Source organism: Oryctolagus cuniculus, chromosome 14 (assembly GCF_051225735.1).
Source record: "Oryctolagus cuniculus isolate XC-2025 breed Fujian yellow rabbit chromosome 14, ASM5122573v1, whole genome shotgun sequence".
Classification (NCBI taxonomy): domain Eukaryota; kingdom Metazoa; phylum Chordata; class Mammalia; order Lagomorpha; family Leporidae; genus Oryctolagus; species Oryctolagus cuniculus.
In genome coordinates, this window is record NC_142880.1 from 68,643,731 (window position 1) to 68,785,411 (window position 141,681).

At 44.1% G+C, this 141,681-nt stretch overlaps 3 protein-coding genes, 1 long non-coding RNA gene and 1 pseudogene across 12 annotated transcripts; 2 read left to right on the top strand and 3 right to left on the bottom strand.

Annotated features, from left to right (window-relative positions):
* Window positions 1-1,044: 1,044 nt before the first annotated feature.
* On the bottom strand, window positions 1,045-62,473 carry LOC103349663 (C-C motif chemokine 28). Of its 4 annotated transcripts, none has more exons than XM_089312760.1 (3): window positions 62,354-62,436; window positions 9,585-9,711; window positions 1,045-3,824 (listed from the first exon to the last, which is right to left on the bottom strand). In XM_089312760.1, exons 1-3 carry the CDS (start codon window positions 62,415-62,417, stop codon window positions 3,623-3,625), a joined length of 393 nt encoding a protein of 130 aa, XP_089168886.1. In that variant the 5' UTR covers window positions 62,418-62,436; the 3' UTR covers window positions 1,045-3,622. The 4 variants fall into 4 exon arrangements, with proteins under 4 accessions (XP_089168886.1, XP_017200196.1, XP_008260555.1 ...); XM_017344707.4 differs by lacking the exon at window positions 62,354-62,436 and adding an exon at window positions 30,336-30,468; XM_008262333.5 differs by lacking the exon at window positions 62,354-62,436 and adding an exon at window positions 17,522-17,670.
* On the top strand, window positions 17,659-85,857 carry LOC138845191 (uncharacterized). Its single transcript, XR_011382029.2, has 5 exons — window positions 17,659-18,150; window positions 30,213-30,434; window positions 48,622-48,745; window positions 62,229-62,452; window positions 85,469-85,857. It is a non-coding gene; the product is annotated as an uncharacterized LOC138845191 (long non-coding RNA).
* Window positions 72,588-74,198, top strand: LOC100341948 (small ribosomal subunit protein eS4-like; annotated as a pseudogene).
* LOC100303767 (C-C motif chemokine 28) lies at window positions 84,968-96,701 on the bottom strand. Its single transcript, XM_002714016.5, has 3 exons — window positions 96,022-96,701; window positions 87,071-87,197; window positions 84,968-85,787 (listed from the first exon to the last, which is right to left on the bottom strand). Exons 1-3 carry the CDS (start codon window positions 96,083-96,085, stop codon window positions 85,598-85,600), a joined length of 381 nt encoding a protein of 126 aa, XP_002714062.3. The 5' UTR covers window positions 96,086-96,701; the 3' UTR covers window positions 84,968-85,597.
* Window positions 96,702-122,861: 26,160 nt separating this feature from the next.
* TMEM267 (transmembrane protein 267) lies at window positions 122,862-141,049 on the bottom strand. 6 transcript variants are annotated; one of them, XM_008262169.5, is made up of 4 exons: window positions 140,676-141,049; window positions 132,439-132,541; window positions 127,392-127,777; window positions 122,862-125,171 (listed from the first exon to the last, which is right to left on the bottom strand). In XM_008262169.5, exons 3-4 carry the CDS (start codon window positions 127,752-127,754, stop codon window positions 124,836-124,838), a joined length of 699 nt encoding a protein of 232 aa, XP_008260391.3. In that variant the 5' UTR covers window positions 127,755-127,777; window positions 132,439-132,541; window positions 140,676-141,049; the 3' UTR covers window positions 122,862-124,835. The 6 variants fall into 6 exon arrangements, 4 of the variants coding, with proteins under 4 accessions (XP_008260391.3, XP_017200198.3, XP_008260390.3 ...); XM_017344709.4 differs by lacking the exon at window positions 140,676-141,049 and adding an exon at window positions 140,494-140,562; XM_008262168.5 differs by lacking the exon at window positions 132,439-132,541.
* Window positions 141,050-141,681: the final 632 nt, after the last annotated feature.

The following is a 141,681-nucleotide window of genomic DNA, read 5'->3' on the forward strand; positions in this document are numbered from 1 at the left end:
AGTACTATCTACCTCTTCCATAAAAAGGAGGCCACAATTCTAGAGCTAGTGTACAAATGAATGGAAGATGGGCACAATATTCAAAGTTATAAAGATAAAGAAAAATCCTTGTTAGAAAACCAAAACACATTAGGGTGAAGAAAGAGAAGGGAAATGAAGGAGGAAGTATTAAGGAGGCAATAGGTATTAAGTTAATAAACACAAGATTCTTTAGTGGCCAGCATTGTGGTACAGCAAGTTAAGCCATTGTGTATAATACCAGCATCCCATATCAGAGCACTGGTTCAAGTCCCAGCTGCTCTGCTTCCAGTCCAGCTCCCTGCTAATGCACTTGGGAAAGCAGTGGAAGATGGCCAAAGTATTTGAGGCCCTGCACCCTAGTGAGAGATTCAGCTGGAGCTCTGTGCTCCTGGCTTCAGCCTGATCCAACTCAGGAGTGAACCAGTATATGGAAGATTCTCTCTGTCTCTGTCTTTCTCTCTCTCTTTCAAATAAATAAGATAATTTTTTTTAAGTCTTTGGGGCAGGCATTGTGGCATAGCAAGTAAAGCCAACACCTGTGACAGTGGTATCCCATATGGGCACTCATTCAAGTTCTGGCTGCTCCACTTCTGATCCAGCTCCCTACTAATGACCTGGGAAAAGCAGTGGAAGATCGTCTATGTGACTGGGCCCCTACCACCCACGTGGGAGACCTGAATGAAGCTCCTGGCTTCAACACGGCCCAGTGCTGGTCAATGCAGCCATCTGGAGAATAAACCAGCAGATGGAAGATCTGTCTGTCTCTCTCTGTAATGCTTTCAAAATGAATAAATAAATCTTTAAAAATTCTTAAACATTTCATTTGAAATTATGGAAATAACTATTAGAAGAACTAGAGGTTTTTAACAATTTTAAAGAAGTTGCCTCAAGGAAACAAGCCAGGGAATGGGGAGGGGAGGGTAGAAGGATTTTACTCTTTGTTACACATTCTTCTCTATCACTGATTTTTAAATCACATATTAGTATTACTTTACTAAGAACATAATCTTCAAAAAGGAAAACTTAGGAAGTTAACCAGGGTGATTTATTCATAGTATATTAGCTTAGAGAACAGTAACAGTTTTTATTCTTATATAGTAACAGTACATAGTACAGTAACAATGATATAATATTGTATAATAAGCACATGTGACAGCCTGTTAAATGGGATTTCTCAAAAATCTTGTCTTCTGGGCACATAGTCATCATAGTTTTCATTATTTGCATTATGGTAAAATCCATTTTAAAATCTCACATGAAACTGGTGTCATTTATAGCTACCTCCAAATTGTACAGAATTATGGATCTGGACTGGAAGGAGAGAAAATCAAAAATAATTCAAGTTGTTGGTTGAAAGGATTGGAAACCAATGCTCTTGTTTTTATCCTAACCTTTCCTTAATGTGGGTTACTCTGAAGAATTGTAAAACTCCTGACTTATTCTAAGTTACTTCCATATATCATTAATGCTGTTTACTTAATGTTGCTTTCTTAGCTTTAGAATCTGCAATATGATGACAACGGATGATCATAATACAAGATTTAAGGGAAATACTCTGTTTCCTTCAGGATCATCTGTATTATCATATTATCACATCAGAAATGAAAGAATGCCATATTTTTGACAAAATCTGTCCATAAGTTCAAACGAAGATCTGGTGAGGGAGATTTTGCTAATCAACAATTATAAATTGTGTGCAGTTTTCTCCAGTGCCTAGGCATGTGAAACTCCACAGAGTCAGGTCAGGGCCTGTTTTAATCTATGGTTATTGTCACTGTCAGCAGCAACAATGCCAGGGGCAGCATGTTTCAATTCCAGGCTTCCACAAAAATAAGCTGTCAGTAGGCATCGCCTGCCCCCTTGTGAAGTCCCTGTCACAAATCTTTATCTGAGGTCCTCTCCTCCCTTCCATCCCATCCCCGTGTCTACACCTTCCCGGTATCTATTACAGGGGCTGAGATGAGAACTGGGTTCCAGGCTTCTCTCTGTCAGTTACTGAGTGACCTTGGGAAAGCCATTTGACCTCTTTGAGCCTCAGGCTTCCATTCCATAGAGTGGGAATATCAGTACAAAGCTTTGTTGGTGGGAATAAACACATCACCTGCTACACTGGTGTCACTGAGGGATGTTATACAAAAGACTGGGGATATTTTAAGCTACACCAGGCTCAGCACCTCTGTGAGTGCCATGCCACTGCCTGGAACTGGCCAGCAAGGAAGCCCAGGACACCTGGCACCTGGTAACATGCTCCTGCTGCTTTCCAACAGCTGTTTATGAAAACTGGGCTCCTAGTATACATCCTGAAGCCTCTGTGACTCCTTATTTAGGAAAAATGTAAAATCACCCCACATGGGACCAACTCGAGACCCCTGGCTAGAGCTGCTGTTCAGGAATTTACTGCAGGAGCCAGAAGTGGGGGTAAATACGTCATTTTTTTTTTCAGCATCAGAATTTATCAATCCAAACAACAAGAGCTACTCAAATTGGACTCTTTCAAGTATTGTTCAACTTAAATTTTTCTCTTTAGAAAATAAGCTCAAATGTCCATGAACCCTACATGACACAATAACTAGTACACAAATTTACATAGGAAATTCTTACCAAATATGTTAAACTTGAACCTGCTCATGAGGAAACAACCAGGCAAACCCAGATGTGGAACAAATGCTGGCCTAGATTATTCTAAAAGAGTCCATCCATGGGAGGAAAGAACAATAACCAGAAACAGAGGACCTTTCTTAGATTGAAAGAACCTCAGAGCAGGTATTTGGTTTCATGGTTAAGCCAGCAGTTAGAATGCCTATACCCTATATGAGTTCAATGCCTGCCTCTGGCTCCTAATTCTTGCTTTCTGCTAATGTGGACCCTAGAAAGCAGCAGATGAGGGCTCAAATATTTGAGATGTTACCACCTACTCCAGAGACCTGGATTGAGTTCCTGGCTCCTGCCTTTAGCCTCAGCACAGTATCAGTCTTTGTGGGCATTTGAGGAATGAAACTGAGGATAGTAGCTCGCTCTCTATCTTGCTCCCTTTTTCTATCAAGTGAATCGTTTTTAGAAGACTTAAGAAATATGATAATTAATTGAATGCATGAACTTGATTGATTCCCACATTTTATAAAAGTTATATAAAATACTCTGGAAAAAGTTACGAAAACTTGAATATGGTCTATATATATTAAATGAAACTGTTAAGTTCTTAGGTGTTAAATTGCTAATGTAATTCTATAGGGAAATGTCTTTACTCTTGAGGGATGCAAGTTGTAACATTAAAAATAATTAGAGTGAAGTGTCATAATATTTGCAACTTATTTTCCAACAGTTTAGCAAGGTTTTATACATATATGTGTGTATAAACATAGATAATGTTAAATTTGTATATACACACATAGATAAGAAAAAGAAAGTAGTTGTGGCATGATATTCGCAATGATGAATCTAGGTGAATGGTATACAGACAAGTGTTCATTGTACCATTCTTTCAACTTCTCTGTAGGTTTGGAAAACCTGATAATAAAAAAGTTAGAGCAATTACGTGCTCCTCTTAAAAGATCATCTGAAGATAAGCGCTACCTTCACCAGAGGAATCATCTTTGTGGTGTTAGGCATCAACTGTCTGGTAAGTTTTATGGCCACCTGTCACATGCTTTCCCCGACGTGCCCCTTCATGGTTCCTCTTGATGTATTTCTTCTTATGGCAGATTTTGCGTCTGTCATTTTCCTTGACTGCTTGTGCTTTCATCCACTCCTTAAGAGTATGATTCTCTGGAGCGATACAGTATCTTCTGTGCCGGACATGAAGGCTGTCAAAAAGGGAAGAAATCTGAATCAATGAAATCTTAATGACTTACAGGCAGCTCCCACTTTTTGACACTGTATTCTTTTTTTTTTTTTTTTTTTTTTTTTTGGCAGGCAGAGTGGACGGTGAGAGAGAGAGACAGAGAGAAAGGTCTTCCTTTGCCATGGTTCACCCTCCAATGGCCGCCACGGCTGGCGCGCTGCCGCCGGCGCAACATGCTGGTCCGAAGGCAGGAGCCAGGTGCTTCTCCTGGTCTCCCATGGGGTGCAGGGCCCAAGCACTTGGGCCATCCTCCACTGCACTCCCTGGCCACAGCAGAGAGCTGGCCTGGAAGAGGGGCAACTGGGACAGAATCCAGCGCCCCGACCGGGACTAGAACCCGGTATGCCGGCGCCGCAAGGCGGAGGATTAGCCTAGTGAGCCGCGGCACCGGCCTTTGACACTGTATTCTTAGGGACTGATTTTTCTTTTCTTTTTTAAGGCAGAGAGAGAGAGAGAGAGAGAGAGAGAAAGAGAGATATCCTCCAACAGCTGGCTCACTCTGCAAATGCCCACAACAGCTGGGTCTGGCCAGGCTGAAGCCAGAAACTCCACCAAGATTTTCCACATAGGTGGCAGGAACTCAGGTTCTTAAGCCATCATCACCTGCTGTTTCCCAGGCACATGTGGGAGGAGCTGGATTGGAAGTGGAGTAGCTGGGATTCAAAACGGCTCCCACATGGGATGCCTGCAGCAGCTTAACCCTCTGAGTCACAATGCCTGGAGGGGAACTTCTTTTTTTTTTTTTTTTAAGGTTTATTTATTTACTTGAAAGAGTTACACAGAGAGAAAAGGAGAGGCAGGTCTTCAATCTGCTGGTTCACCCCCCAGATGGCCACAACGGCCAGAGCTGTGCCAATGTGAAGTCAGAAGCCAGGAGCCTCCACCAGGTCTCCCACGTGAGTGCAGGGGCCCAAGGATTTGGGCCATCTTCCACTGCTTTCCCAGGGCACAGCAGAGAGCTGGATCAGAAGTGGAGCAGCTGGGACTCGAACTGGCACCCATATGGGATGCTGGCACTATGGGTGGCGGCTTTACCTGCTATGCCACAGCGCCGGCCCCAAGGGGAACATCTTAATAACAAGACATTTCCTAAACGAATGACATTGATAGGTCTTCAAAGAAAAATGAATTCTCACTGTGGCCGGTAGTTTTCTTACTACAGGAGAAAACTTGACTGCAGAAGTGATGAAAAGGAAAAAACAAAACTATAGTTGATGCTCCTACCTTTTGCAAAGGTCTAAAACCTACTCTTCCTCTCTCCTTGTGCTGTCAGCAGGAACCTGAGTAGGTAAAGACTGCACCAACAGCAGATCAGCCCAGAGGTTACACAGGAGACAACTACGACTCAACCCACTGAGGAAAATGACAAGTGGTGATTCCTAGGGAGGGACATTGGCAGAGCTGAAGGAGGGAACCGGGTTGGGGGACATGAGGGATTCAGAGCACTAAGGGCCAGAGAAAAACAGGGAACCACCACCATCTGGTACCCCTTTCAAAGGCTAACTGGGAGGGGCCTCAAATTCTCAATAAAATTCAAGGGAAAAATTAGCTATCAGCACACAGCTCCTAAATCTGAGGTGTTGAGATGTTTTAGATCCTGCAATTTAAGATTACTTACACCGGTGCTTATATCCCAAGTGTGTCCCATCAGGATAAAAAGAGACAAGGCAATGTTAGGGAGAGGGTGGCCCATTCCATACTCCCTCCCCACCACCACATTTAGAGTATTTCAGTGGTCACTGCCCCAGTCTATTTCTAGGTGGAAAGTTTTAATTCTAAGAGACTGTAAGGGGCCAGTGCTGTGACGTAGCAGGTAAAGCCACTGCCTGCAGTGCCGGCATCCCATATGGGCACTGGTTCCAGTCCTGGCTGCTCCACTTCTGATCCAGCTTTTGCTGTGGCCTGGGGAAACCTAGAAGATTGCCCAAGTCCTTGAGCCACTGCACCCACGTGGAAGACCCGGAAGAAGCTCCTGGCTCCTGGCTTTGGATCAGCGCAGCTCCGGCCATTGCGGCCAACTGGGGAGTGAACCAGTGGATGGAAGACTTCTCTCTCTCTTTGCCTCTCCTTCTCTCTCTGTGTAACTGACTTTCAAATAAATAAAAATAAATATTAAAAAGAGAGAGAGTCTGTAAGGTTGATCCCCCAATGCTCTTACCCACAAGAGAGTAGCTGAGGACAGTCCAAGGGTCTCAGAGGGGTGCCCTGTCATACAGATTACAGCTATGATTGTGTACTAAACTTCATTTTGCTACTGATTACTCTAAACACAACAGCCCGTCACAACAACTTTCGAAAAAGTACTCAAGCTTCCCGAATGATTTTATTTAATAACCCTAAATTTTATTCTTAGCAGTTAATATCTCTGTGATTTCAAAAATCTCAGACTGTTGCTAGAGATAAACAACTTCTCACTGTGCTTATGTTCAGAAATAGGCAGAAGTTCTTATTTAAGTCATTATAGATTGCTTTGAACAAGAAAACTGACATCTTGGACATCAAAAATTACAACTCTCTTTCATTGGGCCTGAAACAACGTATTTTCAGGCAGAAAAGGAAAAGAAACTTAGTGTACTTACTGTAAGTTAATTTGTATTAATTGTGATATATAATACTTGTAATTTAGGAATTCCATTTCCAACCTGAGCAGTGTTTTCTGCATCTGAAACACTTGTCTTAAACCATGAAGTTCTTATACACGGTTGAGGTTAAAGGACTATATTTTGGATAAGGAAAAACATGCTCTGTAGTAAATTGGAAAGCACAGAATTTTTGTTTATGGTGAATTCCGGGAAACACAAGGAAGGATCTGTAATTGATGGTTAAAAAATACTCCATTGTCAAATGTGATTTATTTGAGACTAGGTCATAATGATTGTGTATTTTTTAGCTTATCAGACCATAGAAGACAATTCTTTTTTTTTTTTTTTTTTTTTTTTTTTGACAGGCAGAGTGGACAGTGAGAGAGAGAGAAAGGTCTTCCTTTTGCCGTTGGTTCACCCTGCAACGGCCGCCGCGGCCAGCGCACTGCGCTGATCCGAAGGCAGGAGCCAGGTGCTTCTCCTGGTCTCCCATGGGGTGCAGGGCCCAAGCACTTGGGCCATCCTCCACTGCACTCCCTGGCCACAGCAGAGAGCTGGCCTGGAAGAGGGGCTGGCCTGGAAGAGGGGCAACGGGGACAGAATCTGGCGCCCCGACCGGGACTAGAACCCGGTGTGCCGGCACCGCAAGGCAGAGGATTAGCCTAGTGAGCCGCGGCGCCAGCCCATAGAAGACAATTCTAAAACTTGTCCTGCCAGTGCCGCGGCTCACTTGGCTAATCCTCTGCCTGCGGCACTGGCACCCCAGGTTCTAGTCCTGGTTGGGGCGCTGGATTCTGTCCCGGTTGTTCCTCTTCCAGTCCAGCTCCTGCTGTGGCCTGGGAAGGCAGTGGAGGATAGCCCAAGTGCTTGGGCCCTGCACCCGCATGGGAGACCAGGAGGAAGCACCTGGCTCCTGGCTTCGGATCGGCGCAGTGTGCTGGCCACAGCGCGCCGGCCATAGCGGCCACTGGAGGGGTGAACCAACGGAAAGAAGACCTTTCTCTCTGTCTCTCTCTCTCTCACTAACTCTGCCTGTCAAAAAAAAAAAAAAAAAAAAAAAAAACCTTGTCCTTAAAAAAACTGTCTATATTTTTTTACTCTCAGCTATTTCCAACAGTATTTATTAAGATGAAATAAAAGACTGGCATATACTAGCTAGATGTATATTAAGGGAGCTTTTCTAAGAAGTTGAGAACTCGAAATACCCTTTAGGAGGCACCTTGTTAAGTTTTCTCCACCACAGCCGATGGACCTAGCAAAGTGGTTCCACCCGAGGAGATGCTGAGACTGTTCTCAATCTCTTCCTTCTCCCACACTCATGCTTAATTAAATGTTTGCACCAAGAATGGTCTCTTCCCTAACATCTGACCCGAATTGTGGTTTGCAAATTTATTAGATCTCAGGTGTTTCTGGGATTCGTAGAAAATGGATGGACCATCTTCCCAGACAAATGCTCACATGTTCAAATACAAAAATATCAAGGAGTTCACAGCCCTGTAGCCTGAAAAAAAAAATCTGTCAATAGCCATCTAACAAGTTCTTCCTTTAAATTTGTTTGAACTCTAATCATGGTGCAGTGTTTCTCAAAGTTGAGTACTGAAAGGAAAAAAAAACTGTAGCTCAAATACCAGAGATCAAGCCAGACACAGAGACATCTGCAGAACACAGGTGAATGAGAAGTCTCTGGAAGACCCCAGGAGGGCAGAGTCCATTAGTCTCTGCTGCATCACAGCACGCAGAGTCGGTTGTTTTTTTTTTTTTTTTTTGACAGGCAGAGTGGACAGTGAGAGAGACAGAGAGAAAGGTCTTCCTTTGCCGTTGGTTCACCCTCCAATGGCCACCACGGCCGGCACGCTGCGGCCGGCGCACCGCGCTGATCTGATGGCAGGAGCCAGGAGCCAGGTGCTTTTCCTGGTCTCCCATGGGGTGCAGGGCCCAAGCACCTGGGCCATCCTCCACTGCACTCCCTGGCCACAGCAGAGGGCTGGCCTGGAAGAGGGGCAACCGGGACAGAATCCGACGCCCTGACCGGGACTAGAACCCGGTGTGCCGGCGCCGCTAGGCGGAGGATTAGCCTAGTGAGCCGCGGCGCCGGCCGCAGAGTCGGGTTTTGTGCATAGTTGTTGGTCAGTAAATATGTGTTGGATTCATTAAAAAAAAATCAGGAGATTCCTGAGACATAGCAGCTCAGGTGTAAGCAGGAGCTTATTTATAGCCCAAAGAAAGGGGTACTAAAGGGCTTAATTGCATCATCTAGAGTCCTAAGTGGGTTCAACGCTGTGGTCAGGGAGATAACCAAACACAGTGGGTTTTCAGGAGGGCATTTGGCAGTTAGTCTCTTGAATGAGTAAATGGAGTAGAGGTTGAATCAAGAGACTGGGTTCACATCCCTTTCCTGCCATTCACTAGTTATGTGACAGCTGGTGAAGTATGTACTCTCAAGCACAACTCTCTCCTATACGTGATGCCTTCCTCCCAGCATTGCTGTCAGATTCCAGATATGATGAATACCCACGCAGTTCGGGTTTAAAGCCTCTGCAGAGATATTAAGCCCCTGTATGTCTAAAGCTTTTGATAGCTTTGCTAGAGCTGAGGTGGGAAGCAAAGAGGTTGACCACGAACCAACACTCCAGAATCAAAAGCAGAGCAGGACATTTGTGATGGGATTGCCTCTAATTTTGTGACAGGTACAGATACTACTATACTTCAGCTTGAACCTTATGAGTCACTTGTAAAGAATTCAGAGAATAACAGTGACAGCAACCCCTACACTTGTCTGGAAAAGTTACCGTAAAAGCTGTGAAATATAACAGTCACCCTCTGGTTGGGGTTTTGTTTGTTCACTCACACTCCTTGTTTTGCTAAGGAAAGTCATGAACGCTTTCTAGTGGCTGAGGGGATTTAGCCCTAACTATAGCTCTGTGGGGAGTGTTGTGGTGGGAGGGGCTAGCCGGCTAGTTGAGGGCTCAGGACATCCCAGAAGAGAGATTGATTGTGCGCTTATTCCAGGGAGCCTGGGGCCTAAAGGACAGACTCTTCCCTCCCTTGATGGGATAATTATCTGCTTGTACTTCAGGCAAAGCCTCTGCAAACTGTTGTTCACTGTGTAGGTTTAGATTTCCCTGCTGAAGAGCACTCACATGACAGCATCCAAGTTACAGTCGCCATCAGCTCTCTGCAGATGACATGCACGCACCACTTTCAGAAGCTTTCTGGAAACGTGTGGTGAAACCTTAGTGCAACAGCTGGAGGCAAAGGGCAGTATGGCTAAAAGAAGAAAAGAAAGGAAATGTCAAATCTTACAGTTTACAAAAAACTGGCATGGCTTTCATCTTTAGGATTCCAGAAAATGGAATGTTAACTCACTTTAGCAAGAGGCTCTTACTGAGGGCTTCATGAAGCAAACCTGGGGCAGGACACGCCTCTACCTACTGAAACTCAAACTGTATTTGTAGGAGATAAAATTAATTTGGGCAAAGCCACAAAACCAGAGAAAGAGATTAAAAAAAAAAAAGCTGTGCACAATGCTGTTCATGAGGTTTCAGACTGACTTAACAAAGATGAAAGCAGTGAGGGCATGAGCAGGTCTGAAAACAGTGACTCCATGGTCCTGGGAGTCCACTTCGAAATTTCCCAGCAGGAGGGGCCGATGCTGTCCTGCAGTGGGTTAAAGTCCTGGCCTACAGGGCCGGCAGGGGACCTGGAGGAAGCTCCTGGCTGCTGGCTTCCGATCAGCTCTACTCTGGCCATTACATTCATTTAGGGAGTGAATCAGTGGGTGGAAGACCTTTCTCTCTGGCTCTACCTCTCTCTATAACTCTTTCAAATAAATAAAATAAATCTTAAGGAAAAAATTTCCCAGCAGGGAAGGACTTGGCTGAGCCTGGCAGGATGTGTAGGGTGGAGGGAAGTGAAGAAAGACTTGTGCAGACTAAGGGAAGTGCATGGTCGAGGGTTCAGAGACAGGAAAGCCCGAGGTGCATTTAGAATCTGAAGAAAGATGGAGCACGTTGTCTAAAGTGAGCAACGAGGAAGGGGAGTGATAGGAGACACAGTTTTACAAATCCTGAGGTCAGACCACTGAGGCCTTGAATGTCAGCTTTCATGCAAAAGGGACCACTAAATGTTGGAGAAAGAAGGGTTTTAGGAAAATCCACCTCACAGTGATAAGCAAGATGGATTAAAGGGGGGACAACCAGGATAGGAGGTCAGGGTGGGGTGGGGTGGGGCTCTTGTTATCCAGAAGCAAGGAGAGAGAGCAGCACACAGTGGAAGGAAACACAGTGCCCACATTAAAATGCGGGTCTGCGAATCCCTGCAGGCCCTGTGCAGGACATTCTCCTGTGCTGCTTATTTCACCAGAGGAATAGTGAGTAGAAAGAGTTCAGAAGAACACCAGCCGTGGGTTCAGGGGGCAGCCTCCCAATAACAGAGGGCAGTCCCTGAATTAGGGGCTAACAGAAACAGAGCCCCCCATAGCAGCTGCTGTAAGCAACAGAGGTTCCTGTCCTGTGTGTGGGGAGGGGGAGATCCCTGTATCCACACCTGGCCCACAAAGAAAGACCAGGCCTACTCACAGCCTCATCACCTTGAAGAAAAGGAGCTTTCTATGAAATTTAAAATGACTATGCGACTCATTCTCTAGGAACCCAAACTTTCTGTTAACATTCCTTAATTCAGTTACTCAAAAACCATTTACTGAGCAATTAAAATATTTTGGACACAATGCTTATCACTAGGGAAACAAAAAAAATAAATAAATCAACAGGCCTCTATCCTCAGGGGCTACAATAGAGGAGACACATCTGGAGCCACATATTTAGGCCCAGTATAATTGTCTTCTGGAGTTCTGTCCTTCTAGCACACTCACGCAGCCGTAAGGACAGGTGCACGACCATTCCCTTAGCAAACCTTACAGACTAAATGTCTACAAAACTAAGACCCAGTCACCACAGACAGAAAAGGTCATCACATACTGATAAAAGGGCCAATTCAGCAGGAAGGTGTAACAACTATAATCATACATGCAGCCAACACAGAGTAGCTAGATATATAAAGATCCACTACCAACAGATCTGCAGGGAGAAGCAGGCAGCAGTACAATTGCTATGGTCTGAGTATGGTTCAGGTGTGTGCCCCAAGGGCTCATGTGTTAGGGACTTAGTGCTTAGTGTAGTGATGTTGGGTGTGGTGCCTTGGGGCAGGCATTGTGATACAGAAGGTTAAGTTGTTCCCTGAGATGCCCATATCATAGTGCCTGGTTTGAGCCCCAGCTCCTCTGTGCTTCCAATTAGCTTCCTGCTAGTGTACCTGGGAGGCAGGGGATTATGTCCCAAGGTCTTGGTTTCCTGCCACCCACATGGGACACACTGATGGAGTTCTTGCCTCATGGCTTTGGTCTGTCCTAACCCTGGCCTTTGTGGGCATTTGAGTAGTGAATCAGTGGATGGAAAATCAATCTCTCTCTCTCTCTCTCTCCCTCCCTCCCTTCCTTTCTCTCAGTTTCTGTAACGCTGCCTTTCAAATAAATAAACTAAATCTTAGAAAAGAGGGAAAGAGGGGCCAGTGCCGTGGTGCAGCAGGTTAAAGCCCTGACATGAAGTGTTGTCATCCCATATGGGTGCCGGTTCGAATCCCGGCTGCTCCGCTTCCAATCCAGCTCTCTGCTAGGGCCTGGGATAGCAGTAGAAGATGGCCCAGTTCCTTGGGACCCTGCACCTACGTGACAGACCCAGAGGATGCTCCTGGCTCCTGATTTCGGATCAGCGCAGCTCCTGCCATTGTGGCCATCTGGGGAGTGAACCAGCAGGTGGAAGACCTCTCTCTCTGTCTCTACCTCTTTTGTAACTCTGTCTTTCAAATAAATAAAATAAATCTTTAAAAGAGAGAGAGAAAGAGAGAGAGAAGTGATTGCCAGCGGTTGCAGGGTTTGAGGGAGAACTTTAGAGAGAATAGGGAGTGACTGTTCTCAAGTATGGGATGTCTTTGGTGTGATCAAAATGTGTTGTGGTTAAACAGTTGTGACAGTTGCATAATTCTGTGAATTTATTGAAGATCTCTGAATTTTCTACTTTCAAATGGTGGATTTAGGATCAGGCATTTGACCTAGCAGTTAAGATGCCACTGGGCTCCCACATCCCATGTCCAAGCACCTGGGTTCCCAGCTCCGTTCCTGCTTCCAGCTTCCTGTTAACACACTCCCTGTGAAACAGCAAATAATGGATCAAGTATTGAAGTCCCTGTCACCCACTTGGAAGACTTTGCCTGAGGTCCTGACTCCTAGTTTTGGCCTGCTACAACCCCAACCATTGCAGGTATTTAGGGAGTGAAGCAGCAGATAAGAGCTAGCTCTCTTTTTCTTTGCCTCTCAAATATACAAAAATAAATACCTGAAAAATTTCCAAAATAAAATGGTGAATTTTAAGCAGTGAGAACCCTGGTGATCTTTTCAATGATTAGTGAATCGATTTTATAAAACTAATTATTTATTTAGCAATACTGTGCTGCCTATTATCTAAGTCAAACTCCTTTAATATCCCAAACAAGACACAATATTCTGTTTCCCATGTATGTATCCATTCAATTGCCATCTCACTATATGTGTACCACCATATTCAATCTTGGGGGTATAAAGATGAAGAGGTACTATCTTCAGAGAGCTACTACATAGGCCACTGCCTTTAGTTATGACCCAAACAACTCTAAATATGTATGAATGTATCTTCTGAAGCATGACAGGAATTAAGAATCATAAGCAAACCTAAGGAATTTGAGTTATCTAAGTGCAGATAACAACCCAAGTAATAGTTTTAAACAAGGAAAGCAATGGGACACCATAGACTTATTAAACTGGATTGTGCTTCACAGAGGTAGGATGAACTTAGCTGGAGATCAATTTGACAGAAGTCACATTAACTATGAAAGTCAAGAAGCAGCCGGCACCGCGGCTCAATAGGCTAATCTTCCACCTAGCGGCGCCAGCACACCAGGTTCTAGTCCCGGGCAGGGCGCCTTATTCTTTCCCAGTTGCCCCTCTTCCAGGCCAGCTCTCTGCTGTGGCCAGGGAAGGCAGTGGAGGATGGCCCAAGTGCTTGGGCCCCGCAACCCATGGGAGACCAGGCGCACCGCGCTGATCCGAAGGCAGGAGCCAGGTGCTTATCCTGGTCTCCCATGGGGTGCCAGCAAATGATACTGGTGATTACTAGGGGAGGTAGGCAATGAGGGATGTAAACAGGGCAGCTTGAATTAGAGCAATGGTTAGGTAACATTGCCCCCTAGAGGTTTCCTCATGCAAACTTCTATTTCTATTTTTTTCTTCAATTTCAATTATGGCTCAAGAACTTCCATTTAGGAGAGATTTCCAAGTTCCAAGTAGATGGAAAAGAAGACTATATCAACTTACATAGTTTATTCGGATGTCGTTTTTGTTTGTTTAGGAAGGCAAGCTGATTAGAGATTAGGGAGGCTAAAATATTCCCAGAAAGCCCACCCTATTGCCAACATTGCATGAGGCCAGGGATATTATGTACAATAACTTGCTTCTGTTCTGAAATTGGAGTTCACACAAATGCACACATGTCTTCTGGACTAGAAATACCTCAAAGGGAGACACATGAAACTTACCGGATATAAGAGAAAATTCTTGCATTGTGAGGTTGACACTGCAGCGGAGCCCAGAGGGCTAGAAGAGCAAGCAACTGAGGTCTCTGCAGGACCTCACCTAATGTGTATCCCCACTCCTCCCTTGATCCTTCCTAGAATTGCTTTGGGAAAGACACAGCCCAGCTGGTCCACCTGGGGACTTCCTGTTCTACAAAGTGGTTTGGGACATCAGCAGATGCATTTCTCTGCTGGCCTGAGAAGCAGGCACCAAGGGCAGGCCTCAGGACGAAGGCACAACCACAGTCAGCACCGAGTGGACCCACAGGCACTGCCCAGCACAGGGACCATAAACGTGTAGGAAGGGGCTCTGGTTATGTGAGAGACCATCCTCCCTGCCATGCCAGGCCACCTTCCCCAAGGCTCTTAGGGGGAAATGACTATTCTCTAGGACCCACAAGTTGAGAATTATCAAGAATATTTGGATTGGGAATTTTGGAAAACCCTTGTCATTACTGCCAAGGAGAAATGTGAGGGCTCAGAAAATCATGATTTCTATTTCTTGCTGGTGAAGCCCAGACCATAGGAGTTCCAAGGGAAGCATCTCACATATGTATTCAGTGAGCTGAAATCTGCATTTGAATCATATTTGAATCAGTTTACTCTTTTTTGAGACTGTGTGAACTTTTGCTCCTTTGTTCAGGAAGATTTGCTTCTGCAACGAAGTATGAATAAAGTAAGGGAAAATATTTCTAACACAGGCAGAGTATGGCAAAAATTTTCTGATAAATAGAATGAGGATCACTGAGAGGCAGAAGAAATAAACTGTAACACTCAGACTCGGGTACATCTTTATCAAAGAGATGGCATTTGAGTTGGGGGTTTGAAAAAATGGACAGAATTTGAATTGGACAGTAAGGGTAGAGGAGACACTGAGGGTGAAGATACAAAAATGGAAAAAGCAGAACTTGTATAAATTTGGTTGGAATACAGGATTCACAAATGTAAGGTATTGGAGAATGACATTAAACGTATGTTGGAACCACATAGCCTTGTACTTTATTTATTTATTTATTTTTATTTTTATTTTTATTTATTTTTTTTTTTTGACAGGCAGAGTGGACAGTGAGAGAGAGAGGCAGAGAGAAAGGTCTTCCTTTTGCCGTTGGTTCACCCTCCAATGGCCGCCGCGGCCGGCGCGCTGCGGCCGGCGCACCGCGCTGATCCGATGGCAGGAGCCAGGAGCCAGGTGCTTTTCCTGGTCTCCCATGGGGTGCAGGGCCCAAGCACCTGGGCCATCCTCCACTGCACTCCCTGGCCACAGCAGAGGGCTGGCCTGGAAGAGGGGCAACCGGGACAGAATCCGGCGCCCCACCCGGGACTAGAACCCCGTGTGCCAGCGCCGCTAGGTGGAGGATTAGCTGCGGCGCCGGCCTAAAAGCTTTGTTTTTGACACTTGGAATTCATTTTATATATATATATTGTGAGTCAGATGCATAAGGATATTTACTGTCTCAGAACTGTAAGAGTAAATGAAATGTTTTCTCCCTTTACCAAAAATAATGAGGCCATTTTTCTCCTTCCCCCTTTCTTGAAAGTTTCATTAGAGACACAGTGAATTTTAGTGCGTATATTTGTGAAGTAGGCAGGTCATGTCCGATTTCATTTGAAATGGAGATAAACTTGTCTAGAGATTAAATACAGTCTCCCGTTTTTATGGTAATTGCTATATAGCCACATTCAAGGGACAATCAACCTCTAGATAAATTTTTAAAATATCTCTAGAGTTAGCTCAGAATCTCTCTCAAGATGTTCAGGGATTGTCATGAGATGTAACTCTTTTATCTCTTGAGAGGAAAAGTTATCCTCTCTTCTATCTGAAGTTATGACTCCTTTCTGATTTTTACAAAGTAGGAGGATGGGGCCGGCGCTGTGGTGTAGCAGGTAAAACTGCAGTGCCGGCATCGCATACGGACGCCAGTTCAAGTCCAGGCTGCTCCACTGCCGAGCCAGTTCTCTGAATGGCCTGGGAAAGCAGCTGAGGATGGCCCAAGTCTTTGGGCCCCTGCACCCACGTCAGAGACCTAGAGGAGGCTCCTGGCTCTTGGCTTCTGATCACCGCAGCTCCAGCTGTTGTGGCCTTTTGGGGAGTGAATCAGCAGATGGAGGACCTCTCTTTGCCTCTCCTTCTCTCTGTGTAACTCTGACTTTCAAATAAATAAATAAATCTTTTTTTAAGAAAAAAGTAGGAGGAGAAGGTTATTGTGCAAAGTAACAGTTTGAAAGTTAGAATCTAAAAAGTAAATGGTCCCTAACGAAAAGTTAGGGTCCATTCTTCTGGGGACAGGGTGTGAGGAGTCCGAGGAGCTAATAGGCAGGCAGGTAGTCCCAGTGGACATTTAGGGTGCAAAATGCTTGTTTTCCCCAAAGTTAGCTTTTTCAAGGTCAAAAGGGCCTGCCTCATTTCTTAAGAATTTCCTATTTTACCATGAGAATAGCTCACAGTTTACTGTAAAAACAAACTAGGTATCCCACCCTACTGCTTTTGTTTTATCTTACACAAGCCAGGCAGGGTAAAAAGATTACAAATCAAGTCTTTTGATGGGTTTTGTCCTTGCCTTGTAACCGAATGTCAAGCTGGTAAGTTTTTTCTTCTCCAAAATTCTGCTTAAAAACCCCACTACCACCAGCCCCTCCAGGTTTTGCCTCTTAGAGCCCCCCTCCAGGCTACTATGGCTAGAGGTTTCTTTTCTTTCTTTCTTTTTAATATTTATTTATTTGAAAGAGTTACAGAGAGAAGGAGAGGCAGAGAGAGAGTCTTCCATCTGCTGGTTCACTCTCCAATTAGCTGCAATGGCCGGAACTGCACCTATCCGAAGCCAGGAGCCAGGAGCTTCTTCCTGGTCTCTTGCGAGGGTGCAGGGGCCCAAAGACTTGGACCATCTTCCACTGCTATCCCGGGCCATAGCAGAGAGCTGGATCCGAAGTCTAGCAGCCGGGTCTCTAGAACAGGTGCCCATATGGGATACCAGCACTGCAGGCAGAGGCTTTACCTGCTCCACAGCGCCGACTCCATGGAGGTTTCTGACTTAAATAAATCTTGCTTATGGGCCAGGCGTAGTTCAAGACCCGGCTGCTCCACTTCTGATCCAGCTCTCTGCTATGGCCTGGGAAAGCAGAACATGGCCCAAATCCTCGGGCCCCTGCACCAGCGCGGGCGACTTGGAAGAAGCTCCTGGCTTCAGATTGACACAGCTCCGGCCATGGCACCCATCTGGGGAGTGAACCAGCTGATGGAAGACCTCTCTCTCTCTGCCTCTCCTCTAACTCTGACTTTCAAATAAAAATAAAGCTTTTAAAAAATCTTGCTTATAATACAAAAAAGTAAATGAATATTTATAAACTTAAAAACAGGATATGCTTAGAGACTAAAAATGCAGTTAATTCATAGATTAAAAACACTAGACGTGGTACTTACTACGTTGGGTGGGACTCAGTAAACTCAGCCTTACGTGCATTTCTTTAAAATACACACGAACTACAGCGTGTTACAAATTTAAAACCTGGAAAGAGGAACTCAAAAGAAACACACACACGGACAAAACGCACCCTAAACAGCCAGCAGCACGACGTTGTGGCGCTTTACGGCAGCCGCGCCGCATCTGCGCTCTTGGCGGCCGCGGAGCGGAAGAGGCCATAGCGGGGACCCAGGTGCGGGAGCAGTGGGGCAAGTTCGAGCCTCAGGAACTGAAGAAGCAGGCGTGCAGAGCGGAAACAACTAGAAAAGGGTGGCCCTTATACCTGGGCGTCAGCCGTCTCTCTTCTGCAACCGGCTTTGCCTTCCGATTTGGGGAGGCTTTACTGGGCCCAAGGCTTTACCTGGGGGTGGAGTTCCTGCACCAGCCCGTTAGACCTGGGCCGCTCGCACTTCCATTAAGGCGCACAGTGGCCCCTTCGGAGCCACCTGGAGAAGCCACACTCCCGTCACCCACCAGGGGGCGCCCAGCACCAGGCCTAGCCTAGCACGGCTGCCCTGCCTAGAGCTGCGGGAAGAATCGTTTGCTTCCTAACTCAGGTTTTTTTTATATCAATCAATTGTTGATGCAGGTATGTTAAAACCTCGAAGTGCTGTTGGCATTATGTCAGATTTTGTCTCCTGATTCTGTCCATTTTTCTAATACATCCTTTGGGGTTATACAGCTGCTTCTTGAATTATGATGGAGTTATGTCCCAATAACCCATTATAAGTTGAACATAAGTTGAAAATGCATTTAATAGACGTAACCTCCCTAACATCCAAGCTTAGCAGCACAGCACCCAGAAGAAGGGTGGGGAACGTCCACACCACAAAATAATTTGGTCTGCCCATCCAAGGCAACCTTGGGTGGGACTTGAAATTCAATCAACATATAGTATAGACCGCAGTTGATATTACAAATATCCAGGTGGCCCTTGTTGCTTCACCTCATGGTGCAGTGACTGTGTGGGACCTGCAACTCCATGCCAGTGCCCAGCATTGCAAGGGAATGTCCTATGACATATCACTAGCTTGGGAAAAGCCCAACATCTAAAACTTGAAGTTTTTTCAAATGCATATTGCTTTTGCACTATTGTTAAGACGAAAAGAAGGTAAGTCAAACGTCAAACCGTGGCGAGTCAAAGAGTGTGTTTTCAGATGCACAAGTGTCTTCTGTCCTCAGTTTGGATTTGAATGAGGCACCCAGCCTTGCGTACAGAATTTAGGGGCGGCAACAGAAAAAGGCCATAATTAAGGTAAGTATTTGAATACGATATTTTTAAAATAAAAATTAATGCAAAAAAGACTATGACTAATGAAATATTATGTGTTTTTATTTTTGGAAAAATATTTATTTGAGTAGCAGAGAAACACACACAAAGAGATAGAGATCTGCCGTCTTCTAGTTCATTTTCCAAATGCTCACAGTGGTTGTGACTAGGCCAGGGCTGAAGCTCGGAGCTGTGTACTCAATCCACCTCTCCCCTGGGAGTGGCAGGGCCCTAATGAGTTCAGCCATCACCACTGCTTCCCAAGATCTGTATTAGCAGAAAGCTGGATTCTGAGCTGGAGCTGGGAGTCAAACCCAGGCACTCAGATATAAGACCCATGTGTCTTAACCACTAGGCTAAATGCCCACCTTGATTTACTGCAATTTTAAATTAAAAAAAAATCTGACCAGGCATACACACAACTCACTCACCTCAGCCCTGACAATAGATTTTTGGTGATTTTTTTTAACCTTGTGATAAGATTTCTCCAGCATTGTTCTAGCTCTTTGCTTAGATCACGTTTTGCTGGTGTTAACATTGCTATAATAATCTTTTAGTTTGTAGTTGTTATTATTTCTCCATTCACCTTAATTTGCATTTTTAAAAAATCATCATTTTTCCTTGTTTTTTATCCTTTCCTTCTTCTGAATTGATGTTTTCTGCATACCTTTTAAAATATTTATCTATTAAAAATTTAGGCTAGAATGGGTTCAGAAAGTTTCCTTGGAAAAAATGTCTACAATGTCTAACACAAAGAGACACGTTTCCTCTAGGGACAGTTCCTATGACAAAATCTCACATAAGCGCTGGCTGCTCTGCTTCCAATCCACCTTCCTGCTAATGTGCCTGGGAAGGCTGCAGAGGATGGCCCAAGTACTTAGGCCCCTGGCACCCATGTGGGAGATCAGAATGACTGTTGCAGGCATTTGGGGAATGAACCAGCAAGTGAAGATCTCTGTCTTTCTTTCTGTGTCTCTACTTCTCTCTTGCTGTGCCTTTCAAGTAAGTAAGTAAATAAATAAATAAATCTTTTTTTAAAAATACAAAAGTCAACATTAAGATAAAGCAAATGGGCTGACGCCGCTTGGCTAATCCTCTGCCTGCGGTGCCGGCACACTGGATTCTGTCCCTGTTGCTCCTCTTCCAGTCCAGCTCTCTGCTGTGGCCCAGGAAGGCAGTGGAGGACAGCCCAAGTGCTTGGGCCCTGCACCGGCATGGGAGACCAGGAGGAAGCACCTGGCTCCTGGCTTTGGATAGGTGGAGTGCGCCGGCTGTAGTGGCCATTTTGGGGGTGAACCAACAGAAAAAGGAAGACCTTTCTTTCTGTTTCTCTCTCTCATTGTCTAACTCTGCCTGCCAAAAAAAAAAAAAAAAAGCAAATGTTTCCTTTTAAAGGGGCTGTTATATTACTCAAATTTGATAAGATTGCTGTTGTATCATGCTGCATCTCTAGAAATAGAACATTTAAAAAAATACTACATTATAGATGTTTAGCCAAAAGTCTAGCAACTCAGGGACATTTGAAATAAAAGGCTTTATTGAAGTGTTAGAGATGCTAGTCAGAAAAAGGGCTGGGTCCCAGGACAGGTTTCCACAACGTAGCTGCAAGCTTAGAGAGCAGTTGGAAATCTGTTCACTGGACCCAGACCAAAGAGCATATTTGTCGCTCCCCCTCTTCGTGGAGGAACGACACAGGACCCTGCGCTGTTCTTCTGTCTGCTCGGCCCTCCCCGGGTTTGCTGCTGGTTCTTCCCAGGTTGGCTACTATCCCTTCCACCTCCGTGGAAGGGCAGTTCCCCCTGGCCACATTCCCCACTTCCGCAGGGGAGCGGCACTCCGCCGGCCGGCTTTCTCGGGGGCTGCACGGGTTCCCTTAGATGTTCCCCATAGATGTTCCCGGTGCATGCCGTCTCTCTCCTCCTTTATAGTCCTCCTCCGCCAATCCCAACTCGGCTGCCCACACGCCGAGTACGCTGCTCTCCAATCAGTAGCAAGTCCTACAGTTTATTGGTTGAACTGGAGGCAGCTGTGCGGAAGCTGTTTACTTCTCTCCCAACGCCACATTGTGGGAGAGCAGATGCATAGAATAAGTCTTAATTCCAGTAACTCAGTCTAGTCCGGTTTGCTCCCCACAGATCCCCCTTTCTTTTTATTTTTGGCGTTGATACGCGCCTGTCTTCGGTGTCCCGCGGCACACACTCTGCTCTACTTGCTAGAGTTGCCACAGGCTCTTACAAGTCCTATCAATCAGGAAAACCGAATCCGGGTCCTCTCTTCGCCATTATGAGGAGGTTTTTAGGCGCTGATGCGTGCCTGTGTTCGGTGCCCTGCAGCGCATGCTCTGCTCTGCCCGCAGGGGCTTACAAAACCTATCAGGCAAACCGAATCCAAGCCTTCTCATTGCCGTATTGTGGGGGAGACTTATTAGTGTTGGTTTGTGCCTATCTTCGGTGACCTGCAGCTCATGCTTTGGTCGAGCTGTTTGCTGGTGCTTACCGCCTTAAATCAGGCAGACCGAATCCAAGCCTCCTAATTGTTGCATTGTGGGGAAGCCTTACTGATGTTAATTCGTGCCTGTCTTCGGTGACCTGCGGCGCATAAGCTGCTAGCCGCCGCAGGTGCTCATCGTGCTCATCGCCTCACTTAATCAGGCAGACCGAATCCAAGCTTTCTCATTGCCATGTTGAGGGGAGGCCTTTCTATTTCTCTATTTCTCTATCTCCGGGCATTCCTATTTCTCCCATTTTACTTCTATCTTCCAGCATTCCTATTTCTCTCACTTTACTTCTAAACTTCTGTTTCTCTTATCCCTGCAGCTTCCCGGCGCCTCGCCCCGCCCCGAGGCTGCTTCTCGGCGCCTCCCCGGCTCTGAGCCGCTTCAGCCTCTCTCATCTGCGCGGCTTCCCGGCTTTGCGCGGCTTGGCTTCGCGCGCTCCGCGGTCTCCACGCCCTTCGCGTCTGCACCACGGCCTCACGCCAGCCCCGTTCCCTATCTATTCACGCCCCGTGCTCTCTCTGCACGCGGCGGCTTCCGCGAGTAACACAGCATAGCTTACGTGTCCGCCACTAGCATTCAATCTAAGTTCCCCGGGCTAGCCTGGCGAATTCAACCCAGCATACGTCTCCGCCCCACGGTTTGGCTTCCCGTCCTTTGCTCCCCGGGCTAATCAGACGGATCCCAACCAGGCTCACGTTTCAGCTTCTGGTTTCAACTTTTCGCCCCCTATTCCCGGGCTAACTTGAGAATCCCAAAGTGGCTTTCGTGTCCGCCTTGGCCTGCCCCCCACGGCTTCAATTTCCCTAACATTTTTCTCTACCCGGTATGTTTCCCTAAGTTTTCTTCCAACAATATTCCTCCCTCATTTCTAATGGCCTCTCCCCACAGTCCGCGTCCGAGTCTGTTTGTTCTAGCTTTCACTTTCGCTTTCGACCTTAGAGATTTCTCCCAGCTTCCCCCCGTAGTCCGTATCCGAATCTATGCCTAGGCTTTCAATAGCTTCTTCCGGCACCTTTATCGTCCGGCTTTTCCCTAGGCTGTTTGCTAGTCTCTCTCCGGTAATTTCCCATTTCTTCCCGTTTCTTCCCTCCTAGGTTTCATATCCGTCCTAAGTTTCCTATCCGAGCTAGGTTTCCTAATCCGAGTCACGGCACCATTATGTCGCTCCCCCTCTTCGTGGAGGAACGACACAGGACCCTGCGCTGTTCTTCTGTCTGCTCGGCCCTCCCCGGGTTTGCTGCTGGTTCTTCCCGGGTTGGTTACTATCCCTTCCACCTCCGTGGAAGGGCAGTTCCCCCTGGCCACATTCCCCACTTCCGCAGGGGAGCGGCACTCCGCCGGCCGGCTTTCTCGGGGGTTGCACGGGTTCCCTTAGATGTTCCCCATAGATGTTCCCGGTGCATGCCGTCTCTCTCCTCCTTTATAGTCCTCCTCCGCCAATCCTAACTCGGCTGCCCACACGCCGAGTACGCTGCTCTCCAATCAGGAGCAAGTCCTACAGTTTATCAGTTGAACTGGAGGCAGCTGTGCGGAAGCTGTTTACTTCTCTCCCAACGCCACATTGTGGGAGAGCAGATGCATAGAATAAGTCTTAATTCCAGTAACTCAGTCTAGTCCGGTTTGCTCCCCACACATATTTATAATGACAATTTCATGAGGGAAACATGAGACATAAATTGTTTGTGTTGCTATAGATAAAAAGGGCAGAATAATGCAAATAGGAAGGAAGCTTGGAGAGATGCCTGCAACAGTCATCCTGACCTCCCACCTGATCCCTAAGTACTTGGGCCATCCTCTGCTGCCTTCCCAGGCACATTAGTAAGAAGGCGGATTGGAAGCAGAGCAGCCAAGGAAGGAATAAAACAAAGAGGAGGGCAATCCTTATGTGGAGTACTTGTTGCTTCTGGATTGGTGTGGGTGTGAAGAGGGCATTTTGATGCCCAGCAGGTCAGAGACTTGGAGTTTGGCATCTGGAATTGTATTTGTTGTTCTTGGGTGGTTTAGCCAAAACTGTTAGCTGATTAGCTTCCTTATCTCTCCAATCTTCCATTTTCTGGCCCTTGTAATTAAATTTAGGACAGCTCAAAGATTTTCTGCTAGCTAGCATAGGTGTCATTGGCTTTTGGAATCAGAACCTAAGAAGCTTAACCTAAGAATTCTGTAGAATTCAGGGAATATACAAGTAGTTATTTCATTTTAGGGAACAGCAAGAGAGAAACTGAAGGAAGGCTGATTGTTGCTTAGCTCAGATCTTTCAGGGGTCATTCTTTTTTTTTTTTTTTTTTTGACAGGCAGAGTGGACAGTGAGAGAGAGAGACAGAGAGAAAGGTCTTCCTTTTGCCGTTGGTTCACCCTCCAATGGCCGCCGCGGCCAGCGCACTGCGCTGATCCGATGGCAGGAGCCAGGAGCCAGGTGCTTTTCCTGGTCTCCCATGGGGTGCAGGGCCCAAGGACCTGGGCCATCCTCCACTGCACTCCCTGGCCACAGCGGAGAGCTGGCCTGGAAGAGGGGCAACCGGGACAGAATCCGGCGCCCCGACCGGGACTAGAACCCGGTGTGCCGGCGCCGCTAGGCGGAGGATTAGCCTAGTGAGCCGCGGCGCCGGCATGTCATTCTTGTGAAATAGAGATTTCCAAGTGTGCAAAAGATTTTCTAGCACAAGTATATTCATGGTAACCCACCCTGATTAGTGTCCTCTGACCAAAACAAATGAGAAAATCTTCTTTTAGGCAACGAGCATCAAGCCCCTAGCTTGATGCTCCAGTCTGTGTGAAACAGGGACCATCTTATTCTGAGAGACCGGTTTTGAGGCTCAGAGAGTGTTTTCCTGAAAAACGGCATTAATTTGGCAAGCTAAGCAATTTTTTAAACTTGTTTTCAGCAATTGGAGCTTCTAGTGTTTCTCTTTTTTTATATTTTATTTAAGGTATACAAATTTCATGTATTTCATATACACAGATTTAGGGACATAGTGATAGTTTCCACCCTATCCTCCTTCCCATCCACAGTCCCAACCTTCTTCTTCCTCCTTCTCCTATTCTCTTAAATTTTACAAAGATCCATTTTCAGTTTACTTTATACTTACAAGGCTAACTATTTTTTTTTTATTTTTTATTTTTTTGACAGGCAGAGTGGACAGTGAGAGAGAGAGACAGAGAGAAAGGTCTTCCTTTGCCGTTGGTTCACCCTCCAATGGCCGCCGCGGCCGGCGCGCTGCGGCCGGCGCACCGCGCTGATCCGATGGCAGGAGCCAGGAGCCAGGTGCTTTTCCTGGTCTCCCATGGGGTGCAGGGCCCAAGCACTTGGGCCATCCTCCACTGCACTCCCTGGCCACAGCAGAGAGCTGGCCTGGAAGAGGGGCAACCGGGACAGAATCCGGCGCCCCGACCGGGACTAGAACCCGGTGTGCCGGTGCCGCTAGGCGGAGGATTAAGGCTAACTATTGTTTAGATCAGATCTCTTAGGAGTCACTCCTGTGAAATGGAGATTCCCAAGTGTTCAGAAGAATTTTCAAACACAAACGTGTTAGTAACCCACCTTGATTAGTGTCCTGAATAAAACAAATGATGAAGTCTTCTTTTAGGCAGCAAGCATCAACTCTGTAGCAACTATCCATGTAATTCAGGAACCATCTTAGTCTGAGAAAGTAGTTTTGGGGCTCAGAGAGTGGTATCCCAAAACTACTGCATTATCTGGCAAGCTGAGCAGTTTGATCTAAAGGAAGTCAAGAGGCCTTAAAAGCAAGCTCAGAATCAAGATCCTTCTAACCTTCTAGTGCCCTCTCCCCCTTCTCTCTGGAATTCCTTTGTCTATTAATACCAGACTGGACAAGGGAACACAGTTGCCTTCCATCTCCACCCTGAAATCTCATCTTCTCTGTTGGAAAAGAAGAGTAAGGAAAGTAACTGCAACTGAATAGATGCCCACTGCAAGACAAGTCTGTCCCTCAGACCCATTCAAATTCCAGGGAATCATGTGGAAAGCTAACTGTGTCTATAGTATCTGTTCTTTTTACTCATTCCCCTAATAGACACTTACAACCCCTCAGAAATGTCTGCACTGTCCATTCTCCCTCTCTGCTGTGGAGAAAGGGCACGTGAGCTTCTGAGCTGCACTGGGTTGCTGGGTAATCACAGTCGTGTGGTTTTCCTGGGTGCTGTGATTCTGCCTCTTTGCACATTGATAAATTTGTGTTTCATTCTTCTATTTAAAGTGTCATGTCAGCTCATTCCAGAATCTTCAGAGGGTAGAGGGGAAATATCCCATTACCTCTCTAGTAGATATCTGGACAATTTGGGAGCCAGTGAAGCAAAATCTCCCAACATGCTGGGCACAAGTACAACCGCAGTCTGAATGTACAATTGAAAACAGCCAGAGAAGCCCATTAGAGCATTTCAGGCATGGGAAACCAAGACACTGTGGCAAAAAATGTCCTACCTGAAGGACCTTGGTCGGTGAGACCCCAGTGGAAAAAAGTGGTCATCAAAGAAGGAGGCAATTTTTTCTGAAGGGAGGAGAGAACTTCTATTTTGCTTATGGCCTAGTCTAAATACTGACAGAGTGTCGTTCCCCCGCTCGCGGAGGAACGACACCGGACTCTACGACACTGGACTCTGTTTTCTTTCCCCGGTCCTTCCCAGATTTGCTGCCACTCCCCTGCCTTCGCGGAGGAGCAGCACCAACGAGGTCCCCGACCAACTCTCCCAGGGGGCCCCGCATGTTGTCTCTCTCCCCCTTTTATAGTCCTCTCCCACCAATCCGTGCTCCACTGCCCGCGTGCTGAGCACGTGGCTTTCCTCCAATCAGAGGTTGAATCAGGAATCAGCTAATTGACAAAGCAGCTGTGTAAGATTTGTTTACTCCCTCTCAGCGCCATATGGTGGGAGATCAGACGCATAGAGTTAGTTTCAGTCCACAGTTTCAGTACTTATTTATCTCCCAGGCGCCCCGCCATGTTGCAGGAGACGGACCCTGCTCCCCACAACAGAGCTTGTGGATTCAAGAAGCTTCCATAGCCAAGGCAGCTCATGTTAAGAGCCTTGAGTGATCACTGACATCATGCATAACTGTGTTGGTTGTTAAATTTTTTTTATTTTTATTTATTTATTTTTTATTTTTTGACAGGCAGAGTAGACAGTGAGAGAGAGAGAGACAAAGGTCTTCCTTTTGCCGTTGGTTCACCCTCCAATGGCTGCCACGGCCGGCGCACCACGCCTATCTGAAGGCAGGAACCAGGTGCTTCTCCTGGTCTTCCATGGGGTGCAGGGCCCAAGCACTTGGGCCATCCTCCACTGCACTCCCGGGCCACAGCAGAGAGCTGGCCTGGAAGAGGGGCAACTGGGACAGAATCCAGCGCCCCGACCGGGACTAGGACCCTGTGTGCTGGCGCCGCAAGGCGGAGGATTAGCCTAGTGAGCCGCGGCGCTGGCCCTGGTTGTTAAATTACAACAGGAGTCACTGTGCACTGACTTCCCATGCGCACCTCTGTCCTCAAAAAGTTATGTTATAATTATGTCTAAGTGCTTCTTAAGTTGCTTCTTGGGTGTTTCTTTAAAGTTAATTAAGTTTCTGGGGGAAAAAAAGGGGTGAAATTGACTTGGAGATGCAATGACTTTGAACAGCCCTTGTCTTGACTGTTGAGGAACAGTTTTTTATTGTTATTATTTTTATTTTTGTGTGTGTGTTCAAACTGTTGAATTCTTTACTTAGTATAGCTTTGGTCTTCTGTGTATAAAGTTAATGGAAAATGCATCTTAGTGGAGAATGGGACTGGAGATGGGAGAGGGAGGAGGATGAGGTGTGGGAAAGTGGGTGAGAGGGCAGGTATGGTGGGAAGAATCACTGTATTCCTATAATTTTTTATTTGTTTATTTTTATTTTGTATTCCTAGAATGTACTTGAATTGCATGAAGTTTGTGTTCCTTAAATAAAAGGTTTCTTTGTGGAGATGGGGGAGGGGAGGGGAACAGGAGAAAACAGCCAGGCACTTCTCTAAGAGGACACCAAATGACAGATGATGCTGGTATACCAGGAGGGCCTGGAGCCCCCAAGGGCCCTGGAATAGGAGCTACAGTGGCATCCATGGCTGTAGTTGTGGTCAGGATTAAGGCTGCCAAGTTCACAGAATCAAGGCAGAGGACAAGGAGTGGCTCCCTCTTAACAAGATGGGCCACCTGGTCAAGGGCAAGAAGAGCAATTCTTGGAGGAGATCTGCCTCTTCTCCCTGTCCATCGATTTTCTGGGGATATTCCTCAAGCATAAAATTTTGAAGATTATTATGGTGTAAAAGCAGATGCATGCTGTTCAGTGGACCAGGTGCAAAGAATTTGTTGCCATTGAGGACTACAATGGCCAGGTAAACCTAGGCGTGAAGTGCTCAAAGGAAGTAGTCACCACCATCCAAGGGGCAATGGTCCTGGCCAAGCTCTCCATTATGTCTTTTTGGAAGTCTGCTGGGAGAACAATATTGTCCAGCCCCACATTGTGCCTTGCAAGGGGACCCAGCACTGGTTCTGTGCTATGGCCCCAATGCTGCCCCAGGAAGCACTGGCATCATCTTGCCCCCTGTCCACAAGAAGCTACTGCTGATGGCTGGTAGTGATGATGGCTACACTTCAGCCAGGGGCTGCACTGCAACTGCAGGCAACTTTTCCAAGGCTACCTTTGATGCCATCTCCAAGACCTACAGCTATTTGTTCCCAGCCTCTGGAAAGAGACAGTGTTTCCCAAGTCACCCTCTCAGGAATTCACTGACTATCATGTAAAGACCCCCACCAGGGTGTCTGTGCAGGGAACTCAGGCTCCAGCACTGGCTACAAAATGCATTTTACACAAGAAAAATAAAGTGAAATAAAATATGTTTTTTAAAAAAGCAATAATAAAAATAAAAATTTTAAAAATAAGCAGGCTCACAAAATCCAAGACTGTGGATTCAAAGAATCCAGCCAAGCCCAGGGACACTGGAACAGCATGGTAGACATGTTTGTGTACTCAGTGCTGAGTTCTCTGAGGTAGCCTCCACGTCAGCAGATGTGGAGTATGCCCTACCTTTGGGAGGACTCCAAGTCTTTTAATTGTGAATAGAGTCCGCTGCTTCCTCATTTATGCAGAGCAGTTTGGGGATGCCATTTATTGAGCCAAGACAGGAAGATAGCTATTTAAGACACCCTTAAGATAATGGAACAACTTTCTGCCTGAAACCACAAAATGTGTTTCCCAATGTCTTAAACTGCCATAGGCTACTTCCCTGTCCCCTCTCTCCAGCAATAATTGCCAAGGCCACTTACCTCCTTACCTGCGTCTTTGAGTCCTCCCCACCCCCTCCTTACCTGGTCTTCGGCCGATACCTGGAGCCTGAATCACCAGCTCACAGGGCACCTGGCACACAGACACTTTGGGAGGTTGCTGTGGGAAGCAGTGGTGTTGCCCCCTCAGTTCCATGACTGAGAACTGCCCTCTTGTGTTCCAACCCAAATCACTATGTTTAAATGCAAAGGGTTGGGGCTTTTCTGAAAATGTGATTTTCCTGTGGCCCAGACTAAAGCCCTAGACTGCACCAAAGGCTTCTACTGGGTCTCAGCTCCCTTTATCACCAGAGTGCTTTTTCAAGCACCTCTGCATTTGCTGTCCTTCCAGGGCTCTGTCCTATGTGAAGTTTGGTCCTGGGTGTAGCACAGCCTCCTCTGTCCCATCTGTGCCCTATGCCTGCTCCTCCCTTTTCTGCAGGAGGGCAGCAGTTGCTGCTGCTGCTGTGTGAACAGTTGCACATGGGTCAGGAGGCTGGCAGGAAGCACACCTTTATTTCAAAGCTTTATGTTGGTAGAGCTGCCAAAACTAGGTGTAAAGCCTTAGTAGACAGACCTTTAAGAAACAAAGAAAGTGAATCCTGAAATTTCAATGGTGAATTCTTCATAAAAAATATTTTGCAGAAATAGTAAAAAGTCAGAGTTTGAACCATATCTTGAAAAGATAGAATGATAGTAAGAGGGAGTTTTCCATATTTCCCCCCTCTACTTTATTTATATAAGCCCAGTACCTCAGTGCACCATACTGGGATCCCTAAAGCTACAGGGGCCAAGCAATTAATACGAGATAGCAAACTTCAGAGGAAAAGGACTAGTGCTAGTCCACTCTGACCAGTCCCTGCTAGTGTACATGGAACCATGGTTTTCAGATTAGCTTTTTTGAAAGAAATTTTAATGTCCAATTTGTATGTGTGCATGTGAAATCTCTGTTTTTAAATGATAGCTCAATTTCTTAAAAAGTAGACCAAATGAAGTTTATATTCTGCCTCTGCACTTACAGATCTATTCAGGGTAGAACACAAGCAAAGATGGCATCAGCCCAGTATTGTTGAGCACCTCCAGTTAGGGTTTCCCTAATGCAGTAGTGAGTGCTGCTGTAGAGCAGAGTCTGTGCAGTGCAGATTCAGTTACAGTCTCCCAGTTGCATGCTAGAAACTCACGATTTAAATTCTCTCAGATCTAATTTGCATGTTTAATCTCTTTCATCCTGCTCCCATTTCTAAAGATCAAACTGAAGCTTCAGATTTCTGTATCCACAGGGCTGACTCTGCTGGGAAAATTTTCAGCTTACCCAATCAGTACCCCTTGGTCCAGTCTCTATTCCCCCAAGAAAGTACTCACTTGTGTTCAGACATTTAGCAGGTTGGGCACAGGGAACACATATGAATAACAGGCTTTATGCCAACCTCTGGCACCAGCTTTCTAAGATTCTGTCATCTAAAAGGAAATGCCACTCTAAGTTGCACTTATGTGGAGGAGTTATTCCTCACTTGGCAAATAATAATACGTTGTTACAGTGAAGTGCCTTCCTGAAATTCCTCAGAGATTTAGAATTTAAATGTATGCCATTGTCTTGTAGGTAATCAGAAATCATTGAAAATTAGCCTGAAGACATAAAGAGCTCTGCCTCAACCCACTCTTTCAAGACTGATTTGGGAGTCCTCCCAGCCACTGGAGGCCTGATGGCCAGTGCCCCACTCACCTTCTGAGGGTTGAAGAGCCACACAGGCAGCCAAGGCCACCAGCAAGAGTCCTGCGCACTGCATTCCTGCCTGCTCTGCTGGCTCTGGCAGTACCACAGGTGAGGCTGCAAGAGCAGGAAATGAAGCTAAAGGTGTCCTTGGGAGCAGATATAGAGCTCAGAGGAAAAGGAAGCCAGGTAGCCCCGCCCTGGGAGGTGCTTAGGGCATCCTTTCCTGTGGGGCTTAAGACAGCCTCCTGCTGGCGCCGCGGCTCAGTAGGCTGATCCTCTGCCTTGCGGCGCCGGCACACCAGGTTCTAGTCCCAGTCGGGGCACCGGATTCTGTCCCGGTTGCTCCTCTTCCAGGCCAGCTCTCTGCTGTGGCCAGGGAGTGCAGTGGAGGATGGCCCAAGTGCTTGGGCCCTGCACCCCATGGGAGACCAGGAGAAGCACCTGGCTCCTGCCTAGGCGCGGTACGCCGGCCGCGGCGGCCATTGGAGGGTGAACCAACGGAAAAGGAAGACCTTTCTCTCTGTCTCTCTCTCACTGTCCACTCTGCCTGTCAAAAAAAAAAAAAAAAAAAAAAAAAAAAAGCCTCCTGCTGACTTATCAAGCTCCTGACTTGGGTTTGCACTGCCTGCCACCAGGCTACTCAGTGGCTCTGACAGCGTGAGGTCTTGTGAGTTGGGTTACACATTAGAATGTTGGGAACCATTTTCAAAACTAGCAATTAATGTGAATGCACGTATAAACCACGTATAAACGTATAAATTCTGGGGTAGGGAACCGTTGTTTGAATTTTGCAAATGCTTCCTATGCAATTGTGATGTACACTGACTGAAAACCATTGCCTAAAGGAATCAGAGTTTTCAAAGTGGTTTCTTGAAACCACAGGTTTCTGGGGACAAGGGTGACAAGTCATAAAATATTATCTCTGTGGGAAGATATGGAGGAACTCAGCAGGACTCTGTTCTTGGTTTGCAGCCAGATTTTTTTCCCGTGACTTTATATTAAGTATGAGAAAGGTAATACAGGTAGAGAGGCACTGCCTATAGAAAAGAGCCTCAGAGCAGAGGGAGTCCCAAGTTCTAGTTCAGCTTTGCAGTGAATCAGCTTTGTGATAAAACCAGGGGGTACAGAAAAGACCCTTGTATTCTAATCCCATTGTTACAGGTGAATATTCCCCAAGTTCTTTGTCTCACATGGAAGAAGAATTTCCAAGCAGACAAAGCAGAGAGATTTAAAAGCAAGATTTATTAGAGTCATTGACCTCTAGTCAGGGTGGCATGGAGCGGGGCTCCAAGAGAGGCAAAACTCCCTTGCTATTCTCATGAGAAAAATGGAGATTCCTGAGCAAGTAGGTCAGGCACTTTTGATTTTGCTAAATATAACTTCTGGGGGAAGAAAGCATTTTGAGCCGTCAATTTCCACTAGGACGAACCTGACTGCCTGTTAACCCATCTGACTCCTCACACTAATCTGACCCCTTATCCACTAATTAGTATACAACTTAAAGAAATGTACTCAACCTTTTTTTTATTTCCATCAATTCTGTAATTAACGAGTCAGGCTGGATGACCTCCAAAGTCATGTCATGCTTCTAGAATTAACTGTCCCGTGTGGTAGCCACGTGAGCACATGAGATTCTTGAGCACCTGAGATATGACTTATCCAAAAACAGACGTACCACAGCTATAGAACACACTGGGTTTCAAAAACTGAGTATGACAGAAAAGTATAAAATATCTCAATAATTTTAAATCGATTTTATTTATTTATTTGAAAGGTAGAGTTTTAGACAGAGAGGGAGAGACAGAGACAGAGGTATTCCATCCCTTGGTTTACCTCCCTAAATGGCTGCAATGGCTGGAGCTGCGCCAATCCGAAGCCAGGAGCCAGGAGCTTCTTCTGGGTCTCCTACATGGGTGCAGGGGCCCAAGAACTTGGGCCATCTTTCACTGCTTTCCCAGGCCATTAGCAGAGAGCTGGATCGGAAAAGGAGCAGCCAGGACACAAACTGACTTGGGTTCATCCCATTTGGGGTGCTGGTGGCACAGGTGGAGGCTTAGCCAACTATGCCACAGCACTGGCTCCAACCAATTATATGTTGAAATGATAATATTTTGGACATATTTGGCTTAATAAAATGTATAATTAAAATAATTTTAACCTTTTTTTGAAAAATTATTTTATTTGAAAAGCAGAATCACAGAGAGAGAAAGGAGAAACACAGAGAGAAAGATCTGTTCACAGGTTCACTCCCCAAAATCCTATAATATCCAGGAGCCGAACTCAGTCTGGAACTCCCTTGTGGATGGCAGGGACCCATGTACTTGAGTCATCACCTGCTGCCTCCCAGGGTGTGCATTAGCAAGAAGCTGGAGTGGAGAGAGGAGCTGGAACTTGAGCCCAGGCACTGTCTTGTGGTAAGCACGTATGATAATTGCTGGACCAAGCACCTGCCCCTACATCTGTAGCTTAAACCCAGAATCTTTTTTTTTTTTAATCACATATGTAGATCATGTTTTTGCACTGAGCATGGAGTGATCTTAATTGTTCCTATCTGTTAAATTGTGACTTTTAACCAGGCTCCCATTTCACTATCAAGAGCTGGAGTTACAATAAAATAGGGAATGTGAGGTTTGGAGATGACGACCTCGTGAGTAAGAAGACCAAGTCATCTAGAGCAGCGGTTCTAGCCCTACCACTAAGCAAAGGGACCATGCCACAGAGAACCTGCACAGGTGAATGTCAAAGTCCTGGAATATTTTGTGTGCCTTTAATAAGCACAGAAGGCAGACCGGCGCCACAGCTCACTAGGCTAATCCTCCGCCTGCGGCGCCGGCACTCCAGGTTCCAGTCCCAGTTGGGGCGCCGGTTCTGTCCCGGTTGTTCCTCTTCCAGTCCAGCTCTCTGCTGTGGCCTGGGAAGGCAGTGGAGGATGGCCCAAGTGCTTGGACCCTGCACCAGCATGGGAGACCAGGAGGAAGCACCTGGATCCTGCCTTTGGATCGGCACAGTGCACTGGCCGTAGTGGCCATTTGGGGGTTGAACCAACAGAAAAAGGAAGACCTTTCTCTCTGTCTCTCTCTCTCTAACTCTGCCTGCCAAAAAAATAAATAAAATAAAATAAAAAGATAAGCACAGAAGGCTCTCTGGACCAAAGCTGTGTACTCTGAAAGTAAGACTGAGGGAAGGTGCATAAAAATTATAGTCTCGGGGTCAGGCATTTGGTGCAATGGTTAAGATGTTTCTTGGGATGCCTGCATCCCATATCAGAGTGCCTGCATTCAGATCCTGGGTCCTCTTCCAATTCCAACTTCTGAATAATGTTGGGAAAAAGTGGTGCCGGTTCAAGTGCTTGGGTCCCTGCCACCCATGTGGGAGAACAGGATTGCATTCTGGACATCCAGCTTCTGCCTGGCCAGGCTCTGGCTGTTGCAGACATTTGGGGACTAAATCAGGGAATGGAAGATCTCTCTGCTTCTCTGTGTCTCATTCTCTCTCTCTCTCTCTCTCTCTGCCTTTCAAATACGTAAAAATAAATTAGAAGTTTTAAAAAATACCCTCTGAAATAGCTACAAAGATTTGCAAAAATATTACACACACCTAAACATTCAATGGCCTGCCAGGCACCCAATATCAACACCCTAATAGACCCTTCTAAAAACAAAAAGCCTGTGTTCACAGGCAATGAAAGGTGACTGTTGGGTAATAGGGATTTTTTTTTTAATCCAAAAGGGGCAAGGTTTCCGCGGAATTGTCAGGGAACTGGCAAGGAGGGCTGGACTTGATTTTGGTGAGCCAGAGATTCAATGCACCTGTGCACTCCTGCACCTCTCATTTGCTCCATGTCTGACAGAATGGTTTCTGTTGCACTGTGTGATTCTTTCTTCTGCTAGGAAATGCCACCATGGCCCTGCCAGGGAGAAGGCACAGGGACAGAAAGCAGAGGGACTGCTGGAAAGCAGAGGCACTGCTCCTTGAGTTCTTAGCACTTTCTGTCCCTCCACACTGCTTCCTTGGGGCACAGATGGAGCTGGTGGGTAGTGGTTAGTGGAAGACAGTTGGGATAACAGGTAGAATGAACAACATGACAGCACTTAGGAAGTTACACTGACTGGAATCAAGACCTTTGTGCAGATTTACCTCACCCTGGTGTTAAAAAAAACAAACAAACAAACAAACTGCCGCCTACCAGCAGGAACCTAAACCACCAAAACACCCTACATTACTTCAGTTTTTACCAAGACCAGAACAAGAGGAATAGTAGACAGATTAATTTTTATTGGGATAAGGGATAAGCTGACTTGTGGGATTTTTGCTTGACAAGAATATGGTGCAGGCTGCAACTGTGGGGTGTATGAGTGTGAGAGAGGGCTGTTCACTAGGGAGCCACAGACCAGCACTAAGTAGGAGGGAGCCCCGAAAGGGTGGATTCAGGAGAATGATTTTGGTTATTTAGAATATGTGTGTCTAGGCTTGGGCTTCTACAAAACCAAGTGAAGAGGAGGCTGAGAAATGTGTGCCTTAGGGCATGGGATAGTTTGAGGGTAGAGTCATAGAGTAAGAGAACTTGAGGACAGCCTGAAGGCTGCCTGGCTTTGTATTTTCCACTGTGAATTGTCCTAATGGCTAAGAACATCTAGAGGAATTTTAGGGATTTTTTTTCCTTTTATAGGGAAAAATAAGTAGTTTTCACTTTAAAGGTAAGTGAAGTGTGAACCTCAGGCTGTCATAAAAATACCTGCTTCCATCCATGTTCTGGGTACATGTTCTGGGTAAAGTGGCTGGTTTGTGTTGGGAGAATGAGATTTCTTTTTTAAAGATTTATTTGTTTATCTGAAAGGCAGAGTTACAGAGAGGCAGAGAGAGAGAAAGAGAGAGCGTGGTATTCCATTCACTGGTTCACTCTCAAAATGGCTGCAACTGCTGAAGCTGGGCAGGTCCAAAGCCAGGTGCTAGGAGCTTCTTCCAGGTCTCCCACATGGGTTCAGGGGCCCAAGGACTTGGGCCATCTTCTACAACTTTCCCAGGCCATAGCAGAGAGCTGGATCGGAACTGGAGCAGCAGGATTCGAACTGGCATCCACATGGGATGCCAGCACTGTAGGCGGAGGCTTTATCCGCTATGCCACAGCGCTGGCCTCATGTTTTTGACAGTTTTAAGAACATCCTTTTGGCTCAGACCATTTCTTGTTCTGTTTTCAATGAAATCAGTAAAAAAAAAAAATACTTAAAAAGACAATATGACAGAAGAATATAAAATATCTCAATAATTTTATATTGATCACATGTTAAAATGGTAATATATGGGACCAGTATTATGGCATGGTCTTAAGCTGCTGACTGCAATGCCAGCTTCTACTTCTGATCCAGCTTCCTATTAATGCATCTGGGAATGCAGAAGATGTCCCAAGTGCTTGGGCCCCTGTCACCAAGATAGGAGATCCAAGTGAAGCTCCTGGATCCTGGATTAGGTCAGGCCTAGCCACTGCCAAAATATCACACACACATAAACATTCCACAGCCTGCCAGGCACCTGAAATCACCACCCTAATTGTCCCTGCTGAATAGAAAAAAGCCTCTGTTCAGATGAAATGAAGGGTGACTGTTGAGTAACAGGAGTGATTTTTAATCCAACAGGAAAATATTTGCACAGAATTGTCAGGGTACTGGCAAGGATGGCGGGGCTTCATCTGATGAGCCTGGGATTGGATGCACCAGTGTACTCTTGCACCTCTCATTCGCTTCTCTTGCACGGTGACTTCTGTTGCACTGTGTGCTTCTTTCTTCTGCTGGGAAATGCCACCATGGCCCTGCCAGGGAGAAGGCACAGGGACAGAAAGCAGAGGGACTGCTGGAAAGCAGAGGGTCTGCTCCTTGAGTTCTTAGCACTTTCTGTCTCCTCCACACTGCTGCCTTGGGGCACGGATGGAGCTGGTGGGTAGTGGTTAGTGGAAGACAGTTGGGATAACAGGTAGCATGACAAATATGACAGCACTTAGGAAGTTACCGCCACTGACCTAAATCATGGTATTGTGGCAGAAATGTATTATCCTGATGTTAAAAAAATAAATTTGCCATCTACCAGCAGGAACCTAAAGACCGGCTCTTGAACAGGTATCCATATGGGATGCCAGCACTGCAAGATGGCAGCTTTACCTACTATGCCACAGCACTGGCCTCCAAAATAAAGATTTTTAAGCAGTAGCTTTCACAAAAATAAAATTAAGCCAATGATCTTCCTTGATAATTTGTCTTAAAAATCAATACATATGGGGCTGGCACTGTGGCATAGCTGGTAAAGCTGCGGCCTGCAGTGCCGGCATCCCATATGGGCTCCAGTTTGAGTCCTGGGCTGCTCCACTTCCGATCCAGCTCTCTGCTATGGCCTGGGGAAGCAGTAGAAGATGGCCCAAATGCTTGGACCCCTGCACCCGCATAGGAGACCCAGAAGAAGCTCCTGGCTCTTAGTTTCAGATCAGCGTAGCTCTGGCCGTTGCAGCTAGTTGGAGAGTGAGCCAGCGGATGGAGGACCTCTCTCTCTCTCTCTCTGCCTCTCCTTCTCTTTCTGTGCAACTCTGACTTTCAAATAAATAAATAAAATTTTTTAAGATAGTGTGTTGTCCTCCTTTGATTACAAAATTGGAGTTGGTCTGTTGTAGGTAACTGGAACACGTAAAAAAGTAAAAAGAAGTTAAATGTTTAAATACCCAGAAATAAGTGTTAATCTCTTCCTCCAGTCTGTCTGTCTGCCTGCCTTCCTTCCTTCCTTCTTTCCTTCCTTTCTCTCTCTCTCTCTCTCTTTCAGATTTATATATTTATTTGAAAGGCAGAGCTACAGAGTGAAAGAGAAGGAGAGACTTTCCATACTCAGGTTACTCCTCAATTGGCTGCAATGGCCATAGGTAGGCCCATCTGAAGCCAGCAGCCAGGAGCTTCTTCTGGGTCTCCCTTGTGGATGCAGAGGCCCAAGAAGGAACTAGAGGATATATGTTAAGTGAAATAAGTCAAGTGTAGAAAGATAAACGCTACATCCCATTTACATGTGAAAGGTAGAATGTTGATGTCATGTAAGCATGGTGTAAAGTAGTGGTTACCACTTGAGAAGGGGATGGGGAAAGGATGTTAATAGATGCAGGGGTGCAGCTGGATACGAAGAATAAACTTTGATGTCTATAGCACAGTTTCATTATGGTTAATAATAATTAATTACTTATTTCAAAAATACTTAATAAAGAGAATTTTGAATATTTCCAATCCAAAACAATGATAAATGTTTGAGATGATAAAGTGCTAATTTCCCTTACTTGATCATCACACATAGTATCCATGTATTGAAAGGTCGTATCAACCCCCAAAATATATCAATTGAAAAGAGAAATGGGGATGATATGGTACTTCATCCCTCTGGGAAGATGCACCTGGGACTTATGACTTGACAGACAAAGCCTGGTCTGCATTTCTTCCATGACTCCTTCATTAGGTAGCCTTATGGAGCACAACTGCACAACCTTCTACTCCAGTGGTGATTGCTGTTTCTTCTATGTTTCTGATCTTGATGCCCTGTTCCTGGCTTCTTCTATCCCTTCTCAAAAACTGCTCTTTGTTCTTTAAATAGCACAGCTCAGGACTCAAACCAGCATGCATATGGGAGGCTGGTGCTGCAGGCCGGGACTTTAACCTGCTGTGCCACAGCACCAGCCCCAGCAACCTTATATTTTTAGAAAGATTTATTCCGACTAAATAAAAACATGTTAATTGTAAAATATTTATATGAAAATATAATTAAATTTAAATAATGCATTATATATTATATGAAAATATAAATTCATTTAAACCAGCGATCTATATTATAAAGCATTATATAATCATTTATATACTATCATTTTAATCATTTATAACCAAAAACCAATCAAATGTTAATTCTCTGGGTTTGTATCCTTGCAAGTTTTTATTCATGTGCAAGTATATTTTATCTTTACAAAAATAGAAACCTATAAATACTTCCTGGTTTGTGTCTTTTTTTTTTCTGTTGTAGAACAGGATGAGTCTGCCAGAGCTATACCCATAAATCTGCATTGTTTTTTATTTTGTTTTGTTTTTTTTCTCAGTGGTTTTATAGTATTTAAGCACATGGTTTTGTCCTGGTTTATTTGCTTGATTGTTCTAAATGCTGGCTTTGGAGCAGTTGGGTTATGCTCCTTTTCTGGTATTTATTGGTATTATGGAAATTCTGTGATAATCATCCCATACCCATTGTTCATTCTTCTCAGTATCTGCCCCACCCCTGTTAAAAAAAATCTCTTATTTATTTATTTGAATGGCAGGGGGTGGGTGCAGAGAGAGAGAGTTCTTCTATCTGCTAGTTCACTTCCCAATGGCCTGTAACAGCTGGGGCTGGGCCGGGCTGACACCCAGAGCCAGAAGCTTTATCTGGATCTAACACTTGGATAGCACTTTGCAGTCATCTGCTTGCCTTGCAGGCACATTCGCAGGGAACTGGATCAGAAATAGAGATGGGACTTGATCCCAGGCCGTCTGATAAGGGGATGTGGACATCCCAAGCAGCAGCTTAACTTCCACTGTGCCACTTTCTTGAATAAATCCTTAGAAAATAGAATTTCTCAAAGGATATGTCCACTTAAATCACTCTTTAATATTTATTGCCAAATTTTCTAGCAGTGTTGTAAAACTTCAGTACATCTCTCTCTCCTGTAATACAGTAGGCTCAGAGAGGGCAGATGTGTATGTATCTCATTCATTGTTACATCCTAAGTCCCTAGCACAGTGTTCGGCTTAGTGTTTGTTGAGTGAACAATAAATTGGATATCTCAAATAAGCAGGATTTCATTACATGAACAAAATTTTGCCAATGTGGTCACAGAAGTCTGCAGTTGGTAACATTGACCTGTTCTGCATATCTATAACTTAATTGGTAATAATATTGAAATTTTTCATGTTGTAGAAGGGATAATTGTCTGTACCATACTAAAAATTAAAAATGATACATTACAGGGGCCTGGCACTGTGGTGCAGTAGTTTAGGCCTGCCTGTAATGCCGTCATCCTATATGGGTGCTGATTCAAGACCCAGCTGCTCCTCTTCCAATCTATATCCCAGCTGGTGGCCTGGGAAAGCAGCTGAGGATAGCCCAAGTGCTTGGGCCCCTGCATCCACATGGGAGACTCAGAAGAAGCTCCTGGCTCCTGGCTTCGGATTGGCCCAGCTGCAGCTGTTGTGCCATTTGGGGAATGAACCAGTGGATGGAGGACCTTTCTCTGTGGCTCTCCCTTTCTCTGTAACTCTGCCTCTCAAATAAATAAATAAATACATTTTAAAAAAATGATACATTACAGAATGATTAATTATAAAAATATGTATCACCAGGGGGATTGATAGATTTGAAACAAGGGATAACGACAGTGTGTGTCTGTGTATGTGTTTTGTGTGTGTGTGTGTAATATATTTCAGAAATCTGTGTTCTTTAGAAACAAGATAGAACATTGGCCAGAGATCCAGGTTAGGTCCCTTGCAGTGCTTTGTTTTCATGACCTATAGTCTGTAATAAAATGTGCAATGGGGTTGAGGATCAGGGATGCCAAAGTAAACGGAGAAGGAAGAATGTGGGACGAATCAGTCGGAACAGTTTAAACCTGGAGCCAAAGGAGGGACTTTCCCTCGAACAGGATTTCTGATTCCTGGTTAACACTGTAGTCTCCTTTCTTGATTTACATTTATAACTTTGCATTCCTGCTTCTAGATGTATGTATCCTCTGAATTCATTCCAATATCACCCTTATCAGTTTTATTATGATGCTGAGCATTGAAATTATGTGACTTGCCTAAGGTTAATCAATAACTTGGCTATTGTAGAGTAGAATGGTATCTCAAGCTAACAAAGGGGCCAGCCGAGGCACAGGTTAATCCTCCGCCTGCAGTGCTGGCATCTCATGTGGGGCTGGTTCTAGTTCCGGCTGCTCCTTTTCCAATCCAGCTCTCTGCTGTGGCCTGGGAAAGCAGCAGAAGATGGCCCACGTCCTTGGGCCCCTGCACCCACATGGGAGACCAGGAGGAAGCACCTGGCTTCTGGCTGCAGATTGGCACAGCTCCGACAGTTGCAGCCGTTAGGGGGGCCGTTAGGGGGCCGTTAGGAAGATTTTTCTCTCTGTCTCTCCCTCTCACGGTCTGTAAGTCTACTTCTCAAATAAATAAATAAAATCTTAAAAAAAAAGAATGTCTCTAGGAAAATCTGAAAAAACAGAGCAGTGAGGGGTGACTAGTTGTTGTTGTTGTTATTGTTGTTTTTACATGTAAAATATATTACAGAGAGCAGGTATTTAGCCTAGTAGTTAAGATGCTTGCATTCCATGTCAGATACCTGGGTTCAGTTCTCAGCTCTGGCTCTTAACTCCAGCTTCCTGCTCTAAGATTGCCAATTTATTGATTGACCTTAATCTGTGTTTCAGCATCATAATAAAACTGATAAGTATTGATGGCTCAACTGATTGGGTTCCACCTGGGAGATTGCATTCCCATTCCTGGTTTCAAGCCTGCCAAGACCTGACCATTGCGGGCATCAGAGGAGAGAACCAGTAGATGAGTGTGCACATGCACTTTCTCTCTCCCTCTCTCTCTCCCGCTGTTTCTTTGCCTCTCAAATGAATAAATCAATGAAATTCGATTGTTTAGGCCCAGAAAAGAATTCCCCAAGCTGAAGGCTCAGAAGCAGCCACAGAAGCAAAGTTTCTCTCTGACCTTCTGCCCTCCCATCTCTTACCTCTCACTCTTTCCGAAAGCAAGCAAATAAATGCTAGTGAGGATATGGGGGTAAAGGTGCCCTAATGCACTGTTGGCGGCAGTGTAAACTAGTACAACCATTATGGAAGACAGTATGAAGATTCCTCAGAAAACCGAAAATAGATCTACCATATGACCCGACCATCTCACTTCTGGGAATTTACTCAAATGAAATGAAATCAGCATATGAAATAGTTCTTCGTATCCCCATGTTTTTTCCAGCTCAATTTACAACAGCTAAGATGTGAAATCAACCCAGATGTGCATCAGCTAATGACTAGATAAAGCAAATGTGCTATATATGCACTGTGGGATACTACTCAGCCTTAAAAAAGAATGGAATCCTGTCTTGCAACAAAATGGATGCATTTTGTTGTGTTGGACACATTTGTTGGATGTGTCTTGCAACAAAACTGGAAGCCATTGTGCTTAGTGAAATAAGCCAGTCCCAAAAAGACAAACATTGTGTTTCTTGGATATGTGGTGTTAATACAAAGTAAAAAAAAAAAAATGTATAGGTATGAAATGGACATCTTGTGATTTGATTGTTGTTTTTAGCCCTTGTTTATACTATTGTGGAACTGTGATCTTCCTACTTTTTAGCTGTTGAATATTATGGTTAGTGGTAAATTAAATCTGTGATTATAGAGTGAATTGAAAGTATATTTTTGGAGCCAGCGCTGTGATGCGGTGGGTTAACACCCTGGCCTGAAGCACCTGCATCCCATGTGGGCGCCGGTTCGAGGCCCGGCTGCTCCACTTCCGATCCAGCTCTCTGCTATGGCCTGGGAAAGCAGTAGAAGATGGCCCAAGTCCTTGGACCCCTGCACCTACAGGGGAGACCTGGAAGAAGCTCCTGGCTCCTGACTTCGGATCGGCACAGCTCCGGCCATTGCGGCTAATTGGGGAGTGAACCAGTGGATGGAAGATCTGTCTCTCTCTCTCTTTGCCTCTCCTTCTCTCTCTGTGTAACTCTGACTTTCAAATAAATAAATAAATATTAAAAAAAAGAAAGTTTTTAGTTTTTTTGCAAAAACTAAAGAAGTCACTTATGTGATTGGAAATGATTAAAATGTTTCATGTTATATAGTATTAGCAACTATTTACTCATACATGGTTAGTAGTGTAAATTGGTGCCAATTCTTAAGCGTTTAATATGGCAATATCTATCCATTCAAAATGAGGATAGGAAGTGGGTGATGACCTGGTATAGCAAGTTAAGCCACCCTTGGGATGCCGCATGTTGGAGTGCCTGGTTCAAGTCCCAGCTACTCTGCTTCTGATCCAGTTTCCTATTAATGTGCATCCTGGGAGGTAGCAGATGATGGCTCAGGTGTTGGGTCCTTGTCAGCGATGTGGGACACCTGGTTTGGGTGCCAGGTTCCTGGCTTCAGCCTGGCCCTTCCCCAGCTACTTTGGGTATTTGGGGAGTGAACCTGCAAATGGAAGATCTCTCTTTCCTTCTGTCATTCTGCCTTTCCAATAAATAAATAAACTCTAAAGTATAAATAAATAGTTCATGAAAAATGCATATTAAAGAAAAATGCATATAAAATGAAGATAGACTTTGACCTGGGTCAAAATCATTACCTGATTTTATGCTGTAGTTGGAGATGTTTGTATGCAAATATGTTAAAATAAGAATCTAATTATAGTGTTATTTTAAATAAAATATTAAGAACCACTTTCATATCTATTTATATTATGCCAGGCCAAAAAAAAAAAAAAAAGCTGTAGCACACCACACAATAGGTTACAATGCAAAAATAAAAAATAATGTAAGGATCTTTAGACTTACATTAAAAAAAAAAAAAAACAAGGCATAAAACAGCGGAAAGGGGGCCAGCGTTGTGTGCATTGTGTTAAGCCACCGTGTGTGATGCCAGCATCTCATATGGCCGATGGTTTGGGTCCCAGATGCTATTGCACTTGAGAGAGCAGCAGAAAGTGTCTCAAATGCTTGGGTCCCTGCAACCCACATGGGCAAACTGGAAGAAGCTCCTGGCTCCTGGCTTCTGCCTGGCCCAGCCCTGGTTGTTGCAGCTATTTGGGGAGTAAACCAGGGGATGGACGATCAATCCTCTGTCACTCCTTGTCTCTCTCTAACTCTGCCTTTCAAATAAAATACATAAATAAATAATAAATAAATAAAACAGAAAAAATAAAATGGGCTGGTGTGAGACTGTAGGGAAAAAGTGACAATGGCATAAAACTTCTGAGGTCAAGAAAAGCTAAAAAACACAGGAGTGTTTTTTACACACAGTACTTGGGCTATCATCTGCTGCTTTCTCAGGAACACTAGTAGGGAACTGAATCAGAGGTGGAGCGGCTGGGACTCCCAACTAGCACATAAATGAGATGCCAGTATCCCAGGTGGCTGCTTAAACAGCTGTGCCACAATGCTGGCCCCTATGCTATCTTGTTTTTGTTGTAAATGGCTAGACCACAAATCACTTAGCAATATGTATTTGTGTCATCAGTGAACCCTGGGTGGAGGAAGGAGATTGTGATGTTTCAGTAGTTCATGTAGAGGTAGAATAGTGACAACACATAGAGGCTGCACTGTGCCAGTTAAGTTAGGTCTGTGAATTACCGGGGGAAGCATAATTGTAGTATTGGTGTGGGTGAAATGAGCTTGATGTTCTCACAAATTTACCAAGGAAAAATGATTTTATAATAAAAAAACTGCTAAACTTGCCACAAAACATCAGATTTGCTGAATGGATTGTGAAATACATGCTATCATTCAGTGATTGTCTAAAAGTTCAGATTCACAGGGAGGACTACTAATACCCTCTTAGGTAATCTTTGCCCACCTTCCTGTTTTCTAGGTAAGCTTGGCAGTATCAGGGAGCAGAAGCATCTTGGATCATCTGCTAGCCAACTCAATTAGGACTGGAATAGTTAGTAGATGTTTAACGGCACTGTCTGGAGAGTCTGTGTTTTTACCAGTGGAAAATCCTTTCCAACTCAGAATACATTGAAAGCTGAAGTCATCATCTCATGAAACAGGGTACATGTAAACCTCACCCACCACCCGAGAGTGGCCAGAATACAAACATCCATCAGAAAGAGACAGATGGCTGAGGGCTTTGCTGATAAAAGGCCATTGCCAAATTGAGGGACAAAACCCTCACATCTGTAGAATGAATAGGAACTCTATTTCTTTTTTTAAACTTTTATTTAATAAATATAAATTTCCAAAGTACAACTTTTGGATTATAGCGGCTTCCCCCCCCCATAACCTCCCTCCCACCCGAAACCCTCCCATCTCCCACTCCCTCTCCCATCCCATTCACATCAAGATTCATTTTCAGTTATCTTTAATGAACTCTATTTCTTCAGGACCTTAGAATTATGAACAACTACAAATGCACAAATGGAGAATTCTCTGCAATTTTTAGGAGGAGCCCTGAGACTTCAAGTGAGTGAGCAGTAAAGAAAATCAGGGTATGTAAAGACCTTGTTTACTGGACCATACCTGGGAAGGCTTACATTGCCTGAACAGTGAGTGAATTATACAGCTCTTGTTTCTCCTCCTCCTCTCCTTCCTCCTCCTCCTCCACCACCTCCTCCTCCTCTTCTTCTTCTATTTATTTATTTATTTATTTGAAATAGTTGCAGAGAGAGAGAGAGAGAAATTCCATTGCTAGTTCACTCCCTAGATAGCCTCAAAAGCTGAGGCTGAAGCCCCGAGCCAAGAGCTTCTTCCAGGTCTCTCACATGGCAAGGCCCAAAACACTTGGCCCATCTTCTGCTGCTTTTTCCAGGCCATTAGCAGGGAGCTGGATCAGAAGTAGAGCAGCAGGAAAAGGAACCAGTGCCCATATTGAAGGCTGGACTCACTGGTGGTGGCTTTACACACTACACCACAACACTGGACTCCTACAGTTTATTCTTAAAGAGATATATTATTTTTTTTTTTTTTTTGACAGGCAGAGTGGACAGTGAGAGAGAGAGACAGAGAGAAAGGTCTTCCTTTGCCGTTGGTTCACCCTCCAATGGCCGCCGCGGCCTGCGCGCTGCGGCCGGCGCACCGCGCTGATCCGATGGCAGGAGCCAGGAGCCAGGTGCTTTTCCTGGTCTCCCATGGGGTGCAGGGCCCAAGCACCTGGGCCATCCTCCACTGCACTCCCTGGCCACAGCAGAGGGCTGGCCTGGAAGAGGGGCAACCGGGACAGAATCCGGCGCCCCGACCGGGACTAGAACCCGGTGTGCCGGCGCCGCAAGGCGGAGGATTAGCCTAGTGAGCCGCGGCGCCGGCCATTAAAGAGATATATTAAATTCTAACATACTACTTGCCCTGCAGACAACAAACTTACACAGTCAGGATGGTAAAATTCTTGTTTATTGATTGTATTGATTTTCTTTCTTTTTCAATATTTATTTATTTATTTATTTGAAAGGCAGAGTTAAAGAGAGGCAAAGGCAGAGAGAGAGAGGTCTTCCATCCACTGGTTCATTCCCCAATGGCCGCAATGACCAAAGCTGCGCCGATCTGAAGCCAGGAGCTTCTTCTGGGTCTCCCATGTAGGTGCAGGGGCCCAAGGACTTGGGCCATCTTCTACCGCTTTTCCAGGTCATAGCAGAGAGCTGGATCAGAAGTGGAGCAACTGGGACTTGAACTGGCACATATGTGGGATGCTGGCACTGCAGGTGGTGGCTTTACCCCCATGCCACAGCACCAGGCCCCTGTATTGATTTTCTGTTGCTGCATAACAAATTTCCATAAACTTCATCATTAAAACAACATCATTTTATCTGTTCACACTTTCTAAGTCAGAAGTGCAGACATGAAGCAGGCTTTGTGGCATACCGGGTAAAGCTGCTTCCTGTGAAGCTAGCATCCTATATGGGCACCGGTTTGTGTCTTGACTGCCACTTCTAATCCAGCTCCTGGCTCCTGGCCTGTGGAAAAGCAGTGTAAGATGGTCCAAGTGCTTGGATCTGTGCCTCCACTTGGGAGACCCAGAGGAGGCTCTGGCTCTTGGCTTCTGCCTGGCCCAGAACTGGCCTTCTGGGGGAGTGAACCAGAAGATGGGAGAACTCTCTGTCTCTCCTGTCTCTCTGTAACTATGACTTTCAAATAAACAAATAAATTTTTTTTTAAAAAGTGCGGGCACAGTGTGATTGACTTCTCTGCTTACGTCTTCAAGGCTGAATTCAAACGTAGGCTGTGCTGCTTTCCCTCCCGGGGGCTCCTGAGAAGAATCTGCTCCAATCGCATTCTTACTGTGTTGAATTCACATCCTTGTGGTTGTAGGACTGAGGTTTCAGCTTCCTTTTTGTCCATCAGGCAAGGGCCACCTCGAGCTGCCTGCATTCCTTACAATGTAGCCCCCTCCATCTACAAAGCCAGCCACGGGCACAGTGAGGCCTCTGCTTTAAACCCCTCCTAACTGCCCTGTCTCCGACCTTGGGACTCAGATTTAAAGAGCTTCTGTGATTAAGTCACTCACAGACTTAAGATAATCTCCTTACCTAAGGTCAAGTGATTTGTGACCTTAACTACAGCTGCAAAATACCTTCACTGCAGCATCTAGATTAACATTTTGGAGGTGTTTGTATACCCACACAGTGAATTTGAGGGGATCATCTTAGAATTCCCCCATTACATTGACTTTCTTATTTTTTTTAAAAAAGATTTATTTATTTATTTGAGAATCAGAGTTAGACAGAAGGAGAGACAGAGAAAAAGGTCTTCCATCTGTGGGTTCACTCCTGAAATGGTCGCAACAACCGGAGCTGGGCTGATCCAAAGCCAGGAGCCAAGAGCCAGGAGCCTCTTCTGGGTCTCCTATGTGGTTGCAGGGGCCCAGGCATTTGGGTCATCTTCCACTGCTTTCCCAGACCATAGCAGAGAGCTGGATCAGAAGAGGAGCTTCTGGGACATGAACAGGCGCCCATGTGGGAAGATGGTGCCACAGGCTGAGGCTTAGCCTGCTACTCAACAGCACTAGCCCCTGATTTTCAATTTTAGAATCTACTTTAGGGGTTGTAGTTGTGGCTCAGTCTGTTAAGCTGCTACCTGCAATGCCAGGATCCCACTTTAGAGCTCCAGTTAAAGTGCTAGCTGCTTCATTTCTGATCCAGCTTCCTGCTGATGCACCTGGGAAAGCAGTGGAAGTTGGCCCAGGTACTTGGGGTCCCTGACACCCACATGGAGACAGTTTAAAATTTTTTATTTAGAAAATAAACTCTAATGTTCATGAACCCTAAATGATACAATAAGAAGTATACAAATTTACATAGGAAATTCTTACCAAAATGTTAAACCTGAACCTGATCATGAGGAAACAATCAAGCAAACCCAGATGTGGAACAGATGCTACCTTAGACTCTTTTTTTTTTTTTTAAGATTTATTTTATTTATTTAAAAGAGTTACAGAGAGAGGTAGAGACAGAGAAAGAGGTCTTCCTTCTGCTGGTTCACTCCCCAGATGCTCACAATGGCTGGAGCTGAGCCGATCCGAAGTCAGGAGCCAGGAGCTTCCTCCTGGCCTCCCACGTGGGCCCAGGGGCTCAAGGACTTTGGCAACCTCCACCACCCTCCCAGGCCATAGCAGAGAGCTGGACTGGAAGAGCAGCAGCTGGGACTAGAACCAGCACCCATATGGGATGCCGGCGCTTCAGGCCAGGGCTTTAACCCACTACGCCACAGCACCAGCCCCTTGCCTTAGATTCTTATAAGAGAATCCATCTGTGGGAGAAAACAACAATAACAACAAGAAGAGGCAGAGGACTTTTCTTAGATTGAGGAGCAGGCATTTGGTCAATGGTTAAGCTACCAGTTAGGACGCTCATACCCCAAATGAGTTCAGTGCCTGACTCTAGCTCCTAATTTCTGCTTCCTGCTAATGTGGAACCTGGAAGGTAGCAGATGAGGGCTCAAATATCTGTGTTGTTGCCACCCACTAAGGAGACCTGAACTGAGCTCCTGGTTCCTGCCTTCAGCCTCAGGTGTCTCAGCTGTTGTAGGCATTTGGAGAATGAGACCGACGATGGGAGCTCCATGCCTCTCTCACTCTTTTTGTCTATCACATGAATATTTTTTAAAAGATATTAAAGAATTATACTTCAATTTAATTATACAATTAGGTGCAATGTGTAAACCTTGATTGATCCCCAGCTGAAAAAATAACTAAATGAAGTACTCTGGAAAAAGGAAAATTTGAATATGGCTCATATGTATTATGTATACACTAATGACATAGGTAGTTTTTAGGTACAAAAGTGATAATGTTATAAAAGAAAATGTCTTTTTTCTTAAAGGATGTTAAATCATAATGCTTAAGAATTAGGGTGAAATGTCATAATGCTTGCAACTTCTTTTCAAATGCTTAGCAAAAAAGTTCTATGTATGTATGTGTTGTAAAATTTTCTGTATACACACATAGAAACAAAGAAGAGAGAAAGTAAGTGTGGCATAATATTTGCAATGATGACTCTAGGTGAATGGAACACAGAAAACTGTTCATGGTACCTTTTTTTCAACTTCTCTGTAGGTTTGGAAAATCTGATAATAAAAAAATGGGAGCAATTATGGCTCCTCTTAAAAGATCATCTGAAGATAAGATTCCCCCTTTCACCAGAGGAATCATCTTTGTGGTCTCCGGTGTCAGCTATCTGGTAAGAAGTTTTATGGCCAACTTTTATGGCCAAGTGTAATAGAATCCTCCACTGAAGTGCCCCTTGAGGCTCTCCTTACTGTTCTTTTCATGACAAATTATGCGTTGACCAAATTTGTTGGCTGCTTGCTCTTTCATCCACCTATTAAGGGTACGATTCTTTGGATTGACACAGAATCTTATGCCACCTGAATAAAGGCTGTTAAGAAGGAAAGAAAAAAATGTCACCATTAGAAAATAGAAAAAATAAAATCTTAATGACTTACGTGCAGCTCCTCACTTTTGGATACTGTATTCTTAGGGGCTGATTTTTTTTTTTAAGGCAGAGAAACAGAGAGAGAGAGAGAGAGTATCTCCCACTGCTGATTCACTCCCCAAATGCCCACAACCACTAGTTGCCCTAAGTGGTGTTCAATCCTGTGGGACAGGGAGTTAACTAAACACAGTGGATTTTCAGAAGAGCATCTGGTGGTTAGTCCCACCACTGCTTTCAACTGAATGACCTTGGAGTAGGTTCAGAACCAAGAGATTGGGTTCACATCCCTTTTCTGCTAGTCTCTAGTTATGTGGCACCAGTGACCTAGGACTCGGGCACAACTCTCTTCCATATGTGATGCCTTCCTCCCAGCATTGCTGTCAGAATCCAGGTTTGATAAATACCCGTGCAGTTCAGGTTTTAGAGCACCTATAGAACTGTTTCCATAACTCATTAGGGATGGGGTGGGAGGTGGAGGGAGTTCACCGCAAACCAACCCCCAGAATCAAATCAGAGCAGGGCATTTGTGATTGGATTGCATGTGACCTTTGTGACAAGTGCAGATGTCACCACACTCCAGAGAGTAAGAATGACAGCAACCCATATACTTGTCTGGAAAGAGTTACAGTGAACACCATGAACAGAGTCACCTTCTGCTTGGAGTTTGCTTTTCCACTCAGACTCTCCCTTGTTTTGTTTAGGAAGGTTGTGAGCATTTGCTGGTGACTGAGGGCATTAGTCCAGTCACAGCACTGTGGGGAAGGTGCTGGTTGAAGGGGCTGGAGGGCTACTGTGGGGGTCAGGACATCCCTGAACAGAGATTGTGCATTTACTCCAGGGAGCCAGGGGCCCAACGAACAGACTCTTCCCTCTCTTGTTTGGAAAATTATCTGCGTGTTGTTCACTGTGTGGAATCAGATATTCCTGCCAAAAAGCACTCACATGACAGCATCCAAGTCACAGTTCCCATCAGCTCTCTGCAGGTGACATGTATGAACCATCTTCAGAAACCTTTTGGCCAGGTGTGGTAAAACCTGAGTGCAGCAGCTGAAATCAGGAGACAGTATGGCTAAAAGAAGAAAAGAAAGGAAATGTCAAATCTTACAGTTTGTTGAAAACTGTCATGGCCTTCATCTTTAGTGTTTCAGAGAAATGGAATTTAATTCACTTTAGCAAGAAGCCCTTACTGAGGGCTTTGTGAAACAGACCTGGGGCAAAACACACTTCTGCTTACTGGAACTCAAACTGCACTTGTGGGAGATGAAATGAATGTGGGCAAAGTCACAGAACCAGAGAAAAGAGATGGAAAAGCTGTGCACAGTGCTGCTCGAGGGGTTTCAGGCTGACTTGGTCAAAGATGAAAGCGGTGACTCCAGGGGTCCTGGGAGCCCACTTCAGAGTTTCCCAGCAGGGAAGGACTTGGCTGAGCCTGGCAGGATGTGTAGGGTGGAGGGAAGTGAAGAAAGACTTGTCCAGACTAAGGGAAGTGCATGGTGCAGAGAGGGTTCAGAGACAGGAAAGCCTGAGGCGCATTTAGAATCTGAAGAAAGATGGAACACGTTGTCTAAAGTGAGCAACGAGGAAGGGGAGTGATAGGAGACACAGTTTTACAAATCCTGAGGTCAGACCACCGAGGCCTTGAATGTCAGCTTTCCACTTCACGGTGATAAGCAAGATGGATTAAAGGGGCGACAACCAGGATAGGAGGTCGGGGTGGGGGGCTCTTGTTACCCAGAAGCAAGGAGAGAGAGCAGCACACAGTGGAAGGAAACACAGCGCCCACATTAAAATGCGGGTCTGCGAATCCCTGCAGGCCCTGTGCAGGACATTCTCCTGTGCTGCTTATTTCACCAGAGGAATAGTGAGTAGAAAGAGTTCAGAAGAACACCAGCCGTGGGTTCAGGGGGCAGCCTCCCAATAACAGAGGGCAGTCCCTGAATTAGGGGCTAACAGAAACAGAGCCCCCCATAGCAGCTGCTGTAAGCAATAGAGGTTCCTGTCCTGTGTGTGGGGAGGGAGAGATCCCTGTATCCACACCTGGCCCACAAAGAAAGACCAGGCCTACTCACAGCCTCATCACCTTGAAGAAAAGGAGCTTTCTATGAAATTTAAAATGACTATGCGACTCATTCTCTAGGAACCCAAACTTTCTGTTAACATTCCTTAATTCAGTTACTTGAAAACCATTTACTGAGCAATTAAAATATTTTGGACACAGTGTTCATCGCTGGGGAAATAAAAAAAAAAAAAAACAAGTAAAGCAAGAGGCCTCTATCCTCAAGGGCTACAATAGAGGAGACACATCTGGAGCCACATGTTTAGGCCCAGTATAATTGTCTTCTGGAGTTCTGTCCTTCTAGCACACTCACACAGCCGTAAGGACAGGTGCACGACCATTCCCTTAGCAAACCTTAGAGACTAAATGTCTACAAAACTAAGACCCAGCCACCACAGACAGAAAAGGTCATCACATACTGATAAAAGGGCCAATTCAGCAGGAAGATGTAACAACTGTAATCATACATGCAGCCAACACAGAGTAGCTATATAAAGATCCAATACCAACAGATCTGCAGGGAGAAGCAGGCAGCAGTACAATTGCTATGGTCCCAGTATGGTTTGAGCGGGTGCCCCAAGGGCTCAGGTGTTAGGGACTTAGTGCTTAGTGTGGTGATGTTGGGTGTGGTGCCTTGGGGCAGTCTTGTGTTACAGCAGGTTAAGCTGCTGCTTGAGATGCCCACACCCCCTATCATAGTGCCTGGTGTGAGCCCTGGCTCCTCTGTGCTTCCAATTCAGCTTCCTGCTAGTGCACCTGGGAGGCAGATGATTATGGCCCAAGGTCTTGGTTTCCTGCCACCCACATGGGACACACTGATGGAGTTCCTGCCTCATGGCTTTGGAATGGCCTAACCCTGGCCTTTGTGGGCATTTGAGGAGTGTACCAGTGGGTGGAATGGAGGGCTCTCTCTCTTCTTACTTTGCCTTTCATATAAACTAATATGTAAACAAATCTTTTTAAAAAACGGAGAGAGAATATTGCAAAATAATTGTGTCATAGGACTCTGGTAGAACCAGAGGTAGTTCTGATAAGAGGGTTCTTATAAAAGAGCAAGCCTGAACCCTGACTGACCTCTGGCTTCCTGTCTCACCATGTGATTTCTGCTCTGCGTCTTGTTCTGCTCCTGCTTCCACGATGGCTTCTCCCATGAAGCCCTCACCAGAGTGAGCAAAGCTAGCACCATGCCTTTGAACCTCTAGAATGGTGAGCTTTACAAATAAACCTTTTTTCTTTATAAAGTACCTACCCTCAGTTATATTCTTATAGTAACAGAAAATGGATACAACAATATTAGTAGGTGAAGTCAGCACTCTACTTCGTATAATGGATGGAGATCACTGAGACATAAGATCACTGAGACATAAGGAAGCAGCATACTTGAACTAGACTATGAGCCAGCCAAGTAACTGATCTGTACAGACCATTCAACCAAGGGTAGCAGAATATACATTCTTTTTGGTATACCCAGAGCTTTGTCCAGGACAGATCACATTCTGTGTCACACAAAGTCTTTAGAAAATGGGAAGATTAAGACAATTCCAAGTATATTTTATGATCACAATGGAATGAAACTATAAATCCATAACAAAAGCAAAATGTGAACACTCACAAATACATGGGAGTTAAAAAAAATACACTCTTGAACTACCACTGGGTCAAAGAAGAAATCAAAAAGAGAAATTAAAAAATATCCAAAGAGGTTCTGGCATTCTGGTGTAGCCAGGGAACTGCGGATTATAATGTTAGCATCCCATTTCACTGTGCCAGTTCAAGTCCTGGCTGCTCTGCTTCTGGTCCATATTACTGCTAATTTGACTGGGAAAGCAACAGAGGATGGCCCAAGTACTTGGGCCCCTGCCACCCACGTAGGAAGCCAGGATGGAGTTACAGGCTCTTGGATTAGGCATGGCCCAGTCCTGGCCATTGTAGCCCTTTGGGTAGTGAACCATGGGAGGGAAGATATCTCTCTCTCTTTCTTTTTTTAAAAGATTTATTTATTTATTTGAAAGTCAGAGTTACACAGAGAGGAGAGGTAGAGAGAGAAAAAGAGGTCTTTCATCCGATGGTTCACTTCCCAGGTGACCGCAACGGCTGGAGCTGTACCAATCTGAAGCCAGGAACCAGGAGCTTCTTCCAGATCTCCCACGTGGGTGCAGGGGCCCAAGGACTTGGGCCATGTTCTACTGCTTTCCCAGGCCATAGCAGAGAGCTGGATCAGAAGAGGAGCAGCTCGGTCTCAAACCAGCGCCCATATGGGTTGCTGGCGCTTCAGGCCAGGGCATTAACCCGCTGCACAACAGTGCCGGCTCTCGCTCTCTTTTTCTTTTTTTCTCTATCTCTCTCTTTCCCTCTCTTTTGTAACTCTGACTTTCAAATAAGTAAAATAAATCACAAAAGATATGGGATGACTTTTGGTGTGATTAAAATATGTTGCAGTTAAATAGTTGTGAATATTGTACAATTCTGTGAATATATTGAACATCTGAATTTTCTTCTTTTAAGTGGTGAATTTAGGGGCAGGTGTTTGGCCTAGCAGTTAAGATGCCAGTTGGGACTCCTACATCCCATATATGAGCACCTAGGTTCAAGTCCAATCTCTATTGCTAGTTCCAGTTTCCTGCTAATACACATTCTGGGAGGCAGCAGGTATGGCTCAAGTATTTAGGTCCCTGTCACCCATTGGGGAGACCTACACTGACTACACTTCCAGTCAGCTCACTGCTAATGTGCCAGGGGAAAGCAGTGGAGGATGGCCCAAATGCTAGAGCCCCTGCACGAGAGACCCCTGCACGTGAGAGACTCTGATGAAACACCTGGCTCCTGGCTTTGACCTGGCCCAGCCCTTGTTGTTTTGGCCATCTGGGTTGTGAACCAGTGGATGGAAGATCTCTCTCTGTCTCTCCCTTTCATGCTGTAATTCTGATTTTCAAATAAATAAGTAAATCTTTTCAAAAATTATTCTTTGAATTGCCAAATTCTATTTTTGTTAGTTTTTTCTTATTTATTTATTGGAACTCAGGGTATTTTGTTTTTAAATCTTTTGTCAGCAATCAGAAAACATTTTTTGTCCACTTCAAAGATTTTGTTTTTAAAGTTTTAGTTACTGGGGGCCGGTACTGTGGCAAAGCAGGTAAAGCCAGCGCCTGCAGTGCCGGCATCCCGTATGGGCGCTGGTTCGAGTCCCGGCTGCTCCACTTCTGATCCCACTCTCTGGTATGGCCTGAGAAAGCAGTAGAAGATGGCTCATTGGGCCCCTGCACCTGCATGGGAAATCTGGAAGAAGCTCTTGGCTTCTGACTTTGGGTCGACACAGCTCCGGCCATTGCAGCCATCTGGGGAGTGAACAAGCGGATGAAAGATCTCTCTCTCTTTCTCTCTCTGCCTCTGCCTCTACTTTAACTCTGCCTTTCAAATAAATTTTTTTAAAAAAAGATTGAAATCAGGTCTTTAAAATAAATACATAAATAAATAAAGTTTTACTTATTTATTTGGAGAGGAGGCAGAGAAACAGTGCTCCTATCCACTTGTTCACTCCCTACATGCTCACAACACCTAGGGCTGGGCTAGGATCACAACTGGGAACCAGGAACACTATTCAGGTCTCCCATGTGGGTGGCAGGAACCCACAAGGTTCACAGTTGCCTGGCAAGATCTGCGTTTGAAGGAAACTAGAATCAGGATCCAAAAGCTTGGAATCAAATCCAGGTGCTCCAATGTGGAACATAGGTGTCTTGACTGCTAGGCTAAATGCTTGCTCCTCAGTAGCTTAACTTTAAGTTTTTTCTCATGGTTTGCTACTTATCTCTATGTTTGCAAATCCTTCCATAGCCAGAAGTTATAAAGATAACATTTTGATTTTTAAAGCTTTGCTTTTGACATTTGGATTTCACTTTATGCATATTGTGAGTCAGAAAAAAATTTTTGTTAGGATATTTACTGTCTCAAAACTATAAGGGTATGGCCAGCACCGTGGCTCAATAGGCTAATCCTCCGCCTTGCAGCGCCAGCACATCGGGTTCTAGTCCCGGTCGGGGCACCAGATTCTGTCCCGGTTGCCCCTCTTCCAGGCCAGCTCTCTGCTGTGGCCAGGGAGTGCAGTGGAGGTTGGCCCAAGTGCTTGGGCCCTGCACCCCATGGGAGACCAGGAGAGGCACCTGGCTCCTGCCTTAGGATCAGTGCGGTGCGCTGGCCGCAGCGCGCTGGCCACGGTGGCCATTGGAGGGTGAACCGGCGGCAAAAGGAAGACCTTTCTCTCTGTCTCTCTCTCGCTCCCTGTCCACTCTGACTGTAAAAAAAAAAAAAAAAAAGAAAAAAAACCCCACAAAACTATAAGGGTAAATGAAATGTTTTCTCCATTTATCAAAGGTAATGAGGCCACTTTTCTCCTTCTCCCTTCCTTGAAAATTCCATTAGAGACGCAGTGAATCTGAGTGGTTATTTTTGGAATGGAGGTAAACTTCTCTGGAGATTAAGTACAGTCTCCGATTTTTATGGCAATAGCTATATATCCACAGTCAAGGGACAAACAGCCTCTAGATAAATTTTTTAAATATCTCTGGCCTTGGCTCAGTCTCTCTCAAGATGTTCAGGGAATGTCACGAGGTGTAACTCTTTGTCTCTTGAGAGGAGAAATTATTCTTTCTTCTGATGTTTCTGCCATGGTGTATAGAGTTTTGTTCTAACATCGTATCTTGTGTGTTACTTAACGTGCTTATAAATCTGTTAAAGCGGCCGGCGCCGCGGCTCACTAGGCTAATCCTTCCCCTTTGCGGCGCCGGCACACCGGGTTCTAGACCCGGTCGGGGCGCCAGATTCTGTCCCGGTTGCCCCTCTTCCAGGCCAGCTCTCTGCTGTGGCCAGGGAGTGCAGTGGAGGATGGCCCAAGTGCTTGGGCCCTGCACCCCATGGGAGACCAGGAGAAGTACCTGGCTCCTGCCATCGGGTCAGCGCGGTGCGCCGGCCGCAGCTCACCAGCCGTGGCAGCCATTGGAGGGTGAACCAACGGCAAAAGGAAGACCTTTCTCTCTGTCTCTCTCTCTCACTGTCCACTCTGCCTGTCAAAAAAAAAAAAAAAAAAAAAAAGGGCATTAAAAAATAAATAAATAAATAAATCTGTTAAAGCTTACTCAATAATATGTTCTCCCTTCTGTATCAGCAGTGAGGTCTTTTGCTAATGGGATTGCTTTCTTTCCCCCACAAGAACCAGCCTATCTCACTGATGTGTGTGGGTAGTCATTAAATCTTCGGGTTTCTATCTATACCTGGGTCTACTTCTGGGCATTCTCTATTCTCTTTCAAGTTCTATTTATCGATCTGTATTCAATTCCACAGTTTCAATTAAGACACTTTTAAATAAATTTTGATACTTGATAGAATAAATCTCCCCATCCAACTTATTCTTCATAAATATTTTAGGATCAGCTTAAGTTTGCCAAAGTTCTTTGAATTTGTAGTTGGAAATACACTATATTTATGTTTAGCATCTGAAAAATATTTTCCTATCCATAAATTGGAATAATCTCATTAAATATTCAGATTTTTTGTATTCTTCAATACCTTTAGAAGAATCTGATAAAATAATAGTGTATATCTTCAATCTATTTCTAGGTACTTTATGGTTTTATTATATTGTGAGTGAGCTATCTTAGATGGGTAAGAATGAAATTGGTTATTTCGTGTTGCTCTTGTACACAATCTTACTCTTGCCGAACTTTTAAAGTTGTGATACTTGAGAGCAGATACTGTTTGGTTCTCTAGGAAAATAGTTATTTTTATCTCTTCTCAATTTCTGTGCAGCAAACAACAGCCTTTCTCCTTTGAAGATGCCTAAAACACTGGCTAACCCATTCTAAGTTCAATACACAATTTAAAAATTAAAACAGTTGGGGCTGGTGCTGTGGCATAGTAGGTTGAGCCACCATCTGCAGTGCCGGCATCCCATAAGGATGCCAGTTCGAGACCTGGCTGCTCCACTTCCAATGCAGCTCTCTGCTATGGCCTGGAAATGCAGTAGAAGATGGCCCAAGTCCTTGGGACCCTGCACCCGCATGGGAAACCCGGAAGAAGCTCCTGGCTCCTATACAACATTATAAATGTTTAACCTAAAGTCTTGAAACTGAGCCATCTTTGAAATAAAGGGTTTATTGAACTGTTAGAGATGCTAGTAAGAAAAAGGCTGGGTCCCAGGACAGGTTTCCGCAACTTAGCTGCAAGCTTAGAGAGCAGTTGGAAATGTGTTCACTGGACCCAGACCAAAGAGCATTTTTATAATTACAGTTTCATGAAGGAAACATGAGACATAAACTGTTTGTGTTGCTATAGATAAAAAGGGCAGAATAATGCAAATAGGAAGGAAGCTTTGGAATAGGAGAGTAGTTCTTATGTAGAGTACTTGTTGCTTCTGGATTGGTGTGGGTGTGAAGAGGGCGTTTTGATGCCCAGCAGGTCAGAGGCCTGGGGTTTGGTGTACATTCCGGAACGTGGAATTGTATTTGTTGTTGGTGGTGGTTTAGCCAAAACTGTTAGCTGATTAGCTCCCTTATATCTCCAATATTCCATTTTCTGGCCCTTGTAATTAAATTTAGGACAGCTGAAAGTTTGTCTTTTATCATAGGTGTGATGACTGGCTTTTGATACTAGAATCTAAGTAGTTTAACAGTTTTATAGAATTCGGGGATAAAGATGTAGTATGTTAATTTTGGGGAACACCTGGACAGAAACTGAAGGAAGGCCAATTATTATTTAGGTCAGATCTCCCCCTTCTCTCTGGAATTCCTTTGTCTATTAATACCAGACTGGACAAGGGAACACAGTTGCCTTCCATCTCCACCCTGAAATCTCATCTTCTCTGTTGGAAAAGAAGAGTAAGGAAAGTAACTGCAACTGAATAGATGCCCACTGCAAGACAAAGTCTGTCCCTCAGACCCATTCAAATTCCAGGGAATCATGTGGAAAGCTAACTGTGTCTATAGTATCTGTCCTTTTTACTCATTCCCCTAATAGACACTTACAACCCCTCAGAAATGTCTGCAGTGTCCATTCTCCCTCTCTGCTGTAGAAAAAGGGCATGTGAGCTTCTGAGCTGCACTGGGTTGCTGGGTAATCACAGTCGTGTGGTTTTCCTGGGTGCTGTGATGCTGCCTCTTTGCACATTGATAAATTTGTGTTTCAGTCTTCTGTTTAAAGTGTCATGTCAGCTCATTCCTGTGAGTCTTCAGAGAGTGACGGGAACTTTCCCATACCCTTCCTATAGATCATTATCAGGAAGACTGTTTGGGAGCCAGCGTAGCAAAATCTCCTGACTTGTATCTGCTGGGCACAGGCAGAACCTTAATCTGAATGTACAATTGAAAACAGCCAAGGCCGGCGCCGCGGCTCACTAGGCTAATCCTCCACCTTGCGGTGCCGGCACACCGGGTTCTAGTACCGGTCGGGGCGCCGGATTCTGTCCCGGTTGCCCCTCTTCCAGGCCAGCTCTCTGCTGTGGCCCGGGAAGGCAGTGGAGGATGGCCCAAGTACTTGGGCCCTGCACCCCATGGGAGACCAGGAAAAGCACCTGGCTCCTGCCATTGGATCACGGCGGTGCGCCAGCCGCGGCGGCCATTGGAGGGTGAACCGGCGGCAAAAGGAAGACCTTTCTCTGTCTCTCTCTCTCTCACTGTTCCCTCTGCCTGTCAAAAAAACAAACAAACAAACAAAAACAAACAAACAAACAAACAAAAAAAAAACACCAAATGGCAGGTGAAGCTGGAGCACCAGGGGGCCCTGGAGTGGGAGGCCGAGTGGCATCCAGGGCTGCAGCAGTGGACAGAATCAGGGCTGCTGAGCTCACAGAAGCGAGGCAGCGGACAAGGTGGCTCCCTCTCAACAACTGGTCTGCCTGGTCAAGACAAGAAGAACAAGTCCCTGGAGGAGAGCTGCCTTTTCTCCCTGTCCTTGACTTCCCTGGGGGCATTCCTCAAGCATAAGATTTTTGAAGATGATTATGGTGCAAATGCAGACACGTGCTCTCCAGCGGACCAGGAAAGGAATTTGTTGCCATCAGGGACTATAGTGGCCATATCAGCCTGCATGTGAAGTGCTCAAAGGAAATAGTCACCACCATCCAAGAGGTCATGATCCTGGCCAAGCTCTCAATTCTGCCTGTTCAGAGAGGCTATTAGGAAAACAAGACCGACCAGCCCCACCCAGTGCCTTACAAGGTGACCCAACCCTGTGGTTTTGTGTTGGTGGTGTCCTTCCTGCCCCCCACCTTGGGGCACTGACATCATCTTGGCCCCTGTAGCCAAGAAGCTAGTACTGATGACTGGTACTGATGGTTGCTATAGCACAGCCAGTGACAGCACTGCCACCCTGGGCAACTTTGTCAGGGCCACCTTTGATGCCACCTCCAAGACCTATGGCGATCTGACCCCCAACCTCTGGAAAGAGACTGTGTTTACCAAGTCTCCCTATAAGGAATTCACTGACCTGGGTGTCTGTGCAGTGGACCCAAGCTGTAACAGTGGCTGCAACATAGGGTTTTACACAAGAAAAATAAAGTGAAATAAGCCTGTTTAAAAAAAAAAAATAAATAAAAAATAAAATAGAAACAGCCAGGCTCAAAGTTGTAGATTCAAAGAATCCAGCCTAGGGACACTGGAACAGCGTGGTAGACATGTTTGTGTACTCAGTGCTGAGTTCTCTGAGGCAGCCTCCACATCAGCAGATGTGGAGTATGCCCTACCTTTGGGAGGACTCCAAGTCTTTTAATTGTGAATAGAGTCTGCTGCTTCCTCATTTATGCAGAGCGGTTTGGGGTGCCATTTAAGACATAGTGAAGATAATGGAACAGCTTTCTACCTGAAACCACAAAATGTGTTTCCCAAAGTCCCAAACTAGCACAAACTACTTCCCTGTCCCCTCCGCCTGCAAGAACTGCCTGTCTCCTTCCCTGCGTCTTTGAGTCCTCCCCACCCCCTCCTTACCTGGTCTTCGACCGATGCCTGGAGCCTGAATCACCAGCTCACAGGGCACCTGGCACACAGACACTTTGGGAGGTTGCTGTGGGAAGCAGTGGTGTTGCCCCCTCACTTCCATGACTGAGAACTACCCTCTTGTGTTCCAACCCAAATCACTATGTTTAAATGCAAAGAGTTGGGGCTTTTCTGAAAATGTGATTTTCCTGTGGCCCAGACTAAAGCCCTAGACTGCACCAAAGGCTCCTACTGGGTCTCAGCTCCCTTTATCACCAGAGTGCTTTTTCAAGCACCTCTGCATTTGCTGTCCTTCCAGGGCTCTGTCCCATGTGAAGTTTGGTCCTGGGTGTAGCACAGCCTCCTCTGTCCCATCTGTGCCCTGTGCCTGTTCCTCCCTTTTCTGCAGGAGGGCAGCAGTTGCGGGTACTACTGCTGCTATTAGGACAGCTAGAAATAGAAAGCTGGCAGGAGAAACACCTTTAATTTTAAAGATTTATTAAAAAAATAGTTGGTAGTTTCAAAAACTAGGTATAAAGCTTTAGTTCACAGACCTTTGAGAAACAGTGAAAGTGATCCCTAAAACTTCAATGGTAGGTGGCACAGTGGGTAAAGTCACCACCTGAGATATTGGCATCCCATTTGGGTGCTGGATCAAGTCCTGGCTACTCCACTTTCCATCCGGCTCCCTGCTAATGTGCCCGGGAAAGCAATGGAAGGTGGCTCAAGTACTTAGGCCCCTGCACCTCCATGGGAGACCTGTATGAAGCTTCTAGCTCCCGGCTTCAGCCAAGCCCATGCCCAGCAGTTGTCGCAATCTAGGAAGTGAACCAGCAGATAGAAGACCTCTCTGTCTCTTCCTCTCTGTCTTTCTCTCACTCTGCCTTTCAAATAAATAAAATAAATCTTTTTTTTTTCAATTTCAATGTTAAATTTTTCAGAAAAAAAAAACAATTACAGGAAATAGAAAATGACACACTTTTGTATTTGTCCTGATAAGATAAAGTGATAGAAAGTAAGAGGAAGTTCTCCATATTTTCTCCCTTTGCTTAAGCCCAGTATCTTGGAGCACCATATTGGAGTCACTAAAGCTGCAGAGATCAAGCAATTAATACGAGACAGCAATCTTCAGAGGAAAAAGACTGATGCTAGTCCACTCTGACCAGTTCCTGCTAGTGTACATGAACCGTGGTTGCCAAATTAGATTTTTAGATAGAGGTTTTAACGTCCAATTTGTATGTGTCCATATGAGTGTGTGCGTGTGAAATCTCTGTTTTAAATGATAGCTCAATTTCTTAAAAAAGTAGACCAAATGAAATTTATATTCTGCCTCTGCACTTAGAGATCTATTCCGGGTAGAACACAAGAAAAGATGGCATCAGCCCAGTATTGTTGAGCACCTCCAGTTAGGGTTTCCCTAATGCAGTAGTGAGTGCTGCTGTAGAGCAGAGTCTGTGCAGTGCAGATTCAGTTACAGTCTCCCAGTTGCATGCTAGAAACTCATGATTTAAATTCTCTCAGATCTAATTTGCATGTTTAATCTCTTTAATCCTGCTCCCATTTCTAAAGATCAAACTGAAGCTTCAGATTTCTGTATCCACAGGGCTGATTCTGCTGGGAAAATCTTCAGCTTACCCAATCAGTACCCCTTGGTCCCGTCTCTGTTCCCCAAAGAAGCATACACTTGTGTTCAGACATTTAGCAGGTTGGGGAAGGGGGATGCATCTAAATAATGGGCTTTATGTAAACCTCTGGCTGCCCACTTTCTAAGATTCTGTCATAGAAGAGGAAATGCCACTTCAAGTTGCACTTATGTGGAAGGACCTCATTTTCCAATTGACAAATTATCTATCTATCTATCTATTTAAAAGTCAGAGTTAGAGGCAGAGGCAGGGAGAGATCTTCCATCCACTGGTTCAGTCTCCAAATGGCCACAACAGACCAGGAGCCAAGAGCTTCTCTGGGTCTCCCACATGGGTGCAGGGGCCCAAGGACTTGGGTCATCTTCTACTGCTTTCCCAGGCCACAACACAGAGCTGAACAGAAGTGGAGCAGCAGGACTCGAACTGGAGCCCATATAGGATGCCGGCGCTGCAGATGGTGGCTTTACCCACTACACTACAGCGCCAGCCCCAACAAATTATCTCTTATAATGAGGTGCCTTCCTGAAATTCCTCAGAGATCTAGAATTTAAATGTATGCCATTGTCTTGTAGGTAATCAGAAATCATTGAAAATAACTGTCTGAAGACATAAAGAGCTCTGCCCCAACCCACTCCTTCAAGACTGATTTGGGAGTCCTCCCAGCCACTGGAGGCCTGATGGCCAGTGCCCCACTCACCTTCTGAGGGTTGAAGAGCCACACAGGCAGCCAAGGCCACCAGCAAGAGTCCTGCGCACTGCATTCCTGCCTGCTCCGCTGGCTCTGGCAGTACCACAGGTGAGGCTGCAAGAGCAGGAAATGAAGCTAAAGGTGTCCTTGGGAGCAGATATAGAGCTCAGAGGAAAAGGAAGCCAGGTAGCCCCGCCCTGGGAGGTGCTCAGGGCATCCTTTCCTGTGGGGCTTAAGACAGCCTCCTGCTGGCGCCGCGGCTCAGTAGGCTGATCCTCTGCCTTGCGGCGCTGGCACACCAGGTTCTAGTCCCGGTTGGGGCACCGGATTCTGTCCCATTTGCCCCTCTTCCAGGCCAGCTCTCTGCTATGGCCCAGGAGTGCAGTGGAGGATGGCCCAAGTGCTTGGGCCCTGCGCCCCAGTACCTGGCTCCTGCCTTCAGATTGGAGGGCGAACCAATGGCAATCTGTAAAAAAAAAAAAAAAGACAGCCTCCTGCTGATTTGTCAAGCTCCTGACTTGGGTTCGTCCTGCCTGCCATCAGGGGACTCAGTGGCTCTGACAACGTGAGGTCTTGTGAGTTGGGTTACACATTAGAATGTTGGGAACCATTTTAAAAACTAGCAATCTACTTGAATACACTTATAAACAAACCAATGTTCTGGGGTAGGGAACCTTTGTTTGAATTTTGCAAAACCTTCCAATGAGATTGTGTTGGACACCGTATGAGAATCAGAGTTTTTCAAAATGGCTTGTTGATATCACAGGTTTCTGGGGACAAGCGTGACAAGTGTAAAGTATCATCTCTGTGGAAGGATATGGAGGAACTCAGCAGGACTCTGTTCTTGGTTTGCAGCCGGATTGTTTCCCGTGACTTTATATTAAGTATGAGAAAGGTAATACAGGTAGAGAGGCACTGCCTGTAGAAAAGAGCCTCAGAGCAGAGGGAGTCCCAAGTTCTAGTTCAGCTTTGCAGCCAGTCAGCTTTGTAATAAAACCAGGAGTTATGGGGAAGACCCTTGCATTCTAATCATATCTCATCCACTAATTAGTGTATAACAAGGAAATGTATCGATTTTTCTTTATTTCTTTTAGTTCCAATATTAATGAGTCAGGCTGGGTGACCTCCAACACCATGCCATGCTGCTTCTACAATTAACTGTTCCATGAGGTAGCCACTAGGCCACATGTGACTCTGGATTACCTGCAATGTGGCTAGTCCAAATACAGATGTACTATGGGTATAAGACACACACAGGATTTCAAAAACTGAGTATTACGGAAGAATATAAAATCTCAAAAGTTTTTATATTGATTCCATGTTTAAATGGTCATATTTGGGGCTAGTCTAATGGCAGAGAGGCTTAAGCTGCCAGCTGGGGTGGCGGCATCCCATCTGAGTGCCAGTTCCACTTCTAGTCCAACTTCCTATTAATGTGCCTGGGAAGGCAGCAGCAGATGTCCCTAGTGCTTGTGCCCCTGCCACCCATGTAGGAAACCCAGATGAAGCTCCTGGCTCCTGGCTTCTGTCTAGTCCAGTCTGTCCATTGAGACAGTCTGGGGAGTGAACCTTGGATAGAAGATTTCTCTCTGTCTCTGGTTCACCCTCTCTCTCTCTTACTCTTCCTTTCAAAAAAGTTTTAAAATAATTTTTAAAAATAAAGTACCCAGCCTCAGGTATTAGAAAAAAGAAATGGTAATATTTGGACATATTATACTAGGTAAAATGTATTATTAAAATCAGTTAACCTATTTCTTTTTTAAAAACATGATTTATTATTTTATTTGAAAAGCAGGATGACAGAGAAAAGGACACACAGAGAGGAAGATCTTTTTTTTTTTTTTTTTTTTTTTGACAGGCAGAGTGGACAGTGAGAGAGAGAGACAGAGAGAGAAAGGTCTTCCTTTGCCGTTGGTTCACCCTCCAATGGCCGCCGCTGCAGCCGGCGCACCGCGCTGATCCTGGCAGGAGCCAGGAGCCAGGTGCTTTTCCTGGTCTCCCATGGGGTGCAGGGCCCAAGCACCTGGGCCATCCTCCACTGCACTCCCTGGCCATAGCAGAGAGCTGGCCTGGAAGAGGGGCAACCGGGACAGAATCCGGCGCCCCAACCGGGACTAGAACCCGGTGTGCCGGCGCCGCAAGGTGGAGGATTAGCCTATTGAGCCACGGCGCCGGCTGAGGAAGATCTTTTATCACTTCCCAATGTCTGAACAGCCAGGAGCCAAAACTCAGTCTGGTTCTCCCCTGTGAATGGCAGGGATACGAGCACTTGAGTTTTCATCTGCTGGGGTGGAGAGTAGCTGGAGCTTAGCCCAGGCACTCCTGTGTGGTGTGGAGGCATCCCAAGAGCAGCATCTTAATTGCTGGGTCCAATGCCTGCTTGTACATATGTAGATTGAACCCAGACTATTTTAAATTACTTATGTCAATCTCATGTTTGCACTGTGGATTGACTCTTTAGCAGGTCAGGAGGCTGGAATCTGAATTGTCCTAATCTGCCAAATTGGGGAATTTGATCGTGCTTCTGTTTCACTATCAAGAACTGGAGTTAGAATAAAATAGGAAATGAGAGGTTAGGAGATGCTGACCTCGTGAATGAGAAAACCCAGTGACCCAGAGCAGCAGTTTCAGTCTCTGCCACTAAGCAAGGAGACATTGCCACAGAGAACCTGCAGGGGTACCTGCTGAAGTCCTGAAATGCCATTTGTGCCCACCATACCCACAGCTGACTCTCTGGACTGAAGCTGGGTACTCTGAAAGTAAGAGTGAGGGAGACTACATAAAAATTACTGTCTGAGGAGCAGGCATTTGGCATATGGGTTAAGACACTTCTTGGGACACCTACATCCTATGGCAGATTGCTTGGACTCAAATCCTGACTTGTCTTCCAATTCCAGTTTCCTGCTCACGTGCATCCTGGAATTCAGCAGTGATGGCTCAAGTACTTGTGTCCCTGTCACCCGTGTGGTAGAATTAGATAGAGTTCCGGACCTCTAGCTTCAGCCTGTCCCAGCCCTGGCTGTTGCAGGCATTTGGGGACTGAGCCTGTGGGTGGGATATCTCTCTACCTTTGTCTCTGAGTACGTGTCTCTCTGCCCTTCAAATATATAAAAATAAATATTTAAAAGTTGGGGCTGGCATTGTGGCTTAATAGGTTAGTCTGCCACCTTCAACGCTGGCATCCCAATGGGTGCTGCTTAGAGTCCTGGCTGCTCTACTCCTTTTTTTTTTTTTTTTTTTTTTTTTGACAGGCAGAGTTAGTGAGAGAGAGAGAGAAAGAGAAAGGTCTTCCTTTTTCCGTTGGTTCACACCCCCACCCCCCCCAAGTGGCTGCTATGGCCTGCGTGCTGCGCCGATCTGGAGCCAGGAGCCAGGTGCTTCCTCCTGGTCTCCCATGCAGGTGCAGGGCCCAAGCACCTGGGCCATCCTCCACTGCCTTCTCGGGCCACAGCAGAGAGCTGGACTGGAAGAGGAGCACCTGGGACAGAATCCGATGCCCCATCTGGGACTAGAACCCAGGGTGCCGGCACCGCAGGTGGAGGATTAGCCTAGTGAGCCGTGGCGCCAGCCCTACTCTACTTCCTATCCAGCTCCCTGCTAATGTGCCTAGAAAGCAGTAGAAGATGGCCCAAGTCCTTGGGCTCCTATACCCACATGGGAGATTCAGAAGTTCCTGGCTCCTGGCTCCTGGCTGCAGCCTGACCCAACTCTGGCCATTGCAGCCATTTGGGCAGTGAACGAGTGGATGGAAGATCTAGCTATTTATTCCTCTCTCTTCTTTAATTTGGCATTTCAAACAAATAAAATAAAACTTAAAAAAAAATACAGTTTGAGGGGCCGGTGCCGTGGCTCACTAGGTTAATCCTCTGCCTGCAGGGCAGGCATCCCATATGGGTGCCGGGTTCTAGTCCCAGTTGCTCCTCTTCCAGTCCAGCTCTCTGCTGTGGTTGGGAAGGCAGTGGAGGATGGCCCAAGTGCTTGGGCCCTGCATTGGCATGGGAAACCAGGAAGAAGCACCTGGCTCCTGGCTTCAGATTGGCATAGCGCTGGCCGTAGCAGCCATTTCTGGGGTGAACCAATGGAAGGAAGACCTTTCTCTCTGTCTCTCTCTCTCTCACTGTCTAACTCTGTCTGTCAAATAAATAAAAAATATATAGTTTTAAATAGGGACAAAGATTTGCAAAAATATTACATACACTTAAACATTCACCAGCCTGCCAGGCACTTGAAATCCCCACCCTGAGTCCCTCCTAAAAAGAAAAAAGCCTCTGTTCAGAGGCAATGAATGATGGGTAATAGGAGTAATTTTAAATTCAATGGGACAAGGTCTCCGTGGAATTGTCAGGGCACTGCAAGGCAGACTGGGCTTGATTTTGGTGAGCCTGAGATTCGATGCACCTGTGCACTCCTGCACCTCTCATTTGCTCCATGTCTGACAGGATGGTTTCTGTTGCACTGTGTGCTTCTTTCTTCTGCTGGGAAACACCACCATGGCCCTGCCAGGGAGAAGGAACAGAGACAGAAAGCAGAGGGACTGCTGGAAAGCAGAGGGACTACTCCTTGAGTTCTTAGCACTTTCTGTCCCTCCACACTGCTTCCTGGGGCACTTGAAGGAGATGGTGGGTAGTGGTTAGTGGAAGACAGTTGGGATAACAGGTAGAATGAACAACATGACAGCACTTAGGAAGTTACACTGACTGGAATCAACACCTTGGGGCAGATTTTCCTCACCCTGGTGTTAAACAAACAAACTGCCATCTACCAGCAGGAACCTAAAGACCACATCACATCAATTTTCACCAAGACCAGAACAAGAGGAATAGTGGGCAGATCAATTTTGATTGAGGTAAGGGATAAGCTGACTTGTGGGATTTTTGCTTGACAAGAATATGGTGCAGGCTGCAACTGTGGGGTGTATGAGTGTGAGAGAGGGCTGTTCACTAGGGAGCCACGGACCAGCACCAAGTAGGAGGGAGCCCCGAAAGGGTGGATTCAGGAGAATGATTTTGGTTATTTAGAATATGTGTGTCTAGGCTTGGGCTTCTACTAAAACCAAGTGAAGAGGAGGCTGAGAAATGTGTGCCTTAGGGCATGGGATAGTTTGAGGGTAGAGTCATAGAGTGAGAGAATTTGAGGACAGCCTGAAGGCTTGCCTGGCTTTGTATTTTCCACTGTGAATTGTCCTAATGGCTAAGAATATTTAGAGGAATTTTAGGGATTTTTTTCCTTTTACAGGAAAAAACAAGTAGTTTTCACTTTAAAGGTAAGTGAAGTGTGAACCTCAGGCTGTCATAAAAATACTTGTTCTGATACATGCTGTGGGTAAAAATGTCCTGTTTGTGTTAGGAGAATAAAAATTTTTAAACAGTAGTTTTCACAAAAATAAAATTATGCCAATGATCTTCCTTATCAGTTTTTCTTCAAAATCAGCATGTAGACAATTTTGAATAAGCTATCAGTATTTAAATGTTATAGGACAATTTAGAACATAATGGACCCCTTCTATATATCTTTTGATGTTAAAAGTAATCACCTTTATCTGTGTGACATTTGAGTTCTGATTTGTATGTGTTAGTCAGCTTTATGTCATGGCAGTGAGATATCAGAGGTAACTCACAAAGAAAGGCTCTCACAATTCTGGAGGTTTAAGCCTCAGACTGAGCCACCTCATTGGCTTGGCCCCTGTGAGGGTGGCAGCTGGCAAGGGCTAGAGTGTTTGGAAGATCACATAGTGAACCCGGAAGCAGAGAGACCAGATCCAAACTGGGGCTTTTATAACAACTGTCTCAGAATTCCCTCTTTGTACACACCCCCATGATCAAAGACCTCTATCCGGGCCCCAATTCCTGAAGTTTCCATCACCTTTCAAAGGCTTCTCCCTGGAGACCAAGTCTCTATCGCAGGAGTCTTTGGAGGACCCTCAACACCAAAATTAATCTCCAAACCTGGCAGTTGGTCATGGTTTGGAGAAAGCATGGTGGAGGCAAGCATGTGTCTCCTATTGAAAACCAGGCTCCAAACAGTTCATGGCAAGCTGCTGAGTCACGGTATCTAAGTTTAGTGTATTGTCCTCTTTTGACTACAGAATTGGAGTGGGATATTTGGAACATATGAAAAAACTAAGAAGTAAAAAGTTTAAATATCTGAAACAAGTTTCTTAATCTGTTCCTCCAGTCTCCATTCTGTGCATATGTAATCATTCATTCATTGAATAAACCTTGATAGAACATCTACAATATGCAAGACACTGTGCTAGGCATACAGTACAAATGATGAGCTAAGAGGACAGGACATCTGTCTGTAGGGAGGACAATGACTCAGCAGTCATAGAAGTAGTCTGCTAAGTGCCAACACAGAGGAGCACAGTGTTTGGGACACTCCAGGGGGGGCCATTTTACCCAGTCAGGGGTGAGCCAGCTCTACAATGTGGTTTTCACTATTGCCTGGTTTGGTATTTTATAATACACTACTGAGCCTGGGAATGCTGGTGTAGAAGGGGACAGAGAGAGCATAGTCATGGATACATGTGGTGCAGCCGGATAGGAAGAATAATTTTTAGTGTTCTATAGCACAGTTCCACTATGGTTAACTACCATTAATTGAGTATTTCAAAGTAGTGAATAAAATTTTGAATACTCCCAAGAAATGATGATGGATGTGCTAATTAACACATGTGTATTGAAATACCACATTATACCTCACAAATATGTGTAATTATTAAGTGTCCACTAAAAAGAAAAATGGGGGTAACAGGATGCCCTTCCTATGGGAAGATGCAGTTGGGGTTTGTGACCTGGCAAACAAAGCCCGGGGTGCATATCTTCCCCCACTCCTTCAGCATGTAGCCTTATGCAGTACAGATCTGCACAACCATCCACAGTAGCCATGATCTTTCTGTTTCTTCTCCTGTTTCTGATCTTGATGCCCTTGCCTAGCAATATTCCCAGACTCTCTGTCCCGTATCACAAACTCCTCTTTATTCTTTAAGGCACAGCCTCAGTGTCACTCTGTGCATTGCCTTGCTTCTCCATCCTCCATAAGGTGACCCTTTGCTCTGACAGCCTTTCGGGCTGGGCCTGGGGAGCAGGAAGCCTTCTTGTTAGCTTTGCCTGCCCAGTGTGCAGCTCTTGCCCAGTGCACAGAAGGTGCTGTATTCACGTTGGTGAAAGGAATGCTGCTGACCACTGTTACTGTATCACAGCCTGACATTTTTATAAAGATTTGTTCTGACTAAATAAAAACATACCCTTTGTAAAATATTTGTATGAATATATAATTATATTTTAAGAATATATTACATATGATCTGGCCGGCGCCGCGGCTCACTAGGCTAATCCTCCGCCTAGCAGCGCCGGCACACCGGGTTCTAGTCCCGGTCGGGGCGCCGGATTCTGTCCCGGTTGTCCCTCTTCCAAGCCAGCCCTCTGCTGTGGCCAGGGAGTGCAGTGGAGGATGGCCCAGGTGCTTGGGCCCTGCACCCCATGGGAGACCAGGAAAAGCACCTGGCTCCTGGCTCCTGCCATCGGATCAGCGCGGTGCGCCAGCCGCAGCGCGCCGGCCGCGGCGGCCATTGGAGGGTGAACCAACGGCAAAGGAAGACCTTTCTCTCTGTCTCTCTCTCTCACTGTCCACTCTGCCTGTCAAAAAAAAAAAAAAAAAAAAAGAATATATTACATATGATCTGAAAATATAAAATAATTTAAACTAGTTGTTTAAATTGTATCATTATATATTCATTTGTATAATAGTATTTCAATCATTTATAACCAAAATTCAATTAAATGTTAATTCCTCTTGACATTTGGATGTGTATCATTTCAGATTTTTTTTTGTTGCCAAGTATATTTTTTCTTTACAAAAATAGAGTCCTCTAATACTTGGTTTCTGTCTTTTTTCCCATTGTATACCAGGAAGAATCCTCCAGAGCCATCCACCTAGTTCTGCATTGCTTTTTGTTGTTTCTCCTGTGGTTTTGTAGTATTCAAGCACATTGTTTTGTCCTGGTTTATTTGCTTAATTCTTGTTACTGCTGGGTATTTGGGTAGTTGGGTTATACTCCTTCTCTGGTGTTGTTATTATGGAGATTTTTTGATAATAAGTCCTATACCCTTTGTTCACCCATCTCAATTAACCCCCCTTTTCAAAAAAATTTATGTATTTATTTAATTGAAAGGGAGAGAGAGAGAGAGAGAGAGTGAGAGAGAGAGAGAATATCCATCTGCTGGTTTTCTCATCAAACACATAACAGCTGAGATTAGGCCGATCCAAAGCCTGGAGCCAGAAGCTTCATGTGGGTCTGACACATGGATGGTACTGTGCAATCACCTGCTACGCCTCAGGCACACTAGCAGGAAGCTGGATCACAAGTCGGGGCAGGACTCTATCCCATCCGCTCTGATATGGTGGATGCAGACATCTCAAGCAGAAGTTAAACTTTGAAGCAGTGTCCACTCTGATACTTTCTTTTTTATTTTATTGTATTTATTTTATTTATTTGACAGGTAGAGTTTACAGACAGTGAGAGAGACAGAGAGAAAGGTCTTCCTTCCATTGGCTCATTCTCCAAATGGACGCAATGGCTGGATCTGTGCCGATCCGAAGCTAGGAGCCAAGAGTTTCTTCCTGGTCTCCCATGAGGGTGCAGGGCCCAAGCACTTGGGCCATCCTCCACTGCTTTCCCAGGCCACAGCAGAGAGCTGGATTGGAAGAGGAGCAACCGGGACTAGAACTGGCTCCCATATGGGATGCCGGCGCCGCAGGCGGAGGATTAACCTAGTGTCCCACGGTGCTGGCCCCTGATACTTTCTTAATTGAGTCCTTAGAAATGAAATTTCCCCCATGATATGCCCACTTAAATCACTTTTAATATTTATTGCCAAATTATTTAGCAGTCTGTAAATACCTCTGTACATCCCTCTCTCCTGTAATTAAGTAGGCTCAGAGAAGACAGATGTGTCTTTCATTCAGTGCCTAGCCCAGTGCTTGGCTCAGTGTTTGTGAATGAATAATAAATTGGATAACTCAGATAAGCAGACCTTCATTATGTGAACAAAATTTTGCCAGTGTGGACCTCAGAAGTCTTCAATTGGTAACCTTGGCCTCTTCTGCATGCCTATAGCCTAATTGGTAATAATATTTAAATTTTTCATTTCTTAGAAGGGATTGTCTTCTGTACCAGACTAAAAATTAAAAATCACATATTGCAGAAGCATTAGTTATAATTACAGATTTGAAATAAGAGCTAAGGGCAATGTGTGTGAGAGAGAGGTATATCAGAGATTCGTGTTCTTTAGAAGCAAGACAGCACATTTGCCAACTGAGATGGCTTTGGGAGAGCCAGGTTAGGTTCCTTGCAGTGCTGTGCTTTCATGATGGACACCCTGTAATAAAGTGTGTGGTGGGTTGGGCATCAGGGATGCCAAAGTAAACAGAAAAGGAAGAATGCAGTTGAACCCTGGAGCTCAAGTAGGGGATTTCCCTTGTCTGATTCCTGGTTAACCCTGTGGTTTCCTTTCCTGATTTATATTTATAACTTCTTTACATTCATGCTTTCCAGATGTATTTATAATCTGAATTCATTCCAAACCACCCTTGTCTGTTTTATTATGATGCTGAACACTGAAGTTATGTGACTTACCTAAGATTAGTAAATAAATTGGCAATCATACAGAAGAATGACATCTCAAGCTAATAAAAATAAAAAGGATGTCTCCAGGAAAACCAGAAAAAGAGCAGTGAGAGGTGACTAGTTTGGGGGGGATGTTAAAATACTTTATAGGGACTAGGTATTTAGCCTAGCAGTTACGATGCCCTCAACCCATATCAGAATACCTGGATTCAATTCCAAACTCTGGCTCCTAACTCCAGCTTCCTGCTCTATGATTGCTGACCTATTGATTGACCTTAGTCAATTCATGTAATTTCTGTGCTCCAGCATCACAATAAAGCTGATTAGAGGTGATGGCTCTACTGATTGGTTCCTGGCTTGGCTGATTGCATTCTGCCACTAACCTGGGATATGTAGATTGTATTCCCACTACTGGCTTCAGTCCTGAACCAGCCCTGACCATTGCATGCATTAGAGTAAACCAATAGATGTGCTCTCTCTCTCTCTCTGGCTCTCTTGTTCTCTCTCTTTGCCTTTCAAATAAATAAATCAATTAGATTCCATTGTTGGGGCTGACAAAAGAATTCTTCAAACCAGAAGCAGCCACAGAAGTAAAGTTTTTCTCTAACCTTTTGCTCTCCTTTCTCTTACTCTTCATTCTTTTCAAAGGCAAGCAAAGAAACTAGAATTCCTCTTCCCCAAGGCATCACATAGACCCTCCAAAGCAGTTACAAAACCAAAAAAAATAAATAAATAAAATAAAAAACAAAAAACTCTCTGTACAAGGAATTCTCTAACCTACCTTGATTGATGATAAGACCTCCAATTCAGACAATTCTCTTCCCCTATAAGAAAAATAAGTCAGCTCTTTCCATTTGTAGTACAGCCATGGCTCGTGATCCCAAGAAGCATCTGAGCGAGTAGCAGCACCAAAGCGTTGCGTGCTGGATAAACTGACCGGTGTGCTTATTCTTCATCCATCCACTTGTCCCCACAAGCTGAGAGAATGTCTCCCTCTCATTTTCCTAAGGAATAGGCTGAAATATGCACTGACAGAGGATAAAGAAAATTCGCAGCCAGAGGTTTTTTTTAAAAGATTTATTTATTTATTTATTTGAAAGTCAGAATTATACACAGAGAGAAGGAGAGGCAGAGAGAGAGAGAGAGAGAGAGAGAGCAAGAGAGAGAGAGAGGTCTTCCATCCGCTGGTTCACTCCCCAATTGGCCGCAATGGCTGGAGCTGCACCAATCCGAAATCAGGAGCCAGGAGCATTTTCCAGGTCTCCCACATGGGTGCAGGGGCCCAAGGATTTGGGCCATCTTCCACTGCTTTCCCAGGCCGTAGCAGAGAGTTGGATCAGAATTGGAGTAGCCGGGGCTCGAACGCCCATATGGGATGCAAGCAGCGCTTTACCCACTATGCCACAGCACCGGCCCCAGCCGTCTGTTAAGATTGATGACAAAGGCTGAAGTAATATAACCTACCCTGCTGGTTTTATGAATATCATCAGGATTGACAAGACTGGGGAGAATTTCCATCTGACATATGACACCAAGAGCCACTGTGCTGTTCATCTCATTATCCTTGAGGAGGCCGAGTACATGTTGTGCAAAATGAGAAAGAACTTTGTGGACGTGAAAGGAATCCCTCATCTGGTGACCATGATGCTTGTACCATTCACAATCCTGATCCCTTCATCAAGGTGAATGATACAATTCAGATGGATTTGAAGACTGGCAAGATTACAAATTTCATCAAGTTTGACACTAGTAACCTGTGCATAGTGACTGACGGTACCAACCTGGGAAGAATTGGTGTGATCAACAATTGAGAGAGATCCAGGTTCTTTTGATGTGGTTTATGTAAAAGATGCCAATGGTAACAGCTTTGCAACTTTGCAACATTTTCATTGTTGGCAAAGGCAACAACTTATGGATTTCTCTTCCTCAAGGAAAGGGAATCTGCCTCACCATTGAAAAGAGAGATGAGACTGGCTGTATGTGAAATGATCTTAGGCTACATGTTAGTAAAGTCTTTGTACTTAATTAAAAACAATGCCATGCTTAAAAAAAAAAAAAAAAAAAAAAAAACTGAGACAGTGGTGGTAAGCAGGCTAGCAAAGTTTGATGAAACGTACACCTGACAGGCTGGGTAGGTGAGTCAGCAAGGAACTGAGTGTCCAATCTGCATATTGACTGGGTTTATATGGATCTGGGGTCCACGTATTCCATCATTTCTCCTTGCCCATCCCCCTCTTTTGGGATATTATTGGGCAAAGGACTTTCAGGATGTGAAGTCTCCCCCCCGCCAGGCTTTATTGCACAGTGTTATCAGACTGAATAGCCCTGTCTGCACTGGGTCAGGAGGATTCTCCTGGCATGTCTCCCTGGGGGAAGGCTGGGGCTCCTCTGAGGCAATCAAACACTGGCAGGACTGTCGTAAACACCAGGCTGCTTCAGAACCGTGCCTGCACAGCTCTGTGTTCCTTCCCAAGGGAACTTCTTGTCTTTCCCCTTTGGCTCCTCCCACACGTAGGCTAACGTCTACCTTCCTACATAACATTTTGGTTAAGGGGTGTTGCTCATGACCCTTTAGGATGAGAAGGAAGGAGATCACTCCCTTTTCACTGGAAAATAAAATTCAATAAAAGATAAATGGCAAAAAAAGGATAAATTGCAGAAAAGTATGTGTGTGGGGATGGGGCATTTGTAGAACAGACAAAAAGCATTTCTATAAAGATCTTGTATGTCAACAAGAAAGAGGCCAGTGACTCAGTAGAAAAACACACTGTAGATATAAACAAGTAGTTCATAGAAATGAAAAGCATTAATAAACATTTGTAAAAGGCTCAAAATTATTCAGAATTGCTTAAACACAAATAAAATAAATTGAGATACCTTTTCCACCTATCTGACTGGAAATGATCAACATGTTTCATGCTATTTAGTGTTAGCAATTATTTACTCTTTTTTTTTTTTTTTTGACAGGCAGAGTGGACAGTGAGAGAGAGAGACAGAGAGAAAGGTCTTCCTTTGCCGTTGGTTCACCCTCCAATGGCCGCCGCGGCCGGCCAGCGCACCGCGCTGATCCGATGGCAGGAGCCAGGAGCCAGGTGCTTTTCCTGGTCTCCCATGGGGTGCAGGGCCCAAGCACCTGGGCCATCCTCCACTGCACTCCCTGGCCACAGCAGAGGGCTGGCCTGGAAGAGGGGCAACCGGGACAGAATCCGGCGCCCCAACCGGGACTAGAACCCGGTGTGCCGGCGCCGCAAGGCGGAGGATTAGCCTAGTGAGCCGCGGCGCCGGCAGCAATTATTTACTCTTACATGGTTAGTAGGAGTGTGAATTGGAGGAAATTCTTAGGCATTTTGTATGGCAATACCTATCTATTTAAAAGGAAGATAGGAAGTGGGTGTTGTGGTGCAGCACGTCAAGCCACCACTTGGGATGCCCACGTGCCGTATTGAAATGCGTGGTTCAAGTCCCTGCTACTCTGTTTCTGATCTAGCTTCCTGCTAATGTGCATCCTTGGAGGTAGCAGATGACGGCTCATGTGCTTAGGTCCTTGTCATTGATGTGGGAGATCTACAGTGTGTTCTAGGCTCCTGGCTTCAGCCTGGCCCCACCTCAGCTGGTTTGGGTATTTGGGGAATGAACCTGCAGATGGAATATATTTCCCTCTCTCTCTCTCTCTCTCTGACCCCTTCCCCCTCCCTCCCTCCTCATCATTCTGCCTTTTTAATAAGTAAATAAAAGTTAAAGTATAAGTAGTTCATGAAACTACTAAGTAATATATTAAAAATATATACTTGGGTGCTAATAACTCCTATTAACGATGTAAGAGTAAATAATTGCTAACACTAACATGAAACATGTTGATCATTTCCAGTCAGATAGGTGAAAAAGATATCTCATTTTAGTGTTTTAATATATTAAAAGTATATATTAAATATATATTAATACAAGCATGTATATTAATATATTATGCATAATAATATATTTATATAAGTATGTATTAAATATATATTAATGCAAGCATATATATTATATGCAAGCATGTATGAATAAGAACCTTATTATTGTATTATTTTTAATAACAAAAGAATCATTTGTGTATCTCTTTATAGTATAGTATGACAGAAAAATAATCTGTAGCACATCCACACAATAGGAAACAATTCGAAAATAAAAAATAATACATTGTAAGGAAGGATCTCTGTTAGAGTATGGGAACAAGACAAAGAGGAGGCAAATCATGAACACAATAGCCAGAATAGGTTTATTCTGAGAAAAACCTGAGAGGGACTCACTACCAGCAAGGGTAGAGAGTGCCGTTCTAGTACATAAAGACTATGAAGTACATAAAGATGTCTTTATATAGTCAGAGTTACTTCTTTTCTTTTTTAGAAACCTTTTGTTTAAGGAATACAAACTTCATGCATTTCATAAGTACAACTTTAGGAACAGAGTGATTCTTCCCACCACACCCGCCCTCCCACCCATACTCCCACCCATACTCCCACCCATACTCCCACCCCTTCTCCTCCTCCCTCTCCCATTCCTAGTCTCATTCTCCACTAAGATCCATTTTCAGTTAACTTTATACACAGAAGACCAACTCTATACTAAGAGATCAACGATTTGCACAAAAAAAAACACAAATAAAAAAACCTGTTCCTCAACAGTTCAAAGTCATTGTTCTTTGAAGTTCATTTCTTTTGTTTAGAAACTTAATTAACTTTAAAGAAGCACCCAAGAATAATACATCTTTTATGAGCATTTAGACATAACTATAACTTATGAGACATAAGAATATCCTCCATTTAAAACATTAAAAGAAAGTAAGTCCTTGAGAATGAATTAAAGAAACACCTAAGAAAACAAGCAATGGCGTTGGACACTTAGGCATAACTAAAACTTAAAACATAAAAATATCCTCCGCTGGGGCCAGCGCTGTGGCGCAGTGGGTTAAAGCCCTGGCCTGAAGCTCCAGCATCCCATATGGGTGCCGGTTCAAGTCCTGGCTGCTACACTTCCCGTCCAGCTCTCTGCTATGGCCTGGGAAAGCAGTAGAGGGATGACCCGAGTCCTTGGGCCCCTGCACCCGCTTGGGAGACCTGGAAGAAGCTCCTGGTTCCTGGCTTCGGATAGGTGCAGCTCTGGCTGTTGCAGCCATCTGGGGAGTGAACCAGCAGATGGAAGACTTCTCTCTCTGTCTCTACCTCTCTCTGTAACTCTGTCTTTCAAATAAATAAAATAAATCTTAAAAAAAGAGAATATCTTCCACTTAATACACTAAAATAAAATAAATCTTTGAGAATGAATTTTACTGTTAACTTTCATAATACAACTCTTTGAGGACAGAGGTCCTGCATGGGAAGTTAGTGCACAGTGACTCCTGTTGTTAATTTAACAATTAACATTTTTATGTATGATGTCAGTGATTACCCAAGGCTCTTTTTTTTTAAGATTTATTTATTTATTTGAAAGTCAGAGTTACACAGAGAGAGGAGAGGCAGAGGAGAAAGAAAGGAAGGTCTTTCATCTGCTGGTTCACTTCCCAATTGGCTGCAATGGCCAGAGTTATGCCAATCCAGAGCTTGGAGCCAGGAGCTTCCTATAGCTCTTTCCATGTGGGTGCAGAGGCCCAAGCACTTAGGCCATCTTCTACTGCTTTCCCAAGCCACAGCAGAGAGGTGCATTGGAAGTGGAGCAGCCGGGACTCAAACCGGCACCCATATGGGATGCCAGCACTGAAGACTATGGCTTTACCTGCTATGCCACAATGCTGGCCCTCATCCAGGGCTCTTAACATGAGCTGCCTATGCTATGGGAGCCTTTTGAATCCACAAACTCTGTCAGTATTTACACAAGGCCATAAGCAAAGTGGAAGTTCTTTCCTCCCTTCAGAGAAAAGTACCTCCTTCTTTGATGACCACTTTTTTCCACTGGGGTCTCACCCACAGAGATCCTTCATGTAGGATATTTTTTGCCACAGTATCTTGGCTTTCTGTGCCTGAAATGCTCTAGTGGGCTTCTCTGGCTGTTTTTAATTGTGCATTCAGACTAAGGTTGTACTTGTGCTCAGCATGTTGGGAGATTTTGCTTCATTGGCTCCCAAATTGTCCTCTTGATGACAATCTACTGGAGGGATAATGGGATATTTCCCTTCTATGCTCTGAAGATTCACAGGAATGAGCTGACATGACACATTAAATAGAAGAATGAAACACAAATTTATCGATGTACAAAGAGGCAGCATCACAGCACCCAGGAAAACCACACGACTGTGATTACCCAGCAACCCAGTGCAGCTCAGAAGCTCACATCCCCTTTCTCCACAGCAGAGAGGGAGAATGGACAGTGCAGACATTTCTGAGGGGCTGTAAGTGTCTATTAGGGGAATGAGTAAAAATGACAGATACTACAGACACAGTTAGCTTTCCATATGATTCCCTGGAATTTGAATGGGTCTGAGGGACAGACTTTGTCTTGCAGTGGGCATCTATTAACCTTTATCCGTTGCATAGTTTGCAAATAAATTCTCTCAATCTGTTGATTGCCTCTTCATTTTGCTGAGTGTTTCTTTTGCAGTACAGAAGCTTCTCAATTTGATGTAATCCCATTTGTTAATTTTGGCTTTGATTGCCTGGGCCTCTGGGGTCTTTTCCAAGAAATCTTTGCCTATGCCAATGTGTTGCAGGGTTTCCCCAATGTTCTCTAATAATTTTATGGTATTGGCTTGTAGATTTAGGTCTGTAATCCACTTTGAGTGGATTTTTGTGAAGGCATAAGGTAAGGTCTTGCTTCATACTTCTGAACGCAGAGATCCACTTTTCCCAGTGCCATTTGTTAAAGAGACTGCCCTTGTTCCAGGTTTTAGTTCCTTTGTCAAATATAAGTTGGTTGTAAATGCTTGGATTGATTTCTGGTGTTTCTATTCTGTTCCATTGGTCTATCAATCTGATTTTGTGCCAGTACCAGGCTGTTTTGATTATAACTGCCCTGTAGTATGTCTTGAAATCTGGTATTGTGATGCCTCCAGCTTTGTTTTTGTTGTAAAAGATTGCTTCAGCAGTTCAGGGTCTCCTGCATTCCCATATGAATTTCAGCATCATTTTTTTTTTTTTTTTGACAGGCAGAGTGGACAGTGAGAGAGAGATAGACAGAGAGAAAGGTCTTCCTTTTTGCCATTGGTTCACCCTCCAATGGCCGCCGCGGCCAGTGCGCTGCGGCCGGTGCACCACGCTGATCTGAAGGCAGGAGACAGGTGCTTCTCCTGGTCTCCCATGGGGTGCAGGGCCCAAGCACTTGGGCCATCCTCCACTGCACTCCCTGGCCACAGCAGAGAGCTGGCCTGGAAGAGGGGCAACCGGGACAGAATCTGGTGCCCCGACCGGGACTAGAACCCGGTGTGCCAGTGCCGCAAGGCGGAGGATTAGCCTAGTGAGCCACGGCGCCGGCTCATTTTTTCCATATCTGAGAAGAAGAATGTTCTGGGTATTTTGGTTGATATTGCATTGAATCTGTAAATAGATTTTGGAAGTATGGACATTTTGATGATGTTGATCCTTCCAATCCATGAACATGGAAGATTTTTCCATTGTTTGTAACTTCTATTTCTTTTTTTATAAAAAAATTTGTTTATTTATTTATTTATGAAAGAATCACACAGAAAGAGGAGAGACAAAGAGAGAGAGAGAGAGAGGGAGAGAGAGAGAGAGAGGTCTTCCATCTGATGGTTCACTCCCCAATTGGCCGCAATGGCTGGAGCTGCACTGATCTGAAGCCAGGAGCTTCTTCTGGGTCTCCCATGTGGGTGCAGGGCCCAAGGAGTTGGGCCATCTTCTGCTTTCCCAGGGCATTACAGAGAGCTGGATAGAAAGTGGAGCAGCCGGACTTGAACTGGCGCCTATATGGGATGCCGGTGCTTCAGGCCAGGGCGTTAACCCACTGCACCACAGCGCCAGCCCCGTATCTTCTATTTCTTTCTTTAATGTTTTGTAATTCTCATCATAGAGATATTTGGTGTCCTTGATTAAATTTATTCCAAAGTATTTGATTTTTTTGTAGGTATTGTGAATGGGATTGATCTTAAAAGTTCTTTCTCAGCCGGCATTGTCTGTGTATACAAAGGGTTCATTTTTGTGTATTGATTTTATATCCTGCTACTTTACCAAACTCTTCTATGAGTTCCAGTAGTCTCTTAGTGGAGTCCTTTGGATCCCCTATATATAGAATCATGTCATCGCAAATAGGAATAATTAGGCTTCCTCCTTCCCAATTTGTATCCCTTTGATTTTTTTTTTCTTGCCTAATGGCTCTGGCTAAAATTTTCAGGACTGTATTGAATAGCAGTGGTAATAGTGGGCATCTTTGGTTCCTGATCTCAGTGGGAAAACAAAGAGGAGGCAGCTCACCAACTCAATAGCCAGAACAGGTTTATTTGGGAACAAACCAGAGCAGAATTCATTACCAGCAAAGGTAGAGACTGCCGTTCTCATACAGACAAAGTCTTTATATAGTCAGGGTTACTTCTTCTTATCCGTGGGTTCTAGCTGGATGAGCACCAGGTGGGGTTAAGCTGATTTGCTTGTGCTCTGGGACTTTTGGGCAGGGTTGTGTTACTTGCTGACTCGTGCTTCTGTTGTAATAGATTATCCTAAGATGGCAGCGTGGCTATAAGATGGTGGTACTCATGTTCATAATCCTTCAAGCTCTAGATTTTGTGAAAACAAACAAAAAACAAACAAAAACAAGGCATGAAACAGAGGAAAGGGCCGGCATTATGGTACAATATGGCCAGTGGTTTGGGTCCTGGCTGCTCAACTTCTAATCCATCTCCCTGCTATTGAACTTGAGAAAGTGGTGGAAAATGACCCAGGTTCTTGGGCCTCTGCCACCCATGTGAGAGACCTGGAAGAAGCTCCTGGCTTTGGCCTGGCCCAGCCCTAGTTGTTGCAGCCATCTAGGGAGTGAACCAGAGGATAGATGATCAATTTCTCTCTCTTGCTCTATCTCTCCTTTGTCTAACTCTGCCTGAAAGAAAGAAAGAAAGAAAGAAAGAAAGAAAGAAAGAAAGAGAGAGAGAGAGGGAGGGAGGGAGGGAGGGAGGGAGGGAAGGAGGAAGGAAGGAAGGAAGGAAGGAAGGAAGGAAGGAAGGAAGGAAGGAAGGAAGGAAGGAAGGAAGGAAGGAAGGAAGGAAGGAATCTAGGGGAAAAAAAAACAGGCTGGTGTCAGACTATAGGCATAAAACTTTAGAGGTCAAGAAGAACTAGAAAACATAGGAGTCCAGTCCCTGGGCCTTTGAACACACTCTCCCAGGCCTGATCTTGGCAAGATGTCACCCTCAGCAGCAAATTGCTCTTCAAGAGTGTGTGACGGCTCTTTGCTGTCTTATCTGTCTGTCTTTCAAGATTTATTTGTTTATTTATTTGAAATGCAGAATTACAGAGAGAGACAGGGTGGGACAGAGAGAGAAAAACAGCCATCTATAATAATCATTTCTTGTAATACTCACTTCCCAAATGGCCACAGCTGCTGGGGCTGGGCCAGACTGAAGCCAGGAGCCTAGAACTCCATCCAGATCTTCATTCATGAGTGACAGGGGCCCAACACTTGGGCCATGATCCACTGCTTTCCCAAGAGCATTAGCAGAAAGCTGGATCAAAAGTGGAGTAACTGGTACTCCAATTGAAACAAACATGGGATGCTAGCATTGTAGGTGGCATCTTAACCCACTATGCCACATGCTGGCCCCTACGCTATTCAGTGTAACTAACCATGCTGCAGGTCACTTGCCAACATGTGTTTGTTTCATCAGTAAACCCTGGGTGAAGGAAGGAGATGCTGTGGTGTTTCAGAAGTTCATTTGTAGGGGCTGGCACTGTGGTATAGCAGGTAGAGCCACTGCCTGCAGTGCCAGCGTTGGATATGGGCACCAGTTTGAATCCTGGCTGCTCCACTTCATATCCAGCTCCTTGCTAATGTGCCTGGGAAAGCAAGAGAAGATAGCTCAAGTCCTTGGGCCCCTGCACCCACATGAAAGACCTGAATAAAGCTCCTGGCTCCTGGCTTTGGCCTGGCCCAGCCCTGACCATTGTGGCCATTTGGGGAGTGAACCAGTGGATGGAAGACCTCTCTCTCTCTCTCTCTCTCTCTCTCTCTCTCTCTCTCCCTTTCTGTCTCTCTCTTTCTCTCTCTCCCTTTCCCTCTCTCCCTTCCTCCCTCCCTTGGAATTTCTCCAACGACATTGATTTTCAATTTTAGAATCGACTTTAGGGGTTGTCATTGTGGCACAGCTGGTTAAGCTGCAGCCTGCAATGCTGCAGTCTCATGTTGCAGCTTCAATTAGAGTTCCAGTTGCTTCACTTTTGATCCAGCTTCCTGCTGATGCACCTGGGAAGGCAGTGGAAGATGGTCCCTGATACCCATATGGAAGACCCATATGGACTTTCTGGCTCCTGGCTTCTACTGGCTCAGCTCCAACTACTATAACCATGTGACAAGTAAACCAGCAGACTGAAGATCTCTCTGTCTCCATCTTTCTGTGTTTACTCTGCCTTTCAAATAAATGAAAAGTAAATCTTAAAAAAAAAAAAAGTATTTTCCTTCAATTCTAGACCAATAGTTCTCAGCTATTAGTTGGGGTGGGGCAAGATTTTTATTCCACTCCAGGGAACATTTGGCAATATCTGGAGGCATTTTTGAATCATCAAGTAGGTAGAGATCAGGGATAATGCTAACCCATCTAGGAGACCCTCCACAACAAAAGGTCATCCAGCCCAAAATGTTAGTAATGCCAGAGTTGGAAAAACTCATCTTAGACAAAGTGTGGAAGATTACAAAGCAGAGTTATCAGCCTCAGCCATTTAAAGGTAAAGGTATAGCTGAGGGGGAAGCTGGAAGGATAGGAGGGAAAGGAATGGAGCATGGGAACTATCTACCTCTTCCCTGAGGAGAAGGCCAAAATTCCAGAGCTAAGGAATAGAAGCTGAGTGTAATATTCAGAGTTACAAAGATAAAGAAAAATCATTGTAGTAAAGCTATCGAGCATTAGAATGAAGAGAATGTAAATGAAGAAGTGAAAGGCCATCACAGAACACACACAGTGCCTGCCCCATAACCTTTTCTTAATGTGAGTTGCTGTAAATAATTTTAAAAATCCTAACTTATTTGTAAGTGTCTTATTTTTAAGTCACTTCCACATTTTAACATTTTTTTATTTAATGTTGCTTTCTTCAGCTTTTAGATCCTGCAGTTTGATGACAATGGATGATCATAATACAAATTAAAGGGGAATATTCTGTTTTCTTTAGGATCACCTGTATTATCATATTATCACATCAAAAACCATGATAGGTTGAATAGGAAGAATACTGTATTTTTGACAAAATCTGTCCATAAGTTCAAACAAAGATCTGGTGAGGGAGATTTTGCTAATCAACAATTATAAATTGTGTGCAGTTTTCTCCAGTGCCTAGGCATGTGAAACTCCATAGAGTCAGGTCAGGGCCTGTTTTAATCTATGGTTATTGTCACTGTCAGCAGCAACAATGCCAGGGGCAGCATGTTTCAATTCCAGGCTTCCACAAAAATAAGCTGTCAGTAGGCATCGCCTGCCCCCTTGTGAAGTCCCTGTCACAAATCTTTATCTGAGGTCCTCTCCTCCCTTCCATCCCATCCCCGTGTCTACACCTTTCCGGTATTTATTACGGGGCTGAGATGAGAACTGGGTTCCAGGCTTCTCTCTGTCAGTTACTGAGTGACCTTGGAAAAGCCATTTGACCTCTTTGAGCCTCAGGCTTCCATTCCATAGAGTGGGAATATCAGTGCAAAGCTTTGTTGGTGGGAATAAACACATCACCTGCTACACTGGTGTCACTGAGGGATGTTATACAAGAGACTGGGGATATTTTAAGCTACACCAGGCTCAGCACCTCTTTGAGTGCCATGCCACTGCCTGGAACTGGCCAGCAAGGAAGCCCAGGACACCTGGCACCTGGTAACATGGCTCCTGCTGCTTTCCAACAGCTGTTTATGAAAACTGGGCTCCTAGTATACATCCTGAAGCCTCTGTGACTCCTTATTTAGGGAAAATGTAAAATCACCCCACATGGGACCAACTCGAGACCCCTGGCTAGAGCTGCTGTTCAGGAATTTACTGCAGGAGCCAGAAAGGAGCAAATAGGATTTTGTTTTTGTTTTTGTTTATGTTTTTCTTCACAACATCAGAATTTATCAATCCAAACAACAGGAGCTATTTAATTTGGACGTTCTGAAGTGCTGTTAATCTTAAATTTTTCTATTTAGAAAATAAACTTGGATGTTCATGAGCCCTAAGTGACACAATAGGAAGTACACAAATTCCCATAGGAAATTCCTACCAAATATGGTAAACCTGAACCTGATTATAAGGCAACAATCAGACAAATCCGGAATGTGGAATGAACACTGGCCAAGATGTCCATCCATGTGCACAAAGAAAACAAATAGAGGACATTTCTTAGATTGAAAGATAATAGGAGCAGGCAATTGGTCTTATGGTTAAGCCACCAGTTAGGACACCCGTACCCCATAAGAGTTCAATGCCTGCCTCTGGCTTCTAATTCCAGCTCCTGCTAATGTGGACTCTGGAAGGCAGCAGTTGAGGGCTCAAATATTTGAATGGTTGCCACCCACACAGGAAACCTGGATTGAGTTTCTGGCTCCTGGCTTCAACTCAGCTAAGTCTTAGCTGTTGCAGATATTTGAAGAATGAAACAGGTTGGGAACTCTCTCTATTTTGCTCTGTCAAATGAATATTTTTAAAAAGATACTAAAGAAATATAACAATTAGTTGCAATGTGTGACCTTGATTGATCCTCAGATTGAAAAAAAATGTACAAAACATTCTGGAAAAAGGAAAATTTGAATGTGATATATATATAATATGTAATTACAGTATTAGTTTTTAGGTATGAAAATGATGTTATAAGAGAAAATGATAAAGTGATAATGTTATAAAGTAAAATGTCTTTATTCTTTTTTTTTTTAAAGATTTATTTATGTATTCGAAAGGCAGAGTTACACAGGGAGAGAGAGGTCGTCCATCCACTGGCTCACTCTCCAAATGGTTGCAACAGCTGGAGTTGGACAGATCTGAAACCAGGAACCTAGAGCCAGGAGCTTCTTCCAGGTCTCCCATGTAGGTGCAGGGGCCCAGGCACTTGGATCATCTTCTACTGCTTTCCCAGGCCATAGCAGAAAGCTGGATCAGAAGTGGAGCAACTGGGACTTGAACTGGCACCCATATGGCATGCCAGCACTGCAGGCCAGGGCTTTAACCTGCTCTGCCCCAGCGCCTTTATTCTTAAAGTATGCCAAATTAAAATACTAAAGAGGAAATTGAATGAAGTGTCATGTTTGCAACTTTTTTCGTGGCTTAGCAAAATTGTGTGTGTGTATGTGTTGTAAAATTATCTGTGACTGGTATACAGACAGGTGCTCATTGTACTATTCTTTGTACATCTCTGTAGGCCTGGAAAACCTGGTAATAATGGTAATAATAAAATTGAAGAAATTACAAGCTCCTCTTAAAAGATCATATTAAGGTGAGTGCTGCCTTTCACTAGAGGAATCGTCTTTGTGGTCTTGGCATCAGCTGTCTAGGAAGAAGTCTTATGGCAGCCCGTCATGGAACCCTCCACTGACGTGCCCCTTGATGAACTCTTATTATACTTCTTCTCGCGGCAAATTATGCGTTGACCAATTTTCTTGGCTGCTTGTGCTTTCATCCATTCCTTAAGCATATGATTCTCTGTGGTAACACAGAATCTTCTGCGCCCGAAATAAAGGCTGTTAAGAAGGGGAGAAAAAAGTGTCACCATTAGCTAATACAAATAAATAAAATCCTAATAACACACAAGCAGTTCCTACCTTTGGATACTGTATTCTTTTTTATTTATTTATTTTTTTAAAGATTTATTTATTTATCTGAAAGGCAGAGAGAAAGAGAGAGAGAGAGAGGTTCACTCCCTAGATGGCCGGAGCTGCGCCGATCCGAAGCCAGGAGCCAGGAGCTTCTTCTGGTCTCCCACAAAGATGCAGGGGCCAAGAACTTGGGTCATCTTCTGCTGCTTTATCAGGCCATAGCAGAGAGCTGGATTGGAAGCGGAACACCTGGGACTCGAACTGGCACCCAAATGGGATGCTGGCCCTTCAGGCAGTGGCTTTATATGCTACGACACAGCGCTGGTCCCCTGGACACTGTATTCTTAGAGGCTGAATTCTTTTTTTTTTTTTTTTTTTTAAGATAGGGAGAAAGAAGGGGAGGGGAATGAAAAAGGGAGAGGGAGAGAGACAGAGACAGAGACAGGGAGCAGAGTGTTTCACTGCTGATTCACTCCCCAAATGCCCAGAACAGCTAGAGCCCTAATGAATGACCTTGGAGTAGGTTCAGAACCAAGAGATTGGGTTCGCATCCCTTTTCTGCTAGTCTCTAGTTATGTGGCACCAGTGACCTAGGACTCGGGCACAACTCTCTTCCATATGTGATGCCTTCCTCCCAGCATTGCTGTCAGAATCCACATTTGATAAATACCCGTGCAGTTCAGGTTTTAGAGCACCTATAGAACTGTTTCCATAACTCATTAGGGATGGGGTGGGAAGTGGAGGGAGTTCACCGCAAACCAACCCCCAGAATCAAATCAGAGCAGGGCATTTGTGATTGGATTGCATGTGACCTTTGTGACAAGTGCAGATGTCACCGCACTCCAGAGAGTAAGAATGACAGCAACCCATATACTTGTCTGGAAAGAGTTACAGTGAACACCATGAACAGAGTCACCTTCTGCTTGGAGTTTGCTTTTCCACTCAGACTCTCCCTTGTTTTGTTTAGGAAGGTCGTGAGCATTTGCTGGTGACTGAGGGCATTAGTCCAGTCACAGCACTGTGGGGAAGGTGCTGGTTGAAGGGGCTGGAGGGCTACTGTGGGGGTCAGGACATCCCTGAACAGAGATTGTGCATTTACTCCAGGGAGCCAGGGGCCCAACGAACAGACTCTTCCCTCTCTTGTTTGGAAAATTATCTGCATGTTGTTCACTGTGTGGAATCAGATATTCCTGCCAAAAAGCACTCACGCGACAGCATCCAAGTCACAGTCCCCATCAGCTCTCTGCAGGTGACATGTATGAACCATCTTCAGAAGCCTTCTGGAAAGGTGTGGTGAAACCTCAGTGCAACAGCTGGAGAAAAAGGGCAATATGGCTAAAAGAAGAAAAAAAAGAGGAAATGTCAATTTTTTTTAATTTAATAAATATAAATTTACAAAGTACAACTTTTGCATTGTTGTGGCTTTTCCCCCCATAACCTCCCTCCCACCCGCAACCATCCCATCTCCCACTCCCTCTCCCATCCCACTCTTCATCAAGATTCATTTTCAATTATCTTTATGTACAGAAGATCAACTTAGTATACACTAAGCAAAGATTTCAACAGACTGCACCCACACAACGGAATTTATAGAAAACTGGCACGGCTTTCATCTTTAGTGCTTCACTTTAGCAAGTGGCCCTTACTGAGGGCTTCATGAAACAGACCCGGGCAAAACATGCCTTTACATACTGAAACTCAAACTGCATTTGTGGGAGATAAAATGAATTTGGGCAAAACCACAAAACCAGAGATGGAAAAGCTGTGCATAATGCTGCTTTGCGGTTTCTCTTTCTCTCTTTCTCTCTCTTTCTTTCTCACTCTTTCTCTCTCTCTCTTTCTCTCTCTCTCTCTCTCTCTTTCTTTCTGTATTTATTTGAAAGAGTTACACAACGAGAAGGAGAGGCAGAGAGAGAGAGAGAGAGAGAGAGAGGTCTTCCATCGGTTGGCTCACTCCCCAATTGGCCACAACAGCCAGAGCTGCGCTGATCTGAAGCCAGGAGCTAGGAGCTTCCTCCCAGTCGCCCACGTGTGTGCAGGGTTCCAAGGACTTTGGCCATCTTCTACTGCCTTCCCAGGCCATAGCAGAGAGCTGGATCGGAAGTGGAGCAGCTGGGTCTTGAGCCAGCTCCCATATGGGATGCCAGAAATGCAGGCGGTGGCTTCTTCCACTATGCCACAGTGCCACCCCTCGAGGGGTTTCAGGCTGACTTGGCAAAGATGAAAGCAGTGACTCCAGGGGTCCTGGGAGCCCACTTCAGAGTTTCCCAGCAGGGAAGGACTTGGCTGAGCCTGGCAGGATGTGTAGGGTGGAGGGAAGTGAAGAAAGACTTGTCCAGACTAAGGGAAGTGCATGGTTCAGAGAGGGTTCAGAGACAGGAAAGCCTGAGGTGCATTTAGAATCTGAAGAAAGATGGAGCACGTTGTCTAAAGTGAGTAACGAGGAAGGGGAGTGATAGGAGACACAGTTTTACAAATCCTGAGGTCAGACCACCGAGGCCTTGAATGTCAGCTTTCAAACTAAATGTTGGAGAAAGAAGGGTTTTAGAAAAATCCACCTCACAGTGATAAGCAAGATGGATTAAAAGGGGGACAAGCAGGTTAGGAGGTCGGGGTGGGGTGGGGGGGCTCTTGTTACCCAGAAGCAAGGAGAGAGAGCAGCACACAGTGGAAGGAAACACAGTGCCCACATTAAAATGCGGGTCTGCGAATCCCTGCAGGCCCTGTGCGGGACATTCTCCTGTGCTGCTTATTTCACCAGAGGAATAGTGAGTAGAAAGAGTTCAGAAGAACACCAGCCGTGGGTTCAGGGGGCAGCCTCCCAATAACAGAGGGCAGTCCCTGCCAGCGCTGTGGCTCACTAGGCTAATCCTCTGCCTGCGGCGCCGGCACACCAAGTTCTAGTCCCGGTAGGGGCACCGGATTCTGTCCCAGTTGCCCCTCTTCCAGGCCAGCTCTCTGCTGTGGCCCGGGAAGGCAGTGGAGGATGGCCCAAGTGCTTGGGCCCTGCATCTGCATAGGAGACCAGGAGAAGCACCTGGCTCCTGCCATCGGATCAGTGCTGTGCGCCAGCCGCAGCGCGCTGGCTGTGGCGGCCATTGGAGGGTGAACCAACGGCAAAGGAAGACCTTTCTCTCTGTCTCTCTCTCACTGTCCACTCTGCCTGTCAAAACATTAAAAAGAAGAAGAGGAAGAGGAAGAAGAAGAAGAAGAAGAGGCTAACAGAAACAGAGCCCCCCATAGCAGCTGCTGTAAGCAACAGAGGTTCCTGTCCTGTGTGTGGGGAGGGGGAGATCCCTGTATCCACACCTGGCCCACAAAGAAAGACCAGGCCTACTCACAGCCTCATCACCTTGAAGAAAAGGAGCTTTCTATGAAATTTAAAATGACTATGCGACTCATTCTCTAGGGATCCAAACTTTCTGTTGACATTCCTTAATTCAGTTACTCAAAAACCATTTACTGAGCAATTAAAATATTTTGGACACAATGCTTATCACTAGGGAAACAAAAAAAATAAATAAATCAAGAGGCCTCTATCCTCAGGGGTTACAATAGAGGAGACACATCTGGAGCCACATGTTTAGGCCCAGTATAATTGTCTTCTGGAGTTCTGTCCTTCTAGCACACTCACACAGCCATAAGGACAGGTGCACGACCATTCCCTTAGCAAACCTTAGAGACTAAATGTCTACAAAACTAAGACCCAGTCACCACAAACAGAAAAGGTCATCACATACTGATAAAAGGGCCAATTCAGCAGGAAGATGTAACAACTGTAATCATACATGCAGCCAACACAGAGTAGCTAGACATATAAAGATCCAATACCAACAGATCTGCAGGGAGAAGCAAGCAGCTGTACAATTGCTATGGTCCCAGTATGGTTTGAGCGGGTGCCCCAAGGGCTCAGGTGTTAGGGACTTAGTGCTTAGTGTGGTGATGTTGGATGTGGTGCCTTGGGGCAGTCTTGTGTTACAGCAGGTTAAGTTGCTGCTTGAGATGCCCACACCCCCTATCATAGTGCCTGCTGTGAGTCCTGGCTCCTCTGTGCTTCCAATTCAGCTTCCTGCTAGTGCACCTGGGAGGCAGGGGATTATGTCCCAAGGTCTTGGTTTCCTGCCACCCACATGGGACACACTGATGGAGCTTCTGGCTCCTAATTTTGGCCTGGCCTTTCCCTGGCTGTTGTGGGCATTTGGAGAGTGAACCAGTGTATGGAAGATGTGTGTCTCCCTCTCTCTGTGTTATTCGCCTTTTAAAGAAATAAATCTTATTTTTAAAAGTGAAGGTAGAGTCTATACAAGGCAATTGTACCATTGGACGCTGGTAGGACTAATGAGAGGATTGTTAGGAGAGAGCAAGCCTGATCCCGGAATCCCCCTCTGGCTTCCTGTCTACCATGTGATCTCTTCCCTGCCTCTTGCTCTTGCTGCTGACATTACGATGACCTCTACCATGAGGCCCTCACCAGAGCTGAAAAGAAGCCAGAACTGTTCCTTTGAGCCTCCTGAATTGTGAGCTTTATAAATAAACCTCATGGTTTTTTTTTTTAAGATTTATTTTATTTGTTTGAAAGGTAGAATTAGAAAGAGAGGAAGAGACAGAGAGAGATCTTCCATCTGCTGGTTCACTCCCCAGATGACTGCCATGGCCAGGGCTGGGCCATGCTAAAGTGAGTAGCTTCTTGCAGGTCTCCCGTGTGGATGCAAGGGCCCAGGGACTTGGGTCTTCCTCTGCTGCTTCCCCAGGTGCATTAGCAGGGAGCTGGACTGGAAGAGGAGCAGCAGGACTTGAACTGGTGACCATAAGGGATGCCAGCGCTGCTTATGCACTGAGCCACAGTTTAGTCCTCTAAACCTCTTTTCTTTACAAAATACCTACTCTCAGTTATTTTCTTATAGTGACAGAAAATAGATACAACAATAGAAGCAGATGACTTCAATACTCCTCTTCCTATAATGGACAGAGATCACTGGGACATAACATCAGTAAAGAAGCAGCGTAGATGAACTACACTATAAACCAAACAGGTAACAGATTTGTACAAAACACTCCATCAAGAGTATCAGAATATACATTCTTCTCAGCTGCACAGAGAGCATTGTCCAAGACAGATCACATGCTACATCACCAAAAGTTTTTAGAAAATTAAGAAGATTAAAATGATTCCAAGTTTCTTTTCTGACCACAATGGAATGAAACTATGAATATGTAACAAAAGGAAAATGAGAACACTCACAAATACATGGGAATTAAACAATTCACTCTTTTTAAAAAAATATTTATTTATTTGAGAGGCAGAGTTACAGAGAGGCAGAGGCAGAGAAAGGGAGAGAAGTCTTACATCTGCTGATTCACTCCCCAAATGGCTGGAATGGCTGGAGCCAGGCCAGTCCAAATCCAGGAGCCAGGAGCTTCTTCCAGGTCTCCCATGTGGGTGCAGAGGCCCAAGGACTGGGGCCATCTTCTACTGCCTTCCCAGGCTATAACAGCTGGATTGGAAGTGGAGCAGCCAGGACTTGAACTGGCACCAGGCGGCACTGCAGGCGGTGGCTTTACCCGCTGCACCACAGCGCCCTCCCTGACAATACACCCTTGAACAATCACTGAATCAAAGAAGAAATCAAAAGGGAAATCAGGAAATATCTCAAGAGAGGCTAGCATTGTGGCACAGACAGTTAAGCTGCTGCTTTTGACACCAGTATCAAATCCCAATGCCAATTCAAGTCCCGGCTGCTCTGCTTCTGGTCCAGCTTACTGTTAATTTCTCTGGGAAGGCAACAGAGGATGGCCCAAGTGCTTCAGTCTCTGCCACTCATGAAGGTAACTAGGATGGACTTCAGGCTCATGGGTTCTGCCTGGCCTAGCCCTGGCAGTTGCAGCTCTGTGTGTGTGTGTGTGTGTGTGTGTCGCTCTTTCTCTCTGTAACTCTGCCTTTTAAATAAATAAATAAATCTTAAAAAAAAAAAAAAAAGAAGGAAGAGCATTAGAGAGAGTGGGGAGTGATGGCTCATCGGTATGGGATCATTTTTTGGTTTGATGGAAATGTGTTGTGGTTAGTTAGTTGTGATGGTTGAGCAATTCTGTAAATTTATTGAACATACCTGAACTTTGTACTTTTAAATGGTGAACTTAGGGGCAGGCATTTGGTCTAGCAGTTAAGATGCCACTTGGGACTCCCACATCCCATGTCCAAGTGCCTAAGTTCAAGTCCCATCTCTGTTCCTTTTGCTTCAGCCCAGCTTGCAGCATGGGAGAGGACGGGCAGGAGGTGTTCCCAGTATCACAGGGATTACATGGCTGGTTGGGTGGAGTCCCTGGTCCAGTTTATGAAATCCTGGCTGCCCACATGGCCACAGTGGTTCGAGCTCCCTTCGCCACCATCACCCGGAGGAGACGCGCCCCTGTCACCCAGCCAGGGGGTGCCCAGCACCAGATCTGGCCTACCGTGGTTGCTCTGCCTAGAGCTGTAGGAAAAATTGCTTGTGCACCTAACTCTTAAGGTTTTTGACTGACAGATCAATTTTTGAGCAGGCCAGCTAGAGTCTAGCACAGCTGTTGGCATTGTGTCAGATTTTGTCTTCTGATACTGTCCCTTTTTGTAATGTATCACTTGTTATACAGATGTTCCTTGATCTACCATGGAGTTATGTCCCAATAACCCATGGTAAGTTGAACTTACCATGAATTGAAAATGCATTTAATATACCTAACCTCCCTAACATCATAGCTTAGCAGCACAGCACATGCTAGTAGTGGTGGGGAATGTCCAGACCACAAAATCATTTGCTCCAGCCCTGTGAAGGCAACTGCAGGTGGGACTTGAAATCCAATAAATCTGGGGCCAGCGCTGTAGCGCAGGGAGTTAACACCCTGGCCTGAAGCATCAGAATCCCATATAGGCGCTGGTTCCAGACCCGGCTGCTCCACTTTTGATCCAGCTCACGGCTATGGCCTGGGAAAGTGATAGAAGATGGCCCAAGTCCTTGGGCTTCTGCACCTGTGTGGGGGGCCTGGAGGAAGCTCCTGGCTCCTGGCTTCAGATTGGCTCATTCCCTGCTGTTGCAGCCAATGGGGAGTGAACCAGTGGATGGAAGATCTTTATATCCCTTTGTCTCTCTGTAACTCTGCTTTTCAAATAAATAATCTGTAAAAAATAAAATTCCTTTGGTAAAATTTATCTGTTCTTGTGGCTTTTTGCCTATAGCACATTTTGCTTGTATTAACGTTGCTGCACTAACATTTTGGTTAGTATTTGTTAGTTTTACTTTTTCCGTTCTCCTTAATTTGGATTTTAAAAATTCGTTCTTTTTCCTTGCTTTTTATCCTATCCTTCTCCTGACTTGTAAGTTTCCTGTGTTCCTTTTTAAATATTTTCTTCTGAAAAATTAGGCTGGGTCAGATCAAGAAAACTTCTTTGCAGAAATATCTACAATGTCTAACACAAGGAGATGTGTTTCTTCTAGGGACAATTCCTGTGACAATATCTCACAAGTCCTGCAGCTCTACTTCCAATCCAGCTCCCTGCTAATGTGTCTGAGAAGGCAGTGGAGGATGGCCCAAGTCCTTAAGCCACTGCACCCACTTGGGAGATCAGGATGGAGTTCTTGGTTCCTGGCTTTCGCCTGGCCCAGCCTTGGCTGTTGCAGGTATTTGGGGAGTGAACCAGCAGATAGAAGATTGATCTCTCTGTTACATTCTCTGTTTTTGTGTATCCTTCTCTTTCTGTCTCTCAGCCTTTAATTTTTTAAGTTAACATTGTCATTTTGAATAGGTCAATACATTACTCAAATTTGAGAAAAATTCTTTTTGTGTTACATAGCAAACATTTTTCATACGTACATTATAGATGTTAAACCAAAAGTCTTGGCCAGCGCCGCGGCTTACTAGGCTAATCCTCCATCTGCGGCGCCAGCACGCCGGGTTCTAGTCCCAGTTGGGGCGCCGTTTCTGTCCCGGTTGCTCTTCTTCCAGTCCAGCTTTCTGCTGTGGCCAGGGAGTGCAGTGGAAGATGGCCCAAATGCTTGAGCCCTGCACCCGCTTGGGAGACCAGGAGAAAGCACTTGGCTCCTGGCTTCGGATCGGTGCAGCGCACCAGCCATAGCGGCCATTTGGTGGGTGAACCAATGGAAAGAAGACCTTTCTCTCTGTCTCTCCCTCTCTCTCTCACTGTCTAACTCTGCCTGTCAAAAAACAAAACAAAACAAAACAAAACAAAACAAAACAAAACAAAACAAAACCAGAAAGTCTTGAAACTGAGGAATCTCTAAAATAAAACCGTTTGTTGAGCTTTTAGAGCTGCTAATCAGAAAAGGGCTAGTTCCCAGGACAGGTTTCCACAACTTAGCTGCAAGCTTAGAGAGCAGCTGGAAATGTGTTCACTGGCCCCAGACCTAAGCGGGTTTCTATAATAAGTTTGGTGAAGGAAATATAAGTTGTGTAGATTGTGATAGAAAAAAAGGGCAGGATAGTGCAAATTTACGGAGTGAATCAGAGGATGGAAGATCTCTCTTGTATCTTCCTCTCTGTGTATCTCTGCCTTTCAAATAAATAAATAAACAAACAAACAAAAAAAGAGGAACACAATTGCCTTGCATCTCCATCATCAAATCTCATCATCTGTCTTGGGGGTGTGGGGAAGAAGAGTAAAGAATGTAACTGCAGCTGAATAGATGCCCACTGCAAGATAAGGTCTGCCCCTCAGGCCCATTCAAATTCCAAAGAATCATACTGAAAGTTAATTGTGTCTATAATTTCTGTCCTTTTTGTTCATTCTCCTAAAAGCCATTTACAATCACTCAGAGTTTTCTGTGTTCTCCATTCTCTCTGCTGTAGAAAAAGGGTATGGGAGCTTCTAAACTACATTGGATTGCTGGATAATTATACTCCCGAGATGTTGCTGTGTGCCCTTTTGCACGTTAATAAATTTGTGTGTACTTTGTTCTATTTACTCTGTCCTGTTAGTTCATTCCAGTGAATCTTCAAAAGGCAGAGAGGAAATTTCCCATTACCCCTCCTATAGATTGTCATCAGGAAGACAATGTGGGACCCGATGAAGCAAAATCTCCCAACTTTCGCCTGCAGGGCACAGTAGAACTTTAGTATGAGCGTACAGTGGAAAACAGCCAGGCACTTCTTCTCTGAGAGAATGCCAAGTGGCAGATGACACCGGTATACTGTGGGGAACTAGAGGCCCTGGGTGCCCTGTACAGGAGGCCATGGTGGCATCCAGGGCCACAGGGACCAAGCAATTAATACAAGACAGCAAACTTCAGAGAAAGAGGACTGATGTGCTGCTAGTATATATGGAACCATGGTTTTCAGATTAGCTTTTTTGAAAGAAGTTTTAATGTCCAATTTGTATAAGTCCATATGAGTGTGTGCATGTGAAATCTCATTTTTAAATGATAGTTCAGTTTCTTAAAAAGCAGACCAAATGAAATTTATATTCTGCCTCTGCACTTAGAGATCTATTCCAGGTAGAACACAAGAAAAGATGGCATCAGCCCAGTATTGTTGAGCACCTCCAGTTAGGGTTTCCCTAATGCAGTAGTGAGTGCTGCTGTAGAGCAGAGTCTGTGCAGTGCAGATTCAGTTACAGTCTCCCAGTTGCATGCTAGAAACTCACGATTTAAATTCTCTCAGATCTAATTTGCATGGTTTAATTCTTTCATCCTGTTTCCTCTTTTAAAGATTGAACTGAAACTTCAGGTAGGCATCCACGGGACTGACTTTGCTTGGGAAATTGCAGTTTACTTAGCCAGTACCCCTTGGTCCAGTCTCTTTTCCCCCAGGAGGGCACACACTTGTGTTCAGACATTTAGCAGGTTGTGGGAAGGGGACACATATGAATAACAGGCATTATGCCTACATACGGTTATGTATTCTGTCATCTAAAAGGAAATGCCACTCCAAGTTGCACTTATGTAGAAAGACTTCATTTTCCATTTGGCAAATTATCTGTTGCAAGGAGGTGCATTCCTGAAATTCCTCAGAGATCTAGAATTTAAATGTATGCCATTGTCTTGTAGGTAATCAGAAATCATTGAAAATACCTGTCTGAAGACATAAAGAGCTCTGCCCCAACCCACTCCTTCAAGACTGATTTGGGAGTCCTCCCAGCCACTGGAGGCCTGATGGCCAGTGCCCCACTCACCTTCTGAGGGTTGAAGAGCCACACAGGTAGCCAAGGCCACCAGCAAGAGTCCTGCGCACTGCATTCCTGCCTGCTCCGCTGGCTCTGGCAGTACCACAGGTGAGGCTGCAAGAGCAGGAAATGAAGCTAAAGGTGTCCTTGGGAGCAGATATAGAGCTCAGAGGAAAAGGAAGCCAGGTAGCCCCGCCCTGGGAAGTGCTCAGGGCATCCTTTCCTGTGGGGCTTAAGACAGCCTCCTGCTGACTTGTCAAGCTCCTGACTTGTGTTCCCGCTGCCTGCCATCAGGGGACTCAGTGGCTCTGACAGCGTGAGGTCTTGTGAGTTGGGTTACGCCTTAGAATGTTGGGAACCATTTTTAAAACTAGTAATCTACTTGAATACACTTATAAACAAACCAGCGTTCTGGGGTAGGGAACCGTTGTTTGAATTTTGTAGAAGCTTCCTGTGGGACTGTGATGGACATTGACTAAAAACCATTGCTAAAGGAATCAGATTCTTCATAGTGGCTTGTTGAAACCACAGGTTTCTGGGGACAAGTATAAAATATTATCTCTGTGGGAAGATATGAAGGAACTCAGCACGACTCTGTTCTTGGTTTGAAGCCAATATTTCCAGTGACTTTCTAGATTAATTATGAGAAAGGCAAGACAGATAGGGGGCAGTGCCTATAGAAAGGAACTAGAGCAGTAGAGTCCCACTTCTAGTTCAGCTTTGCAGCTAATCAGCTGTGTGAATAAAGGCAGGAGATACAGTGAAGGCCCTTGCATTCTAATCCCATTTTGTCCACTACTTAGGCTATAACTTAAGGAAATGTACTCAACCTTTCTGCATTTCCATTAGTTCTGATATTAATGAGTCAGGCTGGATGACCTACAAAGCCATGCCGTGCTGCTTCTACGATTAACTGTCCCATGTGGTAGCCACTAGACCACATGTGACTCTTGAGCACTGAAATGTGGCTAGTCCAAACACAGACCGTGGGTATAAAATGCACATGGATTTTAAAAAAAACTGATTAATGCAGTAACAGTGGGTTTTGTGCAGCTCTTATAAAACATTAACAATACAGTCATGTTTCTTTTCTGTTAAATGTTTTTGACAGTAAGAGCACCCTTTTGGCTCAGACCATTTCTTGTTCTGTTTTCAGTGAAATCAGTTTAAAAAAACTTTAAAAAAACAATATGACAGATGAATATAAAATATCTCAGTAATTTTTACATTGATTGCATGTTAAAATGGTAATATATGGAACCAGTGTTATGCCAAGCCGACTTAAGCTGCTGACTGGGATGCCAGCTTCCTCTCTGAGCGCCAGTTCTACTTCTGATCCAGCTTCCTATTAATGCATCTGGGAATGCAGAAGATGTCCCAAGTGCTTGGGCCCCTGTCACCAAGATAGGAGATCCAAGTGAAGCTCCTGGATCCTGGATTAGGTCAGGCCTAGCCACTGGCAAAATATCACACACACATAAACATTCCATAGCCTGCCAGGCACCTGAAATCACCACCCTAATTGTCCCTCCTGAATAGAAAAAAGCCTCTGTTCAGATGAAATGAAGGGTGACTGTTGAGTAACAGGAGTGATTTTTAATCCAACAGGAAAATATTTGCACAGAATTGTCAGGGTACTGGCAAGGATGGCGGGGCTTCATCTGATGAGCCTGGGATTGGATGCACCAGTGTACTCTTGCACCTCTCATTCGCTTCTCTTGCACGGTGACTTCTGTTGCACTGTGTGCTTCTTTCTTCTGCTGGGAAATGCCACCATGGCCCTGCCAGGGAGAAGGCACAGGGACAGAAAGCAGAGGGACTGCTGGAAAGCAGAGGGACTACTCCTTGAGTTCTTAGCACTTTCTGTCTCCTCCACACTGCTGCCTTGGCACGGATGGAGCTGGTGGGTAGTGGTTAGTGGAAGACAGTTGGGATAACAGGTAGGATGAAAAATATGACAGCACTTAGGAAGTTCACTGACTGGAATCAAGACCTTGGGGCAGATTTACTTCACCCTGGTGTTAAACAAACAAACTGCCATCTACCAGCAGGAACCTACAGACCACCACAACATCCTACATCACATCAATTTTCACCAAGAACAGAAGAGGGCAGATCAAGTTTGATTGGGGTAAGGCGAAAGTTGACTTGGGGGATTTTTGCTTGACAAGAACATGGTGCAGGCTGCAACTGTGGGGTGTATGTGTGAGACAGAGGGCTGTTCACTAGGGAGCCACGGACCAGCACTAAGTAGGAGGGAGCCCCGAAAGGGTGGATTCAGGAGAATGATTTTGGTTATTTAGAATATGTGTGTCTAGGCTTGGGCTTCTACAAAACCAAGTGAAGAGGAGGCTGAGAAATGTGTGCCTTAGGGCATGGGATAGTTTGAGGTTAGAGTCATAGAGTGAGAGAACTTGAGGACAGCCTGAAGGCTGCCTGGCTTTGTATTTTCCACTGTGAATTGTCTTAATGGCTAAGAACATCTAGAGGAATTTTAGGGATTTTTTTTTTGCTTATCCAGGAAAAAATAAGTAGTTTTCATTTTAAAGGTAAGTAAAGTATAAACCTCAGCTGTCATACAAATACCTGTTCCAATACATGATTTGAGTAAAATGACCTGTTATATTGGGAGAATAAATATTGTTAAAAGGTCATCATAAAAACAAAATTATGTCAGTGATCTTCCTTATCAGTTTTTTTTTTTTTTTGGAAATCAGTATATAGACAATTTTGAATAAGCTATCCATATTTAAATATATGATAATTTAGAATATAATCGACCCCTTCTATATATTGTTTGGAATTGAGAACAATCACCTTTACCCTGTGTGACATTTGAGTTCTGATTTGTGTGTGTTAGTCAGCTTTATGTCATGGCAATGAGATATCAGAGGTAACTCACAAAGAAAGGCTCTTACAATTCTGGAGGTTTAAGCCTCAGACTGAGCCACCTCATTGGCTTGGCCCCTGTGAGGGTGGCAGCTGGCAAGGGCTAGAGTGTTTGGAAGATCACATAGTGAACCCGGAAGCAGAGAGACCAGATCCAAACTGGGGCTTTTATAACAACTGTCTCAGAACTGCCTCTGAGTACACACCCCCATGATCAAAGACCTCTATCCGGACCCCAATTCCTGAAGTTTCCATCACCTTTCAATAGCTTCTCCCTGGAGACCAAGTCTCTATCACAGGAGTCTTTGGAGGACACTCAACACCCAAATTAATCTCCAAACCTGGCAGTTGGTCATGGGTTGGAGAAAGCATGGTGGAGGCAAGCATGTGTCTCCTATTGAAAACCAGGCTCCAAACAGTTCATGGCAAGCTGCTGAGTCACGGTATCTAAGTTTAGTGTATTGTCCTCTTTTGACTACAGAATTGGAGTGGGATATTTGGAACATATGAAAAAACTAAGAAGTAAAAAGTTTAAATATCTGGAAACAAGTTTCTTAATCTGTTCCTCCAGTCTCCATTCTGTGCATATGTAATCATTCATTCATTGAATAAACCTTGATAGAACGTCTACAATATGCAAGACACTGTGCTAGGCATACAGTACAAATGATGAGCTAAGAGGACAGGACATCTGTCTGTAGGGAGGACAATGACTCAGCAGTCATAGAAGTAGTCTGCTAAGTGCCAACACAGAGGAGCACAGTGTTTGGGACACTCCAGGGGGGGTCATTTTACCCAGTCAGGGGTGAGCCAGCTCTACAATGTGGTTTTCACTATTGCCTGGTTTGGTATTTTATAATACACTACTGAGCCTGGGAATGCTATGGTGGAGAAGGGGACAGAGAGAGCATAGTCATGGATACATGTGGTGCAGCCGGATAGGAAGCATAATTTTTAGTGTTCTATAGCACAGTTCCACTATGGTTAACTACCATTACTTGAGTATTTCAAAGTAGTGAATAGAATTTTGAATACTCCCAAGAAATGATGATGGATGTGCTAATTAACACATGTGTATTGAAATACCACATTATACCTCACAAATATGTGTAATTATTAAGTGTCCACTAAAAAGAAAAATGGGGGTAACAGGATGCCCTTCCTATGGGAAGATGCAGTTGGGGTTTGTGACCTGGCAAACAAAGCCTGGGGTGCATATCTTCCCCCACTCCTTTAGCAGGTAGCCTTATGCAGTACAGATCTGCACAACCATCCACAGTAGCCATGATCTTTCTGTTTCTTCTCATGTTTCTGATCTTGATGCCCTTGCCTATCAATATTCCCAGACTCTCTGTCTCGTCCCACAAACTCCTCTTTATTGTTTAAGGCACAGCCTCAATGTCACTCTGTGCATTGCTTTGCTTCTCCATCCTCTGTAAGGTGACCCTTTGCTCTGACAGCCTTTCGGGCTGGGCCTGGGGAGCAGGAAGCCTTCTTGTTAGCTTTGCCTGCCCAGTGTGCAGCTCTTGCCCAGTGCACAGAAGGCGCTGTATTCACGTTGGTGAAAGGAATGCTGCTGACCACTGTTACTGTATCACAGCCTGACATTTTTATAAAGATTTGTTCTGACTAAATAAAAACATGCCCTTTGTAAAATATTTGTGTGAATATATAATTATATTTTAAGGATATGATATGAAAATATAAAATCATTTAAAGCAGCTATTTGTCATTATATAATTTATGTAATACTTTAATAATTTATAACAACATAAAAGTACATGGCGGAGCCAAGATGGCGGAATAGTGAGGGTGCACACCGATAGTCCGGGAAAATTTAGTTTAATAAAAGGGGAGTTACGGTAGCCTCAGAAAAAAGAACCAGGAAAATATTGCAGAGGAAACCCTTCTGGATTGAGTGGTCGTGAATCGGAGGACCTACTAGGAGAACAAGGTCGCCCACCGCGCAGAAGCCGAGCCGCGGGACCGAGCCGCGGCAGCTGAGCTGCAGGACCGAGCTGCGCAAGCCGAGCCGCGGGACCGAGCCGCTGGAACGCGAGGTGAGCCCGAGACACCAGCAGGCAAGCGGAGAGAGGAGACTAGAGGGAACGACCCCCGGGGAGGGGGGGAACTTCACCAGGCTAACTGGAAGAGAGAGAGGTAACTGGTACGGACACGGGTTTCTCTCTCTCCGCTCACCTCTCAAGGGCGAGCAAGACAAAGAGCAGGCGCCATCTTGGACATACGTCATAAGCAGAGCGACCTCAGGTCTGCACCGGCCCTGAGCCTAGCAGAAAAACCTGACTCTGGGCGGGGCAAATTAACAGGAGATTAGGACCTAGTAAATTTGTGGTGCTACTGAACTGAGACTGTGAAAAAAGAGACGGTGGGGGAGAGAACTCACGGAATTCACGTGAGCACTCTCCAGAGACGCTACAATTCCGTAACTTTGGCAACCCAGTGGGAGACTGAAGGAGAATTTGAGCCCACTCTAAGGGCCAAACAGATTCCCTGTGTGGTCCTTGGGAAAGAGCTTCTGATCTCTGGCTCCTGTGGGTATATCATTTGCCTGCTAATTACCTCCAACTTCGTTCAGCTGTGCAGAATAACTTCCCTTTTGAATCAAAAAAAAAAAAAAAAAAAAGAAAGAGAGAGAGAGAGAGAGGTTTACCACGCCTAACCTGGGAGTGTCACCTTTGGCACACCAAACAGAGCTCTCAGGCCACACCCATCTCAAGCCCTAAGGCTCCATCAAAAACAGATAGTCCACTTAATCTAGAGTCATAGTATAACAAGAAAAAGCACCACAGTGAAGAAACCAAATATCTCCAATATGCCAAATAACAAACGCAAAAACCAAGGTAATAAAAACAAGGAAGTCACCATGAAGCCCTCAAATGAAAAAGACACCCCAATTCAAGATTATGAGGATGATGATATAGAAGAAATGCAAGAAGCAGATCTCAAAAAATTGATAAGAACATTAAGAAGTTCTCAAAAACAAATTCTTGAACTACAGAAATCCTTAATGGACAAGCTAGAAAATCTCTCTCGTGAAAATGAAATATTAAGGAAGAATCAAAATGAAACAAAACAACTAGTACAACAGGAAACTGGGATAGTGACTGAAGTGAAGAATTCAATAGATCAAATGAAAAACACAATAGAGAGCCTTACAAACAGAATGGGTGAAGCAGAAGAGAGAATATCAGACTTAGAAGACAGAGAACAGGAAAGGATACAGTCAGACCAAAAAAAAGAGGAGGAAATTAGGAATCTAAAACATATTGTCAGGAATCTTCAGGATACTATTAAAAAAACCAACATTCGGGTTCTAGGAGTTCCTGAAGGCATGGAGAGGGAGAAAGGATTAGAAGGCCTTTTTAGTGAGATATTAGCAGAAAATTTCCCAGGTTTGGAGAAGGACAGAGACATCCTAGTACAGGAAGCTCACAGAACCCCTAATAAACACGACCAAAAGAGACCCTCACCACGACACGTTGTAATAAAACTCTCCACAGTGAAACATAAAGAAAAGATCCTAAAATGTGCAAGAGAGAAACGTCAGATTACTCTCAGAGGATCTCCAATCAGACTCACAGCTGACTTCTCATCAGAAACTCTACAAGCCAGGAGGGAATGGCGAGATATAGCCCAGGTACTAAGAGAGAAAAACTGCCAGCCCAGAATATTATATCCTGCAAAGCTATCATTTGTGAATGAAGGTGAAATAAAGACTTTTCATTGCAAACAGAAATTGAAAGAATTTGTTGCCACTCGTCCAGCCCTGCAAAAGATGCTTAAAGATGTGTTACACACAGAAACAAAGAAACATGGTCATCAATATGAAAGAAGGTAAAGGAAGGAAACCAAGGAAGGAAAGCTCACAGCAAAAGATCACAGGGAATTCAAAGCATATATTAGAACTTATCTTTGGCAAATGGCAGGGCAAAGTTACCACTTTTCATTAGTCACATTGAACGTGAATGGCCTGAACTGTCCAGTTAAAAGACACCGATTGGCTGATTGGGTTAAGGAACAAAACCCATCTATTTGCTGCTTACAAGAAACTCATCTTTCCAACAAAGATCCATACAGACTGAAAATGAAAGGCTGGAAAAAGATATACCATGCCAACAGAAATGAAAAAAGAGCAGGCGTAGCCATCTTAATTTCAGACAACATAAACTTTACCACAAAAACCGTTAAGAGAGACAAAGAGGGACACTACATAATGATTAAGGGATCAATTCAACAGGAAGATATAACAATTATCAATGTATATGCACCTAACTACAGGGCACCGGTTTATCTAAAAGATTTGTTAACGGACTTAAAGGGAGACTTAGACCCCAATACAATAGTACTGGGGGACTTCAATACTCCACTCTCAGAAATAGACAGATCAATAGGACAGAAGATCAACAAGGATACAGTAGATTTAAACGACACTATAGCCCAAATGGATCTAACAGATTTATACAGAACTTTCAATCCTACAGCTAAAGATTTTACATTCTTCTCAGCAGTACATGGAACCTTCTCTAGGATTGACCACATACTAGGCCATAAAGCAAGTCTCAGCAAATTCAAAAGAATTAGAATCATACCATGCAGCTTCTCAGACCATAAAGGAATGAAGTTGGAAATTAGCAACTCAGGAATCCCTAGAGCATATGCAAACACATGGAGATTGAACAACATGCTCCTGAATGAACAATGGGTCACAGAAGAAATCAAAAGATAAATCAAAAACTTTCTGGAAGTAAATGAGGATAACAGCACAACATACCAAAACTTATGGGATGCAGCAAAAGCAGTGTTAAGAGGAAAGTTTATATCAATAGGTGCCTACATCAAGAAATTGGAAAGGCACCAAATAGATGAGCTTTCAATTCACCTCAAGGATCTAGAAAACCTACAGCAAACCAGACCCAAATCTAGTAGGAGAAGAGAAATAATTAAAATCAGAGAAGAAATCAACAGGATTGAATCAAGAAAAACATTACAAAAAATCAGCCAAACGAGGAGCTGGTTTTTTGAAAAAATAAACAAAATTGACACCCCATTGGCCCAACTAACTAAAAAAAGAAGAGAAAAGACCCAAATCAATAAAATCAGAGATGAAAAAGGAAACGTAACAACAGACACCACAGAAATAAAAAGAATCATCAGAAATTACTACAAGGACTTGTATGCCAGCAAACAGGGAAACCTATCAGAAATGGATAGATTCCTGGACACATGCAACCTACCTAAATTGAACCAGGAAGACATAGAAAACCTAAACAGACCCATAACTGAGACAGAAATTGAAACAGTAATAAAGGCCCTGCCAACAAAGAAAAGCCCAGGACCAGATGGATTCACTGCTGAATTCTACCAGACATTTAAAGAAGAACTAACTCCAATTCTTCTCAAACTATTCAGAACAATCGAAGAAGAGGGAATCCTCCCAAATTCTTTCTATGAAGCCAGCATCACCTTAATTCCTAAGCCGGAAAAAGATGCAGCACTGAAAGAGAATTACAGACCAATATCCCTGATGAACATAGATGCAAAAATCCTCAATAAAATTCTCGCCAATAGAATGCAACAACACATCAGAAAGATCATCCACCCAGACCAAGTGGGATTTATCCCTGGTATGCAGGGATGGTTTAATGTGCGCAAGACAATCAATGTGATACACCACATTAACAGACTGCAGAAGAAAAACCATATGATTATCTCAATAGATGCCGAGAAAGCATTTGATAAAATACAACACCCGTTCATGATGAAAACTCTAAGCAAACTGGGTTTGGAAGGAACATTCCTCAATACAATCAAAGCAATCTATGAAAAACCCACAGCCAACATCCTATTGAATGGGGAAAAGTTGGAAGCATTTCCACTGAGATCTGGGACCAGACAGGGATGTCCACTCTCACCACTGCTATTCAATATAGTTCTGGAGGTTCTAGCCAGAGCTATTAGGCAAGAAAAAGAAATTAAAGGGATACAAATTGGGAAGGAAGAACTCAAACTATCCCTCTTTGCAGATGACATGATTCTGTATTTAGGGGACCCAAAGAACTCTACTAAGAGACTATTGGAACTCATAGAAGAGTTTGGCAAAGTAGCAGGGTATAAAATCAATGCACAAAAATCAACAGCCTTTGTATACACAGACAATGCCATGGCTGAGGAAGAACTTCTAAGATCAATCCCATTCACAATAGCTACAAAAACAATCAAATACCTTGGAATAAACTTAACCAAAGACGTTAAAGATCTCTATGATGAAAATTACAAAACCTTAAAGAAATAAATAGAAGAGGATACCAAGAAATGGAAAAATCTTCCATGCTCATGGATTGGAAGAATCAATATCATCAAAATGTCCATTCTCCCAAAAGCAATTTATAAATTCAGTGCAATACCAATCAAGATACCGAAGACCTTCTTCTCAGATCTGGAAAAATTGGTGCTGAAATTTATATGGAGGCACAAGAGACCTCGAATAGCTAAAGCAATCTTGTACAACAAAAACAAAGCTGGAGGCATCACAATACCAGATTTCAGGACATACTACAGGGCAGTTGTAATCAAAACAGCATGGTACTGGTACAGAAACAGATGGATAGACCAATGGAACAGAATTGAAACACCAGAAATCAACCCAAACATCTACAGCCAACCTATATTTGATCAAGGATCTAAAACCAATTCCTGGAGCAAGGACAGTCTATTCAATAAATGGTGCTGGGAAAACTGGATTTCCACGTGCAGAAGCATGAAGCAAGACCCCTACCTTACGCCTTACACAAAAATCCACTCAACATGGATTAAAGACCTAAATCTACGACCTGACACCATCAAGTTACTAGAGAACATTGGAGAAACCCTTCAAGATATTGGCACAGGCAAAGAGTTTCTGGAAAAGACCCGGGAGGCACAGGCAGTCAAAGCTAAAATCAACTATTGGGATTGTATCAAATTGAGAAGTTTCTGTACTGCAAAAGAAACAGTCAGGAGAGTGAAGAGACAACCGACAGAATGGGAAAAAATATTTGCAAACTATGCAACAGATAAAGGGTTAATAACCAGAATCTACAAAGAGATCAAGAAACTCCACAAAAACAAAACCAACAACCCACTTAAGAGATGGGCCAAGGACCTCAATAGACATTTTTCAAAAGAGGAAATCCAAATGGCCAACAGACACATGAAAAAATGTTCAAGGTCATTAGCAATCAGGGAAATGCAAATCAAAACCACAATGAGGTTTCACCTCACCCCGGTTAGAATGGCTCACATACAGAAATCTACCAACAACAGATGCTGGCGAGGATGTGGGGAAAAAGGGACACTAACCCACTGTTGGTGGGAATGCAAACTGGTCAAGCCACTATGGAAGTCAGTCTGGAGATTCCTCAGAAACCTGAAAATAACCCTACCGTTCGACCCAGCCATCCCACTCCTTGGAATCTACCCAAAGGAATTTAAATTGGCAAACAAAAAAGCGGTCTGCACCCTAATGTTTATTGCAGCACAATTCACAATAGCCAAGACCTGGAACCAACCTAAATGCCCATCAACGGTAGACTGGATAAAGAAATTATGGGATATGTACTCTTTAGAATACTATACCGCAGTAAGAAACAACGAAATCCAGTCATTTGCAACAAAATGGAGGAATCTGGAACACATCATGCTGAGTGAAATAAGCCAGTCCCAAAGGGACAAATACCATATGTTCTCCCTGATCGGTGACAACTGACTGAACACCAAAAAGGAAACCTCCTGAAGTGAAACGGACACTATGGGAAACGGTGACTTGATCAGCATAGCCCTGACTGTTAATGAACAACTTAATACATTATCCCTCTTAGTAGTTTTTTTGTCTGTTCTACTTAATATGACTGGTTTAATTCTGTAATTAATACACAGTTATTCTTAAGTGTTAAAAATTAACTGAAATGTGATCCCTGTTAAACATAAGAGTGGGAATAAGAGAGGGAAGAGATGTATAATTTGGGACATGCTCAAGCTGACTTGCCCCAAATGGTAGAGTTAAAAACATACCAGGGGATTCCAATTCAATCCCATCAAGGTGGCATGTACCAATGCCATCTCACTAGTCCAAGTGATCAATTTCAGTTCACAATTGATCATAATGAAAGGACTAAGAGTCAAAGGGAGCACATAAACAAGTCTAGTACCTGCTAACACTAACCAATGGAATAAATAAAGGGGAGAGTGATCCAACATGGGAAGTGAGATACTCAGCAGACTCATAGAATGGCAGATGTCCTAAATAGCACTCTGGCCTCAGAATCAGCCCTAAAGGCATTCGGATCTGGCTGAAAAGCCCATGAGAGTATTTCAGGCATGGAAAGCCAAGACACTCTGGCAAAAGATCTCTGCGAGTGAGATCCCAGTGGAAAGAACAGGTCTTCAAAGAAGGAGGTACCTTTCTCTGAAGGGAGGAGAGAACCTCCACTTTGACTATGACCTTGTCTAAACAAGATAAGAGTTGGAGAACTCAGAGGGTTTCCATAGCCTTGGAAACTCATGACCGGAGCATAGGGAGACTACTGATGCCATAGACAGGAGTGTCAATTGGTAAAGTCAACAACAGGAGTCACTGTGCACTTACTCCTCATGTAGGATCTCTGTCCTTAATGTGCTGTGTATTGAGATTTAATGCTATAACGAGTACTCAAACAATATATTTCACTTTGTGTTTTCATGGGGGTGCAAACTGTTGAAATCTTTACTTAATGTATACTAAACTGATCCTCTGTAAAAAAAAAAAAAAAAGAAATTATCAACTCCCAACTTGACTCTCACTGGGATTAAACATGACAATAGGTCTGATCTGATTTCATCATCACTTAAAAAAAATCATCTATTATTTTTCACTTTATGTTTCTGTGTGAGAGCAAACTGTTGAAATCCTTACTTAATGTATACTAAGCTGATCTTCTGTATATTAAGATAATCGAAAATGAATCTTGATGTGAATGGAAGGGGAGAGGGAGTGGGAAAGGGGAGGGTAGTGGGTGGGAGGGACGGTATGTGGGGGAAGCCATTGTAATCCATAAATCGTACTTTGGAAATTTATATTCATTAAATAAAAGTTAAAAACAACAACAACAACAAAAAAAATAATAATTTATAACAACAATCCAATCAAGTGTTAATTATTCTTAATATTTGGGTATATATACTTTCAGATTATTATTTGTGTGCAAGTATACTTTATGTTTACAAAAATAGACTCATATTACTTCCTGGTTTCTGTCTTTTTTTTGTTGTTGTAGACCAGGAAGGGTTCTCCATGGCTATACTCAATAGGTATGCGCTGTTTTTTGTTGTTTTCTGTGTGGTTTTGTAGTATTCAAGCACATTGTTTTGTCCTGGTTTATTTGCCTGATTATTCTAACTGGGTATTTAGGTAGTTGGGTTATACTCCTTTCTGGTGCTTATTGTTATTTTGAAATTCCACAATAATCAATCCTATACCCTTTGTTCGCTTATCTCCATATTCTCTTCCTTTTTGAAAAAATGTTATGCATTTATTTATTTGAAAGGTGAAAAGAGAGAGAGAGATCTTCCATCTGCTGTTTTAATCACCAAATGCATGTAACAACTTAGGCTAGGCCAGTCAAAAGCCTGCAGCCAGAAGCTTCACATATTTGTGGGGTATATGTGGTATTTCAATACACATGGATCTAGCACATGGATGGTATTCTGCAATCATCTGCTGCCTCCTAGGCATGTTAGCAGGAAGCCGGATCAGAAGCTGAGGCGGAACTCAACCTCAGGCACCTTGATGAGGGGATGCAGCATGTCAAGCAGCGGGTTACCCCACAGCGCCACAATGTCCACTCTGATACTTTATTAAATAAATCATTAGAAGTGGAATTTCACATAGGATATGTCCACTTAAATCACTTTTTAATATTTATTGCCAAATTATATAGCAGTATTGTAAGTACTTCTGTACATTCCTCTCTCCTCTAATAGAGTGGGCCCAGAGGGCAGATGTGTATGCCATTCAGTGCCTAGCCCAGTGCTTGGTTTAGTGTTTGTTGAATGAATAATAAATTGGATAGCTCAGATAAGCAGGCCTTCATTACATGAACAAATTTTTTGCCAGTGTGGTCACAGAAACCTACAGTTGGTAAAACCTTGGCCTCTTCTGAATATCTATAGCCTAATTGGCAATCATATTTAAAATTTTAATTTCTTAGAAAGGATTGTCTTGTGTACCAGATGAAAAATTTAAAATCATATTACAGAAGAATTAATTATAAAACTACATGTCACCAGGGATTTTCAGATTTGAAACAGGGGCTAAGGACAGTGTATATGAGAGAGAGAGAGTTCAGAAATCGGTGTTCTTTAGAAATGAGATAGAACATTTTCCAACTGAGATGGCTTTGGGAGAGCCAGGTTAGGTTCCTTGCAGTGTTGTGCTTTCATGATGGACACCCTGTAATAAAGTGTGTGGTGGGCTGGGCATCAGGGATGCCAAAGTAAACAGAAAAGGAAGAATGCAGTTGAACCCTGGAGCTCAAGTAGGGGATTTCCCTTGAACAGGATTTCTGATTCCCATTGACACTATAGTTTCTTGTCCTGATTAAATTTATAACTTGTGTATTGCATTCATGCTTTCAGGATGTATATATAACCTGAATTCATTTCAGTATCACCATTATCCATTTTATTATGATGCTGAGCACTGAAGTTTTGTTTTTAAAGATTTATTCATTTATTTATTTGAAAGGCAGAGATAAAGGAAAGAGAGAGAGAGAGAGAGAGAGAGAGAGAGAGAGAGAGAGAATATGAATGAATCTTCCACCTGCTTGTTCACTCCTCAAATGGCTTCGGTGGCCAGGACTAGGCTTCCACATGAAGCCAGGAGCCAGGAGCCAGGAGCCGAGGGCTTCGTCTGGGTCTCCCATGTGGGTACAGGGGCCCAAAGATTTGGACCATCTTCTTCTGCTTTCCCAGGTCACTAGCAGAGAGCTGGATTGAAAGTAGTGCAGCCAGGACTCGAACTGGTGCCCATATGGGATGCCAGCCCTGCAGCAAGAGGCTTAGCCTTCTATTTGACAACACCAGCCCCAAGCACTGAAGTTATGTGACTTCAGTGTCAGTCAATAAATTGACAATCATAGAGCAGAATGACATCTCAAACTGATAAAAATAAAAAGTCTCCAGGAAAATTGTAAAGAGAGCAGTGAGCGGCAACTAGTTTTTTTGTGATGTTAAAATATATTACAGGGAGTGGGTATTTAGCCTAACGGTTAAGATACCCTCAACCCATGTCAGAGTTCAAGGGTTCAATTCCCAACTTTGACTCCTAACTCCAGCTTCCTGCTCCATGATTGCTGATTTATTGATTGACCTCAGTCAAGTCACATAACTTCTGTGCTTCAGCATCATAATAAAACTAACTAGCAGTGATGGCTCAGCTGATTGATTCTTGCCATCATCCTGGGAGACGTGGATTGCATTCCCACTTCTGGTTTCAGGCCTCACCCAGTCCTGACTGTTGTAGGCATTAGAGGAGTAAATCAGTACATGCACGCTCTTTCTCTCCCTCTCTCTGTCTCTCTCTGTTTCTTTGCCTCTCAAATAAATGAACCAGTGAAATTCCCCTGTTGTGACTGAGAAAAGAATTCTGCAAACTAAAGGCTCAGAAGCAGCCATGGAAGCAAAGTTTCTGACCTTCTGCCCTCCTGTCTCTTACCCCCTCATTCTTTCCCAAGGCAACCAAAGAAACTATAATTCCTCTTCCCAAAGGTACTTCATATATCATATACCCTTTACCCCCAAACCAGCCACAAAACCAAACACACACACACACACACACACACACACAAAAGAACACATACACACACACACAAACTCATCTTCTCTCATCTTTCTGTATTGGACCTGGCCGTAAGAATTCTGACATACCTTGACTGATGGTAAGACCTCCCATTCAGATAGTGTCCTGACCCACACTTCGGGGAAAGAAATAGTGCACAGTGACACCAAGAAGAATCTGAGCACTCAGGCCTTGCTGGGCTTCTCCATTCAGTCTGATAGCATTAGATCACACACTTTTGTCTAGTAATGTTAATAAAATTCGGTGTCCCTCCTTTATCCAATCGAGGCACAAACATTGCTGGTTCACCCTGAGTCTTTGGGGGTGTTCCCTATGACAGGTCCTATGCCAAGCAAAACTATGATCAAATGCATTTATTGTGCATTTCTCTTGTTAACCTTCTTGCTTCCAGAATGGCTCGAACAAAAGTTCTGTTCTCCTAAAGAAAAGTGAGACAGAGTGTTGGCAAGCAAGCTAGCAAAGTTTAATGAAGCAGTATACCTGACAGGCTGGGTGGGTGACTTAGCAAGGAAGTTTGTGTCTAGTCTGCTTATTGACTGGGGTTGAAATGGGTCTGGGCCCACTTCTCCCAGCGTTTCTCCTTCCCACTCCCTCTTCTTCGGGGATATTGCTGTGCGAAGGACTTTCAGGATGTGAAGTCCCCCCGCCCCCCCCCCCCCCCCGCTCCCCCAGGCTTTATTACACAGTGTTATCAGACCCAGTAAACCTGTGGCACTGGGTCAGGAGGATTCTCCTGACAAGTCTCCCTGGGGGAAGGCCAGGACTCCTCTGAGGGAGTAAATACCGGGCTGTTTCAAAACCATGCCTGCACGGCTGCTGCATTCCTTCCCATGGGAACCTCTTATCTTTTCCCTTTGGCTCCTCTCACATGCACAGGCTAACATCTATCTTCCTAGATAACATTTTGCTTAAGGGGTGTTGCACGTGACTTTTCATGATGAGAAGGAAGGAAATCACTCCCTTCTCTGCCCTGACACTGTCACCGGAAAATAAAATCCAATAAAAGAGAATGGCAGAAAGGTATGTGTGTGGGGATGGGGAATTTGTAGAACAGACAAAAGGCATTTCTATAAAGAGATCTGTATGTCAACAAGAAAGAGGCCAGTGACTCAGCAGAAAAATAGGCTGTGGATATAAACAGGTAGTTCATAGAAATAAAAAAGGCTTATAAACATTTGTAAACTGCTCAACATTATGCAGAATTATTTAAACACAAATAAAAGTGAGAGGCATTTTTCACCCATGTGACTGGAAAAGATCAAACTGTTTCATGTTACATAGTATTAGCAACTATTTACCCATACACGGTTAGTAGGAGTATAAATTGGTGCCAATTCTTAAGCATTTTGTATGGCAATACCTATCCATTTAAAATGAAGATAGGAAGTGGATGTTGTGGTACAGCAGGTCAAGCCACCACTTGGGATGCCCGCATGCTGTATTGGAGTATGTGGTTTAAGTCCCAGCTACTCTGCTTCTGATCCAGCTTCCTGCTAATGTGCATCCTGGGAGGTAGCAGGTGATAGCCAAGGTGCTTAGGTCCCTGAAATTGACATAGGAGACCTGGATTGGATTCCAGCCTCTTGGCTTCATCCTGGCCTGCCGCAGCTTGTTCAGGCATTTGGGGAGTGAACCAGCAGATGGAAGATTCTCTCTCTCTCTCTCTTTAGCAATATAAATAAATAGTTCATGGAAATGCAAATTAAAAATATAAAATTAAGAGTTAATTTTGACTTGAGTTTCATTACCTGATTTTATGCTATAGTTGGAGATGTTTGTATGCAAGTATATAAGGATAAGTATCTCACTATAGTAATATTTTTAACAGAAAAATATTAGAACCACCTGTATATCTATAGTGTGCCAGGAAAATAAGCTGTAGCACATCCACGTGATAGGTCACAATAGAAAAATTAAAAAATAATGTATTGAAGGAAGGATCCCTAGTCTTAGTGGAAAAAAAAAAAAAAGACAAACAAGGCATAAAACAGTGGAAAGGGGCCAGCACTGTGTCACATTTGGTTAAGCTGCTCCTGGGGACGCTGGCATCACATATGGGTGATGGTTCGAGTCCCAGCTGCTTCACTTCTGATTCAGCTCCCTGATAATGTTCCTGGGAAGGCAACGGAGCATGGCCCAAGTGCTCAGACCCCTGCCACCCATGTGGGAGACCCGGATAAAGTTCCTGGTTCCTGGCTTTGGCCTGGCCCAGTCCCAACTTGCAGGCTTTTGGGAAGTGAACCAGTAGATGCAAGATCTCTCTCTTTCTCTCTCTCTCTCCCTCTCTCTGTAACCCTGTCTTTCTAGTAAACAAATAAACCTTAAAAAAAAAAAACCATGGAGACATCTCTCCTGTGTGTGTGTATTTGAAATACATACATATGTACAACACACGGATGGATGAAAATGCTTACACATGCAAGCTACTTTCTGGAATGATGAAGCACATGTTCTTATTAGTGGTTACCTCCGATGAGGGTGAAGGTCTGGTTTGGTAAAAAGTATCCTTTTCATTTTATATGCCTTTTTTATGGGTGTCCTATTTTTATGGTTTGTATCTATTGCTGCATAAGAAATTAACACAAACATAGTGGCGTAAGACAACATCCATTTATTGTATCACACACAGTTTCCATGGGTCAGAATCAGGTATGACTCGGTAAGTTTGTTCTGGATCTCACACGGCTGTAGGTAATGTGTCACCTGGGCACTTCTCCAGCCCCGGAAAACCTTGCTTTTGAAAACTGCTGATAAAATATGGGCAGGTTATGACTTTTGTTTGGGAAACTGTGTTCTCTCTCTAGTGCCTCTCTTTGCTCTACTCTGGGAGTACAGATCTCTTCTGGGAGGACGAGCAGACCAGCTTTGAGGTTGATCTGTTTCTTTTCTGTCTGCTTTCCCTAAACACCAGCCCCCCGTAAGACATTAAGCACCTCATAGGCTTACCTTTCTTTTCCCTCTTCTGGATTTGGCTTACTTGCCTTAGATTGAAGATTGAGAAGAGAAAAAAAGGGGGTGTCCATTGCTTCATTTCTCCCCTAGAGCTCCTCTATTCTGACCTCCTCATACCCCAAAAGATAACTTCCACAACTATGTATGTATGTAAAAAAGAGAAGAATTTCGGGCTGGCGCTGTGGTGTAGTGGGTAAGCTGCCACCTGCAGTGCCAGCATCCCATGTGGGTGCCAGTTCGAGTCCTGGCTGTCCCACTTTCGATCCGGCTCTTTGCTGTGGCCTGGGAGGGCAGTGGAAGATGGCCCAAGTCCTTGGGCCCCTGTACCCATGTGGGAGAACTAGAGGAAGCTCCTGGCTCCTGGCTTCGGATCAGCGCAGCTCCGGCCGTTGCGGCCATCTGGGGAGTGAACCAGTGGATGGAAGACTTCCTTCTCTCTCTCTCTTTCTCTCTGCCTCTGCCTCTCTGTAACTCTGCCTTTCAAATAAATAAATAAATCTTAAAAAAAAATACATGGGTTCATCAAACCGTTCATAGGAAATGGAATTAAAAGGTAAGGTTTTTTGGGTGCAAAAAACAGTTGAAATCTATGCATACTTTTTGACAATGTGAACTTTTCACTAACTTTTAAAATTTTTATTCATTTATTTGAGGGAAAGAGAGAGAGAGACAGAAAGCTATGGTCCCATCCATTGTTTCACTCTACAAAACCAAAAACTAGGAGCCAGGAACTCAATCCATGTCTCATACATGGGTGGCAGGAACCTGGTTACTTGAGCCATCACCATTGCCTCTCCAGGTCTGCACCGGCAGGAAGCTGGAGTCTGGAGTTAGAGCCAGGAATCAAATTCACCAACTCCAATATTGGAGGCAGGAATCTTAGCCACTAGGCTAAATGCCTGCTTCACTCTGTGAACTTTTGGAAGACTCTCTCATATGTAATGTTTATCTAGACTTTATTTTGTACTAGACACTGTTTCAAACACTTTGCACATAAGAAGTTTTGAGTCACTTAATGGTCAAAATAATCCCATGTAGAAAGTATTCTTTCTACCTCCATTTTTCAGATATAAAAATACAAATAAAGTGGCAAAGATTTTTTTAAGTATTTCAGTTACAAGGCTATACAACAAACATGCCAGCATTCATGGCTTAAACAACCACAGCAATTATTTTGCCTATGAATCTATACTTTAAACAGGGGAAGGTTTAGCAGGGGTGATTCGGTTGGGTGATTTGAGGCTGGGAGCTGGATCATCTGGAGGATTCACTCCCTTGTCTGGCCTCAGTTCCTGTCCATGTGGATCTCAGTGTCACCATTTTGCTTTCCTCACACAGGTGGTTGAAGAATTCAGTTGTATAGTGTCTAGCAGAAGTCCCTGTGGTTCTCTCCAGTTTTTAGAATATCCACAGCACCACTATGAATTCAGCACTCTGGGGGTGAATCATCACACAATCTGGGAGGTGCATTACTGAATTTAAAGCAATGGCCAGCTAAAGAGCTTTAAGGATGGTTGCCTTGGTTGTCTCCTCTACAGAAAATTTAACCTTGGGAGAAGTGACACTGTCTCCATCTCTAGGATGGATTTAGAACATTTGAAGGGAGAGTAATAGCTACCCAAATAGTTCAGCGGGGTCAAGAAAAACCTTCCAGGCAGAGGGAACAGCATGTGCCCAGGCACGGGGGAGCCAGAACATGTTCAGTTCTAGGCACTGCATATAATCCAGGGCTCCGTACAAAGAGGCTGGACTTGGTGCAGAAAGTCAATTAACGAGAGAGGGAATGCATCCCTGGCTTGCTTAAGATAGAGATGATTACTGCTTACATGTTATTACTAGTCTTTTATTCTTGGGCTGTAAGTAGCCCCAATTCAGAGGCAGCTGCCACAGAGAACACAGACTTCTTACTGCTACTATGACTCTAATCTTTGAAGTTCTTGAGGGGAAGGCTACATGACATCAGCCAAAATGTAGGAACTCTTGGATTCCTCTCCCAGTTATCTTGTCCAGGAAGAAAGGCAAACCATGATCAGGTCATCGGCATTGTACTCAGGATAAATTCCTAGGTCCTACACAAGTTTTTCAGATCCCAGGCCTCATTGACTTACTTGCTGCCTTCAACCTTCCCCCACTCTCCTACCTCCAAAACTGCTCCAGGAAGGCTGGATCACCTGCAGTCCCTGCGCCAGGTGTGCTCAAGGCTTTTGTAAATGCTGCTTCCTCTGCCTTGAGGGCGCTTCCCACCCTTTCCCTGTCATCATACTCACTTTCTCCTGGAGATCTACAGTTCTTTTATTTATTTATTTTAAGATTTATTTATTTATTTGAAAGTCAGAGTTACACAGAGGGAGAAGGAGAGGCAGAGAGAGAGAGAGAGAGAGAGAGAGAGAGAGATGTCTTTCATCCGCTGGTTCACTCCCTAGGTGGCCACAATGGCCGGAGCTGTAGATGGCCCAAGTCCTTGGGCTCCTGTACCCACATAGGATACCCGGAGGAAGCTCTGGGCTCCTGGCTTTGGATCAGCACAGCTCCGGCCGTTGCGGCCAATTGGGGACTGAAGTTCTCTCTCTCTCTCTCTCTCTCTCTCTCTCTCTCTCTCTCTCTCTCTCTCCCCTTTCTGTGTGTAACTCTGACTCTCAAATAAGTAAATCTTTAAAAAAAAAAAAAAAAAAGGAGCAGCCACTATCCCCAGGGTGAGCTGGAACATCCACGGGAAAGCGCCCCCTTGAGGCAGAGATCTGGGCTTGGCTGTGGCTCAGGGAATGGCACAGAAATTGCTGTTGGTGGCGTGTTCTCTGGAACTTGCTGGGAATCCATCTCTAGGATGCTGGGCAAAGCGTCTGGGGCCCACCAGAGGCACTGGGCTACAAACTGCTCAAGGCTGCAACTGAGGATGCGGGCGGCCTCTGAGTGCTACTGCCCTGCCCCTGCAGCAGCCTGTTGAGGGGGCACATAGAATCAGGAAGCCAAAACCCCGTTTTCCTCTTGCAATGTCTTTCTAGAACCTTTCCACGGGCAAGACTGAACATCATGCCAGCTGGCAAAGGAAAAACAGGAGGTCTGGGGTTGGCTGTTGGCACAGTACTTGAGCTGTCATTTGGGGAATGCCTGCATCTCCTATCAAAGCACCTGGATAAGAATCTCACTTCCACTTCTGATCCAGTTTCCTGCTAATGCGCACTCTGGGAGGCAGCAGGTGATGGCTCAAGTACTTGGGTCCCTGCCACTCATGTGGGAGACCTGGACTGGGTTCTGGGCTTCTGCTTTAGCCTGACCTAGCTGGCTGCTGAGGGTATTCAGGGAGTAACCCAGTAGATGAAAGTTCTCTTTCTGTGTGTATATGTGTGTTTATACTTCACTCTCTTTACATTTCAAATAAAATTAAAATCAATCAGAAATGCTTATGGCTTCTCCCAACTTCAGAAACAATCACTATTAACTGCTTGTTAGACAGGTTTCAAAATTGCTTGCATATACATATATTATATACATGCAATTATAGATATCCCCATTTCATAAAGAATCACACTGTTCTATCACTGGATTTTATTTTTTAAATACTTCATATAATCTGCATATTATTACCTGGATCCACTGCATCTATTCAAATGATTTTAGACATTAGTATTTCATTGTTTGTCCAAGTTAGGTTAATTATCCTGTTGTCAGATTTTTAAGTGCTAGCTAGTTTTAATTTTTGCCATTTTAAGCAACCAAAAGAAATCTGTTTGCTTTGTACACCTACCTGGTTGGTTCTTTAGAATAAATTCCTGAAATTTGAACTTCTCAGTAAAATGGCTTATACTTTCAAAACATATTACCAAATTTCCTCTGGCAAGAAAGTGTAAATCTGCTGTTCTACCAAAAATGCCCATTTTCTTACACCTCCTGTCTACACTGAGTACTATCAGTCTTTTTACAATTTTCCAAGCCAAGAATCAAGAAAACTCACTGGGCCGGCACCGCGGCTCACTAGGCTAATCATTTGCCTGCGGCGCCGGTACCCCAGGTTCTTGTCCCGGTTGCTCCTCTTCCAGTCCAGCTCTCTGCTGTGGCCTGGGAAGGCAGTGGAGGATGGCCCAAGTGCTTGGGCCCTGTCTATACTACCATGTTAACCTTAGCATTCATTGCAAAAGCAAATGAAAATCAACCAAGATATCAATCAGTAGATGAATGAATAAAGAAAATATGAAATCTTGTAATTTGCAGCAAAATGGATGGAACTGGAAGTCAGCATGTTAAGTGAAATAAGCTGTAAGACATAGAAGGACAAATACATATGTCCCCCCTATCTGTGGACACTAAGAAAACTCAATCTGAACACTGAATAGTGATTCATAGAGGCTGGCAGGGGTAGGAGGTGATAGGGGAAGTCTGATAATGGAGACCAAATCAGAGTTAGGTCAAAGGACTAAGTCCTTAGTGTCACCCAGCATAGGAAGGTGAGTACAGTTCACAGTACTTATTATATTGTATGAGCAAACAGAAGAGAGGAGCTCCAAGGTTCCAGTCATAAAGTAATATCAGAGGCAGGGCAACGCTGATTACCTTGATTTGATCACTATACACTGCACACATGCTGTTTACATGTTTTTCTCTCCTTTAACTAAAGTAACTGCAAGGAGCTTCTGAGGCAGGAAAGGGTTTATTTCATCTTACAGTTTGGGGGTTCACAGTTCAAAATCAGGCAGCCCATTACGCTGGCATCTTGTGGAGTTGACCGTGGCAAAGCAGGTATGGACAAACTGTCACATGGAGCCAGGAAGCAGAGGGAGAAGCTAGGCCAAAGTTGGCTTAAATCGCCAATCCTCTTATAGGAACAGACCTCTGAGGGCAGGCATCCAATGACTTAAAGGCCTCTCACTTGACCTGCCTCTCAGATGCCATAATTAGATCAAGTTTACAACCTTAACCCATCAACCATTAACATAAGACTTAAGAGTTTACACATCTGCATGAGTTTGGGGAGCCACGTCCTGTTTAATTCATAACATGTATATTGAAATGTTGCCCTGTACTCCATAAATAAATACAAATATTGTTTTTATTGATTTATTTATTTATTTTGACACGCAGAGTGGACAGTGAGAGAGAGAGAGAGACAGAGAAAGGTCTTCCTTTTCCGTTGGTTCACCCTACAATGGCTGCTGCGACCTGTGCACCGCGCTGATCCGAAGCCAGGAGCCAGGTGCTTCTCCTGGTCTCCCATGCGGGTACAGGGCCCAAGCACTTGGGCCATCCTCCACTGCACTCCCGGGCCACAGCAGAGAGCTGGCCTGGAAGAGGGGCAACTGGGACAGAATCCGGCGCCCCGACTGGGACTAGAACCCGGTGTGCCGGCCAAGTACAAATATTATTAATAAAATATTTTTAAAAGAAAAAACAAATTCTTTTAGGGAATTTAGAACTTCATCAATCAAATTTAGGTCATACTTTATTCTTTGTAAAATTTTATTTGCTTATTTTATTAATTAGAGAAAGAGAGAGAGAGAGAGAGATCTTCCATTGATTGGCTTACTCTGCAAATGCCTGCAGCAGACAGGGCTGGGCAGGCTGAAGTCAGGAGCCAGGAACTCAATCCAGGTCTCCCACATGATGACAGGAGCCCAACTGCTTCAGCAGTAATCTTCCCTGGCTTGTGGCACTGGCAATCCTATATGGGTTTGAGTGTTGGCTACTCTGCTTCCCATCCACCTACCTGCTAATGCACCTGGGAAGGCAACAGAAGATGATCCAAGTCCTTGGGCCCCTGTCACTCATGTGGAGCTTCTGGTTTCTGGCCTCAGACTAACCCAGCCCTGGCTGCTTGTAGCCATTTGGGGAATGAAACAGTATTTGAAAGATCTGTTTGTCCCATTGCCTTTCAAACAAATGAACGAACACATAAATAAATCTTAACAAAAATTCCTGTTATATTCCTCTGTGTCTGCCCTACAGAATGTGTAATAATATCTAGAAGGTGGCACAAAACATATAAAGCAATGGATACTGCCTGCCAAATGATGCATAAACACAACTGCTTTCAGTCCTGCATGTTCCCAGTGAGATTCTGCTGTACACAGCACAAAGAAACCAGCACAATTGTCAAAAGTTCTCGCTCACTCTAACTAATGTCCTCTGCATGGCATCAGCAGTGAGATGCTGCTTCTGCCCCCAATAAGTCAGACTTTTCTAATTTTCAATTTGTGGGCTAGACATTTATTAAGATTATTTATTAATATTTAAATTTATTTGAAAGGCAGAGAGAGAGAGAACGCGCTTCCATCTGCTGGCCACAATAGTCAGGATTGGGCCAGGTCAAATCTAGGAGTCTAGAGCTTCTTCCGGTCTCCTACATGGATGCAGGGGCCCAACCACTTGGGCTACCTTCCACTGCTTTCCCAGGTGCATTAGCAGGGAGCTGGATAGGAAGTGGAGTAGCTGGGACTCGAACCAGAGCTTATATGGGTTGCCAGTGTCACAGACTGAGCTTAACCTGCTATGCCACAATGCCAGCCCCCTGTGGGCTTGACATTTAGACTCACTATAATATTTGCATTCCATTGCTTTATAATCTGGTATGATTATATGAAATAGATTGTGCCGGCGCCGCGGCTCACTAGGCTAATCCTCTGCCTTGCAGTGCCGGCACACCGGGTTCTAGTCCCGGTCGGGGCGTCGGATTCTGTCCCGGTTGCCCCTCTTCCAGGCCAGCTCTCTGCTGTGGCCAGGGAGTGCAGTGGAGGATGGCCCAAGTGCTTGGGCCCTGCACCCCATGGGAGACCAGGGTAAGTACCTGGCTCCTGGCTTCGGATCAGAGCGGTGCGCCGGCCGCAGCGTGCCAGCCGCGGCGGCCATTGTAGGGTGAACCAACGGCAAAGGAAGACCTTTCTCTCTGTCTCTCTCTGTCCACTCTGCCTGTTAAAAAAAAAAAAAACAAACAAACAAACAAAAAAAAACAAACAAAAAAAACACACAGCCCAATATACATCATTGTTAATGCCTAGGTGGCCACAGAACTTAAAATATATGGCAGTTATTGCAGAGGATTTTGACAGAATTCCACACTCAAGAGGTTTTAGTCTATTAATTACTTTATCATCTTGCTGTTTGCCTACATGCCATAAAATTGTGGAAGGTGCCAGTAAACTTTATAGCTCTCTGCCATCATCAGACTTTAGATTGCAAACCTTATACATACTGACAATTTGGAAGGAAAAATAGCGGGCTGGAATATGGTACAAAAGCATAAAGAGCTATGAGCATTTGGCTTAATGATACAGATGCCACTTGGGATGCCCACATCCCATTTTGGAGTGCCTGGGATCAAGGCCTGGCTCTACTCTTTTTATTTATTTATTTGTTTGTTTTTTAAGATTCCTTTATTTGAAAGGCAGAGTTACAGAGAAATAGGAAGAAAAACACATGCATGCGCACACATACACACACATGCACACACACACAGAGGTATCTTCCATCTGTTGGTTCACTTCCCAAATAGTTGAAATGGCCAGGGTTGGGCCAGGCCAAAGCCAGGAACCTGAAACTCCATCCAGGACCCCAGTGTGGGTGGTAGGGGCTCAGACACTCATGTCATTTTCTGCTGCAATCCCAGGCACATTGGCAGAGAGCTGAATCTGAAGCAGAGCATCTGCTCATATGGGATGCTGGCTTTGCAGGTGGTGTCATAACCCACTGTGCCACCACGCCCTCCTGGCTCCATTGTTGATTCCAGCTTCCTGCCAGCGCACATCCTGAGAGGTAGCAGGTTATGGTTCAAGAACTTGAGTCCTTTCACCCATGTGGGAAACCCAGACTGAATTCCTAGTTCCTGGATTTGGCCTGGCCCAACCCCACTGTTGTGGACATTTGGGGAGTGAACCAGCAGAGATTTCTCTTATCTCACTTTGTGTCTCTGCTTTCCAAATACATAAAAGTAAATAAAAATTAAAAGCATGACAAATTTGTAATTGTCTTTTTTTTTTTTTTTTTGACAGGCAGAGTGGACAGTGAGAGAGAGACAGAGAGAAAGGTCTTCCTTTTGCCGTTGGTTCACCCTCCAATGGCCGCCGCGGCCGGTGCGCTGCGCTGATCCGATGGAGGAGCCAGGTATTTCTCCTGGTCTCCCATGGAGTGCAGGGCCCAAGCACTTGGGCCATCCTCCACTGCACTCCCTGGCCACAGTAGAGGGCTGGCCTGGAAGAGGGGCAACTGGGACAGAATCCGGCACCCTGACCGGGACTAGAACCCGGTGTGCCGGCACTGCAAGGCAGAGGATTAGCCTAGTGAGCCACGGCGCCGGCCTTGTAATTGTCTTAAAAGTTGTAAAAGTAGACTTGAAAATGACCAGACTACTCCAATTTGAAGACAGAGCACAGTACTGAATGTCTTCATTTGTCATTCTGTAGCTCTGAGAAACACTAAATCCAGCAACTGCAACTCCCAGTAAAATATTTATCTTCCAACAAGTGTTGATGGTTCTGACTGAAAATACCCTGGGCTTTGGTATACGCTGAAAATATAACCTTGAACAATCCCGCATACTCCATGGTCTGCTCTCTGCTTCTCTTCTCAAAGATTCATCTTAATCATCCCATTATTCAAAGGTCCTTTTTCAGACCATCTCCAAACACTCTAACCTGCTGTTAGTTGGCCACATTTGAGATGAGCAGAAAAGAGTTCAAAGCCAGCATGAATAACATACTTCAGGAAAACAGCAGATTGGGAGGTCTGATCAGTGAAACAGTCAAGAGAGTGAATGGGGGGATGTCTGAAGAATGGAGTGTTTTCACACATACAAACAAGATGCAGTCCACCTTCTGAATGTAATGTTGTGTTACACAAATTCTTTCACTAGGTGTAAGAGCAAAGAGGTGGCATGGACACTCGGCTGCTGGTTTTCTAGAGATTAGTCATGACTTTCAGGGATCACAGAGGATGGTCTAAAGGTAGGAACTGAGATAAACCCATATACAAAATCTGTAATTATTGTTTAAACAAGGAGTCATGGTCACAGTGAATTCCTGTTCTAATAAAGGATAAAGTTAGGACAACTCCAGAAATGCCAGTGTGGCATTCTAAAATGAGGCCCTATGTTTTAATATTTCTTTTAAATGGAGAAGGAACAAGAAGTGGGTTTTGTAATTTACTCAAAGATACACAAGATACAGACTTTATTTCCACGTATTTCTTCAATCAGATGCTTTTTTAAAAAAATCTCCAATTTAATCAGATTTACTACTGTTATATGTGCTATTATATCAATAAAGCAAATTCACATAATGATTATTCTTGAAGACAACAAACAACAGATTGTAAAATCTAATAGACTGTAAAACATAGCAACATAATGGAATAAATATGTTAACATTATGAAAAAAAACAAGTTTCTTCCCTAAAGAGCTATAACCTTCATAACAATTTACAAAGCTCTGTTTAACTTAGTCTATAAGAAAACCCTGCTTTGGATAAGGCATTGCTTTATGAATCACCCACCATTTCTCAGAGAATAAGGCACACAATCAATAGCATCATAAACCACAAAGCTAGCAGATGGTACTTATATGCCACAAAGAAAAGCAGGTACCTTTGGGGTACTGATTTTAACATCAAAATAATAAACGTGTACAAATGTAAAATTTACAGCAACTAAATCTTCCTTTTTTTGATAAAGGTTAACCATGTTAACAGAAGATCACCCTGAAAGACCAAAGGAAAAAAGCAAATTTCCTAAAACTACTTTATTTTGAAAAAAAAAAAAAGTTTTCTCTTGAAGTATGAGACAGATTTTTAAAAAATGGCTTAACCTGTACAGTATTTTTTAATAATATGTAAACAAATTGACAGCAACTAAGACAGATGGAATAACACATTCTGGAGTTTACATCTGAAATGACATTACTGCCGATTTTTTTTTGGTGTGAATTCAAATTCTGTGGTTATGGTCCAAGTAACATATTTTGCTAATGCTATTTGTTAACAAATATTTTGTGAAATGTATTTTTATTTTTCCCAAACAGCTAAAATACTAACATGAGATTCTTGGGCAAAGATAATAAAAAATACTATTTTAGTAAAATGTTACTATACTCACTATACTCAACATATTATAATGATTCTTTTCTAAAACGGCTTCTAGAATAATAATCAAGACTTAATGTTACTGTCTTTTACGAATATTGCAAGGATGATATCCTAAAAGAGTTCTGAAGCAAATTTTGCTAGTAATCATAACCCATAGAGTACTTTGCAAATTAGTTAGGATCAACATTTATGAAATAAACACATGTCAGCATGCACTACATGTCTTATTCATAACCTCATTTTGGCCAGTTCATTGTTTAAATATCTCAGGAAAATGTAGATTCAAATATAATGCTGTTTCCACAAATAGTTACCCTAAAATTTGAGCTATTTTCATCAGGAAATGGACTTAGAGGTATATTCTTAGCCAATAAACTTGATGTTCATCTAACAAAAGCATAAGTAAAGCCAGAAACAGAAAAAATGATGAAAACATATCATGGAGCCGGCGCCGTGGCTCACTAGGCTAATCCTTTGCCTTGAGGCGCTGGCACACCGGGTTCTAGTCCCAGTCGGGGTTCCGGATTCTGTCCTGGTTGCCCCTCTTCCAGGCCAGCTCTCTGCTATGGCCCGGGAGTGCAGTGGAGGATGGCCCAAAATCTTGGGCCCTGCACCCCATGGGAGACCAGGATAAGTACCTGGCTCCTGCCATCGGATCAGCGCAGTGCGCCAGCCGCAGCGCGCCGGCTGCGGCGGCCATTGGAGGATGAACCAACGGCAAAGGAAGACCTTTCTCTGTATCTCTCTCTCTTACTGTCCACTCTGCCTGTCAAAAAAAAAAAAAAAGAAAGAAAAAAAGAAAAAGAAAACATATCATGGAATAAATAGAACTCTATTACTGTACTAAAGTGTCAAGTATGAGAGAAATAGAATTATAAAAAATATGATTTTTAAAAAATTATACATGCCTTCTGAGCAATAGGATTCAAGAATTATAATTAAATAATAGAAGTACCTAACTGTGATTTTAGATAGCCACTTTAGTATGGCTACCATTTATTTTCATCACCTGAATCATCTGATTACCTCAGACATCAATCCGAATTCCATGTTTTGAAGACATCACTTGTCTGGTCCCTGTTAAACACATAATGAATGAGCAGAGATGAGGTAAAGATGCTGTGGTTATTACATAAAGCCAGAATGGCAAAGGAGAAGTTTTTCCAAATGGGCATATCCATAAGCCATGACGAATTCCATCTCGGATATGGTGGGAGGCCCAGGATATAAATAACATCCATGGGAGAAAGCACCAGGAGTCTTTGAGCTTGAAGAGGTGCATAATAAGCTTCAGGGTCAGAACCACGATGGGTATCACAGTGGAACAGTGAAGGAAAGGTCTTCGTGGAAGAGTCAAAGCCACCTGAGGGGAGAAGTAGCAGCTGCTGTCATTTCCTTATTGGCAAAACAAAATTTTATAGATGCTTCTTAACACTGTAAAATAGTTTCCAGAATAGATTAGAAATGCAGGGCAAACATTTTCTTTGCCACCTCACAATATATTTCCCAAAATTATGTATAAAGTAAAGAAGATGAAAGTGTGAGAAGGATATCTTTTGCATTAAAGATGAAATCAAGGTCTTTGATAGAGTGATTAATTTTTTTAAAGTTTCCCCTTATTTGCTTAGACATCAGCAATGACTGTTTCCTTATCTATTGTGTTTCTAAGTAAGCAAAACAAGTTCTGAGAAGTACTTGGTACTTGACATGTAATGGAAAGAAATGGTAATTTCTCATTTGTTCAACAAATATTTACTGAACAACTAGTAGGTGAGCTGGCCAGTCTTCCAGCCCAGTGGTGAATGTAACAGAGAAAAGTTGTTGCTCTATGAGTTTATATTTCTTTCCTGAAATGTTTATAGATCATCAATACACAAAAGGTAGGAAAATTAGACATTCAGAAAATATTATCTGGGATTGGTTGCTTGGCACAGTGGACAAGACACCTGCATTCCATGCCAGAGCGTCTGGGATCAAGTCCCAGTTCTAACTCAGATTCCGGCTTCTTGCTAATACACAGCCTGGGAAGCAACAGGTGATGGCTCAAGTGGTTGGGTCCCTGCCACCCATGTGGGAGACCTTGATTGAGTGTTTGGCTCTTGGTTTCTGCCTGGCCCAGTCCTAGCTGTTGTGGGCATTTGGGAGTGAGCCACAGAAGGCAGATATCTCTTCTCCTCTCTGCCTTTCAAAAAATTAATTAAAAAAATATCATCTGAGCTACCATTTTGACTTTATTCATTTGTGAGGCAGGTTGCTGAATAGTTAAATGTCACCATGAAGTTTCTCAATATCTTCACCAGGGGCTGCTCTAGCCAATCCACTGAAATGCATGCCTGTGGCTCCAGGAGGGACTCAGGGAATCAGTCCATTCAAGCCAATGCTCAGGACTGAGAGTCATCTTAAAGGTATGCAATTTCATGGAGCAACTAGGAGCTGTATGCCAACTTCAAAACATAAAGAATAATGGGGCAAATGTAAGTGTCCTGAAGAAAGAACACTGATACAAAAACAGCTGAGAATTACATGCACCCCCACCCCCCACTTCATTTAAAATATTTGCTATTACTTCCTTAAAGACTTGAGTAAAGACATCCTCTATACGTTAGCACTGAACTACTTAGGTGCAATTAGTGGGTCTTTGCTTTATGAGCATCCATAGCACTGTGTGCTAGCAAATTAATTTGATCAGCAACATGATTGTGTGCATTTTTAGGGAAGTACTAATTGTTCAAAAAAGTTGAATGAGGGGCCAGTGCTATGGCAGAGCAGGTTACAATGCTGCCTCTAACAACAGCAGCCCATATGGGTGCTGGTTCAAGTTCCAGGTGCTCTGCTTCCAATCCAGCTTCCTGGGAAAACAATGGAAGATGGCCCAAGTATTTAGGCTCCTGCACCCATGTGGGAAACCTGGATAGAGTTCCTGGCTCTGGCTTCAGCCTGACCATCCATAAGCCATGACAAATTCCATCTCGGATATGGTGGGAAGCCCAGGCTATAATAATAGCCTTTGAGGCCATTTGTAAAGTTAAACGGCATTTGGAAGATCTAGTTCTCTGTTTCTCCATGTCTGTCTGTCTGCCTGCCTTTCAAGTAACTAAAATAAATATTTAAAATGTTTTTAAACAATTGAATGAATGGTGTTTTTTTTTTTAATATTTATTTGTTTGAAAGTCAGAGTTACAGAGAGGCAAAGGCAGAGGCAGAGGCAGAGAGAGAGAGAGATTGGTCCGCCGTCCACTGGTTCCCTCCCCACATGGCTGCAATGGCCGGAGCTGGGCCTATCTGAAGCCAGGAGACTGGAGCTTCCTCTGGGTCTCCCCAGAGGAAGAAGAGTATAGGGACTAGGGCTTTCCCAGGCCATAGCAGAGAGCTGGATCGGAAGTGGAGCAGCAAGGGCGTGAACTGGTGTCCATAAGGGATGTTGGCACTGCAGGCAGCAGCTTTACCCACTACACCACGGCGCTGGTCCCGGGCTTTCTTAGTTTTAAATAAGACTAATTCTCCCTAGTTCTAAATGATGCTGGGAAGATCAGTATAATGGTGCTAAAGGAATTAAAGGGGAGGCCAGACACACGTTTCTTACCTTTAAAGACAGGGATCTAGCGAGGAAAAAATGGTCCACATCAATAACAGAAGCTAGAAATCCAGCTAAAATGATTTCTCCACAGTCAGTCTTCTTCTTGATTCCAATGACTATTGCCCAAGACCACATGCCAATCACACAGTGTGCTGCGTTATCTGAGAGAGCACGAATCCAGTCATTTTGCTGAATTATGGGAAACTGAAGAATTCTGTCAGCTACTAGGCAAAATATCCCCAGACCAAGGCTGGAAATAAGAGATTCCGTGCTACAGGACTGCAGTAACGCATGAGTCTTCTCAGTCTCGGATGCCATTATAAACAACAGGTCAGTATATGGGAAGAGCCATGGGAAACATAGGGTCATACAGTCGTTTCATTCCTGGCACCCTAAAATAGCAAGAAGAGGAAAATATTCATGAAGCTTATGGATTGCCATATCACATTTAAACAAAGTAACATCATCAGTAATTTTACAAATATAAAATCAAATTAGAAACTGGCATCTTTTACATGTTATATTATAAAGCCACAGGCTCAATTAACTTTGTAGAAAAACAATGCAGTATATACCAAGGGGTATTTGAGAAGGTCTACTAATTGTAATCTCTTGCTTTGAGGTCATCAGACAGCTCTCTCGGCAATGTGGATCACAGGGAAGGTAAGTGCAACCAACAACTGTTTTCTATACTCCTTCTGACAAATGTTTCCTTCCTTTGGGAAAACTGCTTATCCAGAGCTGACCTCCCCTTAGTAACACCATTAATCTAGTGATGAGGGTCACCCAGCCAATCAGACTCCTTTCGAGAATTCCCCCAAGTGAAGCTGGTGGGGAAAGTTCCTTTTCTTCTCAGAAGCTGTTCTCCAATATATGACACAGTCCAGGAAAACAAAATCTCAGAGACGAGAGAAAAAGCTGAGAGAATCTTGAGGACATCAGTCCTGAGGGTCAGTCTCTAAGGCTCTCAGAGCTGCCCAGCTTCCTCAGATTATCCTTTTCTTCTCTGAGCTACTCCAGCATTTCCCAAGGCTCCTCATTTCTGTTGCCTCTAACCAAAAACCGTAAGTGAAATAAAGATAAAAAGGCTATCGTAATTCAGTGTTGAGTTCTAACTTGGCACAGAAAGTGGAAGTCATTTATTCAATTACAGTTAACATTGTACGATAACTGAGTTTTTGTTTCCTATTGTTTTGTTTTAATTCTGAGACAAGAAAACAACAAAATGATTTTTTGAGTATGATTGAACTTCCATCCTGCAATAAAACTGTACATAGGTCATTCCATATATTTGAAAATTGAAAATATAAAGGGCCTAGAATAGGAAACAAACATTGAAAAACAGGAACTAAGCTGAAGGACATATGCTATCTGATTTTAAGTCTTATTATAAAGCTACAATAATCAAGATAGTGGGGTTGCTATAAAGATGATGAAATAGATAAAGTAGAACGTAGGATCATAAAAAGAACCGTATGTTTAGAGTCAGTTTATTTTTGATAAGTCAATAACAAATTTCTTTTCTGCAAATAGTTCTAAAACTGGATATTCATATGCAAATATAATGAACTTCAATCTATACCTTACTCTTTATACAGTAACTAACTCAAATCACACTGCTAAAATATAAAACTATAAAATTACTAGAAGAAAACAGATTTTTTATCATTAAATCTAATAATGGAATCTAAAAATAATATTTCGAGGCTGGCGCTCCAGCTCACTAGGCTAATCCTCCACCTGTGGTGCCGGCACACCGGGTTCTAGTCCCGGCTGGGGCACTGGGGTCTGTCCCGGTTGCTCCTCTTCTAGTCCAGCTCCTGCTGTGGCCTGGGAAGGCAGTGGAGGATGGCCCAAGTGCTTGGGCCCTGCACCCGCATGGGAGACCAGGAGGAAGCACCTGGTCCTGGCTTCGGATCTATGCAGTGCGCCGGCTGTAGCGGGCATTTGGGGGGTGAACCAACAGAAGGAAGACCTTTCTCTCTGTCTCTCTCTGTCTAACTCTGCCTATCAAAAAATAAATAAATAATCTTTTGTAGAAGTTAAGAGTAGAATGGTGCTACTAGAGGCTGGAGAGCAGCTGGGAAGAAGGGATGGGAAAAAGTTGGTTAACAAAAAACCTAAAATTTGATACATTGAACTTCAAATTTAAGAATGTCTGCTGTTTGAAAGACAATGTTAAGAGAATGAAAGGGGGCCAGTGCTGTGGTGTAGTGGGTAAAGCCGTTGCCTGTAGTGCCAGCATCCCATATGGGCACCTGTTCAAGTGTGGGCTCCTCCACTTCCGATCCAGCTCTCTGCTATGGCCTGGGAAAGCAGTAGAAGATGGCCCAAGCGCTTGGGCTCCTGCACCTGCGGGGGAGACCTGAAAGAAGCTCCTGGCTCCTGGCTTCAGATCAGCGCAGCTCCGGCCGTTGCGGCCAACTGGGGAGTAAACCAGTGAATGGAAGACACCCCCCCCCCACACCGCCTCTCTGTAACTCTGATAAATAAATCTTTTAAAAAAAGATAAATAAATAAATCTTTTTAAAAAAGATAAATAAATCTTTTAAATAAATAAATATATCTTTTAAATAAATAAATCTTTTAAAATAAATAAATAAATCTTTTAAAAAAAGAGAGAGATAGAATGAAAAAACCAGCTACAACTTGGGAAAAATATTTTCAAATTTCATATCTGATAAAGGACTTGCATCCAAAATATGTAAAGAACTCTCAAAACACAGTAATGGAAAAACAAACAGTACAAAAATGGGCAAAATATCTGAAAAAGTATTTTACCAAAGGTGACATACACATAGAGAGCCAGTAACTATACAAAATATGCTCAACATCATTATTAGGGAAATGTAAATTGAAACCACAATGTGATACCAAAAGCACAGATTAGAATGTCTAAAATTAAAAACAGGTATTTCCAGGGTTGGCATTGTGGCCTGATGGGATAAGCCACTACTTGCAATGCCAGCATCCCATATGGGTGCTGCTTCAAGTCTTGGCTGCTCCACTTCTGATCTGGCTCCCTGCTCACGTGCCTGAGAAAGCAGCCATGTGGGAGACCTGGATGAAGCTCCTAGCTCCAGCCTGGCCCAGCCCTGGTTGTTGTGGCTACTGGACCTGGCCCAGCCTTGGTCATTATGGCCATTTGGGGAGTGAACCAGTGCATGGAAGATCTCTATCTCTCTGTAACTCTGACTTTTAAATAAATAAAAGTAAATCTAAAAAAAAAAAAAAAGGTGTGCTTTGTGGCAGCTTTACAGCAGTCATTTGGGGAGTGAGAGTGAACCAGCAGATGGAAGACCTTTCTTTCTGCCTCTGCTTCTCTGTAACTCTGCCTTTCAAATAAACAAGCAAATCTTTTTTTTTTTTTTTTTAAGGTAATCCCAAGCATTGATAAGAATGTGGAGAACTGGAACTCTCAATACAGTGATTGTGGGAATGAAAAATGGTACAACCACTTTGGAGAAAGTTTTCCAGCTTCTCAAAAAGTTAACCATTCTCTTACCCTATGCCCAGTTATTCCACTCCTAGGCATTTTCTGAAGAGAAATGAAAGTGTACATGTACATAAATACTGACAACGAAATATTTTTAAGAAGATTTATTTATTTGAAAGGCAGAGTTACAGAGAGAGAGAGAGGGAGGGAGGGAGGGAGAGATAGAGAGATCTTCCATTTGCCGGTCCACTCTTCAGATACCCGCAACAGCCAGGATTGGACCAGGATGAAGCCAGAAGTTTCTTCTGGTTTTGCAAGTGGGTCACAGGGACCCAAGCACTTGGGCCATCTTCCACTGCTTTCCCAGGCACATTAGCAGGGAGCTGGATCAGAAACAGAGAAGCTGGGACTCCATGTGGGATGCTGGCATTGCAGGCTGCAGCTTAACCCATTATACCACAATGCTTGCCCCAAACAAGTGAACATTTATAGCAAGTTTATCTGTATTAGTTCCAAACTGGAGAAATATCTATCAACATATGAATGGTAAACAAAATGTGGAATATAAAGAAACAAGTGATACACATAAAAACATGATGGATCTCAAAATAAGTATACTAAATGAAAAATTCAACTTCTTTACCCCCAAAATGTACGTAGTTAAAACTCAAAGGATAAATCTTACTATAAACTATGGACTTTAGTCAATAATAATTACCAACACATTGTTTCACTAATTATAATAAATAGACAGCAAAAACACATATGTAGAGAAAAAGGGAACCTTTGAACACTCTTGGTGGGAATGTAAATCAGTGTAGTGATTGTGGCCAACAATATGGAAGTTGCTCAAAAAAACTAAAAAGAACTACCATATGATGCAGAAATTCTGTAACTGGGTATATATTTGAAAGGAATGAAATCAATCTGTCAATGAAACATCTATGTTTCCATGTTTATTTCAGCACTATTCACAGTAGTCAAGAGATTAAAAATAGCCTAAGTGTCCATTACCTGCTGAGTAAAGAAAATGTGATACACATGGAATACCACTGAGCCATGGATTGGGCTCCCAGCTCCTGACTTCAACATGGGCAGCCCTGGCCATTGTGGGCATTTGGGTAAGAGAGCCAGTGGATGAGAGCTCTCTTTCTATCTCTTTATATTCATCTCTCAAATAAATACATAAATACCTGTAGGAATTTAGATGTAAAGTATGAATAATTCAAGATAAATACTACTAATAATTTTTCAATATGCCAGTAATAATCATGAGTAAAAATATATGGAAAAATGAACATTCACAATAGCAATAACTCAAAATACTACAGAATAAACTAAATGGGAAATTTATATGAATAAAACTCATAATTTTATTGGGACAAAAAAGATAACTGAGTAGAGCTCTGGAGGCTATGTTCTGTCTTTACTTAGTTAAATTGGATTTATACTTCCCAGAACTCCCTTCCTTGTACAGTTCTGGGTAATGTTGGCTGCAGGAGACACTTTGCAGGAGATTTCGAAGGCAGAAATGAAGCAGGAGCCCCGTTTTTCACTCTGAAGGGTGATGGAGGGCACACTGTGGCGCTTGCATGTGTTGCTGATTTGTTGGCTTACCTGTGGGCACCGGAGAGCAGCTGGACCTCCAGCTCCCATCAGATCTTTCAGCTTCTCCCTCGGCCTGCGTGTGCAGCTCCTGGCTCAAGCACATTAACATCTCCTATGGCATCAAAACTGGACTTGGTGAGAGGCCAATACAGGTTCCATTTTGTTTCCAAAGGTTTCATTTTGCCTGCCTGCCAGTCTAACTGATCTGTAGCAACTTCAGGCTCAACAGTGGACTCAGAGGCAACAGGTTGCTCTGCCCACTCCCACAATCCCATGCAACCTAGCTCCTGTAACAAGTCCCTCATTCTTTGACCTGCAAAATAGTTTTGCTTCTTTGATGGTTGTTCTGTTTTATTGTATAGAAAAATTGATGGTGTTAATATCTTCAAATTAATTTATAAATTTAATACAATTTTCATCTAAATCATAAAGGTGTTTTCTTACTGGAATTTCACAAAATTATCCTAAATTTCATTTGAAAGAGTAAATGCTAATAAGCTTTTGAAAAAAGCAGAGAAATAGGAATACTGAAAGATGAATACATAATCTAGAACCAGACCTAGTATATGTATACTTGGGGGAGGGAGGCATGTGTACATAATCCCAAATTGGTATAAAAATGATATGTTATTTAACCCAGGTCCTATTATCAGTTATAGTTCTTTTTATTATTATTATGAGGAATAGAGTCTTTATTGGACTTGACAAGGACTCTATGAGTTTTGAGAACCTCTGTAAATTTGTTAGTTTTCTTCTCCTGTTTCCGTAGCCTCATGAGTTGTTTTTTCTTTCAGTAATGGATCCTTCCTCTTTTTCCTTAGGGTGGCTATTACTACCTGTTACTTCCAGCCAACCTCATGAGCCAGGTGCTCCAGGTGGTAGGTAAACTTTCTTGTAAGCTTCAGACACAACCTTGAGGACCACAGTTAAGGTTCTTAAGAGCACGAAATAGAAAACACTGGCAGTGGTGTAAACAACACATTTAAGAAAAGGATATTGGGAAGTCACAGACTTATCAGGTTTCAAGAAGCAGGCTTCAAGGCTGTCCTTCGAGAACCTCAGTCAAAGTGACATCAGACAACTGGTCTGGTGAAGGCTTCTCTGTGCCTCAGCCCAAACCCCTGTCACTAGCCTTGGCCACTGACTTTGCTGCCAGTGCTGCACTCTCTGCTGCTGCCAGAAAAGGTTCCTTGCTTTCAAGAGAAAATTTCTTGTGGGGGAGGGTATGTGTCTGACTGTTCAATCTCACTCTCTAGCCGCAAGGAAGATTGGAAAAGTGTATGGCCTTTTCAGCATGGAGAGGACAAGGCAGGCTCGATCTTTCTTCAGAAGAGGAATCTCCCAGGTACACTATACTGAACAGGAAGTGACCAGTCCACACTGGTACTCAGTAGGTCAGAGAGGGCTATAATTGCTAAGTACTGGGGAAAGTTCATCATCACATGATTCTAGATAAATTCACTGGCTAGTATAAGGCAATCTTATACAACTTAAAAAATTTAAAATGTCACATCCACATAGAGTTTTGCAGTATGGACCATTTCTCTGGTTAAATTAAGAAAGAATCAGTTTGGTTGACTAGCTGCTTTGAGCATGTCCATGATTAGATGACTTTTGTAATCAGCTTGGTTATCAAAGCTATTGGGATATTTATACGAATTTGCAAACAGATTTCTATATAACCCAGCTACCTAAATTATTTTTAAAAATTTGATAGGCAGGACCACATAAAAATATAAAACATCTGCATGGCAAAGCTAAGGACAAATATATGGAAGACACTTAGAACATTTTGACAGAGAATTTTAGAACACTTATAAGAGAAAAAGGATAGTAGCCATAAACTTATTAAGGTCTCTTAATATTAATTTAAAAGGCATACTAATAATAACATGGATGGATATGAAAAGACAATTTGGAAAAAGAAGAAATACAAATGGTCAAAAAATTATGAAAAGATTTCAACTTTATTAGTAATTGAATTCAAATTAAAACAGGATAATTTCAATGTCAGATTAACAAAAGATTTCTAATAGTTTCTGTCAGTAGTGGTGGGCAAATGAACACTCCCATAGATTTTTCATGGCAGTATAAATTGGCACACCTTCCTAGCAGACAACATAGCTATGAATAAAAAATTTTAAAAACCTATAAGCATTTCTAATTCTAAGAATAGACTAAAAGAAAGTTATTATTTAAATATGAAGAGCTATACATGGATGTTCAGCATGTATAAGGAAAAGTTAAAAATAATAAATGAAGGTACTTCAAAAAGTCCATGAAAACACAGAATTAGAAGTTTATCTGGGTACAAAAATTATTGAAATCTATGCATAGTTTTTCATAGTACGCATTTTGCATGAACTTTTTGAAGACGTCTGTGTCTGAAATACACGGCTAGTGAAATAGATTCCATACATTATGCAGTCATTAAAAAATACTTATTTCTATCTTAGACACAGAAAGATGCTCAACAGATAATTAAATTTTAAAAGGTAACCTATAAAATATGTAAAATATAAATTTTTTATTTAAAAATATATTAATTTTACATTAAAAAATCTGAAGGACTGTCATTTGGTTTGTGCCCCAGTAATGGGCTTACAAGTATTATCATGAAATTTTTTTCCCTTCTTTTGCTAAAAACATTAATTTTTTTATTATTTTTATTTTTTGACAGGCAGAGTTAGACAGTGAGAGAGAGACAGAGAGAAAGGTCTTCCTTCTGTTGGTACACTCCCCAAATGGCTACTATGGCCGGCGCGCTACGCTGATCTGAAGCCAGGAGCCAGGTGCTTCTCCTGGTCTCCCATGCAGGTGCAGGGCCCAAGCACTTGGGCCATCCTCCACTGCCTTCCCAGGCCACAGAAGAGAGCTGGACTGGAAGAAGAGCAACCGGGACAGAATCCGGTGCCCCAACCAGGACTAGAACCCGGTGTGCTGGCGCTGTAAGAGGAGGATTAGCCTAGTGAGCCGCAGCGCCAGCCTAAATGTTTTAATATTATGACTATGAAACCAACTTGGAAAAGTTAAAGCCAGAAGTACACAACTCAGACTCTAACATTGTCATGCTCTTAAAAGTGTAATGAAAAAGTAGGAACATATTTATGACACTATTAACATATATTAATAAAACATTAACATATATAACATTGATTAGCATTAATAAGTGTGCACAATCTGCTTGGTCAAACTAATAGTACAATATAAAATAATTTGTTGGGGCCAGCATTGTGGTGCAGTGGCTTAAGCCATCTAATATGAGCACTGGTTCAAATCCCAGATGCTCCACTTCCCATTCAGCTCCCTACTAATGTGCCTGGGAAGGCAGGAGAAGATGGCCCAAGTACTTGGTCCCCTGCCACCCATATGAGAGACCCAGATGAAGATCCTGGCTTCTAACCTGGCTCAGCCCTGGTGACTGCAGCCATTTGGGGAGTGAACCAGCAGAAGAAAGATATTTCTACCTCTCTATAATTCTGTAAATCTTTTAAAAAACATAAAAATAAAAAATAATTTTCATTGTTATGTATTAGTTGACATAAAAAGTCTGTATGAAAAATTTGTGCTTTTTTAGTTTTTAAAAATTATATCATGAGCCTTAGTTATAGAATAAATATTACTTGAAAATTCTAGGCAATATTGATAGATAGTGTAATTACAGGTGTTGGTGCAACTGTATCAAGCAGGTATAAATACAGCTGTTGCTGCAGATGTAGATATCAATTTGGGTATAAATAGCTATGTGAAGATCTCTATCAGTTTTATTCTACTTTCAACATACAAGGCATTATTCTACATGTATTATATGGATCAACTTCTGAATTCTGTTTCTTTCTTTCTTCTTTAAATTTATTTGAGGGCAGAGTTACAGGGAGGTAGAGGCAGAGAGAGAGAGAGAGAGAGAGAGAGACAGGTCTTCCATCCTCTGGTTCACTCCCCAGATGGCAGCAATGGCTGGAGCTGCACTGATCTGAAGCCAGGAGCCAGGAGCTTCTTCCTGGTCTCCCACGTGGGTGCAGGGCCCAAGCACTTAGGCCATCTACTACTGCTTTCCCAGGCCATGGCAGAGAGCTGGATCAGAAGTAGAGCAGCTGGGACTGCATATGGGATGCTGGCATGGCAGGCGGTGGTTTTACCTGCTATCCTCCCCCACAAATTCTATTTCTTAATTAATTATTTATTTATTTATTTGAAATGCAGAGTTAGAGAGAGAAATAGAGAGGGAGAATTTTTCCATCTGCTGGTTTACTCCCTGAATGGCCACAACAGCTGGGGCTGGGCCAAGCCAAAGCAAGAAGCCAGGAGCTCCAGCAGGCCATTTCCTGCTGCTTTTCCTGAACTATTAGCAGGGAGCTGGATTGGGAAGTGGAGCAGAACTGGTGCCCGTGTGGCATGTGGCATTACAGCTGTTGTAACCTACCACAACACGGCCTTAACTCCTTAACTGTTTGAACAATTCTGAGAAGCAACTACTATTATTACTCTAATTTTACAGACAAAATCAAAGTGAACTCAGGTGAACACAGGTGTATTGTTTGCCTGTGGCTGATGCAATACACACAAATTGAATGGGTTAAAATAATAGAAGTTCATTCTCCTCAAATTGTGGTTACCAGAAAAAATTTCTGTATCTTTACATAAAATAAACATATACAAGGTTCTTTATGTAAAGAATACTTTGCACAGAACAACTATTTGGTAATGATTAACAACCACCTTCAAATTCTTGGTCATTTGCAGCAATTAAGATTACTTTATAAAGCACTGAGATTGGATTATTTTTTACAGATTTTTCCAGCATGTAAAAATGATGACTATTAGGTATGTTTTTAACCAAAAGATATGACCGAAATGAAAAAAAATACCTCTCCTGATGGTCATGAATACTTTCTATACCTCAGATTTATAGTCAAAGGATTTATAGTTACAAATTACTGTCTCTACTTTAGAAAGTAAATATTGGACAGATGAATGGAGAAGAAATTAATATGTTCAAAAGTTTAGTGCATGCATTTTAATAGCTTATAAATATTCCTTGAAATAAAGAAAAATGCCATTATCCAGTTAGCTGGATGGGACTTATGGCATGGAAAGCTTAAATTAATGGCCAAGCCAGAGAGCTGGAGCAGCAATATTCCCCTCCTTCAGTAAGCCATGGCTTGTAAGTCATCCCTAAGGAGACAGGCCAGTCAGGTGGGTGAGTGTCAGAACACAAGGCTGAGTACACACTACAGAGGTCTAATACGAAAGTTCTGCCGCTACTCAGACTATGCTTAGACATGCATTTAATTAAAAATTCATGAATATTTTCAATCTCATGCCAGGAGGAGGCAGAAATAAAAGGTCAGTATCCACTTAACTGCAAATTTCATGTCACTACAAGCCCACTGATATATCTTCTTTCACTCGTGAAACAATTTTGATAATTATATATATATTTATTTTTTATTTTTTATTTTTTTTTTGACAGGCAGAGTGGACAGTGAGAGAGAGAGAGAGAGAAAGGTCTTCCTTCTGTTGGTTCACCCCCCAATGGCTGCCACGGCTGGCGCACCGCACTGATCCGATGGCAGGAGTCAGGTGCTTCTCCTGGTCTCCCATGGGGTGCAGGGCCCAAGCACTTGGGCCATCCTCCACTGCACTCCCGGGCCACAGCAGAGAGCTGGCCCGGAAGAGGGGCAACCGGGACAGAATCCGGCACCCTGACCGGGACTAGAACCCGGTGTGCCGGCGCCGCTAGGCGGAGGATTAGCCTAGTGAGCCGTGGCGCCGGCCTCGATAATTATATATTTAAATGTTACTATCCTTACATTTTATGTTAAATTCAGATTCTAAAAGGGTTGTATAGCTAAAAAAGTGTCATGATCAAAGTGAAAAAGCAAAGATTACTTCAATATTTAAATGGTGATCCAGATTTAAAATGACTTAAAAAAGAAAAGCTTATTATTTACAGATCACTGTATCATACCAAGTGAACAGGAATCAATACAATAACAGGGTAATACAAATGCATTTTATAAATGGAAAGCATACACAGCTTGCTCACAGGAATGGACTTGGAAGCAGAGCCTCTAGTCCCAGTCAGGCTGAGATGCTCACAGCCCTTGCCAACATCTGGACTGCAACTTCATAAGACCCTGACCAGCTAAGCCTTTTCCAAAGCCCTGACCCACAGGAAAAAATGAAATAACAGCTACTTATTTTTAAGCCTCTTAGTTTTGGCGTAATTTGTTATGAAGCAGTAGATACTTAGAACAGCACTATTTTAACAGTGATTCTAAGGATACAGATTGCTGGCATCTATGCCACTCCAATTATTGGTGTAGATATGTAGTAAGATATTGAATGTAAGAGAGAGAAATCTAGTGGCGGCACTGTGGCACAGCAGGTTAAGCCTCGGCCTGCAATGCCAGCATCCCTGGGAATGCAGTGAAGATGGCCCAAATGCTTGGGCCCTTACGCCCACACGGGAGACCCAGGAGAAGCTCCAGGCTCCTAGCTCCGGCCTGGCCCAGCTCTGTGGCCATTGAGGCATGATCCAGCAGATGGAAGATTTCTTTCTGCCTCTTCTCTCTAACTCTGCCTTTCAAATAAATAAACTAAAAAAGAGAGAGAAAGAAATTTAACAAGTAAACTTCCTCTACTATTTATTGTCTGACCAGGACACTGAAGTGTATTCATTTCTTGTACTCATCTTTCTTCTTAAACTGTTTTCTTCCTTTTCTATTTCTTGTTCCTCCTCCTACAAATAAAATGGACTCCTCAGTCTCCTAAACTCCTCAGTTGTATGTGTATTTTACATACTCACTCTTGTTGAAGTTCCTTAAGACCAATGATTATAATTTTCTTTTAAATGTGCCATGAGTAACATCTAAAATGTGCTAGGTGTTTAATAATTCATTATACTAATATAAAGGGTAAGCACATAAGCACCCCTCAGCCTACAAACTGAAGCTAGTACTCTGCAGTTTCCTGACTTAGTCACCCACATGATACATTTTTCTCAATCACATGCAGGAGCTAGTTTCTGCACTAGGCAAAGCGTGTCAAACCCTGTCCCCATTAAAGCAACTGCCTTCAATTATTTGGCCTTCAGAGTGTACACAGAAGCAATCCCTCCGTTCCTTAACTCTACAAACACATAATTACCTAGTCTCTAATTACACGCTATCACGAATTAGTTGGTAATAAGCTCTTAGACCTTGTTTCTGCCAAAACAAATAAGAGTTAACAGATTCCCAAGGCAGACGTCATTTTCTGCTTCAGCATTGCCCCCTCCCCACAAATCTCACTAGTGACAGAAAAGTCTGCGGTAAAAGCAGTCCGAAGTCCACAACCTGCCTTTACGCTGCTTTACAAGTAAGTCCTGTTTGCCGAACTGCAGTTGTGGTGAAACTTCCTCTGTTTAATTTCTTAATACCAAGACGCCAAGTGTAACGCAGCCAACTGGCAGGGAAAGGAGACGCCAATCTTGCTCACCTTCCCTGAAACTTTTCACAGCCATCAGCTCTCCGCACACAAAATGTTTAGTTCCTATGACCCTCACGAATAAAACATATACAGTCCTGAATCGCAACATGTTTCCGAGACGATGCGATAGCTTTAAAGTGTCAGCTTTTAAAAAGCGGGGCAGAAAGCGCTCCTGTCTTGAGGGAAGGGCCCAAGTAACGCAGCACAGCACTGAGACCTCTACAGATCCGGGGCGCGACGGGGTTCTTACACCTGTCGAGGACAGCAATGGGTCCTGCGGCCGACCCCGGACCCCGGCCCCGGGCCAGGGAAACGCCGGCACCGCGGAGCCTAGGAGGGGGCTGGGAATCTAGGGGACCTGGAAGGCGGTTTCGAGGCGACGCGCAGCCCCCGGCGAAGAGGCCGCTGCCGGCCCACAGGCCACGCACATCCCACTTGCTCCGGTTCCCGGAGGACACCATCCCCACCCGCAACGCGGACCTTCCAGACTTCAGACTCCCGTGGTCCCAGCCTCCGGCCTGCCCCCGGAGGACACGGGCCGCGTCCAGTCTCCGCCCGCCCCACCCCCGGGCGGAACGCAGCCGTACCCACCCTCGGTTCTTACGACTGGAGCGAGCCGCACCGCCAGCAGCAGCCACGCCCCTCTCCTCCGCCCCCCCCCCCGGGCCCGCACCATAGAGACGCAGGGCGCCGGCCAGAGCGGCTCCAGCGCGCAGCGTCGGCGAGAGCACGCCGGGATAGTGCCCCCCGTCCTCGTAGAAAGAAAGCGATACCTGAGTAGGCTTCGGTGGAACTTGTAGGTAGCGAGTTCCTTCCCGCATTCAGAGGAACCTTGGGATGGCGGGGTGAGAACTAAAAGCGCCTCGTTGGGTTTCTTTTTCTCAAATCCGAGGACACGCTTCTTGGCTCAGCGAGCGCGGAGCCACAGACATAGTCGCCCGCGTCCCCACGAGGCACCCAAGGAGCGGCGGGGAAGCTGGAAGGGGGGATGGCGCCACCGAACGCGGGACTCAGGCGAGACTGCAGACCCTGGAGCTAGGAGCCATGGGGTTCGAAGCTGTAGAGCTATTTTCAGCTTCATTCATCGGATCCTTCAGGGCACAGGCGGGGTGGGGGACCCTCTGACCTGTCAGACCGGAAGCTCCTCAGTAGCGCTCCACTGCCCCCTGGCGGATTTCTTGGTAATGCTTTGTCTCGGCGCGAGCGGAAGTTGGGATAGCGGTGACAGGCCTGTGACACTTTATCATGATGAAAAAGCGTCTACAGACAGAGTAGTTTGATCCTAGTTCACTGGACTCACGGATAGCTTGTGTCATCGCACGGTGGCGGGGTCCCATTCCATCTCCCTGCCTCGGTGTGGTGGGTGCTAACAGCATCAGAGAGACCTCTAGTTTGGCGGTTGGCTCTAGGATACACTGGCCTAAGAGCCCACAGAGGAACATTCTTAACCCCTTCCTATGATAGGGGCCTTCCCAAAGAAGGGCCTTTCCTGGGAAGGGGTGTGTGTGACCGCTTCAACTTGTTTTCTTGTAACTTGTTTTTCTGCCAAGGCTGGGCCATTTTCTGCCCACTGGCAGGAAGCTGGATGGAAAGCAGAGGAGCTAGGACTCGAACTGGCACTCCAAGTGGGATGTGGGTGTTGTAACCCACTGTGCCACGCCCGTCACTGAATACAACTCTTTTTTTTTTTTTTTTGGACAGAGTGGACAGTGAGAGAGAGAGAGAGAGAGAAAGGTTTTCCTTTGCCGTTGGTTCACCCTCCAATGGCCGCCACGTGGC

Bases quoted from the DNA above. Each gene is read 5' to 3' on its own strand.
- TMEM267 (XM_008262168.5), bottom strand. From the start codon at position 127,754: ATGACCCTATGTTTCCCATGGCTCTTCCCATATACTGACCTGTTGTTT. The intron at 125,172-127,391 runs GTAAGAAACGTG...TTCTCCCCTCAG, and splicing joins CTAGATCCCTGTCTTTAAAG to GTGGCTTTGACTCTTCCACG.
- LOC103349663 (XM_089312760.1), bottom strand. From the start codon at position 62,417: ATGCAGTGCGCAGGACTCTTGCTGGTGGCCTTGGCTGCCTGTGTGGCT. The intron at 9,712-62,353 runs GTGAGTGGGGCA...TTCTTCTTTTAG, and splicing joins GGCTCTTCAACCCTCAGAAG to CCATACTGCCCTTTGCCTCC. The intron at 3,825-9,584 runs GTGAGTGCTCTT...CCTTTTTGACAG, and splicing joins TGTAACTTGGATGCTGTCAT to CCTTCATGTCCGGCACAGAA.
- LOC100303767 (XM_002714016.5), bottom strand. From the start codon at position 96,085: ATGCAGTGCGCAGGACTCTTGCTGGTGGCCTTGGCTACCTGTGTGGCT. The intron at 87,198-96,021 runs GTGAGTGGGGCA...TTCTTCTTTTAG, and splicing joins GGCTCTTCAACCCTCAGAAG to CCATATTGCCCTTTTTCTCC. The intron at 85,788-87,070 runs GTGAGTGCTTTT...CCTTCTTAACAG, and splicing joins TGTGACTTGGATGCTGTCGC to CCTTTATTTCGGGCGCAGAA.